The following is a 144,179-nucleotide window of genomic DNA, read 5'->3' as shown; positions in this document are numbered from 1 at the left end:
CGTCATTCTAGAGATTGGTCTCTGTCCTGACTTACAGAAGTTAGTATTTTATTTTTGCAGAACAGAACTTTTCTTGGAGTGTCCCTTTTGAGGAATGCTTCACAGCGTAATGCAGCGTGGTGATCCGACTGGATGTATGTATCCCGTCAGTTAGCACACTATATTAAGCTGCACAAGTGGTATTCTAACCCAGAATCCCGGCTACGAGCCCCCAATTTGTAAGAGGATTCAATTCAACACTACAGCTAAGTCAACACCTAGTCTATAATACTGAATGAAAACCCTTATTGATATATCTTTATGTCCAGTTCATGCGTTCTGGATGACTACCCCTATATAACACCCCTCCCTTGGAATCCCCCTGACCCCACTGAGCCAAGAAGTAGTTCTGTTTTGCAAGTTAAAAGGTTTAATTGATAATTTAAACAATATATATATATATATCACGCTTTATAATAAATTAATAATTGGATATCACACTTAATCTGGTATGATAAAGATTAACAACGGAGAATCTGGCACTAGCACACTTCTTGATAATCACTAAGGAGTTGACATGAAATGGATAAGATAGCAACAATACTTTTATGGTTTCAAATGGATGCAATGTGGAATGAAATGCAGTAAAGAAAATAACTTGATAGGATTTCAGCAAAAAACAATGTAATCACTTTCTTGGACAATTCACCCCCCCCCCCTTTTATGCAATGCAAGGTAATGGAAGGAAGCACACAGTTCTCAGAAATGCAATCAAATGTGATTCAGTTCACCCCAGCAACTTAGACTACAGACGTTGAAAACACAGGCAAAATGCTTTGATATGTGCTGGCAATGGAGTGAAAATATGTTAAAATGCTTTTAATTCCCTCTAGAGGTTCAGGGTGAGTGGTATCTAGTTAATATTAGTCCAGGCTCACACTAGCAATGATTCAGGGATAATCAGCAGGTTAAACGAATTTCTGGCAAATGGAAGGCAAGCAGCTTCTGTTTTCACACGTGGAGAAATTTGCAAATCGCGGTAAAATGTCAAATCGCGGCTAAATTTGCGAATGCGCCGAGCGCGATTACAGAAGAACTACAAGGGCTATCAATATCGTTTTGGGGTCCTATGAAAGCCTAGGATCTCAGCTTCCAGATGAAAGTTACTGCAAGTCTCTAGCACAAACGGTCACGGAGATATGAGCGATTAAATAAAGGTCGTTTTTCAGATTTGAAATTTTAAAGTTCAAAAAGACAAGTGCAGCTTGCAACTAGATAATGACAAGTGACAGCTTTACAAATGACAGGAGACAGTTAGGAGACAGTTCTACTTAGATTAAAATAGATTGAATTATATTATTTTAACTAAGAGATTGGTTCTGCACAGTTTTGCTGGGTACTCACAATATCTTTAGAAATATGCCTTGCCACGGATCTGGTCAGGTTTTGGACTGGACTCGGGTTCAGCTCTCTGCACTTCACAGTGATCTGGGTCAGCTCTCTCTGGTTCTGCTAACAGGTCAGCTCTACTCTGCTGGTCTGGTCTGGGTCTCTGGTTCTGGATAGATTGAAGTCTCTAGTTTGGCTCTCTGGAGGTTTGATGGAGGCAAGGTATGGATTTTCCCGGCAGAGCTTCCAGCTGCAAATGGATTTGAAGGTCCCTATCTGTCCTGTCTCTCTGCTTTTATGTGTTTTGAAAATGGGTGTGTGTGAGCAGCATCACTAGCCAGCCCCTCTCCACTTATCATTGGCCAAGCTTTCATTTCTCCCCTGATTGGGGGAGCTAAGTTGTGTCAGAGTGATGTCATTTTACAGCCTGCAGAAAGTCCACTCCTCCTGTCAACTTACACACAAATCTAGATTTGAACCAAATACATATTTGCAGAGGTACATATTGTTTTAAAATTACACGCACCCCTCACATATCACAGGAGGTATCCGCTGTTCAAACTCTGCTCTTCCTGGGAGCTTGCATTCAGAAATGGCAATATTTTGCACTTTTTAACTGATTTGCAATACCGTACATTACCCCAAATGTATACACATGTGCGCAAGGAGTATGGACATTAGTTGATGAAGTGTCAGATTTTTCACATGCACACATTTTGAGTAATATCCTCTTTTCCGCTAAAACCCCCCTGAACATGCCACCGGTTCTAAAAACCTCTTAAAATGTGGGCAGAAAAATCACAAGAATTATGGTGTCATTTATAAAATTTTCACATGTCCGTACTATGAGTTATTCATCTTTTTAGAGTTATGTTCTGGCCCCAAAGGGGTGTGGTTTTCCTCCAGCACAAGGTTGAATTTCTGGTTTTTCCAGTTCTGCCAAGCCAGCTTGCTCTCACAGGCAGTGCCCCTCCCCTTTGCTTCAGGAGGAAGCTACTTTTACGACTGCCGCCAATAAAACATTTGCCTGAGTCAGGACAGGGCTTTGTTCAGAGCTCCTGTATTCTGTGGGGCTCCCCTTAATTCAATTATCAGAGAGATGGCATATCCTTAGTGTGGCCAGCAAAAGGCAGATAGGCCTGGGAACACAGCTGTGACTCAAGTTTCACTCCTGATTGGGGTGGCTGGTGGGCAGAATTCAGTTCCTTAAGCCAGGTTTCAGATAAACTGTCACTTTTTGTTCCCCAGTTTTCTGCATTCAAATAAAACTAAACATTTTTACATATGCAGCTAGAATGCTGATTCTAAGTTTAAAACTATGACATTTAAACAATTGCAACCTATGTGACACTCAAGAGTAGGTCACTCATTTCTTTTAAACATTTAGATTTGTAGTGTCTTTCAGTCCAACTTTACTTAAACTGCTGAAATCCACAGCTCAGCCAGTCTTGTTATAAACCTTCAAGTCACTTCAGAATATAACTTTACATTGGATCCACCTCTCAGTAAGTCTTTCTTTGGCATGTTTTGGGTTCATTTATTCAGTTTTCTACAAAAAAGTAAAACCTGGTGTTGTTTTAAAACGCCGGCTTTTGGATAGTGGTGAGTACTGGTACTGCACCCCTTTTTGGGATTTAAGAAAATGAATTCCCAACAGTTATGGGTTTGCTTTTGGCAATCAGCATTGCCATTCCCAATGGTTTCAGACTACTGTGTGGGTAGTCCAATGGTGGTTTTAGGCAGTGTCCTTCTGTGCCCATAACATCGGCAAAAATGGGTGGCAGCCTATTCTTCATGCATTTCCCTGTGCATTTTCTGGGAAGCTCTGGCCATCATGATGTTTTCCATGTCAGTACTGCACAGTTTTGAGGTAGGGCTCGGATGCATGGGTAAATACATCCCACAAGCCGGGAGCCTGCTTTGCAGCAGGTGGACCACTACTCTTATTCCCACCCACAGATGACTTATCCCCACTAGATTTTTGGGTTTTAGGAGAGGAGGGTTTAGGTTTATTCGACTGTGACTGCTTTTGGGACTCCTCAGCTTTCTGAAAGGACCCCTTTTCTTTGTTCTTGTCCTTCCCACTGGAGTCCTTAGGGGACACCCGGTGGGAGACCCACTTGTCAGCCAACCTAGCCAGCTTAAAGGGGTCCAAAATGTTCTGGTCAGCAACATACTGACACAGTTCTGGTGAACAGGCTTCAGAAAAATGCTCAAAAAACAACAGGTGGGACAATTCAACAAAAGTTTTCACCTTGTAACCGTCAATCCACCCCATCATATTCATGTGCGCAGTACTCACCCAGTCAACCCAAGACACATTCTCTCTTTTCTTAAAATCCCTGAACCTTTTAAGGTATTGGGTAGGCGCCTTGCCAAACTTGGCAATCAAAGCAGATTTCATACACTCATACTGACCCCTTTCTTCCACACTCAGCTTCAGAATACAGTCATATCCAGTTTGAGGAACTCTGCTTAGCAAACACTTAGCCCAAATTCTTTTGTCAACATCATGAATTGCACAATCCATTTCAAACGCTTCAATCCATTGGAGGATATCAGAACCCTCCGAAAACACACCAACCAAATCCTTCATAAATTTAGTTGCTGGAGACATGACACTCAGTGGGTTTCGCTGAAGTCTCCACTCGAGCTTTCTCTAGCTGGATTCTCTGACATTCAGTGTCCTTGACTTTGAGTTCAAGATCCCTATTCTTGAGTTCAAGATGCCTATTCTTGAGCTAAACTTGTTGCGCCAGATCCTCTTTCTTAAGCTCAGCATCTATTTCCAACTTGAGATATTCAAAGGCCAATTTCATCCTTAATAACTCAAGTTCCAAGGTATTGCTGGGGTTCGGAACAGACGCAGCAGGAATGGCGGCATTCCCAGAAACAGATTCAGTAGAAACCCCAGGGGCAGAGTCCTCATTGGTTGCATTCCCCCCCTCATCAAGAGTTTCACCATCGGTCTGGTAGTTCACCAGGGCAGCTATCAGCTCAGCCCTAGACTTATCCACAAAGTCTAACTCACTGGCTTCACAAGCACTCTGGAGAGCCTCTAAGCTCATCCGAGTCAATTTACCATTCGCAATAGACTCCATTGCTTGTAATGCATTTATTTTGTACACACCCAAACCTTAATTGAATAAAGTGCAGATATTTTGTAAGTGGCACGGTATACACTGATTCTTAAAACCATAAGCATCCCACCGCTGCCACCAGTGTAAAGACTGGTAGGGCGTGTCTGTACTTCCGCTCTCTATATGGTGGAGGAGAGGCACAGGAGACCCCAGCCAAGATTCTCTATAAGGTAGCAATGGACGAGCAATCAAGGTCGAGCTTCTCAGGAGGTGATGCAGGCTGGTTCCTAAGTACAGTGTAGTCCCCGAACCCCCACAAAGGAATGTCCACACACTGAATTACTGAAAACACAGTCTTTATATAATTAATATTCAAAGGTATGTACACGATCACAATAACACACTTTGTACTTGGAAGTCAATAATGATAAATATATACAATTCTAAAGTGGTATCACTAATGTTATCGAAATTCATTAAAGTGCATCAACTGTATGGTTAAAATGTCACACAGATTAATAACGCGGAAACCAGCATTAGAGATAGGCAGGAACGTAAGATGGTTGAAACAATAGGCAGAATGCTGACCCCTACCACTAGGCACAGTTCTGTGTGGAGATCCCCCCACCTGGGCAACCTGTAAATAAAAGATACATAGCACAAGCCCAGTCCATATGTTCAATAGTCTCACTTCTTCCTATTAAGGTTTTACCCCCCCAATGTACCTGGGGAGTAGAGTACTCTGACGATGCGTCGACCGATCCTTCTTGAGTGCCTCCCTTTCAGGCGGGAGCCACGGATCGTCGAGAAGTGTCGGGGAACTTGGCGTTCGGTGTCGGGGAATCGACGGCCCTTCTTGAGTGCCCTCCCTTTAAGGCAGGAGTCACGGGTCGTCGAACGTCCGACGGTGAACAGGGTAAACTACGGCAGGGAAGTGGCAGCTTCGTTCCTAGCGGTGCTCGTCGACGACAGAGCGTTGGCGTCCTGCAAGGAAGAGGCATGCGGGGCACCTCGGTGACGATAGTTCTGGACCACAAAGAGATGATGAAGAACTGTGGCCCAGCAAGGGCGTCGAGTCGTCGGCGTCTCTGTGGTCCTTAGGTGGCGGGAAACCCACCGGTGGATGCTCCTCGGCGCGTCGACGGTCAGGCAGTCTCCAGTGGGTGACAATGCAGACGAGAGCGTCCGATGATCAATGGAAGTTCTTAGGCAAACCGGAGCACGGCGGCTCCGGTCGGCGACGGCGGTCGTCGACAGTGGCAGACAACAGTCCGAGTGCTTCTCCTTGGAGTTCCGCAGCAGTCCCCGTATCGGGTCGGCAGGCTGTCGAAGGTCTGTCTACCAAGGAGCATTGGCAAAGATCAGCTGTGCACGATGGTCCCTCATAGCTCGGGAATAAGGCGCCTTACCAGGTCCTCTCTGGGTCAGTCCTTGGAGGCACAACAGCTTTCAGATTGTGAAGGAGAGCAGCAATTCTTCTCATCCAGCAGGGCTTTAAGGTCAAGCATCAGTTACTCCAGTTACTCGTCGTAGTGGACTTTAGCTTCTGAACACGATTCCTAGCAGTGATAGGTCCCCAGGTATACTGTTGATCTCCCATTCATTCCGCTGGGTCACACTCAAGCATCCAATCACGACTATGGGCATTCATGCAGGCAGGCAGCCAATCAGGCACACGAGGTATTCAGGCCATTCACTTCTCTCCAGACACTCACAACAAGTTATGTGTATTGGGACAAGTACCGAGCCATTCAACACTCCAAGCTGCATTCCTACCGGTTTCGGGCAGGGTTGTCTCAGTCATTGTGTCAACCACCAGATACTAGACACCCACAACACAGAATGCATATTCGTCACACACTCTATTCACCCAGGTCCCACCCACACGAGGTAGCCACAACATACATCAGCGGGAAGGCTCCAGCTAGTCTGGCCGGGCCTTCACAACAACACCATATGGCATTTCCACATAACAGCCAGTCAGGGGGAAGGGACAGAGTCAGGGCTTCCCAGGACTTTGGGAAAACAAGGTAATGGGTAATAGAAAGCAAGAGGCCACCGGGGCCATCTTGTTTTCCATCAGGAATTAACTGATCCCAATGGCAGGGCCGGGGTATTCCAAAATGGAGGATACTCCGCGCACCTGTCAAATTCAGCATGGAGCTGCCACCAGCCCATACCCTGCTCTGCGGGCCACCCACAGGTGCCCAAAAACATACACTAGGGGCACAGGGTTGTACCCCCACCCATGGGTGCCATAAGGGTATCCCACGGGTCCGTTCACCAAACCAAAAGAAAGACAGCTGCACCGCCAGGAGTCCCACATGAACTCCTGCGCGGAAAACATGACAGAACACACGATAAAAAGCAGTAAAGGACAAGGATACGGAGGCCCTGTCCCTCCGATGCATTTCCAGCATCACAAGTGCAGACAAACATTTCTGTAGGGTTCTCTAGTACACCAGTGGTTAGTCTGGTTTCCCAGCCGGTGCCGATTTCACTGGGGCCATTCACCAATTCATGTCCATTTCTTTTGACGACAAATTATGGTGAAAATTTGTTGGGGTTAAATCTGTTGAATGAATTGAATGCTGTCATTTACTGTTCTCCGGATGGAGTGCATTTAACAATTTCACCTCAACAAACTTCTGCTTCACAATTCTTGACTAGGCCTTTACCGACTGAATTAGATAAGGTTCCTGCATGTTTATGGGCAGTTGATGATAATGAAGTTGGTATTTTACAAATTGAACCTGTTAAAATTGTGTTGAAACCAGGTGTTAAACTACCACGTATTCCACAGTATAAGATTTCAGTTGACGGTGAGCACGCTTTAAAGAGTATAGTTTCTGATTTTGTACTTCGAGGAGTGATTGAGAAAATAACAGGAAGTTTGTGTAATAGTCTGATTCTACCAGTGTATAAGAAAGGGGATAATGCGATTCCTTTCCATTTTAATATTTATTTAGGCACTATCAATAAGATTGTTGCTCCACAATTTCTGATTGTGCCTGATGTGACTACAATATTGACAATGATTCCGGCTTCAGCTACTCATTTTAGTGTTGTGGATCTAAAGAATGCTTTCTTTAGTATTCCTGTACATGTTGACAGTAGATATTTGTTCGCATTTACCCTAGGGGGACGCTCGTTTACATTCACTCGTGTGCCACAAAGGTACACTGAGAGTCCAAGCATTTATAGTAGAGCTTTGAAGAAACAGCTCGATACACTTGAGTTGCCTTCCACTTGTACGTTGTTGCAGTACGTTGACGATCTTCTTTTAGCTGCAGACTCAGAAGTTGCTTGCAAGGAGGGCAACGTGTTGCTGTCATGATGCCTACCCCCGCGGACCCAGACCAAGTCCAGCAACCCCGGAAGCAGGCATCAAGTTACCCCAAGCAAGCCCAACAACCCCCGCTAGGGGCTATTTGGGTGCAGTCCTGGAGACTCATATGGAGAGTCAGTCCTGGCGCCATAGGCGCCAGGCTCATAGATTAAAACTTACCTGATGCAGACCATGCTGCAAACTTACCTGATGCAGACCATGCTGCAAGAGCTCCAAGCCAAGCAAGGCTTGGAAGAGACTATTTTACCTAGGGACTATTTTTTTTACTCAGGTGGGGCTGGGGAGGAATACTTACCTGGGACTACTTTGGAGGCTATTTAAACCACGCCCGAAGAGCGGCACACGCTTCGCGTTATTCTGCATCCAGCAGAGTAACGCTCACCATGCCTGCAAGTCTGCATCCAGTCTTCTGCCACGCCCGCCTCGAGTTTGGAGCTCCTAGAAAAAGGGTGAAAGAAGGAGAAAAGGTTAGAACAAGAGCAATACCTTTGATCCTTACCTGAATTCCCGATCCTTCACGCCTTCGAGCTGGAAGAAAGAAGTTAATTTATGCACGTCGCCTCGCCTGCTGCAGCGCCGCGTTGAACTCACCGGCCTTCGCAGCATCTTCACATTTCAGCGCATCCTCCTGCATGTTACCGCCGCACTCCGGCACCTAAGGAGAAGACAAGAACAGGAAGGTGAGCCAAGGGAATACACAGAGGAATACCCCCCATAGACTTACCTGATTTTACCACCAGGGGTACTATTCTTCTTCACGGGTCGGCACAGCTTCCACTGCATCCGAGCCGAACCCCGGCCCCTAAGGGGAAACAAAAGGACAGCAAGGTGAAACAAGGGACTAACAAGGGGAACCCTCCTCACCACAGAAGACTTACCTGATTTTACCGCCGGAGGCATTATGGTATTATTCTCTGAGACTTCATACTTTCTCTCAGTGCCTGAATAAGGGAGAAAGCAACAGGTTACATATGGACATTAATTTATCGAACTGTGTTGGATAATACAAATCCTTACCAGAACATTATCGGTTGCCACGAGGAACTCTTCAGTAGGGTCGAGCTGCAACCTGCAAGGAATCGGACAAGAGTGAAAGTCAGGCATTTGAACTCATACAAACTACATACTTACGGCGTCTTGCCGGGAATATCGGAGTCAATATTGTCCTGGAACTCACCAATTCCTTCGAGCCAGTGAAGCAACTGGTTATCTACGCGCCCCTGCGCTCAATGCAGGATGGAGAGCTCATCTTTTCAAATCATCAGAAGAATATTCCTAAGGGCCAAGCAAATGAAGCTAGGTGGGCCAGTCCAGTCCGTCATCTCGGCCCTACGCGGAGACCGCAGCAGTCTAGTGCACATCGACGCCTCTGTGGGAGCCAGGTGAGCATAACAGTTGCTGCTTATTCGTCTAGCAGAACATGGGCATAAGGCTTCATTGAAAAAGTTTCAATATTGTCGACAGGAGGTCGCCTATTTAGGCTATCTCCTGTCAAAGGAGGGGAGAAGACTGACACCTGAACGGATACAAAGCATCTTTAGCATGTCTGTCCCAAATACACAGAAAGAGGTCGGAGCCTTGATTGGCATGGCGTCATACTGTAGAGAGTAGATCCCAAATTTTTCATTAATGATAAAAACAATGTTGGCATTGACAAAGAAGGGCATTTCTTTGCCTTTACCGTGGAACATGGATTGCCAGAAAGTTTTTGATCTGCTCAAGGCTGTGTTGTGTTCAGCACCGGTTTTGGGAACACCAAATTACGACAAGGCCTTTGTTTTATATGTGCATGAATGTGATGAATGCGCTTTGGCTGTGTTAACGCAGGAGCATGGAGGGAAGAATAGACTGTGCAGTTATTTTTCCTCCACGCTTGACCCTGTTGCATGCGCTTTGCTGAGATGTTCGAGAGCTGTTGCTGCTGCAGCTGCATCTGTAAAACAAAGTGAGAGCATGGTTCTGGGTCACTCCTTAACCGTGGTGGTACCTCACTCTGTAGATGTTTTATAACACAGAACGCAAATGCAACATCTCACATCAGCACGATTAACAAGATACAAGCTGATTCTATTTGCACCGCATATCCAAATTAAGAGATGTTGCGCATTAAATCCGGCTGAACTATTGCCTCTTCCGCAAGAAATTGCTTGCAGTGACAAGATGTCACATGACTGCCTCTATACCACAGAACAAGTGACTAAGGGCAAAAATTCACTTAATTGATACACAGTTGAAAGATCCACAAGGGGAGCTGTTTTGCGATGGCTCCTGCTTCAAACTTCCGGATGGTACATCCACTGCTGCTTACGCAATCACTACATTAAGCACTATTGTGGAAACCAGAAGAATTCTGCATAACTCCACTCAGGCTGCAGAGATTATTGTATTGACTTGAGCTTGTGAACTTTCCAAACGGCTTAGTGTGAATATATTTACAGACAATCACTATGCCTTTGGGGTGGTTCACAACTTTGGTCGATTATGGGCAAAAGAGGTTTCTTAACCTGGCATGGAACTAAGATACAACATGGCACTTTGATAGTTCGGCTTCTTTCAGCACTTGCGCTTCATACTCAGTTAGCGATAATGAAGTGCGCAGCACACCAGAAAGTAACAGATGATGTGGGGAGAGGAAACGCTTTGCTGACAGAATAGCCAAACAGTCTGCCACCGATTTGCATTCCGAAATGTATATAATGAAAGAGGTCACTAATATTTGTGTGCTAGACACAGGAATTGGGTGCATAAAAGACATTCAGGTTGATGCCACTTCAGAAGAGCTTAAGCAATGGGCTGAAGGTTTAGCAAGTTTAGACGATGAAGGTTGTTGGGTAGATAATGGAAAGCAAAGATGGATGCTGCCCGATGCTTATGTCACCGCTATGGTTACGATGGCCCATGGTCCAACTCATATATGTGTTAAAAAGATTTGTAAACTGTTAAAACCTGTCTGGGTGAATGTAAATATCTCACAAACTGCTGGGCGTTTGGTCCAAAATTACATAGCATAATTTGGGGAAGGGTACATCAACACTGAGGGGTCGTTTTGGTCCCCCCTCTGTGCCTTTTGAGGTTATACACTTTGATTTAATTGAAATGGAGCGTTGTCAGAATTACAAATATGTTCTGGTAGTTATTTGCGCTTTCAGCAAATGGGTCGAAGCTTTCCCTTTAAAAGATGCCACAGCAATGACGACGGCGAAAACCATGCTGAAGGAATATTTTCTAAGGTTTGGTTTGCCGAGGGTCATTTGGTCAGACAATGGTCCACATTTTCCACATTATATCGCTGCTTTTATCCTGAAAATATGCGCAGGATTACAGATTGATAAACAGTTCCATTCGGCCAGACACGTTCAGAGTGCTGGACTTGAAGAATGCCATACCAGTATATTAAAGAATAAAATGGCAAAGATCTGTGCAAGTAGCAATTTGAAATGGCCAGATGCCTTACCGATAGCTCTATTGTCCATGCGGATGACCGCACAAACGAAAACTGGGCTCTCTCCCTATGAGATAATCATGGGGAGACCAGCCAATATTTGGAAGATACCTAAACCTAAGCAACTAAAAGATGTAGAGCATTTGCTCTTTTCTGAGTATTGTGACCAGTTAACTCAAAACTTGTATTTGATTTATCAACAGGTGCCAGAAGCCCTCCCAGTAAAATAGGAGGGGCCAGGTCATCGACTCTGACCTGGCAGTTGGGTGCTCATCAAATCGTTTGAAAGAGCCTCCTGTCTCGCACCTCGCTGGAAAGAACTGTTTCAAGTCCTATTGGCCACACAGATCGCTGTACGAGTAGAAGGGAAATGAAACTGGATCCACGCAAAGCACATCAAGAAGATACCTTTTCCTCTGCCCCACGAAAAAGGGGAAGAGAAGGAGATTGTTCACTCTGTTCCTTATCACAAGTCTGTTCTAACTGACACAGAGGGTATCCCGGAAATCCTTCCTGAGCCGGTGGGACCTGGGGAGACTGCCGCTTTGCTTTCAAATTCTTCTCTGGATCTTCCTTCACCAGTGAGCAATCTTGCTTCTGATTCATCACTTCCTTCAGGAATCGACAATACTGTGTTCGCAGATCACACTGTACCTGGAGTCTTGAGGTACAATCTGCATCTGAGGCACCAAACTTACAGCAAAACATTGGCTGTGCCCACAAGGAATCATCATTGAGCCAGTCCCTTGTCACTCTTTCACTGAAAAATAAATAAGAGGCAGGGACCAGAAAATTCACCTTCAAGCAAGATAGGCCACGTGGTCAGGAGCCACCGACGGATGAACTAAAAGAGCCTAACGGAGAGGCTTCTAAACGGACTCTGAGAAACAATGTCCTTTCTGAAATCTTCTCGTGCGGTACAAGCTATTGGTCTTGTGGCTGACAAAGAATCTGTTCATCAAATATCATGGTCCTTGAGGACCCATTGTTTTTTAATCACAGTACTGGTCTGTTTAAGAATTATATTTGCGCTTGTGTTCTGGTACTTGGAAGGGGTGCGTCCACTTGAGACTTTGTTACCCACTGAAATTATCTCCATTGTGTCTCCACCTTTCGTGCATCCGCACACTCTTCCTTCTCCTGACTCCCAACATAGACAGGGTTATCACAATAACACCCTTTTAATGATCATGAATGCGACCCATGCGATTCTAAACAAATTGCTGGGTGTGTTCACACTTGCCACAGCACGGGGAAAAGGGACTGGGCTGGTATATTCATCTTCTTCCTTTAACTACTACATGCTACTCCTTGCTCAGGGCATTATTCTTTGGTCGTTAGAATGATAGTATTTCTGGAAACTTTGATGGGACAAATCTAAATGAATTCGGAAAATGAGTCCTGACGCCTTTGGTATGTTCTCTCTTCGCAAATAGATGCAAACTCAATGTTGCTTCTATTAGGCCTTCTCTAGACCTTTTCAATCACTGATTTCTTTCAAGATGGCTCCCATAGGCAACCAGGATGCCATGCCTCCTTCCTATACTATTAATCATAGCTGCAACTCTGTTTCTTTCTGTATGCAAAGGGATGGTTCTCAGCCAATGGGTACATTTGAGGGTTGTACTAACATTGAAAACCAGTGAGGACAGACCTTTGTATGTAGGAGACCCTGTTTACCTTGTTTGTGGCAATGAAGCTTATCCTTGGTTACCTAGAGATTGGCAGGGTACTTGTTATTTGGGTATCTTGTTACCAGGGGTATATGTGGCTACCACTTTTGAAGTCTCTAGAGCTCAGCCAAGGCGGAATGAGAATGGTGATACTCCTTCACAAGTTATGGGTGATGTAGCAAAATCCTTTGTGCCATTTTGGGGACAGATAATGAACTCTGAGGATATCTGAAGACTAGCAAGGGTACTGGAGAAAACCATCAATAAAACCACTGATATACTGTACAACATGATGCTAGAGCAAAAGGCCATTAGATTAGTGGCCCTCTGAAATAGGATGGTGTTAGACATAATCCTAGCTGAGCGTGGTGGTGTATGTAAATTGGTGGAATCTGCGTGCTGTGTTTTCATACCTGACTCCTCCCCTACTATATTCAAGGCAATAAAAAATCTACATACCTTGAGTACGGAAGAAGTACATGTCCCAGAGGGAAACTGGGATCTTAGTGTTTGGTTCTGGGACTTACTACGAGCATGGGGTTAGAAGCTCTTTGCAGTCCTAATGATAGTTCTTGGTGTTCTATTGTTTTGTTATTGTTGTGTACAATGTCTTGCTTCCATATGGTCGATGTTAGGAGGATGTTGTGCACAAACGAGAGGTACATTAGGACCAAAAGTACATGCGCCCAAGAAAACTGCTAATGCTTTTGTAATGAAGGATATTACAATCAAGGAACTTATGGCGATTGATATTTCGAAAGAATGTGATTCAGGATGTACGGACATTGAGGTGTGGGGTTTTGAGTAAAGCGAACATTTGAGCAATACTCTTGGCTTAGACCAGAAGGAGGGTTTGTTAAACTGTATTCGTATAATACCGCCTTGTTATGAATAATGGCCTAAGCCCATTCACGTTGCATGGAAAACCATGTTCGAAATGCTTTGATTTTTGATCAACTTCGCTGCCATTTTAAGAATCATCTGCCATTTTGATTTTGACTCTTGCTTGTGTCCTAAAATGGTGGACTGTGTTTTCAACTTGCAGTCAATTCGAATGAACTTTGAGTTGTGTCAACATTTAGGCTGACCGAGAGCAGACTGTTTGTTCTATGCCAAGAAACCTTGTGACTCGTATGAACTGCAATCCAAGTGTTATCTGGGCTCACAAGCTTCATCCTCATCTAAACAGCGGAACAATATAGAGCAAACTCAAACCGTGTGCGTTGATTGTAATATATTGTCTTCTTTCTTGAAACTAGGCTTACTGTGGATCAGAGAACCAATGTCACCATTGTAACTTCATGGACATGCAAACTTGTTGTACGTTGTACAAAATTGTAATATTTGTCATGTGAACTGGGCACGAACCTTAGCATGTAAATTATTAGTTTGGAGAGGGGCTGGACAATGATTGGAAACTGTATAAAAGAGCCTGTGTTAAGATGTCCAGCACTCTCACCCCTCACTGTGTCTGCTTGTACACACTGCAAGGTGTTGGGAGACAGATAGCTATCTCTTTGCTTTGAATTCTGTACAGAAATAAAAGATACTTGTATCTTTTCGACCCGTGATTGTCGTATTTCATTTTGTGGTACTAAGCCTCGATATTTCTTTGGTCTTTCAGCTTGACTGCTTTGAAGAGGGCTCAGCTTTTGTTTTTGGATTCTGCTGTGGCATTCTGATGGTAGAAGGCCTTGTAGTGATTAGTTGTTGACGGGTTGCTCAGAGTTCCTTGAGGAGCGACAAGACAGATGCGGTCCTGGAGCAGCAGCAAGTTTTCTCATGTTTCCTGATGACTCTTTTGCTGAGGTTGAGTTCCTACTTGTACCTGGGTGCTGATGGTTTCAGTTTGCAGGTGCGTTGTTTCAGAAGCAGGTGTTAGTTGATAGAGGGTGGTGTTAAGTGCTTCCAGAAGAGAGTCGCAGTTTGGTTGGGGGTGTTCAGTCCATGTGAGGTGGAGGTTGGCAAGGTCTTCTGTGAGGGTTTTCCACCAGGAAGTTCTTGAAGGACCAAAAGGTTTGTCTGATAGGTTTTGCTTCGAGTGTTTGACTGGGGTGGTGTGCAGGATGTTCAAAAGCATGTCTATGTGGTCAGACCAGTCAAGCGGGAGAGGAGAGCTTTAGTGGAGGGAATGCAGTGCAGTGATGACTAGGTTGAGGATGTTACCTTTCTCGTGCATTGGGTCTTTCGTGTGATGTGTCAGGCTGAGGGTGTTGAGAAGGCCGTGGAGAGCATTCTTCATCGGTTTGGTGTCCTTGTTGCCTGGGAGGTTGAAGTCACCTAGAAAGATGTTGTTGGCGTGCATGAGGGGCCTGGTGGCGACCAGGTTGGCGACATCTCTGATGAAGGCAGTGTTGGGTTTTGGTAGTCTGTAGGTGATATGGAAGGTGACTGTGTCCATTGAGGAGTGTGGGAAGGGGCAGGAGAGGACTTCAAAGGAGCCAATGTTGTTGGTGTCAAGTCTCGTGCAGGGCCACAAGGTCTTGTGGATCACTGCAAGGTCTCTACCTGTCTTGTTTGACCAGTATCTGTGTTGGATGCTGTAGCCCTCAGGGACAAGGACGTCTAGGATGTGGGTAGAGGTAGGTGTTAACCAGGTCTTGGTGATGAAGATTGCATCAAGGTTGTGTGTAGTGACAGGTTGGCTATGTCTGCTGCATCGGTGATAGCTGAGCAGACGTTGGCGATCATCAACTTCTGTGTTCTGCACATTGAGGGGGTGCTGATGAGCTTGAGGCTGATGTGGGTGAGGTTACTGCATTGCAGAGTCCAGCCCTTAGAGGAGGGACAGTGGCATTGCCTGGTGCTGGTGGGGATTGCCTGTGGGACGGAGGGAGAAAACACATGTCAGTGCGTGTTTACCTGTTGTCTGAGCAGGGGATCAGGCCCTGGGTCCTCCCAGTCGGAACAGGCCCAAACAGGAATTGCCCTTTTCTTCATCTGCCATTTCATTTGGATACCTGGGTTCACACCCTTCATCTAACACTTAAGAGCAGATAGAAAGAGGTAGGACTAAGAGGGTGGGTCGGGCCCAGGGCACGTGACCTAGATTCACTTGCACCTGCTAACCAACTGCCATGGAAACAAGGCTGAGGGCTAATTAAGTAGGGAAATGGTTGGCAGAATAGGAAGTCACCAACAGTTTAGATTGTTTGGCAGGTGAGCGGGGCTTAGGCCACATGGCCTAGCTCCACTTGCACCTGCTCACCAACTGTTAAAAGGAATGTGGATATCGCATTGTTTAACTTGCGACCAACACATTTTCATTCGGCCAAATGTTGCTTTATCTTTAGCTTTACCAAGCATCCAAATTAGAGGGTGTTTGGATACGGCCATCATTTATGATATATTTTTCTATTCTGTTTATAGTTTATTCAAACCTTTAACACACTTTTGACGTTATCATAGAATTCATCAATCACCATTATCAAAATATTATCAACATTTTCCAATACCAATTGCATTATAAAGAATCCACTCTCATTTCTCAGAACAAAATAGACTCGTTAAAATCCATCTAAGTTTCTCAGTACACTTGCACTGCTAAATCAATTTTCCTTTATATTATACAAATTATTACTGACATTTTCTACCAATGTATTAGGTATTACTATTATAATATTAACTAATGCAATAGTCATTGGAGTATCTGCTCATCAGTCTAACCCAGAAGGTTTCATATTCTAAGTCTTCTTCATTTATTTCAAACTTCCCAAGCCACTCTTTCTTAAGCAAGATGGTCCCTAGAGAGGATACTAACCAGTGATTCAGTGTTTTCATCATCACCTTATCACATAACCAACAACTCCTGTCTTGTTTGGGATCCCTCATATAGGACCACGCCTATGTAGGGTTCCCAATATGTTAAGACAGAATCTCACATAAATATGAAGGTATTTCGAAACTGGAAACATCACATAAGAATGTACATCTTTATATTTCCTCTCAAATATAGCTAGGTCACATTACAGTTTATATTGTGGGATCCTGTTAATATTCATTCCCGATCGTGATACTTTCCTTTTTTTCAAAGAGTCGTGTTTCCTATCAATGCTGTCTTGTCAGACTCCATGTCAACAAGAATGAACTCACAAACCTTGGCAAAATTATTCAGGACTTTATCACTTTTCGGGCTAATTTCACGCTCATATCCTCATATAGGGAATTTAGCGGAGGTAGCAGTAGTTTGTAGTGTAATCTTAGTTTGGCAATATTGATGTAGGTATGACTTGGCACCCCAGAGTGTGGTCCTTGCAACCAAGGCTAACCAGGGTAGAATGTATTATTTACTAATTTCGCTACTCTTCGATTCCTAATTAGGAAATGTTATCCTTATATTGCCTTTCACAAATATAACTTAACAAAGATCAGGGGATGTTATGCCATACAGCTCTGTTGTTTTATCTACAGGACCATCATTAGATTCCTCAGTTGAGTTGGCTGATGGTTTATCAAGGTCAGGGGGTGTAAGAGGATTCAATTCAACACTACAGCTAAGTCAATGCCTAGTCTGGGATACTGAATGGAAACCCTTATTAATATATCTTTATGTCCAGTTCATGCGTTCTGGATGACTACCCCTATATAACACCCCTCTCTTGGAATCCCCCTGACCCCACTGAGCCAAGAAGTAGTTCTGTTTTGCAAGTTTAAAGGTTTATTTGATAATTTAAACAATATATATATATATCACACTTTATAATAAATTAATAATTGAATATCACACTTAATCTGAGCAGTAATCAATAATGGATAGTCCGGCACTAGCACACTTCTTTATAATCAATGATGAGTGGTTATAGGATGGATAAGATAGCAACACTGGTAAATAGGGACAGAAGAATAATGTGGTAGAGAATGCTTTATATAAGTTCAGATGGATGTAATGTTGAATGAAAATGCAATACAGAAAATACTCAATATGATTTCAACAAAACAATGTAATCACTTTTCTCTGGCAATCCCCTCGCCCCTTTATGCAATGCAAGGAAATGGAAGGAAAGCACACAGTTCTCAGAAATGCAATCAAATGTAATTCAGTTCACCCCAGCAAGCTTAGACTACAGAAGTTTGAAACACAGGCCCAAAATGCTTTTATATGTGCTGGCAATGAAGTGAAAAATATGCTAAAATGCTTTTATATCCCTCTAGAGGTTCAGGGTGAGTGGTATCTAGTTAATATTAGTTCAGGCTCCCTCTAGCAATGATTCAGGGATGGTTCTTAAGAGGCAAACGAATTTTTAGCAAGGAAGGCAAGGAAACTGCTGTTTTCACACGTGGAGAAATTTGCAAATCGCGGCAAAATTCGCGAGTGCGTTTTTCGCGATTGCGGCAATAGTGTATGGAATAGGAATGCGGTTCTAGGTTCGTTGAAAAGCCAAGATTCCCAGCTTTCAGAGGGAAGTTACTGCAAGTCTCTTAGACAAACGGTCACGGAGATATGAGAGATATGGTAAAGGTCGTTTTTCAGATTTGAAATTTTAAAGTTCAAAGTGACAATTGACAGCTAGCAACTAGAAATGACAGGTGACAGCTTTGCAAATGACAGGTGACAGTTAGGAGGCAGTTCTACTTAGATTAAAATAGATTGAATTATATTATTTTAACTAAGAGATTGGTTCTGCACAGTTCTGCTAGGTACTCACAATATATTTAGAAATAGAATGGGCCTCGCCACGGATCTGGTCAGGTTTTAGACTGGACTCTGGTCTGGTCTCGGCACTTCACAGTGATCTGGGTCAGCTCTCTGGTTCTGCTAACAGTGGTCTGGGTCAGCTCTGCTCTCTCTGGGTACAGCACTGCTTCTGGATCTTTCTGCTCAGCTTTCTCTGGAGATTGATGGATTTGAAGTCTGGATCTCTGGATGTGGTATGGTCCGGCAGCATGCTCCGCAGCAAATGGAATTGAATGTCCCTATCTGTCCTGACTGTCTGCTTTTATGTGTTTTGAAAATGGGTGGAGAGGCTAGCTTCCTAGGCCCTACCCCTCTCCACTTGTCATTGGCTACTTCCTCCTCTTCCCCTTGATTGGGGGAATGAAATGAAGTGTCATCATGATGAGGTCTGTTTATGGTACAGAGAACCCACCCCTGTCAAATTACACACAATCTATATTTTGACCCAAAAGACATATTTGCACAGGTACACATTTGTTTAAAATTACATGCACCCATCACATATCACAGGAGGTATACCCTGTCCAAATCTGCTCTTCCTGAGAGCTTGCATTGAGAAATGGCAACATATTTCACTTTTTGGTCAGGTTACCAATATCAGATTCTTACTCAAATTTACCCAAATGTGTGCAAGGCATGCAGGCATTAATTGATGAAGTATCAGACTTTTAACATGCATACATTTTAAGTAATACCCTCTTAACTGCTAGTTTGCCCCCAGATCATGCCACCGGTTCGAAAAACCTCTTAAAATGTGGGCAGAAAAATCACAAGAATTATGGTATCATTTAAATAATTATGACAAGTCTGTACTATGAGTTATTCATCTTTTTCTAAAACCATATTCCGGCTACAGGGGTGTGGTTTCCAGGTCACATGGTACAGAAACCAGTCTTTCCACTTTCTTCAAGCTCAGCCTCTGTCTCCAGTTTCTCCCCATCCCAGTTTCTGCCAAGCCAGCTTGCTCTCACATGCAGTGCTCCTCCCCTTTCCTTCCAGGAGGAAGCCACATTTACGACTCCCACCAATAAAACATTTGCCTGAGTCAGGACAGGGTTTTGTTCAATTTCCTGCAGAGCCCAGGTAATTCAATCAGAGAAGTGTCAGATCCCTTTTGGTGGGAGCAGCAAAAGGCAGCTAGGCCTGGGAACACAGCTGTAGTGCAAGTCTCATCTCCTGTCGGGGGTAGTTCCTTAAGCCAGGCCCCAGCTAATGTCACTTTTAGTTACCACGTTTTCTGCATTCAAATAAAACTAACCATTTTTTACATATGCAGCTAAAATGCTGATTCTAAGTTTAAACTATGACATTTAAACAATTTCAACCTATGTGACACTCAAAAGTAGGTCACTCATTTCTTTTAAACATTTAGATTTTTAGTGTCTTTCAGTCCAAATTTACTTAAACTGCTGAAATCCACAGCTCAGCCAGTCTTGTTATAAACCTTCAAGTCACTTCAGAATATAACTTTACATTGGATCCACCTCTCAGTAAGTCTTTCTTTGGCCTGCTTTGGGTTCATTTATTCAGTTTTACACAAAAAGAGAAAAAAGCCTGGTGTTGTTTTAAAACGCCGGCTTTCTGATAGTGGTGAGTACTGGTAATGCACCCATTTTTGGGATTTAAGAAAATGAATTCCCCACAATTCTAGGTTGCTTTTGGCAATCAGCATTGCCATTCCCAATGGTTTCAGGCTACTGTGTGGGTAGTCCAATGGTGGTTTTAGGCAGTGCCCTTCTGTGCCCATAACATCGGCAAAATGGGTGGCAGCCTATTCTTCATGCACTTCCCTGGGCATTTTCTGGGAATCTCTGGCCATCATGATGTTTTCCATGTCAGTACTGCACAGTTTTGAGGTAGGGCTTGGATACTTTATGCGTGGATAAAAACATCCCACAAGCCCCCCTCTGGCGATGGCCATTCTGTTTCACTGATGGGACTCGCAAGACCTGGGATGTTTCCTCATCTTCTTCCAATAGATGGCACAGTTCAGCATCTTTTCCTCCATCCGGTCGGATCGATCGGTTCTCCACGCCGGTCCTGATGGGAGTATTGGGCGGTACACTGGGCCCCTTGCGTCTCTGCTCCCGGTCTCCGGATCGTCCTCCTTGGCCCGTCTCCAGGTTTTCTTTCTCCTAGGACGACAAAGGAAGAGCGGCAATACCTATTCATAGACATTTTTCCCCCACAATTGATATAGTTGGGTGGCATATAAATTTATAGTCAAAACATATGGACATGCACATTTCTTTTTGCATTCAAAAACGAAAACACACACATTGAGAAACTCAGAATTTGATAGGCGATATGTAGGATATTTTAAGTTAGAACTGAATTAATCTGAGACAGTACCCTCTAGGATTCCAGAGGATTCCTCCAGTTATTGCAGAGTGTGCCTGGGATGGCAACACTTCAACTGGTTTATGTGGACCCACTTGTCTTCCCCCTCTGCCAAACCGCCTTTGGGGATGCGGATCTTGTAGGCCACAGGGGAGATTTTGTCTATAATCTCAAAGGGTCCCTTCCATGTAGGCAAAAATTTTCGCTGTTTGGCCTGGTTCCTTTGGAAATTGTATAGATAGACCCGGTCCCCCACCTGATATTCCTTCCTGGAAGTTTTCAGGTCATAGTGGGTCTTCATGCTATCAGCTGATCTTTCTAGATTCCGCTGAGCATAAGCAAAAGCATGTTGAAGGTGTTTCCTTAAATTCTCCACATACTCATGAGTTGTGGAGGCATTTATCAGTGTCTGCTCTTGGGTCCTGTAGAGCAAGTGCTGAGGAAGCACCATCTTGCGCCCAGTCATCAACTCAAATGGTGACATTTTGGTTGCAGATGAAGGGGTAGATCTGATGGCCATTAGGACCAGAGGTAATCGGATATCCCAACTTGGCCCAGAATCTGCCACAAACTTCTTTAACATGCTCACAATGGTTCGGTTATATCTCTCTACTGCCCCAGAAGAAGCTGGCCGGTAAGCAATATGCAACTTCCTTTTGACCCCCAGTATCTCCCACATCTTTGTCATTACTTCACTGGTGAAGTGGCTACCCCTGTCTGACTCAATCCTTTGAGGTAGACCAAAACGGGAAAAGATGTGGTTAATCATCAGGGCAGCAGCAGTTTCTGCCTTGCAATTTGGGGCTGGGAGACATTCCACCCACTTGGTAAACAAGCATGTCACAGTCAACATGTACTTATTCCCCCTAGCAGAGCGAATCACGGGGCCTACAAAGTCGATTTGTAAATCTGACCATGGCAGTGTCATCCCCCTCTTTTGGAGAGGCGCACGGTGCGTGAGGGATGATGGCTGAAATTGCGCACACACAAGACACCCCTTCAAGTATTGGTTGAGGTCCTGGCCCATGTGTGGCCAGTATGCAACCTCTCTTAAGATTTCCAGTGTTGTGTGAAACCCCCTAAGACCGGCGGTGGCCGCATCATGGGCGTGACTTAACATCAGGCTTCGGAATGAGGTAGGAACCACCCACTGATCGTGGCCAGCTTTCGATTTCCTTACCAGCAAACCGTCTTGGATTCGGAACATTTTTGGACATTTCATCAACACTCTTAGGTCCTCTTTCCCAATATAATCGGTATCCGTCAGGGGAAAGTTCTCAGGGTCCTCAAGGTGTTGGTAAAACTTACCAATAATTGGATCCCCCTTCTGAGCGGTAATCAAATCAGCATCAGGGGTCTCCTTACTCTATTGTGCAATTGAACGGTCGTTGTGAGCATTTGTCTGGGACCTAGTGATAGCAGTGACCTGGATTTCCCCCAACAGGGACTCAATCTCAATTAGATCCCCTTGGATGGCCCGGTTTTGGCCAGCTGATCAGCCAAGTCATTTCCAGTTTTGACTGGTCCCTCTACTTTGGAATGACCCTTGATCTTTTTCCAATAGATGGTCATCTCATTCGAGGTGATCAGATCATCAATGTTTTGGATCAACTTCCCATGTTTCAAGCGTTTGTTGTTAGCACATAACATGCCTCTGGTTTTCCAATTAACCAGGTGCTCCACGAACCCATTCCGTACATAATCCGAATCTGTGATTATGACCAGTTCGCGGAGTTGATGCTGGACAGCAGTGAGGATGGCTTGATGCACAGCCATCAATTCTGCCACCTGACTACTTCGGGGACCAATTTTGTATCCAGCGGAGGGTTCTGGGGACTCATTCACCCATGCATTCCCTACGCCGGCCACCAGTTCTTTCTCCCCGTGGTTGTCAACATGGTACGAGCATCCATCCACATAGACAGTGGGCATTCCCTCACACTTGTCTTCTTCAAAGACTTTGTGTGGGGAATTAAGGTATGCCTCCGTGTTGTCCTTGATTTTTAGACTTTCGTCCTCGAGACAGTTTTCTCTGGCACAATCATGCAAGTCAGCCAGACCTTGCGCGAGGGGACTCTTCTTGTTTTGGCCATATCTGACCTCCACAGGAAAGCCTTGCATTGACAGAATCCAGGAAGTAATTCGGGAATTACTCACATTTCCGGCCCGGATTCTGTCACTTTGGAGATATTGCAGAGGCTGGTGTGGAGACTCCACTATGATGTGTTCCCCCTGGATAAACGGGCGGTAATTCTTCAATGCCCACACCGTTGCCAGGAGTGCCTTCTCACAATCGTTGAATTTTTCCTCCACAGAGGATAAAGTTTTGCTCGCATAGGAGATTACTTTATTGACCTTGTCATGCTTTTGGTATAATACTGCCGTCAAGCACGTATTAGAGAACCCCGTCTCCAGGAAGAACTCCTTGTTTCTCACAGGGTAAGCTAGGCAAGGCGCTTGTGAGAGGCTTCTTTTGAGTTGTTTTACTGCCTCGGCTTGTTCTGGACCCCATTCCCACTTGACCCCCCCTTCAGGAGATGAATCAGGGGTCTGGTGATCTCTGCGTAGCCCTCAATGAACTTTCTGCTGTAATTAGTCAGTCCAAGGAGGCTCCTTAGTTCCCGCAGAGTTGTGGGGTCTTTCAGTTTCTGAAGTGCTTCCACTTTCTTTTCCTGGGGACAGAGACCCTGAGGAGTAATCTCATGCCCCAAGAAATTAACACGGGTTCTACATCACTGTGCTTTCTGAAAGGAAAGTTTTGCTCCGGCGGCCCTCAACTGGGTCAGAACATAACGGATCTCCGCTATGTGTTCCCCCACAGATGAACTTTTGATGAGGACATCATCTACATAAGCCAGGTTACCCCTCGCACCCAGGTCGGGCATGGCCTTATGTAGGAAAATATTGAACTCATTACCGGAGTTAAGGTATCCGAAGGGAGTCCGGGTCCATGTGTACTGCTGGCCCCCAAAGGTAAAAGCCAGCTTGTATTGGTCCTCCCTACTGACAGGCACAGTCCAGTATCCATTGGTCAGGTCTATTGCAGTGAATACCTGTGACCCCTGGATCTGGGCCAGCCCTTGGTCAATGTAGGGCAGAGGCCATCGGGAAGTATGGACCCGTTTGTTGAGCTCCCTGAGGTCGGCGCAGAGTCTCCACTGGCCGTTTGGCTTTAATATTCCCAGCACCGGATTATTGAAGGTGCTGTGGACTGGACGGATTATTCCCCGGGACTCAAGGTTCTTAATTATTTCAGTAAGGGACTCCATTGATGCGAGAGGCAAGCGATATTGCTTCACACACACAGGAGTCATGCCAGGGTCCGTGGGGATTGTTGTTGTGTGGATGTCAGTGCGACCACAGTCATATGAGTCTACCGCAAAGAGATCTTGGAAATCCAAGAAAACTTGTTTCAACTTTTGCTTTTGTTCCAGAGTCACACAGGCATCAGCTAGGTTGACTCTCTCTTCCACCATCTGCCTGAAGCCTGGAAAGACTTCTGCTGGTTTGGCTATTTCAGCGGCCTCCTCCAGCTGGGTGGAGAAGTCCCTGGTCAGAGTGCTGATTTGGACGGGAGGCTTCAGGTGGGAAAGGCAGCCCTCATGGACCTGGAAAATCACCTCATCCCTTCTGAAGTCACAAGTCACATCTTCCTTACCATAAGGGCAAGAAGTGTACACCAGGAAGTTCCCCCCATGCCGGGTAAAAATCCTGTCTGGTGTTGTATTGTCCTCACTGTCACTGTCAAAACAGTCCTTGGGGATGGGTCCTAACAGTTCATTACCTAAATCGATGGAAAAATGTCGGTCATCAACCGCCATTCCAATAATGGTGCCTGCGGCTAGAGTAATACTCTTTAAGTCGCTGTTATCCACCTCTATTAGAATGGTGTCATGTTCTATGTTGACTAATGGAGTTGGGTTTACCCCCAACCCTTGCTGTTGGAGAGAAGCGTTTAGATGTATGTAAGCATCAGGGTTTTGCAAATATTGTCCTCTTTTAACTTTCACTTCCAGGGAGAATTGTCGGGTCCTTTCTGGGATGGTGACTTCCTCTTTGATCTGAATTTCAACTGCATAAGGTAGCAATTGAGCTGACCTAAATGCTTTTTCTGGATCATCAAAGCCCATGGGATTATCCGCTAATCGGGACCAAGCTTTGAAGTTTATTAGGTCCAAACTAATGGCAAAGCGATTGAGAATGTCACTGCCTAAGTAAAAGGCGGCATGGACGTCTCGCACGACCCAACAATTGTGGACTATGCTCTTGTTGCCAATGGAGATTTTGAGCATACACCTGCTTGGCAGGAGATGTTTGGAATTAGGTGCTTCCAGGTCCATTCCCCATTTGTCTATCAGTTTGAAGGTGGGAATGGCTGGATCTTTTGGGAGTTGGCGAAACATGGCTTCGCTGATGAAGCTCTTACCGTTGTTCACACACACTCGAGCGAGAACGGAGTCCTTCCCATCATTTAACTGAACAGGGATGAACAACTGCTCTCCAATTTGCTGAATATCAGCCAGGCTCTGAGCTGATTTCACATCTTTCTGGACTATAGGAGTGGGAGTTTCTGATTGTGGATTAGTAAAGAATTTCAGGGTGTTTCCTTCCAGTGTGGAATACCACCTTAAACTGGAAGGAAGGTTGATTTTCAGAAATAGAGAGGACCCCCCATCACCAGTCTGTTGTCCTACTGCTATTACTGTCACGTCTGGAATTTGGTTGTTCTGGAAGTGAAATTCTACTTGGTCAGATTTTTGTTCAACCATGTGGCATGTGCCGTTTAAACTAACATGGTTGACACTCTGTTTTAATTTTATGGGTCGGCTAGTCTGGGTCCAGAGGACCTTGATTACGCATTCTATTAGGGGTGACAACCTTCTCAGGAGGTCATTCCCTAGTAAACAAGGGGTGCCCTCTGGAGTCACAACTATGACCGGGTGTTTCAACTTGTGTCGCCCAATTTTAATGTCCAAGTCTGCAGTCCCCTCAACGGGAATTTCCTTCCCGTCAAAGTTCTGCAGTTGTCCAGGAAGAGAGGTGAGAGGAATTTGGTAATTCTCTCCCCTTCCTGCATTCAGTTCGTCAAAGGCCCTTCTGGACAGAAGGGTAGCTTGAGATCCAGTGTCCACCAGTGCCAAAATTGTACCCTGCCCCTGTACTTGTACCGGGGCATAGTAGCTTCCCTCCTTCTCCTCAAGGGGGCACAGATAATGCACATTTTTGGACAACTGGTGGGCTAACTTTCTGGTTTTGGACATTGCAAGAGAAGAAATTTGGGCAGAATTCTGTGGAGAGCCTTGGGAATCTGAAAGAAAAAATTGGCAACTGGAGATCAGAGCCATTGTGGGTTCCCCTGGCTCCGGTTCCGGGCCGCCCCCCCCCTTTTTGGAGGCAGTCACCAGGATGGGTTTGAACCAGGGGATTTTCTTGCTGTTGGTTCTGGGATGAGATGGTGGGCGGCGGTAGCTCAGTCTCCACATCTCCCCAGTCTGGATTTGCATCCCTAGGGACCTATTTTTCTTTGGGAGGAGTTCCCCCCTCTCTGAAGGAGAAGATCCTCTTCCCAGGATCCTCTGAGGATCCCTCTCCCTCAAATTGGAAGATCTGTACCTCCTCCTCAAACTGAGTCTGTTTGGGTCTTTTGTTTCTCCTACCCCCCCTCTGCTCCTTAGGAGGCAGACTTTCAGGGGCAAGAGATTTTGTTTTCGGTTCCTGGGTTTCCAGGGGCTGTTTACAAGTGAGGAAGGAAGCTTCCTCCAAGGCTTTACACCCCCCTTCCCTTTGTGCCTCCTCCCTGGGAACCGGTGAGTTATCGGGGTGCTGCCCCAGTCATTGTTCTGGAGCACCAGGTCCAGAGTTGGGTGCGTTCTGCGCCGGCATGCCGATCTGAGGGTTCTGCTGAGCCCTCAGTATGTGACCCAGATCCCGCGCCATGTTTTGAACCTGGCGCTCTAACTGGGAAACCCGCTCAGGCTGATACGGGGCCCTGTTTTCTCCCCTGGGCTGATCCCGGGAAGCGTAGCTATCCCTTCTTTGGTAGTACCCCTGGTTGGGAAGATTTGGATACCCCTCCACCCTCGGCCTCCCCTCTCCCGGATTCGGTTGTCTGGGCTCAGGGAATTGGGGAAAGAAGGGTGGAGGATTTGGGGCTGGAAGTTGGGTGGATACCTGGGGAAAAAGTTCTGCCCAGGATTTGGAGAATTTCTGCCCTCCGGTGGGAAGTTGGGAGGGAAGTTCTCTGGGTTAGGTGCTTGGCTGGATCCCCCCCCCTTGGGCTGGAGGAGTCCACACATAACCCAGGATGGGTCTGTTTCCCTTGTAACGGGGGCTTACATAATCAGGAGAGCGAGGGACCCCATTTGTGGGGCTGCCTCCCTGGCTTCCTGTCTGCGACTGGCCCGAGGACCTTCTGGGCCTAGCATTATTAGGTGCAGGTAGGTTTTTAGGCCCCCCCATCTCCAACTCTAAAACGGGGGTGACCTTTACCTCTGCCACCTTGGCAGCAGCAGGGGTGTTGTTGGCTTTGGGGTTTTTGGGCGCATTATTTTTATTTTCTATTGGCTTCTGCACCTCATAGATCCGGGTCGCCTGTTCAATGACCCAGTCTAAAGATCTTTTCTCGTGAAAATCCCTCACAAGCTGGGTCATTATGTATTTGGGCAAGGCATGGAAAAACGTATTCATAAATTCTCTGCTATCCGTGCGCACCCTTCTTGTGGTCTGTGCAAAAGCACGCTTTAACTCCTGCACAAATTCTTGTGGGGCCCGATCCTCCCCACATTGTAAATTGTAGGCTGCCTTGCGAGCCTCTTGAGGATTTCTATGAGTAGAAAAATGTTTCAAGATGGCCGCCTTATAGGCGGACCACCTGGAATGATTTTGGTCCTCCAGCCCTGCAAAGAAACTGGAGTACTCTGGGGAGAATGTCCACTTTACATATTGGATACAGCTTTGGCTGTCCTTCAAATGAAAAGTCTCCATCATTTGCTCATAGAGCTCCAAGTGTTCCCAAACAGAGTACTTGGCGTTCTTATGATAAGGCGTGATGACACTCCTGATTGCCTTAATCTGTTTCAATGGGTCCTTAATCAAGGCCCTTTTTGCCTTATTGGCCTTTTTGGTTCGGGTAACCCTTGTCCATTCGTCCTCTGACTCAGAGGCACTGCTCCCAGAGGTTCCTGTCTGATCTTCCAGGTTTTCCCGGATTCTGCGAGCCTGGGAATGGCTGGCAGAATGTGGGGACCTGGTCTCCTGTGTCCTGTACCGCTCAGAGGAGTCTTCAGATCCCTCCTTGCTGCCATGATTTGATGGGTACCCCCCCACTGACCTAACTGTGCAGAGGTTTTCAGGATGCCCTTAATGGGCCTACTCTCCTGGGGTTCCCCATCAAATTGCACTGTGCTTGGGTGCCCATACCCGGATGCCCGCCCCTCCATTCCTGGGTGGTACTGGCCTATGAGCCCCATGCTTCTGGCTGGATAGTAATCTGCCATCCCTGTGGCCCTGTGCTCATGTGCGCCAGGGGACATGGGGGTGGCAGAGTCCAGGGACTGAGAGAGATAAAGGCCTCTGGTACTAGGGCTCCTGGGGTTATGCTCAGGAGTTTCTCTTTCCCAGCGAACCTCATCTCTATCCGCCCCTGCTCCCTGTTGAAATGCAAGAGCCTGCGCCTTCAGTTCCTCAGTTAAGGCCTTACTAGACTCTATCAGTCTCTCCTGCATCGCTACCTGTTGTTGGAGCCTATCATTGTGCTGGCAGAGAGCCTCATTCTCTCTCTGCGTTTCCTGATTGGTCCTGGAGCACTGGGCCAGTCTTTGCTGCAGGAGGGTTACCTCCTGAGCTGTGTCCCTCCTGGCCTGCTCCTTTCTTGCCAGAGCATCCTCCACCTTCCTGGTGTGCTCTAACAAGTTCTGGTGTTCTTTTTGGAGGTCACCCAGTCCCTGGAGGGCCAGGTGATTTTCTTCATTTTCCTTTTTAAGTGACAGACTTCCTGGCCTAAGGTATCCCTTTCCTGACTAAGAGCCTGCATCTGTGCCGCCAGGTCGTCCCTTTGCCTTTGGAAGGCACCCGCTTTCTGGCGCTCCTGGTCAAACTCTGCCTGGGTATCCAGGTCTTTCAAAATCAGTTTATTGCTCTCTGCCTTCTCCCTATCTAGGTGGCTTTGCAGGGTGACTACCTGCTCAGCACATGCCCTATTGAAGTCTAACTGTTGCTCCAGCTTTTTCTGGCTCTGCAGTAGGGAGTCCAAACCTTCTTGGTACTCCTTCTGCAAGGCCAGAAATCTGGTATCCTAGTCAGCCTTTTCCTGTTGCAGGATGTCCATATCCCTCTTTATTTTAATGATGTGCTGTCTACTCTCATTTTCTGACTGCTCAGAAGAGACCAGGTCAGATTGGACCTTCTCTAACGCCATCTGTCGCTTATTCGCCAGATCTTGGCTTTCAGTACATTTATCCTGCATGACTCCCATATATAGGTACAGGTATGCCGCTATCCTAACCATCTTGTCTTGTTCATCCTTAGCTTTAGGAGCCATGTATAGTTCACTCAGGGCCACATGTAAGGGACCCTGATCTCTCCATATATCTGACCCTGTTTCAGTGATCTGGGGTGCGATTGCCTGCAACCAGACCGTCTGGTCCTGATGAGTCCACTCACCTCTCACAAATAACTTATGTAAGAAGTGCTCTCTGGCTATTTTCATGTCTACTAAGGTCGTCATTCTGGAATTTGAGTTCCTTCCTGACTTACAGAAGTTTGTGTTTTATTTTTGCAAAACAGACCTTTTCCTTAGAGTGTTCCTTTGAGGAGTGCTTTACAGCGTAACACAGTGTGGTGATCCGACCGGATATGTGTATCTGGTCAGCTGGCACACTGTATTAATCTGCACAAGTGATAGATCTAACCCAAACGTCCGGCCCGAGCCCCCAATTTGTAAGAGGATTCAATTCAACACTACAGCTAAGTCAATGCCTAGTCTGGGATACTGAATGGAAACCCTTATTAATATATCTTTATGTCCAGTTCATGCGTTCTGGATGACTACCCCTATATAACACCCCTCTCTTGGAATCCCCCTGTCCCCACTGAGCCAAGAAGTAGTTCTGTTTTGCAAGTTTAAAGGTGTATTTGATAATTTAAACAATATATATATATATATATCACACTTTATAATAAATTAATAATTGAATATCACACTTAATCTGAGCAGTAATCAATAATGGATAGTCCGGCACTAGCACACTTCTTTATAATCAATGATGAGTGGTTATAGGATGGATAAGATAGCAACACTGGTAAAAAGGGACAGAAGAATAATGTGGTAGAGAATGCTTTATATAAGTTCAGATGGATGTAATGTTGAATGAAAATGCAATACAGAAAATACTCAATATGATTTCAACAAAACAATGTAATCACTTTTCTCTGGCAATCCCCTCCCCCCTTTATGCAATGCAAGGAAATGGAAGGAAAGCACACAGTTCTCAGAAATGCAATCAAATGTAATTCAGTTCACCCCAGCAAGCTTAGACTACAGAAGTTTGAAACACAGGCCCAAAATGCTTTTATATGTGCTGGCAATGAAGTGAAAAATATGCTAAAATGCTTTTATATCCCTCTAGAGGTTCAGGGTGAGTGGTATCTAGATAATATTAGTCCAGGCTCCCTCTAGCAATGATTCAGGGATGGTTCTTAAGAGGCAAACAAATTTTTAGCAAGGAAGGCAAGGAAACTGCTGTTTTCACACGTGGAGAAATTTGCAAATCGCGGCAAAATTCGCGAGTGCGTTCTTCGCGATTGCGGCAATAGTGTATGGAATAGGAATGCGGTTCTAAGTTCGTTGAAAAGCCAAGATTCTGTCTCTAAGACAAACGGTCACAGAGATATGAGCGATATGGTAAAGGTAGTTTTTCAGATTTGAAATTTTGAAGTTCAAAGTGACAATTGACAGCTAGAAACTAGAAATGACAGGTGACAGCTTTGCAAATGACAGGTGACAGTTAGGAGGCAGTTCTACTTAGATTAAAATAGATTGAATTATATTATTTTAACTAAGAGATTGGTTCTGCACAGTTCTGCTAGGTACTCACAATATATTTAGAAATAGAATGGGCCTCGCCACGGATCTGGTCAGGTTTTAGACTGGACTCTGGTCTGGTCTCGGCACTTCACAGTGATCTGGGTCAGCTCTCTGGTTCTGCTAACAGTGGTCTGGGTCAGCTCTGCTCTCTCTGGGTACAGCACTGCTTCTGGATCTTTCTGCACAGCTTTCTCTGGAGATTGATGGATTTGAAGTCTAGATCTCTGGATGTTGTATGGTCCGGCAGCATGCTCCGCAGCAAATGGAATTGAATGTCCCTATCTGTCCTGACTGTCTGCTTTTATGTGTTTTGAAAATGGGTGGAGAGGCTAGCTTTCTAGGCCCTACCCCTCTCCACTTGTCATTGGCCACTTCCTCCTCTTCCCCTTGATTGGGGGAATGAAATGAAGTGTCATCATGATGAGGTCTGTTTATGGTACAGAGAAGCCACCCCTGTCAAATTACACACAATCTATATTTTGACCCAAAAGACATATTTGCACAGGTACACATTTGTTTAAAATTACATGCACCCATCACATATCACAGGAGGTATACCCTGTCCAAATCTGCTCTTCCTGAGAGCTTGCATTGAGAAATGGCAACATATTTCACTTTTTGGTCAGGCTACCAATATCAGATTCTGACTCAAATTTACCCAAATGTGTGCAAGGCATGCAGACATTAATTGATGAAGTATCAGACTTTTAACATGCATACATTTTAAGTAATACCCTCTTAACTGCTAGTTTGCCCCCAGATCATGCCACCGGTTCGTTCTAAAAACCTCTTAAAATGTGGGCAGAAAAATCACAAGAATTATGGTATCATTTAAATAATTATGACAAGTCCGTACTATGAGTTATTCATCTTTTTCTAAAACCATATTCTGGCTACAGGGGTGTGGTTTCCAGGTCACATGGTACAGAAACCAGTCTTTCCACTTTCTTCAAGCTCAGCCTCTGTCTCCAGTTTCTCCCCCTCCCAGTTTCTGCCAAGCCAGTTTGCTCTCACATGCAGTGCTCCTCCCCTTTCCTTCCAGGAGGAAGCCACATTTACGACTCCCACCAATAAAACATTTGCCTGAGTCAGGACAGGGCTTTGTTCAATTTCCTGCAGAGCCCAGGTAATTCAATCAGAGAAGTGTCAGATCCCTTTTGGTGGGAGCAGCAAAAAGCAGCTAGGCCTGGGAACACAGCTGTAGTGCAAGTCTCATCTCCTGTCGGGGGTAGCTGGTGGGCAGAATTCAGTTCCTTAAGCCAGGCCCCAGCTAATGTCACTTTTAGTTACCCAGTTTTCTGCATTCAAATAAAACTAGCCATTTTTTACATATGCAGCTAAAATGATGATTCTAAGTTTAAACTATGACATTTAAACAATTGCAACCTATGTGACACTCAAAAGTAGGTCACTCATTTCTTTTAAACATTTAGATTTTTAGTGTCTTTCAGTCCAAATTTACTTAAACTGCTGAAATCCACAGCTCAGTCAGTCTTGTTATAAACCTTCAAGTCACTTCAGAATATAACTGTACATTGGATCCACCTCTCAGTAAGTCTTTCTTTGGCCTGCTTTGGGTTCATTTATTCAGTTTTACACAAAAAGAGAAAAAATTCTGGTGTTGTTTTAAAACGCCGGCTTTCTGATAGTGGTGAGTACTGGTAATGCACCCATTTTTGGGATTTAAGAAAATGAATTCCCCACAATTCTAGGTTGCTTTTGGCAATCAGCATTGCCATTCCCAATGGTTTCAGGCTACTGTGTGGGTAGTCCAATGGTGGTTTTAGGCAGTGCCCTTCTGTGCCCATAACATCGGCAAAATGGGTGGCAGCCTATTCTTCATGCACTTCCCTGGGCATTTTCTGGGAATCTCTGGCCATCATGATGTTTTCCATGTCAGTACTGCACAGTTTTGAGGTAGGGCTTGGATGTGTGGATAAAAACATCCCACAGGGCAGTGCACTCTCCTATCACATCCAGGGCATATACAGCTCGAGCAATACAAGCTTCCCAGTCATCTATAAGAGGTGCACATCTAGCAGGGCCACTGAGGATTCCCTTCACGCCTAGAACATTACAGCTGAAGAGATAGTGCAGGCTTCAAACTCATCCACAACAGGGACATCACGGCTAAGGCCACGGCTAGCTTCCCTCCTGCTCAGAACAGGCACAGCAGAGGCAGTGCAAGCTTCTTTCACATCCAGACCAGATATAGCAGAGGCAGTTACAGAATACGATTCTCTCCATTCAATACAGCTATAGAATGTACAGGAACAAAGCAAGGTTGGTTCAAATCCATAACATTCACAGAGGGCCTAGTGGAAGCTTCCCTCACGCACAAATATGCACATCTCTGATAGGGCCAGTGCAGGTTCTTCAAGCTTCCCTCAGCAAGAGCAGGCACGGATTTGACAAGGGCTGCCCACCTCCATTTACATACAGATCAGGCCAGACCCAAGTGGCATAGCAAGATTCTCTCACGCATAAAGAGCACAGCTCTGCCATGGGTAATGCAAAATTCTCCCATCTTCACCGACGTAGCTTACAGGTGGGGCATGGGCATAGACAATGGAAGTATCCTCCAATTGGCTTCAGGTGAAGCAGTGGCAACACAAGCTTCCCTCACATCCAGAAAAGCTAGGGCACGGAGGGAAATTTTCGAAGCTCCCTTTACATCCATGAAGAGAATTGGCAGGGACTTTTTAAGCTATGGTAAAATCTGGAGGAGCTACAGCACAGGCAGGGACAGTGCACGCATTCTGCACATAAAGGCACTGCAAGCGTCACTCAAATCCAAAATAGGCACAGCACTGGCACAAGTAGTGCAAGCTTCCATCACTTTAAAAAGGTATGGCACGGGCAGTGCAAGCTTCCCTCACTCCCAGAACAGATACGGAATGGGCTTCCCATAAATCCAGAACAGAAGGAGCACAGACAGGACCAGTGCAAGCCAGTGTTACAACCAGAAAGGCGCAGTATGGGAAGGGACACTGCATTATTATCCAATATGTAGGACAGGCACTGGTGCAGGGTCAGTGATGGCCTATGTCATTAATGGACTAGTTCAGCAGTGTGACAACAGGATTTGCCCTCTGTAAGGAAGGCAAGGTATCGAGCAGTAGACACAGACAAAATGTACAGATGTTTACGAAAACCTTTTTTGTATTTTAGTTGAGTTGGTAGAACTCCTAACTGCCTCTAACTATCAACAAAATGTATGCACCAAACCACAACACAACAGCCTACTTCAGCTCGCTATACCCCCAAATTGGTCCATATAGAGATGGCACATTAGTTTGGGGGGGCTTTAATTGCATGTTAAACCCTGAACTTGATAGATCAGACAATACATTCACACACCCAGCCCATTCACCCAAAGCCCTGAATACATTGTTGCAAGCATTCACACTGACCGATGTATGGAGGGCCCTACACCCGCAAACCTGGGGATACTCATATTACACGGCCCCCACAGACCTGTACACCAGACTAGACTATGCTTTCACAGGGGTTAAAACCCTAGGAGAATTCACAATAGCGTGATACAAAGCATGAGTACTATCGGACCATGCACCGCTGATAGTCACTTGGCAGATTGTCCCTCCTAGGGCATGTATTCAGAGCTGGTAGGCTAGAGGCTCCCATAACTATAGAATTAAAAACCACCATAAAACGGTTGCCTACTGGCAAAGCCCCGGGAGCAGACGGGCTGCCCGGCATATTTTATAAGGAATTCATGGCAGATGTTACATTCCCGCTACTAGCAATGCTGAATGAAGCGCTAGATACAGGTACTCTACCGATATCGCTTAGAAAATCAATAATCATCCCACTATTGTAGCCAAACAAGCCTGATACTGCCTGCGGATCGTGCAGGTCACTCTTGGTGCCTAATCAGGATGGGAAAATACTCAAAGCCCTATTAGCCAATAGGCTTAAAATGGTTATCATCATCATCAATAACTTTATTCGGCCGAAAAAGGCCATCAAAGTGCATCCTAACATATACATTTACTAAACATACAAAAACGGATTTCATCAAAAATATTAAGCAAAGCAAAGGAAAAAACAGATATAAATGATCCGCCCAAGATGGGATTACACACAACCAGAATGTTCCTTAACAATTACGATTATCCCCCTTCCTCATTAGCCCAAAGGGATTAAATTCGGGCCAGTAAGAGGGGTTTTAGCTGAGGAATAACCCCAGCGGCCAACAACAGTTGGGCGGGGACTTGACAATATCCCATCCTGTGTCACCCCATCAACCCGCCCAGTTCTTTCCAAGATCCCCTTGGCCACACCGCGATCCCAAAGGACCAACTTCACCATGTCATGGGAGTTCGAGCCCCTGTCACAGATTCTAGAGCATCCCACCATAGATTTTCTGGTGACAAACGTGCAACCTCTCACCGACCGTAACCAATGTAGACACTTATTCTGAAGAGCGTCTCTGGGTTCAGGCTTAAACTCTCGCAGTTTAGGTACCCTGTGCAAAAAGATTGTTACTGGGGCAGGCCCACCCCTAAAGTGTGGCCCTGATGTGTTCCCTTTGAGATGCTGCATGGGTTGGCCTGAGGTAGTTGGATCTTGGCCTACTAGAGGGAGTCGTAGATCTTGCTTCACAATTGAGGAAAACAGTGGCTTGTCAGGAAGTACAGTAATACTGTTCTGGGGCTTGTTTCTATTGTCCACAGTAGATGGTGTAGAAGATGGTTGGTTGTGAGCCCTACAGTGAGACGGGGCATATACATCTGAGAGTGAGTTAATTGAGTCCTGATCCTGCGGGTGCCCTAGGAGGGGGTTTAACGAACCTTTGGCCATTTGGGGGAAAGTGACAGCATCCTCCTGTACCCTTTTGCCTCCTTCCCCCTGACTCTTAGCTAGGGTCAGGAGTAAGATCTTAATTGCTGTCAATTCGGCCAGAACCTCCATGAGCATCGATTTGCACTTGCACCTCCCCAGGGGGCAGGTATCATCAGTTTGCTGGGCAGGGCTGGGCTCTGCTGCCTGGCATGTGGAATGATGAACTCTGAGTGGAGACAGACAGAACGAGGGGTTTCCCCCAGGGCTGAGAGAGGGGAGTTGCTCCCTCCCGACAACGCTTGAAGCTCCCAAGGCCCCCAAAACCGTTAGGGCTGAGTTAGCAACACCCAACGCGCCAGCCTCCGTGTCCATGAGGGAGGGAACGTCTGTGCATAAGTGATGAACGGCCGGTGTGCCAGAAGCCAGTAGAGGATCAAGGGGAGGATCAAATCAAGGGCTGCAACGGAGGGCTCTGAGGTGGCATCAGAGGGTTGGGTGCCTCCTTCCAGACTCCCCGGAGGCAAAATCCCAAGCACTGTGGCTAGTGATTTTGCAAGTCCACGGCAAACAGAGTCCAGTGGTGAATTCAGGGTAGGAACAGGCAAAGAGTCAGCCACAGGGTTAGGAGGGTCAGGGGTAGGATATCTTAGATCAACAGGACGGATTAAGGCATGGGGAAATCCAACATTACCCCTTTTCTTGACACCATCAGGCCCAGTTGGTGTTTTTACAGTACCGGCTATTTTCACCTCCTTCAGTGGTCCGGATTGGCGGCATTGCCTCTTCAGGGACAGTACCTTACGCTGAGATTTAGGGACAGGGGGGACCTGAGTATCCACAATAGCAGGGCAAAACAGGAATGGAGGCAGAGGAGAGTCAAGAGGGGACTCCATGTTGGCAGCAGTTGCTTCCTGTCAGTTCCACAGCCGAAAATAACAGGGGGGATGAGGGAGGGTCGGTGCAACGACGACGAATAGCGGGGCGAGCTTGGAGGGCCCACCTCAATATAAGCCAAGTCTCTCACCTCAAGCTTCAATGCTTAGTCCACAAGATGCCTCTCCCTTCAGCGCGAACACCGGTGCTTTCAATCCAAGGGGGCGGGGCCTCCCTCCACCAGCAGCGAGGACCGACCCAGGAAGGGTCTCCGAATGGCGCCAAACACCGCGCCCTTGCCCCGCCGCGGGCTTCACCGCTGCGGGGTCGGGGCCGGTGCTTTCAATCCAAGGGGGCGGGTCCTCCCTCCACCAGCAGCGAGGACCGACCCATGAAGGGTCTCCGAATGGTGCCAAACACCGCGCCCTTGCCCCGCCGCGGGCTTCACCGCTGCGGGGTCAGGGCCGGTGCTTTCAATCCAAGGGGGCAGGGCCTCCCTCCACCAGCAGCGAGGACCGACCCAGGAAGGGTCTCCGAATGGCGCCAAACACCGCACCCTTGCCCCACCGCGGGCTTCACCGCTGCGGGGTCGGGGCCGGTGCTTTCAATCCAAGGGGGCGGGGCCTCCCTCCACCAGCAGCGAGGACCGACCCAGGAAGGGTCTCCGAATGGCGCCAAACACCGCGCCCTTGCCCCGCCGCGGGCTTCACCGCTGCGGGGTCGGGGCCGGTGCTTTCAGTCCAAGGGGGCGGGGCCTCCCTCCACCAGCAGCGAGGACCGACCCAGGAAGGGTCTCCGAATGGCGCCAAACACCGCGCCCTTGCCCCGCCGCGGCATAAAATGGTTATATCCAAGCTCTTACACCCTGAACAGATGGGATACGTTCAGGGCAGGAATATTACATGTAACCCGAGGAGGTTACACCACATCATTTATCACAATTGAAACAGTACGCAACATTATACTGTGGCCTCACTAGACGCGTTCAAGACATTGGACTTGGTTAGATGGCCATGGCTGTTTGCAGCATTGAAGAGTTTCAGCATGGGGCCCATATACATTAAATGGGTTCAGCTGCTACATAGCAGTCTGGTAGCAAGAGTTAAAACAGCCAACCATATCTCAGACCAATCATTGCTAGGTAAAGGTACAAGGTAGGGTTGCGCCGGTCCCCTATGCTGTTTATATTGGCCTTAGAACCCCTGGCGGTGTATCTCCGGTAGAAATATCAAGATGTGGGCATAGTTACGCATGGCAGTAGGAAATTCATCTCCCTATATGCTGACAACATGCTTTTATACTTACAGCACCCAGAGACTAACCTATAGTATGTATTGGATGTGTTTGAGCACTACGCTGACCTTTCAGGCCTCACAATTAGCGTGCAGAAATGGTGCTTGTTCACCTTGACAGGGTATAAAGGGAAACCTCTGACCACATTGCCAGTGCTAACGGTTAAGTGGGAAGTGAACACATTTATATACTTGGGAGTAGAAATCTTCCACGACCCCAAAACAGAACACATACAGAAGGCGGTACACAAAGTAGAGCAATCCCTGGACTAGACTGCCACTTTCACTGCTGGCAAGGGCCGTTCTGCTAAAGATGGTGGTGCTCCCGAGGCTCCTTCACTTTTTCACTAATGTCCCGTACAACATACCTAAATTCTTCTTTAAGATACTTGACACAACGTTCCGCAGATTTTTATCGCACAATTCAAGATGCAGAATGGCAGTAAAGAAATTACAGAGACCGTACGACCAGGGGGGTATAAAAGTGTCCAATTTTGGAGCATACTTCATGGCGAGCCAACTCCAATTTGTCACAAATTGGCTGTCAGATGAACTGACATAAGACACCCTGTTGCTACAGCCAGCATGCACTCCATTCTTTCTAAAGGAGGTGATATGGGCCCATGCGCCACAGGGGCGGAAACCCCCACTGTTGCTGAGACTGGGCAGGATGGTATGGCATAGGGCTTGTCGCCTGCTAGATAAGCAGTCATCCTACTCTCCTCAGATCCCATTTGTAACACTAAAGGTGGAGGACCGACAGTTCAGACTAAATGTGAGGATGTGCTGAGAACCCATGGGGGTAGTGACGGTGGGAGACTTACTACAAGAGGGGAAGCCGATGGACTTCAGTGCACTCACCTCCGAAACCGGTTTGACGGAAAACACATAAAATATGCTTCATCCTCACTAGGCTGAAGCAGAAATGGCCAGAAACAGACAAGGGTTGGCAGGAGGATGAAATAATAGAAACAATGGGCCTCATTACGAGTCCAGCGGTAACTGAGGCGGTAAAACTGCCTGGTTACCGCCAGACTCGTATTACCATTCCGCCTGTGTGATTCCCGGAATTACCAGGGCATTACAACCCCGGTGTCCCGGGAATTCCGGAGGCGGAATGGTGTAAATCCCCATTTCCATTGAGTCCTATGGGACTCAATGGGAATGGGGATCATGGAAACATCGGCACCATCTAGTGATGGTGCCGGTGTTTCCTCATCCGCCTGAACGCGGGCGGTGGTAAACCCGCCAGGTCAGACCTGGCGGGAACGCCACCTCCCGCCTGCAGGACTTGGGATCGGGAGGTCCGGAATTAACAGTGGCGGTAGGTTTACCACCACTGTTATTTCCGGGCCGCCCGACCTGTAATGAGGCCCACTGTATGATATTTCAGAAAGAGGGCATGTGGTATCGAGAACATACAAGTTATTGATGTCCAGGCAAGGGGATATGCTTGCGCAAACCCAGCGTAGTTGTGAAGCAGACCTGCAGGAACGATTGACAGATGAAGTCTGTGGTAAAGCAATAGCTTACCCTAAAAAAAGTGTCCAGAAATACGAAACTTCAGTTAATTCAGTTAAAATGGGTTATGTACAATTCAGTTGTACGTAACCCATAAGCCGTATTTAACCACTACAAAATCACCAAATTTAGCAAGGCAACAGTCCAAATCTGCCCAAAATGTGGACTGATTAATGTGGATCTAGTACACATGTTCTGGGCTTGCACGAAGATCCAACAGTACTGGGAAGCTATAGCACAATCCCTAGCCAAGGCAGGTATAATATTAGACACGCAATCTCCCACAGCCTGTATGCTTGGCATCTTTGCACGACCAAAGCAAACAAGACATGTCAGTAAATGATAAGACCTAGCATATATCCTAGCAAAATGTAGGATAGCGATTGGGTGGAAAGCGCACAAGGGTCGGGAAGTAAGTGTGTGGTGGAAGGATCTCCAAAAATGGGCATTGGGAGAGACCTTGGTGTGGCAAGAGGTGTCCCGACGAGGCCAAGGAGAGCAACATTTAGACCTGGATTCCTGGAGGCATATGTCACAGGAATTGATAGCCTCTGTGCATAATGACACCCAAATTATAATACATTTCCCGTCGCAAAATTATAATACATTTCCCGTCGCATGTGATGTAATAGTGGGAAATGCATACTCAGAGTCCAATGGAATGTGATGGGATGCAACAAAAGTGGAATAGGCTGGGAAGTGTGTGGGAGATTTAGGGCTAAGGGAACAAGCAGACACAATCGGCTGTGCATTGTCATGTGAACGCATATGCACATCTGTAAGTTACACTGTTATAAATCAATAAGATGATAGTAATGTTTCAGCCCATTTTCTTGAACAGCACAAATGGGATTCGATACTGGAGTTCCCATTCTGTTCCAGCCATTCTCGAACAATACCGGTAATGAAACATCCCAATGGAAAGAGTAAAAACACAATAATATAATTTCCATTCCTTCCCAAACATCTGTCTGTAACCTTTGGTTTGATTAACACACAGTTATTGTTTTGGACACATACCAGCACATTTAGTTGCAATTTCATTTAGGGTTCTATGTTCTCACATCACCCTTTTTTCTGAGTTTTTTTCTGACAGTTATTTTCCAAAAATCTCATCAAACATTTACATTTTTTCATTTTGGGGGTTGCCCCTCAAGCCCATCCTCCAAGTACTTATACCGCACCACCTATTGTTAAGTGTGGGGTAGGCTCTAACCTTAGGTACACAGACCGGCTGTGGAGCCACGTAGGTTAAACCAGTATGCTTTATTATACATAAGTACATCTGTACAAACTGTGGTTACTTGAAGGTATGTACATCACAGGATCAAGTGGACACAAGTAGACATCATAGGGACAGACCCACCAGCCATCCTCTCGCTCCCAACTCAGGCCCCAAACTGACATTCATAGAACACTCACACACAACACTCACTCAGTATTCTCCTAAGCTATCATACATACATCAACATTCCATCAGCATGCACTCCTGGCCAGTGATACATAACAAGACTGACTCACATTAAACTCCCTTCCTATAAACAGTGACACACCACAACATCTCCCTTCCATACAGAAAAAACACACACAGCATTCCTCATCACAACCAACAAACTTCCATCCCGATCTGTCACTCCCGGAATACAGAGTCTTCCACACTCTGGCATGAACACCAAAGGGTAACCACAAGAAACCAACTACGCACCAAGAGGTGGGGAAACAAAAGGGGCGGGTGGGGGTCATGGATTGCCAAACACCAGACCCGGATGCAACGCAAAACATTGATGCAGAGATCCACAAGCTAACACACAGGGAAGGTGGTGTTGTCCAGAACAGGAACAACAAACACAGAAGGAGTGCATAATCCAACAACTCCCACCCTCACATTCCAGACACATACATATGCAATCAGCTCCAACTTATCACCCAATTAAAACAGTCCCACAACAATATCAACCACCAAGATACTAATTAAAATTCTGACTCATAACTACAAACATCTGTGAAAGCAATCATCACCAAACACCACCACATGCCAAACACTGACACGCCACTAACTATGCATGCACTACAACACTCAAAATACCAAAACGGAAACAGTGGAATGAGGCAACAAAGCAACACGCGCAAGCAAACCCCTCACAACAGGTGGTGTCATGTCACGTCGAACATGACAGCTAGGAAGCACACCATGTTCATCTCTACCATGTACATCATACATCCTCACCCATGCCACTACATCCAGTGTAATCACACTCACCCGCATACACACGTAACCCACAAACATACACATTGCAGCACACACACAACATATAACAACATTTTACAGATAAGGTGCTCCTGGTAGCACCAAGAACTAGCTATAGTCATAACATCCTAATAAAACAGTGAATAGCTAATGGGGAAAATTGGGCCAACATTTTTACAATATAGCTATATCTGAGCTTTCCAGCTATTCTATTCGATGCACAATATTCTATACTTTTCCTAGCTGGTTGCACTATCAACAACCTTTCATTTTTTTCTGCAATGCACACATTACACTTTTCAATCTATGCACAAATTACATACGCAATTTTCTACAACCCTGTGCACATTTACTGCCTGGAACAAATGGACAACATTTACGTGTTTCCGTTACTTCTTATTTTCATGCCCATCCTACAGACAATCAAGAGGCATGTGCCATAATCCACTGCTCAGCACATCTTTAAGTCATCTACTCGAAACATCTAACAAGGATGCCACACATATTACTGTGAGCTTGCATTACTGAGCAGAACAAAAACCAACAAAACAATGTGGTACAAGGTTAAGCAATGACATGTAACGCTAATGGGCCACGACACAAAACACTACTTGGACACAACGGCCCAAAATTCTACAAAATAATCACAATACACACAAAAACATTCCATCGAACGTTACTGTTCAAGCCTTTCAGTTTCTATGTAACATCCTGAGAAAGCATTTGTTAATGGGAGACCTTTTGTCAATGCTGCGCGTATTCTCAGCAAGCGTTTTTCCTTGAAGCAAATTAAAACTAGATCGCCTCACAGCAGTGCTTTTAAAACCCTAATCGATGTGGATTACTTAAAAAATGTGTTAAAAAACGGGCACCACCTTGAAATTATTTTCCAAGACAAAAAAAGCCACTGTGCTGCCTGAGCGCTGCTCATGTCATTAAATTGAGTTGTAATTGTCAGCATGCTACAAGTCAGTCAAATGCTTCCCCCAGTGTGTCTGTGAACTATTTAATAGAGTACCTCAAATCTCCTACAAGTATTCTGTCAATTGTGCTCTTTGAACTTCACGAATGCACATGGCTGAGCATGGCCACTTTCTTCGCCTTGGCTGCTACAAACTTTTTTTTTGTTTTGTTTTTCAAAACCATTTGACTCTGCTACCAGCGCAACAAGGAAACTTCTGCATTCCGTTCTTTAAATGCACTCCTAAATCTGCGTGTGTCATCACACAGAGAACGTTAAGAGGTCCTCTTTTCTAACGACAAGTCCTCCTGATACAAAGAAGTAGGATGAGGGCGCGGCCCCGAATGCATGCATTCCAGCCCAATGGCATGGCTGGAACGCAGTGGCACTGTTGCCCAACAGCCCCCATGGACCAACACATGGGCCATACCCACTTCTACGGGCCTCTGCTCTGCTGCACCCCCGCAAGCCTATGTCCATGCGCTGAGGGAGGATGCATCATGCACAGTATGGGGGGCAACGGTGGGTCTGGCTGCAGCTGCTTCCCCCTCCCACAGCCCTCATTACTTCCTTTGGTTGCTGCTGTCCCTTTGGTATGGTCAGCAAAACCTCTTCCTGGTGTGGGTTCTTTAGGTGGCCTCGTCGCCAATGTTAAGATTTGGGGTAGGCTCTAACCTTAGGTACACAGACCAGCTGTGGAGCCACGTAGGGTAAACCAGGATGCTTTATTATACATAATTACATCTGTACAAACTCTGGTTACTTGCTGGTATGTACATCACAGGATCAAGTAGACACAGGTAGACATCATAGGGACAGACTCACCGGCCATCCTCTCAATCCCAGCTCAGGCCCCCAACTGACATTCATAGAAGACTCTGACACAACCCTCACTCATCAGTCTCCTGAGCTGTTGGGGGAGGGGATTTCAACTGCACGCTATACCCCAAAATGGACAGGTCAGATACGTAACTGGATAAACCCACCCCTGCCGCGAAAGCATTACAGGCCCTGCTTAGAGATTTCCGACTATAGGATATCTGGAGACAGCAGCACCCGAGGGATAGGCACTATTCACACTATGTTGCCCCACATAATCTGTATACAAGACTGGATTACATGTTTGTTGCCTCTGACCTCGTAGGGGGAATGATAGGCTCAGAATATAAGGCGATAATATTATCGGACCACTCCCCCCTGGTCTTGGAGTGGAGGCATCAGCCCCCCAGAGCAAGAATCCAAACATGGAGGCTCAGAGGTGAGGCCCTACAGGACTCAGTATTCCAAGAGGATCTAAGGGAGGAGATTATTGAGTACTTTGACACTAACACAGGGAGCGTGCAATCAGAAGAAACCTTGTGGGAGGCGTTTAAAGTGGTAGTAAGAGGCATAGCTATATCTAATTCCAGAGGGCTCCATGAGGGCATAGAGCGAGAGCTACGAGAGACAGAGAATAAACTGGTAGAAATGATGCAGAGGGAGGGCACCTCACAGGAGGATGCAGAACAGGTGAACCTATTACAACAAACTAGCAGGGAGCAATGGGAAAGGCTATGCAAACTGATCTATAAAAAATATATCGAAAGGCAACACGCAGGTGGAGACAAACCAGGGAGGCTGCTAGCATGGTTATATAAAAATGAGACACCGAGACCAGTAGTCAGAGAGATAAAGGGAGAAGAAGGTCAGACCTGGGATACCCAAGAGGGAGTGAACGAGGGGTTTCTTAGATTCTACAAACACCTCTACGAAGATACAGGGGAGGATGCAGGCCGGGAGACTCAGGAAATATTGGAAGACATAGGATTACCCAAATTAAATGATGAAGAACAGGAGAACCTAGAGGCCCCAATTACAATAGAGGAACTAAAGACGGTGGTCCAGCACCTACCCAGATGTAAAGCCCTTGGGTCAGATGGGCTCCCTAGCGAATTTTACAAAACATATAGGCAGGAAGTACCCCCCGCTGCTGGCCATGTTAAATGAGGTGTTCGAGAGGGGAAGTCTGCCGGAGTCTCTGATGGAGGCAGTGATTATTCCGCTCTTAAAACTGGGAAAGCCAAGCACAGATTGCGGGTCGTATAGACCCCTATCTATGCTGAACCAAGACAGCAAAATGCTCACGGCAGTGCTAGCAAATAGACTCAAAAGGGTAATTAGCAAACTCATACACCCTGATCAAACAGGCTATGTCCCGGGCAGAAATATAACCGATAACCATAGGAGACTCCACCATATCATAGAACAGACAGAGAGCGACCTCAACGAAATGGCTATAGTCTCGATGGACGCAATAAAAGCTTTTGATTCCTTGAGATGGCTGTGGATGTTTGTGGCCTTGAAAGAATATGGGATGGGACCAAGGTATTTGAGGTGGGTTAAGATGGTATACAGCTCCCCTATAGCCAGGGTCAAAACGGGCGTGATAATCTCAGATAAATGGCAACTCAGCAGGGGCATGAGACACGGATGACCCTGGTCCTCCATGCTGTATATTCTGGCACTAGAACCACTAGCGATATGCCTCAGACAACGGTACGCAGAGATAGGGATTCACACGAAGGGAGGACCGTACGTGATATCATTGTACGCCGACGACATGCTGTTGTACCTGCGCTTCCCAGAAGAAAACTTGCAGTATGTCCTGGAAGTGATGGAACGTTATGCGGCCCTTTCCGGCATAGAGGTAAACCCTAAAAAGTCATGTATGTTTCCCCTGGCGAGATATAGGGGGGCCCCGCATGGGAACCTACCCCTCTTGCTGATACCCTGGCAGACCAGACATTTAGATATTTGGGGATTGACATACATCACATGGCTGCGGACAAATATAAATACAACACAGAGAGGGTGGTGGAAGGGATCAAGCATAGCATGGGGTTCTGGGCGAGGCTCCCCCTGGCCCTGGTGGGAAGGGCGGCCTTGCTCAAGATGGTGGTTCTGCCCAGGCTGTTACACTTCTTCACGAACATCCCACACTTGCTCCCCAAACGCTTTTTCACGAAACTCCATAGCCTATGCAGGGGCTTTATATGGCATAATTCCAGAAATAGGGTGGCCCTATGGAAGCTGCTGAACCCGTATGACAAAGGGCGCATAAACTTACCGAACTTCGAGATATACCACATGGAGGGGCAGCTTCAGTATGTGGCCAGATGGTTGTCCGAAGAAGAGACGGCAGAGGCCAGATTACTGAGTAGGGATTGCGCCCCATTTTTTCTAAAAGAAATAGTATGGCTTTCTAAACTGGAGATGCTAAGAAGAGCGAGATTGCTGGAACTAGGTTGGAATATGTGGCGCAAAGCATGCCAAGTAGTGGGTAACCCGACCCCATGCTCCCGCAGGTGCCACTCGGGGCACTATGCGGTGAGGACACGCAAATTATAAAGGGGATCTGCAAATTCTGGGAACTGATGGGCCTCGTGACCCTTGGAGACATATGGCAGGAGGGGGAGGTGCTGGACTTCCAAAAGATAATGCGAGGACACCAGGGTACTTAAAGGACAATATTTTACATATACTAGAATCATCAAACGAGTGGGAGAAAAGTGGTCCGAGATAGTACTAGCGGAACAACACGACACAGTCATAGAAACGATGTATGATATCTCAGAGGGTGGGCACGAAATATCCCGAATCCAAGAACTATTGATGTCCAGGGTGGGCAAGGAGATGCTCCAACTGAGGCGAGATTGGGAGGAGGAGGTGGGGTAACCCATGCAAGATAGACAATGGGAAAGGGACCAAAGGTATCAAAAGAAGGTGTCCCGGAATGCGAGGCTACAGCAGATCCAGTTATACGTCACCCACAGGGTATATATGACCGCCAGCAAAATTGCCAGGTTTGGAAGCTCAGTGACACAGAAATGCCCCAAGTGTGGGGAGGTGTATGCGTGTATGCCGGGATGATTCACATGTTCTGGGCGTGCCCGGAGGTGGGAAGATTCTGGACGGAGGTTCAACAAAGTCTGTCCCCAAAGGGGATTAAGTTGGAGGTGGGTTCAGTATGGGCATGCATGCTGGGGAGTTTTGTTAGACCACGCAACCTAAAGCACATTAGTAAATTGAAAGACCTAGCCTACGTCTTGACCAAACGGAGAATCGCCATGGGTTGGAAAGCAGCCCAAAGACCTAGAGGAGAGGTATGCTGGACCGACCTCCTGAAGTGGGCAGAGGCTGAGACAGCAGCATGGTACGAAGCAGTCAGTAGGGGAGGGGAGGAGGAAGCAGGACTCCTGATAGCATTGAGACAAATGGTGGCCACGTTGTCGGGAACTTCCCATGCCGAACTCAGTGAAGATGACACGTTGGGGAACAATGTAGGAGATGAACCCCAAGTAACAAATTCGGAGGTATTGAAGTAGGGGCTCGAGTTAAGGGGATGGGAGGGGGGAGGACTGTGATGTGTAACATGTAAAAGTAATGATGAGAAGCAGATATGTGGAAATGTCCTACATGTTGCTGAAGTTTGGTGTGTTGTTAAAAATGATAAAAATTGTTTTAAAAAAAACAGTCTCCTGAGCTGTCTATCATGCATGCATCAACATTCCATCAGCATGCACTCCTGGCCAGTGATACATAACAAGACCTACTCACATTACAACACCTGCCACCTTATATTCCCTTAACGCCCCATATAAATATATTTCTGAGGCTTGTGGAATCTGCTTGGATCACATGCTGTGCATAGGCTGACATCTAGTGGAAGCTGCAAAGTATTACAGTTTATTTTTCGAAACTCAAAAATGGCCGTCGACCTAAGGCGTGCCAGTAATACTATCCCTAGTGTGAAGTCCACTGTACCCATGATCCCTCACGCATGTAGGACCCTCAGATTGTTTTTTTCTGCCATACTTGTCGGAAGCATAGTTGCAGAGTTCTCTGGCTTTCAGCCATTTGTCATTAAGTCATTAATTAATCAAAATGTCCCAGTTTCTCTTATCCCACGTCAAGACTCCGAAGATCGACGCCGATACTGAAGAACGAACAGCCGTCGAGACTGCACGACGGACTTTGGGCCTCGGAAGGCCTCTGGCCTCGGCCCGGGCCTCAGAAGGCCTCTGGCCTTGGCCCTGCACGTAGGGAGAGTGGGGGGTGGACATACTCACACTCGTTTATTTCCTACATACACCCGCCCGCTGCCATATATTAACATTTGGAGAGTACTCCATTTAAATTCTGCCCCAAGTGCAACTGTTAGTTCCCTTGGGTAGATAAGCATAACACCTGTAATCTCTGTTTGCCTAGGGACCACCCCAAAGCCAATGGCAGAGCGTGTAAGCTCTTTAAAGCTAAAACACTTAAGGACCACTCCACCAAACGTTGGGCCCATTACGCCAGGCAACTCGAGGCTGTGGGTTCCTTCAGTGATGGCAGCAACGCTGCCGTTTCAGACAGCGAGAGCACTGGAGTGTCGTTAGACATCCAAGCACGAGCCCCCGACCCCAGAGGACTGTCCAGCGGTGCAGTTATGAGGACCACACCCGGCGGCATGAGCGCTACACATACACCTACATCTAAACACACAAACCCCTCCCGAGACTCGACACGTGTGTCGAGCGATCAGCAGAAAAAGGCACAAAGAGAGCTGTCCGCAGAATCGGTGTCATCTGGGCATTCCAGGTCTCGATTGCCTCATGACATACAGCAACTGTCTACGATTGCTAAGGGTGCTACGCTTCCCAAAGTCACAGAGGTATGGTCATCAGAAGACGAATCCGACCTCCACCCCCAAGCAGCACGTTCAAAGTCGACTCCGGCAATTCGTTCCACGTCTGCCTCCAAGTCTCGACGTCCCCCCTCTAAATCTCTAGACCCTACGGAACCCACCTCCGAATCTCGACGCCAGGTGATGAAAGATTCCGGGAAGATGAAGGAGTCACGGAAACATGCCTCCACACATGGTAAGGGGGACAAACAACAGAAAAAAACATCTGAACACCAGGTTCAGAAGGACAAACATAGATCTTGTGAAAAAACCAAGACCCCTGACCCTGTAACTAGTCCTAAGGTTGTCCCTCCCACTCCAGAGGATATGGTAATGGAAGATGAATCTCAACAAGAGGTGGTCATTCCCAGTTCCAAGGAATGGAGCTCAGAAGACATCGACAGGGTGATGAGGAGAATGTCTTTTTTGGCTAACTTTTATGAGAAGAATCCTGATCACTTTTTGAGCTATCAGAATACCCCTACTACCTCTACTCCTTCTGGATCCAAATACCTTCAGCCTCCTAGTAAGAGACCTTGCACTGAGACTCCAGCTCAGGGCCTGATTTCAGACCCATTCACTATTCAACCTTATCTTCACTATAATGAAGATCCAGACATACAGATACTGAACGACCAGGCAGGAGTTGAATATTATGGGGACGATGAGGACCAGGATGAGGAGGAGGAAGACGAGGCAGAGGCCTATAGTCTCGACTCCCCTATTCCCAAGGACCCACCGGTGAATGACTCACCTGTGGATAATCAGCCATTATTGAATGAGGTCTTAGCGAAAGCTGCAGAGCACTTTCAAATAGACACTCAAGGGGCTCAAGAAGAGAAGGACTTTGCAGAGGAAATTATGGGGGATAGGAAATCCGTTGCCCAAACCATACCAATTCTCAAATCCATTAAACACAGAATTGACCCCTCCCTCCTCCTCCCCCCTAACCTTACCCGGGCAGTCAACCCAAGAATAGAGAAATTATTCAGGGCCACCCCATCCGACCCACTTTATATAAGGGGGCAGCTTAAACCTGACTCATTGATGGTCAAAACCACCAGAAAAAGGGCGGGTACACCTCTAGCATCCTCGGAAGCTCCCCCAGACAAGGAGAGCAAAAGGATATATGGGCTATGAAGGAAAGTGGCTTCCACCTCCGCTTACCAGGCAGGAATTGCTAATACCACCACTCTGCTGGCAAGTTACAATTGTCACCAAAGGGAGCAGGTAGCTGCCCTCATTGCCTCCGCACCTGAACCTCTACAGGGCCAGTTGGCCCAGATTGCATCAGAAGGGAGATTGGTGTCCGGATGCTTTCTCAAGGCGACTTTTGACTCGGCGGACAATGCAGGCCAGCTCATCGCAGAGAGCACATCATCAAAAGACACACTTGGCTAAGGCAGTCGGGGGTCAAACCCGAGACACAAGCCACTCTAATCGACATGCCGGTGGAACCAAATGTCTTGTTTGGGAACGCGGTGGAAGAGGCACTCAAAACAGCCAAAGACGATATGAGACCCTTAAGTCCCTTGGACAGCTAGCAAATAAACCCACAAACCAACGAGGGAATAATAATTATCGTCGCTCCCGCGGCCAAAATTCCCAAAGAGGGTCAAATTACTCTCAAGGGCAAGGAACATCGTGGGGAGGCAACCAACAGGCTACCCAGAATTTCGCCAGAGGTCAGAAAGGGGCAGTGGTAGAGGGAGAGGCAGCCCAGGTAGAGGCGGTACGCCGCCCAACAAACAATGACGCTCTGCTCAGGGTCCCTTCCCATGCATCCACAGTAGGGGGGCGCATTTCCAGTCTCACCCACTCATGGGAAGGGATCACATCGGATGGATGAGTGCTGTCCACGGTGTCCGCGGGATACTGCATCGAACTGTTGGAACACCCCCGTGACCATCCTCCAAGACAGAAAATACACTCTTTGGAGCACCAAAGAATCCTCCTCGAGGAGATCATCATTCTTCTAGCAAAGGACGCAATAGAACTCGTCCCGGGCAACCAGGTAAACAAGGGTATTTATTCAACTTACTTCCTTGTGCCAAAAAAAGATCTAACAATGCGCCCAGTATTAGACTTACGCCCTCATAAATTTCGCATGACTGCCCTCCAAGAAGTAATTCCCCTACTAGGAAAAGGAGATTACATGGCAACATTGGACATGAAAGATGCCTATTTTCATATTTCCATGCTCCCAGCGCAAAGAAGATTCTTGCGCTTCAAGGTGGAAAGTCAGCACTACCATTTCAAGGTGCTGCCCTTCGGTATAGCCTCGGCTCCAAGGGTATTCACCAAGGTACTGGGGGTGGTGGTGGCGCACCTACGCAGGGAGGCAATCCCAGTGTACCCTTACCTGGACGACTGGCTCATCACGGGGGGGACCCCAGTAATTTGCAGATCCAACATCCAAAGAACGATCAACCTCCTCTTCGAATTGGGCTTCTCAATCAACGAGAAGAAATCAAGCCTGGTGCCAAGCATCTCCAAACAGTTCCTAGTAGCTGTCCTAAACACTCAAGAAGGGTTGGCCTTTCCATCAGAGGAAAGAATTCGGAACCTACTACTGCAAATTCCTCACTATGAGTCCGGTCGTCAGATAAGGGTTTGCAAAGCAATGTGTTTGCTAGGCATGATGCCATCATGTATTTACCTGGTTCCCCGCGCGCCCCTGCGCATGCGTCCCATGCAGGAATGGTTGGCGTAACAGTGGGCACAGGCAAGTGGTCAGTGGGACGATCTAGTGGTCGTTTCGCCAACACTAGTACAGAGTCTTCGCTGGTGGACAAGAGAGAATCTTTCCAATGGGAAACCCTTTTACGATCCAGAAATACAGGCTGTCGTCACTACAGACGCGTCCCTTTTCAGGATGGGGAGCACACCTCCTTCACCACACAGCTCAGGGCCTATGGTCTCACACAGTGGCCAAGAATCACATCAACCTGCTAGAGCTTCTGGCAGTCTTCAGAGCGCTTCGAGCGTTGGAACCCCACCTATCGAACCTGTCAGTACAGACCCATAACGGACAGCACGACCACAATGTTTTCAATAAACAAACAGGGGGGCACTCGTTCGCCAAATCTGTCCAGGCTTGCCCAGAAAATTTGGATATGGGCACTCAGACGGAACATTTACCTGTCATCTCAACATGTTCCAGGGGATCTCAATTCACTAGCGGACGCTTTGAGCAGAGACCCCCTCCCAGAAGAACACGAATGGTGTCTACACAAAGAAGTCATGGGAGACCTCTTCTCACAGTGGGGTTTCCCCACTATAAACATATTCGCCACAAGCGAAAACAGACAATGCCCGTGATTCGCATCTAGGTTCCCCCTGCCAGGCTCCATGGGGAACGCTCTATGGATGAACTGGTCGGGAATGTTTGCCTACGCTTTTCCACCAACCCCTCTGATGAGGAAGGTGGTCAACAAGATGCACAGCGAATCAATGATACTCATCCTAGTTGCCCCCATGTGGGAGAGACAACCGTGGTTCCCACACCTGCACAAACTGGCAGTGTGCGAACCCATCAGACTCCCGTGCTGGCGCAACCTACTATCCCAGCACGAAGGACAAACAGTGCATCCTCAACCCAGCTCAATGAACTTGGCAGCATGGCTCCTGAAGTCATAGAGTTCGGCCATCTCAATATACCACAGAGATGCATGGATATCCTAAAAGAATCAAGGAAACCAAACACAAGACACTGTTACTTTGATAAGTGGAAAAGATGTGTTATTTGGTGCCAGAATAAACAAAGCAACCCAGTTGATTTCACTCCTTCCAATATTGTTACCTACATGCTCCACCTGCTGGATGCAAGATTGGTATTTAATTCACTCAAAGTACACCTGGCGGCACTGTCAGCATACACCACCACCCATAACAAGGTGTCATGGTGGAAGGTGTCAGTTGTCAAAGCCTTTATGGAAGGGGTGAAGAGACTCCACCCTCCAATTTCCAACCCACCACCATGGTGGGACCTTAATGTGGTGCTTGCTAAACTCATGCCCCCCCCTTTGACCCATGCATAAAGCTAGTCTCAAACACCTAACGTATAAGACTGCCTTCGTAGTAGCCATTACATCCATAAGAAGGGTCAGTGAAATTCAGGCTCTGTCAGTGCAGGATCCTTTCTTTACTGTTCATATGGATAAACTGGTTCTACGAACTCACCCTAGGTTCTCACCTAAGTTAATTTCAAAATTCCATGTTAACCAGTCCATTGAGCTGCCAGCCTTCTTCCAAGAACCCAAAAGCTCTGCTGAGGTGAAACTACATACAATAGATGTGCAAAGAGCAGTCCTCTACTACGTAGACAGGACCAGACCGCTAAGAAAGACATATCAACTGTTCATCTCCGTAGCTACAGGTAGAGAAGGAGATCGCATCTCTAAAGGTGTCACGACTAGGGTGTACTGTGTCTATAGCCTCTTGATCGTCGCTAATTACGAAATCCACTTCCTCCTCACCTGTGTCTTCTGAGGAAGAATAATGTAGATGCCTCTTCTTCTTCTGTTCCTTTCGTCCTTTTTTTGGTAGAGGTAAGGCCTCCCCCTGATAGAAGCCACTCTGCTGCCTAAAATAGGAAGAGAGCCAGAGGACCCCTTTCCGGCAGCGCCAAAGGGAGGAAAAAGCCAAGGCTCTCTAGAGTAGTCCAGTACGTCTTCTCCGATATGGTAATCCTGGCTGATGAATTCTGGGTTGAGAGACAAGGTAAGTAACTCCAAACAATGACAGAAATCTTGGTCCACTGTATAGCAGAAGCATAGGAGAATAAAGGATCCGGTGCCTTAGTGAAAGATAGGCAGGATTGAGAACCTTCTGGCCTGGAAAAAGGGTCCGGCCCCTTTGTGAAGGAGGAGCAGGAGTATTAGCAGCTTAACCGGAAGAGAACCAGATTCGTAGTCAGCAGCCAAGCGGATGACAGAAAGCGCTAAGAAAACGAAAGGTAAGAGGCGAGGGAGGAAGGCAAGAAGCAACAAAAGCATACAGGAAAGCGGGAGAAGGTAAACAAGATAATGGAGAGAGGACACAGATTAAAATACAGAAAGGAGAGGAGACAGCAACCGAGGAAACGAACAGGCGGAGCTGTAAGTAAATAAATGGTCAAGACAGGGAAGATTACACAGAAGCACCAAAGCGAGGGCAAGACCTCAGAGAGTTTTAGCAAGGATAGCAAACTAGCGTATAAACCCGGAGCGGAAAAGCAAGTGGGTTGCAACGCTCTGAGCCCAGGAAGTGACGAGACAATATGGGGATAGCGGAAACAAAAGACGGACTAGGCAGAACCCAAGAAAGCCCCGGTAACAAACATAGAAAAAGGACAAAGAACCAAGAGAGATAGAGAACAGTAGTTAGCATCGAAGTAGATGCCAAGATCCCCACAAACGACCTGCCAGCAGGTGTGTGATAGTATGGCCCCTTCTTAGGGGGGGGGCCTCCTGGCTTGCCAGGGTGTCTCATATGAAATCCTCAAACAAGTCTGGGAGCATGGAGGTGTGAGACAGGTTCCCAAGAGTCTTCCGTATGAGAATATCTCTTCCAATGCACTAGATATTCTAGACGTCCCTTCCTGTACCGGGAGTTCATGATACATGAAACTTCATACTCTTCTGTTGTGTTATCCATTGCCCATTGGTTTTTGGGTTTTGGCCGGCTAAAGGGATCAGATTGGTAGGGTTTGAGCAGGGAAGAATGAAACACGGGGTGTATGCGTTTCATGTGATTGGGTAGCTGGATGCGGTAAGCCACAGGGTTGATGCGTTCTTGCACTGTGAAGGGACCCAAGAACCGTGGAGACAGTTTTGAAGGCCTTACCCACCGAGGTAGGTATTTGGTGGAAAGCCAAACCTTGGTACCCTTATCCCACATCAGAGAGGGTTGTCGATGCGGGTTAGCCTGAGAGCAATACCGGACCTGACTGTCTACCAATCCTGCCTTTGCTGTCTTGTGGGCTTCAGTGATGTTAGAGAGTATGGCGTCTACCGAAGGTACTTGAGAAGCTAGGTTGTTCTTAGACATCAGAAATTCCGGATGGTAACCGTAGGTACAGAAGAATGGACTGAGTCTAGTGGCACTATGTCTTGCATTGTTGTAGGAGATTTCGGCCAGAGGTAGTAGGGCGACCCAGTTATGTTGTTGCTGGTTTATGTAACAACGAAAATATTCTTCCAATGATGCATTTAATCTTTCAGTTTGCCCGTTGGTTTGGGGATGAAAACCCGAAGAGGGAGCCCTCTCGATGCCCACCTTGTCACAGAAGGATCTCCAGAAGTGTGATGTAAATTGGCTTCCTCTGTCAGAGATTATCTTCTCAGGTATCCCAAGTAGTCGGAATATGTCCTTGGTAAAAATGGTAGCTATCTCAACCGCAGAAGGAACACCAGGAAGAGGAGAGAAATGAGCTTATTTGGTGAAAGTGTGTACAGTAACCATAATACAGGTGCATCCTTCAGATTCGGGCAAGTTCCACAATGAAATCAGTGCTAATGACGCTCCATGGTTTTGCTGGTGGAGGATCCTATTGGAGCATACCGACGGGTCTTTGGTTGTTGTATTTAGCCTGGTTGCAGACAGGACAGGATTTCACATGACGGTTTACATCTGCCTTCAAACCAGACCACCAGAACTGTCTCTTGATCAACCCCTCGGTGACCGGCTAACGGATCGTCGTGACACCACTTGACGACGCGTCTGAGTGAGGCTGAATCAGGAAGATAAAGACGGTGGTTAAGAAACAATAAGCCATCACGTTTGTGAACGATGTCTCTGGACTTGACCGTGGGTTTGGTGGACATATGAGTGGTGGTGTCTTTGACCTTCTGAAGAAAAGTAGATAATTGACTGATGAATTTGTTTCGAAGAAAAATTCTCTCAGGGGTATGTTCTGTTGACACTCCAGGAATGGGAATCCGAGAAGAGCATCTGCCAAAATGTTTTTTGATACAGGAATGTATGTCATGGAAAAATCATACTGAGCGAAGAAATGCGCCCACCTTGCCTGACGTACGTTTAAACATTCCATCTGTTGGATCACCTTTAAATTCTTATGATCGGTCCTTAAGAGAAAGGGGTGCGCAGCTCCTTGAAAGAGGTGCTGCCACTTTTCACAAGCGGTCTTCATTGCCAGTAGCTCCTTTTCAATGACAGAGTAGTTGGTCTGGCTGGTAGTTAGAGTTCTGGAAATGTAGGCCACCGGATGTTCTATTTCATGAAATTCTTGTAGAAGGGCTGCCCCGATAGCGGCCGCCGAGGCGTCAGCTTCAACTATGAAAGGTCGGTTCTGGTGTGGTTGGCGCAAAATCGGTGCTGAACAGAAAAGATGTTTCAGATGTAGGAAGGCCTCGTCGGCGGCCTTAGACCAAGCAAAAGGACCTGATGATTTCTTTAGGAGAGTTGTGATGGGTAGCACTGTATCAAAAAATCCTATGATAAATTTGCGATAGAAGTTGGCTAGGCCAAGGAATCTTTGGACTTCTTTAACAGTGGTCGGGGCGGGCCAATTTACAATGGCCTCGACCTTCCGGGGATCCATCTCCACTCCAGCTTTGGACAAAATGAATCCCAAGTATGGTACCACAGTGGTTTGGAAGACACATTTTTCAGGATTAACTAATAGATGATGGCCCTTGAGGCATTGGAGAACCTTCTGGAGATGTTGGTTATGAGTCTGAAGAGAGGAGGAATATATTAGTATGTCATCAAGATAAACAATGGTACAATGGTAGAGGAGATCGGAGAATAACCTGTCCATAAATCTTTGGAATATAGATGGAGCATTGACCAATCCGAAAGGCATGACCTGATATTCAAAGTGGCTGTACGGGGTCCGGAATGCAGTCTTCCATTCATCCCCCGCACGTACACGCAGCAGGTGGTAAGCCCTCCGCAGGTCTAATTTTGAAAAAGCCACAGCACCTTGCACTGCCTCTAGAATATCCTTTATAAGGGGCGTTGGATACCTGTCTCGGATAGTCACTCGGTTGAGTCCTCTATGGTCAATACAAGGTCTTAACTCCTGCGTATCTTTTTTGGGAACGAAAAATAAAGAAGCCCTGGCTCGAGAACGTGAAGGTTGTATAAGTCCATTCAGCAGATTCGAGTCAAGGTACTTTCTCAAAGCTTCCTTCTCCTTCATTGAGAGCAAGCACATCCGACCGAAAGGAACAAGAGCGTCGGGCAGTATGTCTATAACACAATCCTTTGGCCGGTGTGGCGGTAACTCCTGTGGGTCCTTGTCCAAAAACACCTCCTTAAATTCGCCTAGAGCTGTAGGGATGCTATGAACTCCCAGGGTGTTAGGAGGTGAAGGGAAATCAGTAACCGCCCTCACGGTGGTATAAGTATTGCCTGAGAGGCATGATTTATGACAATAGTCGGAAGTGAAGGCTATTTGGTTTCTGGTCCAGTCTATAGTTGGGTTATGTTTCCGTAACCAAGTCACTCCCAAAATGACTGGAAAATGTGCTGCCCTGATGAGATCGAACTGTATAACCTCTGAGTGTTCGAGAACGTTCATGGTTAGTCCCGCAGTGGTGTGGGTTATTAATCCAGAGCTCAATGGTTTGCCATCAACGCCCTCCACCTTCTGATCCTCTTCCTTTTCAAGGAGGACAATCGTGTTCTGGTTAGCCCACACAATGTCCATAAAGCTCCATGATGCTCCGCAATCGATGAGGGCTAAGACATCAATCGGTTGTGGTTCCACCATTAATTGAATGGCAACAACCATTAACTGGTTGTCGTCAGTCGACACTGAAAAGGAAACTGCCATAGTAGCGTAGGGACAGAAAAAACTGCCTCGGCAACTTGTCCCTGTTAGTTCCGAGGTCGGTCGTTTCCCTGCCGCCGAGGAGGGACTTCAGGGCAATCCCGAAGTAGGTGCTTCTCTGAACCGCAATACATACAGAGATTATTCTCTTTACGTCTTTTTGCGTTCTTCTGAGTTCAAGGGGCAACGGGTATTTCCGATCTGCATGGGTTTGTCTCTGGGTACCTTAGGTGAGGAGGTAACTGGCACAGGGGAATCTGCATGGTAGGGCAGAGAGCGCCCTTTTCTTCGTTCAGAACGCCTTTCGGACAGACGGAAATCAATTTGGAGTACCACTGACATCAGATCTGCCAAGGTAGCAGGACGTGGAGAGCGAGCCAGCTCATCCTTAAGATCTTCTCTGAGACGCGTCTGAATATAGTATATTGAGCAGTATCGGGCCAACCTGTCTCTGCCGCTACTCGTTTAAACTGTGAGATGTAGGACAATAGGTCAGAAGCGTCATTGACGGATATCCAGTAATTCTTCACTGGCAACTTGTGCCTATTTTTGCCGTTCAAAGGTTTCTTTGAATTGGGCGGTAAAGGCCCCGTAGTCCTGCAACAGTGGACTAGCACCGGTTACCAGAGGGGTTGTCCAACCTAGAGCATTCCCCATTAAGTTGGAAACCAGGAAGCCTATCCGGGCCTGATCAGAAGCATAGGTTTGTGGCCGGAAGGTGAAATAAATTATACAGGCCTCCATAAACTCCTTGAATTTCCTGGGTGAGCCATCAAATTTGCCAGAAGCTAAGGCCATAGGGGGAAGTTCTGTCCGTGGTTGGTCTCTCGTGGTCACCAGTTGCTGAAGGGTTTGGTTGTCGGCCTTGAGTGCCTGTACTTCCTGGGTAAGTCCCTGTACAGCATTCACCAATTCTTGTACCTGTTCGGCTGTGGCCATTATATCGGTCTTTAGGCATTGCAATCTGTCACGACTAGGGTGTACTGTGTCTATATCCTCTTGATTGTCGCTAATTACGAATTCCCTTCCTCCTCACCTGTGTCTTCTGAGGAAGAATAATGTAGATGCCTCTTCTTCTTCCGTTCCATTCGTCCTTTTCTTTGGTGGAGGTAAGGCCTCCCCCGGATAGAAGCCACTCTGCTGCCTAAAATATAAAGAGAGCCAGAGGACCCCTTTCTGGGAGTGCCAAAGAGAGGAAAAAGCCAAGGCTGAAAAAACCTCTCTGGAGTAGTCCAGTAGGTCTTCTCCGATATGGTAATCCTGGCTGATGAATTCCAGGTTGAGAGACAAGGTAAGTAACTCCAAATAATGACAGAAATCTTGGTCCACTGTATAGCAGAAGCATAGGAGAATAAAGAATCCAGCGCCTTAGTGAAAGATAGGCAGGATTATGAACCTTCTGGACTGGAAAAACGGTCCGCCCCTTTGTGAAGGAGGAGCAGGAGTATTAGCAGCTTAACTGGAAGAGAACCGGATCCGTAGTCAGCAGCCAAGCGGATGACAGAAAGCGCTAAGAAAACGAAAGGTAAGAGGCGAGGGAGGAAGGCAAGAAGCAACAAAAGCATATAGCAAAGCGGGAGAAGGTAAACAAGATACTGGAGAGAGGACACAGATGAAAATACAGAAAGGGGAGGGGACAGGAACCGAGGCAACGAACAGGCGGAGCTGTAAGTAAATAAATGGTCAAAACAGGGAAGAATACACGGAAGCACCAAAGCGAGGGCAAGACCTCAGAGAGTTTTAGCAAGGATAACAAACTAGCGTATAAACCCGGAGCGGAAAAGCAAGTGGGTTGCAACGCTCCGAGCCCAGGAAGTGACGAGAAAATATAGGGATAGTGGAAACAAAAGACGGACTAAGCAGAACCCAAGAAAGCCCGGTAACAAACATAGAAAAAGGACAAAGAACCAAGAGAGCTAGAGAACAGTAGTTAGCGTCAAAGTAGACGCCAAGATCCCCACAAACGACCCACCGGCAGGTGTGTGACAAAAGGTGCCATCTCTAAATGGATAGTCAGAAAAAACACTGCCTTTTACGCCAAGGGCCCACTCTACAAGAGGCACTGGGTCCACTCTGGCTTTTATTGTAAATGTACCCCGTGACACCATTGCAAAGCAGCTACATGGAGCTCTATTGACACCTTTACTCAGCACTACTGCATTGACACTCATTCCAAGACAGATACTCAAGTGGGACAAGCGGTTCTAAGACATTTCTTTGCTCATGACCCTTCTCACATCCCACCTCTTTCTTCTAACACTGCTCGCTAATCTATGCACAGCATGTGATCTAAGCAGATTCCACAAGCCTCAGAAGGGATACATTACTCACCGTAATCGTATTTCTGATGCTTGTGTCTGCTTAGATTCACATGCGTCCACCCTTCCTCCTCTCTGAGAGAAGGCGCATGGATGCTTGTAATCTTATCTTATATCTGCTTGGATACTCTGTACTCACACTACTCCTCATGCTACCTCATGTCAGAAAAATACAATCTGAGGGTCCTACATGCGTGAGGGATCATGGGTACAATGGACGTCACACTAGGGATAGTATTACTGGCATGTCCTAGGTCGTCGCCCATTTTTGAGTTTCGAAAAACAAACTGCAATACTCTGCAGCTTCCACCAGATGTCAGCCTATGCGCAGCATGTGAATCTAGGCAGATACAAGCATCAGAAATACAATTACAGTGAGTAATGTATCCCATATCCTATTACCCTCCCCTTATAATTTTCATTGAGTCTTTTCAGCAAAAAACTGTTGAAAAAAACGGCCCATGTAACAACGTCATACCTTTATTTAGTAGCTTGATCTAAGTATGCATAAAATGTTGCTTGAGTTAGAGGATTTGTTGCGATTCTGTGTTTATCTAAAAAAGAAATGATGACTTAACTCCATGTGAAGGCTGGTCGTGGTTTGTCCCGAGGTAGGGGAGGATTGGAACTTTTATGACAGTGGTTTAGAAACTAGCTACTCCTCTGGTGACTCCTACTGAAGAGGAGCCAATGGAAGAGAAATTGTGATGGAAGGGAGGTGAGTCCTTCTGGGCTGCCGCCACTGATGGCCTACTGGTGTTTTCTCTGATGAGTCCCTCTGCAGATTGTTTTCCATTCTTGGTGGTAGCTGCTGCACAGCATCAGCCCTGCAGTTTCCCATGAGCTGGTCAGCACTCATGGAAAATAAAATGCTCACCTGACCGTCGTTCATTCTCTGACAGTACAGGAAGTGAAAGGGGAGTAAGGGTCATGCTGCTGCAAAACACTGCTCCAGTCTCTGGACTCTGCCACAGCTTTCGGTGCTCCAACACCACACTTATAACAACTGGACAAAGAGTTTCATGAATGTACAACAATGCAGTAGACCCTTCTGCTCATGGTCGACACATTCCACAAAGCTGTGCATGGAGAAAGCTGCAAAGCCGCAACTTGCGTGGGTCCAGTCTTGCCAGCCTCAGATGCATGTAAACCTGCAGCACCCGCATTGCATTTCATCCTGCAGCTGAGAGAACAATTCAGAGGCACGCTTCACTCCCTTGCCACACCAGGTGGGAGTAGCACCCTGAGTATGGTGCACCTGAAGGAAATGCCTGCTTTGCCCGTAGGGGTGGAGCAACGGGCCCAGCCACCCATGGCAGAGCGGTGTGATGAAACTGCACTGGACAAAATTGCTTACTTAACAGCCATCCATACAACAAGGTAAGGTTCCTTCTCAACCTAAGGGTATACACATCTACTGAAACATGATTAAAGAAGGTGCACCTCCTTGGGAGACAGTAATCTAGCAGACCGGTACTGTGCACAGGGGCCACATATTCACTTCCAAAGAGTCAAATGCCCAGCAGTCTGCAGTCCTCTGGGGTGTGCAGGTATTTGTGCAGTTATAAGTGATGGTATAACAGTTGTCTACCTATCCAATCTGTTCTCACATTTCATCCAAGATATGTACTTGAGGGATGGAGATGGGGAGGAGCACACGGCTATTTACATGATATATATATATATATATATATATATATATATATATATATATATATATATATATATATATATATATATATATATCAGTAAAAAAACTTTGTTAAAGGGACATTATGGTGAAGTTGCCCTAATAAAAACCTGTGAAATTCAGTAAAAAACATTGTTAACGGGACGTTATGGTTCCAAATAAAACAGAAAAACCCCTGAAATTCACCAGTTATGGTAAGCTAAGCCACCATAACTCGCACCACAACCGTGCACTGCTAAGACTAACACCCAGGACATCAAAGATGACACCACAAATGTACATCACTGATGACATCACACGTGCATTTACTTTTCATGGACAGCCTCCCGAAGGGATTGTCATTATAATATTGGCAGAAAAGTGTATGCCAAATAGTTCCATAAGCAATGCATTGCTAGAAATAGTATTGCATTACTAAGTTCTTTCAGTATATGAACAAACTCATGAAGAAATGTAGGCCTTGTCTGCTGCATGCGGCACAGAGGTGCCATATAGAAAATCTTCCCATGTTGAATAGTGAAAAAATAAATGCTTCCATTACAGCTTTTTGCATACCGTGAAACATAAGTTCTTACGATTGCATCCTTCACTTCATAATTGTACTTTTACACACAAAACATAAAGAGCCCACAATGCATACAAATAGAAGCATATACAGGGAACGTAAAGTAAGCAAAAAACACTGCAGTTTTACTAGAAAGTGTCCTTACCCAAACTATTTAACTTAATGCTTACAAAATATTCTACTGTTTCACGATTCCTTCTTCTCCTATGTATATGTATCATATGATGTAACTGTACCTTAAGGAAGTATTGTAAAAATATATGAGAAGGGTAAGGTCTACAAATATAGTACTTTTAATTTTTTTAATTCCTGACTGACAGTGAAGAAAGCCACCTGGCTTAGATATGTCAGTGAACAAAAAAAGAGGGACCTAGACATGTGATGTCATCAGCGATGTCATCAATGACATTTGTGATGTCATCTTTGATGTCCTGGGTGTTAGTCTTAGCAGTGCACGATTATGGTGCGAGTTATGGTGGCTTAGCTTACCATAACTGGCGAATTTCAGGGGTTTCTCTGTTTTACTTGGAACCATAACGTCCCATTAACAAAGTTTTTTTTACTTAATTTCACAGGTTTATATTAGGGCAACTTAACCATAACGTCCCTTTAACAAAGTTTTTTTTACTGAATTTCATAGGTTTTTAGTAGCGCCCCTTAACCATAACGTCCCTTCAACAACATTCTTTTACTGAATTTCATTGGTTTCTAGTAGCGCTACGTAACCATTATGTAAACGAACATCTGACTGCATTGCACACCTTGTGGAGAATGCCACATGACCATATGCTGGTGCACAGCATGGTGACGTATGTGAAAATCTGTACACACTTACCAATAAGATGTATGCCTCGTGGACAGTGTGAAAATACATTTTTTACTGATGTAGGACCTTTCAACTTCAACATTTCCCTTGCACAGCTCCAACACTAATTCATGTGCATGCATTATCAATGCAGTACACAGTGCATATTTTTAGAAAAAATACTATTTATCTGAAAATGACATGGGCTACGACCATCCCTCCTCCCTAAGAAACAGCATCACCGCTGTAATGAAGGAGCCTGAGAAACAGTGCCCCTAGCTTATAAATAACACACGCACAACATTTTGGCCCATCCACCTAACCCCCCATATTGCTGTTTGATGTGTCTTTGCTAATTTCCGTCCGCACCTTTCCTTCTGAGCTGTGTTTAAAAAAAAAGCCATCCGTACACAAAGTAAACGTTCCTTTAAGAACCACCTTTCACTTTTTTAAAAGGTAAAAAAAAACGCATAGACTCCATCTACTTTATATTTCTCAGTAAAGGATACTTCCACCCCTAAAATAGGGAATGAATGCCATTAACAATGTACATTTCGTAAGCAGTAACGTGCGGTACTGACAAAGGAGGATTTTTGGTTTAAGCCGGGACGCAGGGGTCCCGGATTAAAAGCAAAATTCCCTTCCAAGATGGCCACCATAGAAAGGGAAAGCGGTTGTTCCATTCAGGGCCCCTCTTCGCTTTCCATGGCAGCCTGAAAAAAGCAAAAAGGAAACCCTGTTAACATATTAGCATGAGCACTTTTTTCTTCCCTTTCAAAGTTATCGTAATGTGGAACAACTTTATCACAAAGCCAGTCCCAGGTGGACAGGCCACTGTAATCCTATTTTATCTCCCTTCTGGTCATGGTCAGTTGCCACATGGTGTGGATCATGAGCTTATAACATGAACCCGACATTCTGCCCACTCCCCATAGCTGCAGCCAACCCTTCATTCAATAAATGTATCCCGCTAGGTTTTTTGAACGACATCACAACACTTGTGCAATACGAAAACACTCCCACATCTCATCACATAACCAACCCTAATGATATTGTACACCTTTTGCGGATGACGTTCCTCTCCTCTGTAGCCAAATGTACCCATAAGCACCTACGTGCTGGGATGCAGAACCTGAAAATGAACATACAGTGACGTACAACGTAGCACAATACATTTTGAAATAATAAACTGTTTTTTTAAAGAAAACATTAACATTTTAGAATTTGTAAAGTAGTTTTATTTGACAATAAACTGTCTGAGACAATAGGACTATTCCCATTTTAAAAAAGATTTGTAACATTGTTTCTATGGGCGTCATCATAAATGTTAATGGTGAGGCAAACATTGTTCTTTTCCCACACCCAAAGTATGCGTTTTCGTTAAAGCAACCACTTTGCTCGCACATTGTTTTCCAAGATGTCGCCATGACCTTTGCGCTACACCACCGTAAAAGAAGTTATGTTATTTCGAATGGCCACTTCAGCGTATGGACAAAGGGGGCCAGCGCAGTCATCCCACAAAATTGTGACGGACAGGCAGCCGGTCACAAGCAGTTGCATCTGGCGTGGAAAAAAGCCATCACTCGGGATTTGGAATCCATGGCAAGCACAGTACGGCAGGATGTAGCTGGTCAGGAAACGTTAATGAAAAAAACATATCAATACCCAACCTTTACCATCATCAATGATATTTGTGATGTCATCTTTGATGTCCTGGGTGTTAGTCTTAGCAATGCACGTAGATGGTGCGAGTTATGGTTGCTTAGCTTACTATAATGGGGGAATGTGCAGTGGTGTTTGGTTGCACTGTGAAGTATAACATTTCTTTAGTGAAATTCTTTTACTGATTGTACATATATATATGTGTGGCAGGGAAGGAAAAGAAAGGGGCTAAACAAGTAATGTTGGCATTGATGTCATCATTGACATTTGAGATGACATCTTTCATGGTCTGGGTGTTAGTGTTAGCAGTGCACAGGGGTGGTGGCAGGGTTAGTGGCTTAGTTTACCATAACTTTCGAATTTCAGGGGTTTTTCAGTTTTAATGTAAAGCATAAAGGGGAGGTGGAAAGTTTTTTTTTTAGTGAAGTGTACAGGTTTTTGTTAGGGCAACTTAACCACAACGTCCCCTTAACAAAGTTTTTTTTGTAGGGAATTGTGTAGGTTTTTGGAAGGTGGAAGGTAAGCATGAAAATGTGGCAATGAAGTTGGTGAGCAGAATATACATTGTAATCATGTGATTTAGAGAGATATGTCGTATAATCTACATACTTGACATACATTTAACATGGAACATACAGAACCCCCCCCCCTATTGATATTGGAAAGGTACGGACTGAGCGCCTGTTTGCGGACGGGGCTGGACAGGATCAACATTACCCAAAGAGGCGGGGGGTAGCTGAAAATGTACTATTGTCTTACACAAAAAGTGTGCAACATAGAAGAAGGACATAAAGATATTATAAGTAGTAATAAGTAAATATGGAAACCTGAAGCTGGGAAAAGAAAACAACAAATTTAATAAGCATGTAGAATGAAGTGCATGGTACCATTAAAAAAAAAGGATACCTCCAGCGTAATCACTGCACAGAAACTCGGCATCCTGGAACGACAGTGGACGGATGCAGTAGGACAAAGGGAGATTACAGCAAAAGATTGAGTGCAGATCATTTTTTTTATATGCGTGAGGTTTTTTTTTTGGTATGTGGTGCATAAATAATAATTTCTTTCTGTTGTTTTGACTCAGAAATGGCTAGTACTTTGGAGTGGCTGGAGAGTATTTCCCGCATGGGGAAATGGCTGAAGACAGAGACAATAATGGTACACATTGCTCTGCATATGCAAAATAGTGACCAGTATTTTAGAAGCATTCAACTTATGTATTTTTTTTTTTAACAGACCAGGAAAATGAAGACGAAAGGCAACAAACGAGACAGAAGAAGACAGGATAAAGAGGATGGAGGAGAAAATGGACATATTGAACGCCAATTTTCAAAGTTTACGGGAGTTTGTGGAGGACTGTGTGAGAGGAAAACTTCGTTATCATTGCCCAACCTGCACCTGCCCTGCTTCTCCATTCCCTAGTGAACCATCCCCAAACCTTGAACAGGAAAACAGACGTTTTGACGAAATATCCATCCCTTCTTCCCCTCACAAATCTTCTCCTCATAACCAGCCCGTGTTGAATCCTAATTCCCCCATATTTGTTTCAGTGTCCGCTTCCCCGCTATTTATGTAGATTGATGTGTGTGTGTGTGTGTGTGTTTGAAATGTTGTTGTACAGTAGTTGTAGAGAAAGAGTTTGTGTGTAGAATTTGTTTTGATTTTTTTTTAAAAAGACGTAAAATGTTCGCGAACAGTGCACCTGTTTGACCTATCTGCAAGGAATGGAATGTGGGTGCTGTGTAATGTCAAGTAAGACGGATGTGATGTGCGACTGCACCATCTGTTGAAATTGTGCGTACATAAACAGAAAGGGGTGTTCAAAGGATATACTACCTCGGCGTACCGCTTGGAAACGAGATAATACATGTTCGTAGAACACTCCTGATGTCTGGAATGAGTGTAAATGGGAGTGTGTGAAGGACAGTAGAGCGGTCCGTATCGGGCGCAGCCAAAATGGTGCCGTCCGTAGAAAAGGCACGGTTGCCGGCAAGTTCGTAGGCAAACAAAATGGAGTTGTCCTAAGGACACAGGAACTGTCCGTACAGTGAACATAGCATGCGTGCACATGCGCAGTAGAAACGTAAGTATTGCGAACATCGCGCCTGTTCCTAACTGTCCGTCTTACTTGTGTCGTACTTTGAAGTAGTTTGAGAACCCGAACACTGTCCGTAAGACACTTGTGCGCATGCGCACGTTTGATTCTTTGCATTTGCTGTCCAGGAGACTTTCATTACTGGGGCGGATGTGTTGAGGACGTCATCATGTGACCGCACCTACGCTGAGCGTGGGGACTCATTTCTGTGATTGGTGTGCTTCCGCAACAATACAAATGACCTTGTAGACACAAGGCAAAGTATTGTAGAGTGTAAAAATGTAATTTCATACATTCCAAACAATAGGCCACCTCAGGACTTGCTGTGTAAAATTTGTGTACCGCTTTGTAGCCATGAAGACGGTCACCAGGCACACTCCTGCACCCTTACAAAAAGCCACACCCCCGAGCGCATCTTCATTGTCCTTCTAGCTATAACAGATTGAGCTGTGTTGCCTTTATTGCTGTAGTGACCAAAAGGAAACTAATCAGTATGGCTTCCATGGCTGCTGTTGGGTCATTAGCCTCTGCACCACCCCCAAACCCACCACCACCACCTCACCAAGGGCCTGCAGAGAAATATATGGGTGAGGATGTAGAGATCGAGGAAGAAGAGGAGGAAGAGAATGAAGTGGAGGAACTCCACACTAGGAGCACTCGGCGGGAGTCGTGTGTGTGGCGGTTGTTTTCCGTTTATGGAATGAAGCACGTGCGAACCTGGTGAAGTGTAACCAGTGCGAGGTGGTGTTGAGTCATGGGAGATTTGGAGCATACAGTTTTGGTACGACAACCATGAAGCGACACCTCACTTCGTTCCACACTGCGGACATTCGCAAGGTGGTGCCATGTGAAGAGTGTAGTCGTTTGAGTTCCTCCACAGCATCCTTGGTATCCAATCCTCCCACCACAAAAGAGACTCCTGTGGGGGAGCGCCTTCCTCCAGCTGCCTCACAAGCCATTCGCAATGCTGTTGACCCTTACCTTTCAAAGGTGACAGTAGTGTGCAAGTATTGTGACGCAGTACTCTGCAGGGGGGAGAGTTTGTGAAGTGCTTTTGAGGCTGCAGTCACCGAGCACCAGAAGATCTGCTCCTTACCTAAATAAAGCTCACCCTAAATCTTTCTCTGTTCAGTTGCCCTTTTTTATCCCCGTGACTGGTGTCCCTTCCTTACCCTCCTTTCGCCTCTTCTCCTAGTGTGTCGTGTACTGTTAATCAATGAACGTAAAAACAACAAAAATTACAGAAAAGGTTCTTTTCAGAGCCGCCTTTCTCAGTATAATATAGAACTATGAAGTGACGGCCGTAGACCCCTGCGGAGTTCTGAAGAAGTTTGCGGACAGTCGTAGAGGAAAAAGGGAGGGTGCATGCGGATCAAACGCAATAAAGTGTACGTTTAGAGTAAGTGGTGGCTCAGAAAAGAGCCTTTCGGTGGTGTGTTGTGTGGGTCAAAAACAGTGGATTGGGGAAAACGGATTGTCAGATAGGTTAGTGTGATTGCAAAAGAGGCCGTAATGCATTTTGTACATTGCGAAGAAAAATCTGATTGCCAGCATATGTGAGGTGGACTCCATTTCTGCGGAAAATGAAAGTACTGCGAAACAAAAGGTTTTCATTGTTGAAAGAAGACATGCCAACATCTCTTAAAAATGCACACAAAGCCTTATTCACATTGCGTCTCGCTTTCTCCATTTGTAGACCAAACGCAGAAGAACGCAGCCATATTTGTCTTTGGGCAATACGGGAAAAAAGTATTTGACAATTTGGAAACATGTCCATGAGCTTCGCGAGCCCTTCCTTCATTGCAAATTGCAAAGAAATTCCAGATACATGGCCTAAACTGTTTCCTCCACAATGAATGATCATTATATCTGGAGGACGCTCTGTCAGTAAAGTAACACAAAGAGGTACCAAGTCCAGCCATCTCATGCCACGCACACCATGCCAGTGCACTTCCGCATGTGGAAATCCGAGATTTGTAGATAAACTGCAGCTTTCTGCATGCACCTTCAACCAATGTATCCATGAGTCTCCCAAAATCCATATAATCTGTTTTCGCGCATAGAAAGCCATGGCTGTGTGGTCTCCTGTGAGGTAGAAGACGGTCTTATTAAAGTACGTCAGTCAGAACTCACCTACTGAACTTTATGGACCAATCCCTAGCGCCGCTCATTCTCATTTACATGCGGCTCCACCCTTGAATCCCTGATGGTTATATGTGCTGGTTGCTAACTACCTCCATGTTGGCGGACATGTACAGGATCAGAGTGTGACGATGGTACATTAAAGTACTATTCCCTTATTTCCCCTCTAAGGTAGGCTCTGAAAAGAGCTGTTTTTTGTATTTTTCGCCAGATACCATACAGACATCTGGTATTTTATGTATTTTTTTGTATTTTTTGTCATTGCTTTACTCTTGCAAACATTACAGAACCTTCTCTAAAGCAAGCCTTACGTTCCAAAAGAACATTGCATTTCCCAAAGAAGATAGCGCAACACCATCTTCTTCAAAGTAATGTCAGCGCTCCACACCACCTCCACTCCTCGCACCTCGAAATGGTGTGCCACATGCCTACTCTCGGCATAGTGTTGTAAGCCTTGCACAAAAATGTCTCCAAGCATCAAAACCCTGACCCTCTCCACCTCTGCCATCTTGAGTCTGTGCACCGTCCTTCCACACAAAAGAGTAATGTGAACATTTGATTGGCTGATGCCTACAGTCGCCTTTCCATGCAGGATTTGCTGTAGAAACCCGTAAGTGACACGCCCTACCAGCGGACAAGCGTTGCCTTCGTGTGGCACGTAACTCTTACCCAGTCCTTCCACCCTTTCTACAGCGGTACCAAAGTGAGTCCCTCATTGGACACAACTAAACGGTCGCAGAATCATCCACCAATCACATAGAACATCGCTAATTTTAACTCCGTCACACACTGCAAAATTACTGTCGATGATTCTGAATACAAGTCACATACCTTTGCAAAGCACCAACTTCACAAGCTACTGTGCAAGGATTGCAAACTTCTACGTACAGCTCCATACATGTCCACATGCATCAGTATAGAGTACAGGTATGTATATTTTAATCAGAGAACATGTGGAAGCCTTATGATTTAAATTAGACAAAATAATGCTGCTAAATGTCCATAGGGAACACATAACAACGCTCCCCCTTTAAAGTGCAAGATTGCCGATTTGTCATGCACAAATCGCACAACTGCTTACTGTCTTCCGCATAAACTGTACATACGTTGCAAGCATGCCTATTTAGGGCACACCTCAATTTTGTATGTGAAAATGTCAGAGTTCTGTACTCTGTACGGCCTACAGTAATGCTACTTGCAATGTGATCGTATGAGAATAGTAAGCGCTCCCGATTGTAGTGTTGACATTTCCTTCTCAGGGTCTCCCGATTTTTCCACATCGTGCTTTTCATTAACAAGTACAAAATGTTTCCCCATCTAGTACTTTGCCCTATCGCTTACAAACCACTTTCCTATGCATAGTACACTTTGTAAAGAACAAGGCATTTCCATACCCTTAAAAGATTTAGTTATTTTGAAGGACTTACAAGTACCATATTACAAGTACTATGCCAAGACTTCACAGAGTGAAGTTAAATGTACACGTGCACTGGGTTGAAAAATGAAAGTTCGATCCTCTGACGAAAGAAGCACAAGTAATGTCTGCAGTATCATCACTGCTGCAACACACAAAGTAATTGATTTTGTTTTTTTAATTCGCAGTGAAGACTACTCTCCTGAGAATCAACAGCATCTACACTACAGACGACATATCCAAAGAAACCTGGTTATCTTGCTCAAAAAAGTAAGTACAGTACAACCTTTATATTGTAACTACTCGTTAGAGGGGCTGCGTGGGTTATTTGTTTATTTTGGGCACCAAAGCAACCATTGATTTGTAAACCATTCTACCTACAAATATCCATTTATTGAACAAATAATAACAGGCAGAATGGCTGACAAATCCCTGTGTGTTTGGTACTGAAATAACATAGGTAATCCTTAAAAGGTTAGATTGTGAAAAGAAGTTGCTGTAGCAAGTTTTTGGCATTTCGGTTATTAACAATGCTTCTCGTCACAAGTAGGCCACTTTGTATTCTCATCTGAAGCACATTGTAGTAGTATACAAACAGTAAAGTAGCCTTACCAAATGATTGTTAGAGTTCACTGTACGGTGACACACCATGACAAAGAGCTTCCCCATCAGACTTATGCACACATGCACACTGCACACATACATTGGACAACAGACCAAGTATACTTTTTTTTCTCAACAGACACCAAATAATGCCTACCAAAAAGCAACTCCGTAGAAAGGAACACAGAATTAGAGCAAAGAAAAATAAAGGTGCCCAATGTAAGCATCCACCAGTTGTACAATGTGTAGAGAATCTTGGTACAAACCAGCTAATGCAGTTGGGTAACATAATAAAGAAAGTCTCAACTATCGAAACTGTATCTCCTCCATCAAAAAGTGTCACAAAACACAGAAATGTTGTCAAAAAAATGGCTGCCAGTACAACTAACAATGTTCCTAATAATCCTGATAGTGTAAGAAGAACCCATAGTAAAAAAAGTATTTTAGCAAAAATATTTCATCACAGAGTTCTTCAAAATCTACTAAGAAGAGGACCAAAATCATCCTCACCCCTTAAAATCTACCGTAGAAAATTAATCCTACAAGCTCTCGTGGACAGTGCAAGCCTTCTCAAAAGGAAGTTGTTCATATTAGTGTTAAATAGGATGAAAGCACTAACAAAACTAAGTACCGAACTACAAAAGAAACTCAGCAATAAACGGATTGTGAACAAAAATAATTTCTTGCATGTTTGTGGTGGTGAATGGAGTCACACAACAACCACAGAGCCATATTTTAATGAAGAAGTATACAAACAAAATCAAACAAACACAATTGCCATCCATAGCAGTGGACGAGGGTATGAGAAAAGCAATACTACCATCATGGAACAAGAAACACTGCTTACAAAACTATCTCCTGAAAACTCAGAATTACCTCTTGAGTCAGTAGAACCACACCGTCCAGTATACAAATGGCAGTGCACATCAATGTGTGCCATTCCAAACAAAGCTTTCAAATCTTTACGTCAGTTTCTCAATCAATATGTAAAAGGTAAAGACAAAAGTAAAATGAAAGTGCTGCAAAATATGGATATTTGTGCAGTGCGGAAAGACACAGGACTAAAAGGACATTCACTAGCCTGCATTTCTGGGCCTATTTGCAAAAGTACCTTCCATGATATCAAAAGAATATCAGTACATCATTCCAATGTAAGAAATTTAGTCTATAAAATATACTACCAAAACATCCAGCTTCAGAATTCGCCAATTTAAATACCACTCTTCTGCATGGTACACCCAAATACTTACAAGAAGAAATGGACTGTATTCAGAAAAAGTATTTTGGAAGTGAGAGCCACGTAGAAAATGCAACAGTTTTAGAACATAGTAGGGACAATTCTGCACATATCAACCTTCTACTACACACATACAGAAAAGAAATAGCTGAAGTACTAAACCAATAAGCACCCCATGGCACCAGCATGTCCCACCAGGAATAAACGCAACATCACTGCTGAAGCCCTACTACCACTGGTCTTACCTACCCTCAATGCTCTCTCAGCCAACACTGACTTAAACCTGCTGATCGACACCTTCAATGATTCCATGGCTAGAGCAATGGACACCGTTGCCCCCTTAAAAATACGCAAAGTTAAACCCAAAGCTCATCTGAACTCGTGGTACACCCCTGAGCTCAAATTACTCAGGAAAGAGAAAGCTAAGGCTCATCTCACCTGGAAGACTAACCCCACTGCGGAAAACAAATCCAACCTCACTAACTTATCCTCACTTTACAAAAGCGAGATAATACGGACCAAAAAAGATACATATAACACCAGGATCACTCAGGCAGGATCCTCCACTAAAGAATTATTTAAAATTCTGAAGGAACTAGAAAACCCTACTTCACCTCCAGAAACCTGCCTGAAAGACAAATCCTGGTGCACCAACATCCAGAACGCCCTCAACAATAGAATTCTAGGACTCCAAACTAAAATTGAAGACAAACAGCAACAACTCTTCATCAATAAGGCCACCAACCTAAGCCTACCCACACCTAACAACACTAGCACAGGCTTCTCATTTAAGAAAGTCATCATCCCGGAAGTTCAAACAATCATCACCTCCCTGAAACCCTCTAACTGTAAAGGAGACAGCTGCCCGGCACAGATCATAAAAGATGCAGCCAGAGAGCTCTCCCCCTTCATTACCAAACTCATCAACCTATCCTTCACCAATAACTCTATCCCCAGCAACTTAAAACAATCATGGGTTCTCCCACTCCTGAAAAAACAATCCCTCGACCCGGCCATACCCACCAACTACAAGCCCATCACCACAGTCCCCTTCCTACTGAAAATCCTGGACAGAGTTGCCTACATCCAAATTCAGGAATACCTGGAATCCAACCAACTGCTAGGAATACGTCAATCTGGCTTCAGACCTCAACACGGAACTGAAACCGCCCTTGTTGATCTCAAAAGCCAGATTGATGAAATTAAAAACAAAGGCAATGCAGCACTCCTACTCCTACGAGACCTCTGAGCGGCCTTTGACCTGGTCAGCCATGAAGTCCTCTGTAATCACCTTGCCACCGCAGCCCACTTCTCCTCCTCTGCCATCGCATGGATACAATCCTTCCTGGCAAACAGAACCATGCAAGTCTTTTCCACTACAGCTGCAGCAGACCCCATCCCCATCACATGCGGGGTCCCACAAGGATCCTGTGTATCCCCCACTTTGTACAACATATTTACAAAGCCTATATTTGACCAACTGGACCGTCTGGGTGTCACCTACACAAACTACGCAGATGACACCCAGTTACTCCTCACCATCCCTGGTAACTACCAAGAAGACTCCGCCCGGATCAACAAAATATTCTCCATCACTCAGGCATGGATGTCCTCCCATGGTCTCTGCCTGAATGATGAGAAGACAGAGCTCCTAATCGTCGGCTCCCCCAACACTCTAACTAAACCTGACCCTAGCTATAACAACATCACCATCGATGGCCATGCCATCCCCATAGCCAAAAGTATAAAAACCCTTGGTTTCTATCTAGATGCCAACACCAACCTTAACAAACACACCAATATGACCGCCTCAGCCGCTGCCTATACCGGCAAGCTCATCAGGGCCAGCAGACCGTTCCTATCACCCAACAGCTGCCTCACCCTTGCCAGGGCCCTAATACAATCCAAACTGGATTACTGTAACAGCCTGTATCTAGGTGCTAATCAATCCGTACTCAACAAGCTGCAGGTAATACAAAATGACGCCTTGCGCGCAGCCCTCAACATTCCCAGACAAGAGCATATCTCCGCTACTAGGAAAGCCTGCAAATGGCTATCCATATGCCAAAAAATTGATCTAAAAGCCATATGCCTCACGTACAAATCCCTCAATCACCTAGCACCACCATATTTAGCTAATAAATTCACCCTGAAATCTGCCACCAGATCCACCAGATCCTCCAACACTCTTTGCTTATCAGTGCCCAGGTTCTACCTAAAAAGAGCTGGAGGGGTAAGCTTCACAGTGCTTGCCCCCCAACTCTGGAACTCCCTACCGCTTAACATCAAAACTGTCCAATCCTTCCAGATCTTTAGGAAGCAGGTCATCAGCTGGCTTCTAAACAAAGAATAACGCCATTAACACCAGACCCGTGCGGTAACTGGCTTAGACACTGTATTTATATTGAAAATTGTATATTGTACGTATTCCATATGCTCTGTTCATTGATCACTGTATATATATGTATATATTATAAACTTGTACGAAGTATGCAACACAAAGATAATTCTCAACGCTGTAACCAAATTCTTAAGCGCCCTTCTACCTCTGGGTTTGGAGCGCCATACAAATAAATAAAACAAACAAACATGTGTGTGTGTGTGTTGCCGCACAACGTTTTACAAAAAGAACACAAAAAATGTGGACATAGCATACAAAATAGAAAACAATGAAGACTCTAAATGGTTTGAATTAGCTTTGTACCTTTTAGCGGAAAACAAATATGAAATAACTGAACGCCTAATATGTTGCAGTTACTGTACTCAAAAATTAGACAACAACCACACTCCTTCACGTGCTATTACAAATAATTTGGAATTGTTTACATTACCAAAAATCCTGCAACAGCTCAATTTGTATGAGAGCATAATAATTCAAACAGTTCACCCATTTCAAGCAATTATACGCCTTCATCCAAAAACAGCAAAATTACCTTCCTCTGAATTGGTGAAAGGCATTCGTGGCAAAGTAGTTTACTTGCCATTAGATCTAACAGAAAATGTACACACTCTAGGAGTGGAACGTTTAATAGAGCATACTTTAATAGTCTTGGTAATTGGAGTACCAACAAAGGACAAAAAAATGTGGCAACAATTAGTGGACTTACACAAAGTTAGACAAGCATTGCAATATCTAAAAGACAATAATGAATACTACAAGGAAATAAATATTGATGAAAGCTTAAGGCAAACAACTGAAATAATTCAAGAGCCATCAGAAACTGGACAATTTGAACTTCTGGATCCAGCTACAGTATACACTCTTTTGGACCATTACACAATTCATCCATTGCATTCCAATGAAAGCTTAGATGATGTTAGGAAAGATTTCTTAATTGTGGGTAATTTTCCTTCCATGTGGCAACCCCTAAACGTTTTGCTGTTGTTTTCACCATGATATAGACTTTGACAGAGAAGTGCAGCCTTCTGCCGCAGTCCTCTGGGCTTTCGCTCCATTCTTACGGGGAAACTGACATGCCCTGTGAGTGTTTTATGAGCGGATCTCCCATAGGGTCCCCTCCCTGTTGGCGCGAAGGGAACCGTGGATAAGACGGGGCTGGAAACGCCACTACCAGGTCGATCTCCTGAGTTCTCACGAACAAAGGAATACAGGAGCCAAGTATCCTGCAACCACGAGGCTGAACCGGGGAATCGCTGGTGACCCGCTGAAGGACTGCTCCTCTGCACTGCTGTCGCTTTGTGAAACCCTTTCTACCTCTGATCGAACCAGAAGGCCTGTACTGGTACTTCGACCCTTGGAATAGCGGGAACAGCTATTCTCGGCATCTTCACCATCTCCTGCACGTAAGCCTTCGGAAGTGTCTCTGGGCCATCCAGCAGACTGACCAGCCTACCCAGGAGTCTTGCTCTGTAACCGCCGCCAGGTTGTGTAGTATTTCGAGTCCTTGTCACTCTCACACGATTCGTACACTTGGCATTCCCAGGTCTGAAGTGAGTAGTGTACATTTGGCTGAGATACACACGGCCGCTCCGTTGCCCTTCTGTGGTAACAAACTGTGCGGGTTCACTGCGTTTGGGACATCTTTAACTGAACTCTGCTGCTGCAGAATCTACACGACGACGAGACGTCCCCTGCTCCCCTGAACCTGCCAGCACTGAAACTGACGCGGAGAATCCTGGGTCTGCTTGCATCGGGGACCGGTGAGTAGCATAGCTAGGAACTGGTCGCCCTCTGCAGGAGCCCATAGCTTTTCCCCGCTGTGTCAAACAGCACGCCTTTCCGTACTCGTGCTCTGCTTCTGCCCACAGTGGAGGCTGCGCTTGAGTCGCGGAACTCTGTTCTTCTTCATTTGTGCACCAAACTGAGCTGCCTGATTCCCTCGAAGAGACTCCCCTTTTTGCCCGTTGGCACCAGCGTGTGCAGGGACTTTTGAGCACAAGGCTCCACTCTTCGTAGGGCTTGGACTTCCTTTTAGTTAGGTGCCTCTGAAGGCGGACTGGGTCTAATCATTATTTCGCACTGCCTGTTTTCCTCCCCTTCTAGGTGGACTACACATTTCGTGCATCTAACGCTTTAGACTCGTTTGTATTTGTATATATATTGTATTGGTTTGGTATGTGTTGGTTTACTAGAGTTTTATTGTGATTTCTCGCTACGATCATTATTGCAAAGGCCTTAGAATAAATGTGTATATATTTTTAATATAACATCTGTTTGGAGTAGTTTGTAAGTGTCCTTGCTTTGTGTGCTCATTGTGGGCTTTCAGTCACCCTCACCCCTCTTGAGACCTAGTCTTGACCGCCGCGATCGCTACCCTGATTGGTCTGGCTTGTCCAGAGGTTACCCTGTTCCAAGTAATTAGGTTGGCCTTCTGAACTTCTGCGCCGCCAGGACAGAGTTCAGAAATCCGTCTTAACAAAGTGGTGTACAGCGGTGGGATACGACTGAAGGTATCCAGTGTTGCGCACGAACTAAGGCATTTCAAGTTATTCCTACCAGGACACGTAGTGAATTGTTATAGTATAACTTTAAAAAGGCCATAGTCCTATCTAACAGTATGGAAACAAATACCTTGTTAACTTTAAATGCTTCCAAATCCGAAACATTGAAAAAGATGTGTGCGGAGGGAGGTGTTTCCTCTCAAGGCACCAAATTGGATATGATCTAAAGAATCGTGGCGTGGCAAGAAGCGCAGCTTGACGCTATAACTTCTGAGGACAGTGCGGAAGGAGGTGGGGCTGCTCTCACTGGTAGAACCGACGGTTCTGCCGCTGCACTGATCCACCGCGACCACGAGGACAGGGAGGATGAGATGTCTAATGTTTCCTCTGCCAGTGTTGATGGGGAGGCTATGCTTGAATTCAAGAAGCAAGCACTGCGGTTTAGGCAGAAGGAGCTTGAGTTTAGCATAGCCAAACTACAAATCGAACAGGCAGAAAAACAGAAAGACAGGGATCACCAGTTGGAACTGGCCAAGCTTCAGGTTGCAAATGGATCCAAGGGTCCTGGACATGGGTCTGGGGCCTCCTCTCATCCACGGTTTCCGAAAGATCTGCTCAGTGTATATGAGGAAAGGAATGACATTATGGACTGGCTGAATACGTTTGAGTATGCATGTGAAGTTCAACAAGTTGACAATGCTGATAAGATTGCCTGGTTACTCAGCCGACTGCCCCATTCTGGCTGTAGTGCCATTATGGAAATGTCGAAGGCTGAGCGAGCTGATTTCGCAATGTTAAAGCAAACTCTCATTTTAAAGTTTGGAAAGGCTCCGGCCCAATATTTAAAACGATTCCGAGAGTACAAGAAAAAAGAAGGTGGTACTTGGGTATCTTATGTAACCGAATCCTTAAAAAACTTGACTGGCTGGGTCGAAGGTTATAAGGTTTCTACCTTTGAAGGCATGATAAATCTTGTCATGCTGGAACACATTTTTGCATCTTCTTCCCCGGAGCTTAAGCAGCATTTGGCCGATTCAAAGGAGATAGATCCTAAGAAGCTGGCCATTGCAGAAGACTTATGGGTGTCACATCGAGTGTCCCATAAGGACAAAACTCATCCTGGTAAGCAGGAGGAAGGGAAAAAGTCCAAAGATAAGGAGGGTGGAGAATCTGATAAATCTTCTTCTCAAAAGGGCGACAAAAAGAAAAATAAGGGTAAGACACAAGAGAACTCACAGGGTAGTGGAGGTCAGCCTCCGAAACAGAACTCTGGTTACAATAAGCCTCCCTATATAAACAGACCCAATGGATCTTGTTTTGCTTGTGGAGCAACTGACCACGTGAAGGGGGATCCCCGGTGTCGGGTTAAACCTTTGGGGGTCCACTCCGCTAATCTGGCCTTCTTCTCCTACGAGGAAGAAGAGATTACAGGAGCATCCTTCTCCTCAGACTCATTCCCCTGCGGGATAGAAGCTGAGGTAGTTTTAGTTTCCCTGGGTTCCTGGGAGCCTAAAGTCGCAGAGGCTTATTCTAGGATTCCAGATAATACCAAGCACTACTTTAAAGACAGTGTGCTGATCAATGGAGTAGATACTCCAGCTCTTAGGGATAGTGGGTGCAGTCGAACTGTAGTGGATTCTACCTTGGTAGACTCAGAGGAAGTTGCCAGAGCTACTCTGATGCCCCCTAAGTTGGCTGACGGCCCACTCCGCATGTTCCCAGTAATACCTGTAAATCTTACTTTAAATGGTACAGCAGTCAGGATTCCAGTGAGCATTCAGAGAAACGTCCCAGGAAAGGTCTTGTTAGGCAATGATCTCAGAGCTTTAGGGCTCGTAGGAGACACTGCCGACAGACCCTACACACGGTCTCAAGCACGGGCAGCATTGGCCAAGACCAATACGCCGCCCCAGCCGAAGGGGAAACCCAAGGGGAAAGGAGTAAACAAGTCAAGACGAGGGAAAGAGAATATTCCCCCGAGCTCGCCTACCACTGCGGTGGAGGAAGTTGGTCAATCGCCCGGGCCTGACGAGGAGGTGGCGATGCCTGAAGTATTTGACCCCAACGACCATCCTGAACTAAAAGACTTGTTAGTAAAAGGTGGTCTTGATAGGGAAGAATTCAGTAAAGGCCAACGTGAGTGCCCATCTCTGGAAGGCCTAAGGAGACAGGCCTGCTCCCAGCTTGAGGGTGAACCTCCTGGACGCATCAGATTTATTGGGAAGGTGGACTCCTGTATAGTGAGCCCACCTAGTCTACAGAAGGAGACCATAGGAGGTTGGTGGTTCCCCTTGCTGTAAGACCCTTCCTCCTGCAGTTGGCGCATGAAGTGCCCCTTGCTGGTCACCTTGGTATTAAGAGGACCAAGCAAAGGTTATCCATGCACTTCTACTGGCCCAAGATGGGGGTGCAAGTAGAAAGTCACTGCAGGAGTTGTGCCTCCTGCCAGTTATCTGGGAAGGTTGGCTCGACAATCCAAGCTCCATTGGTACCACTCCCAGTTGTGGGAATACCATTCGAAAGGGTAGGGATCGACATCGTTGGTCCCCTTGACCCGCAAACATCCTCAGGCAATAGGTTTATCCTGGTGCTGGTCGACCATGCAACCAGGTATCCTGAGGCCATCCCATTGAAAACTGTAACTGCCAAGTCAGTTGCAAAAGCGTTACTTGGCATATTTACTAGGGTTGGCTTACCTAAAGAAGTTGTGTCGGATCGTGGCAGCAACTTTATGTCGAAGTATATGCAGGCTATGCGGAAAGAATGTGGGGTCACCTACAAATTCTCTTCTGCATACCACCCCCAGACCAATGGTCTGGTGGAACGTTTCAACAGAACGTTAAAGAGCATGATTGGGGCTCTGGAAGAACCTCAGAGAAGAAAATGGGATCTTCTTTTACCATGCTTACTGTTTGCCTACCGAGAGGTACCACAGGACGGTGTTGGCTTCAGCCCCTTCGAACTTCTGTTCAGTCATCCTGTACGGGGACCCTTAGCCATAGTCAAAGAGGGATGGTGTAGTATAATTCTTTCAATGAAGACAGGAGCCTCGGGTCTGGTGACGATGTATTTAATTATTAAACCAGATTTATGCAATGTACACACAACGTGTGTGCACTAATGATAAAGGCCAACGGGCCCTAGGTGGCAGAGAGAAAGCTTCTCTTGGTAACAGTCCAAGTCTTGTAAGGAGCGGGCCCCCGTAGCAGGAGGGCTGTGCAGGACGCGTCCTATCGCGTCCTCCGCTCGTCCCATAATGCGCGCGAAGCGCGCGGGGGCGGAGCTTGAAGGTGCGCGAGATCTCGCGAGAGCGCGGGCTCTCGCGATGTCTGTACACATCTCCCTTTTTCACACACACGTCAAACTCATTGCAAAACATAGTCATTATATCTCACCGGTCTTCTGTGTTCCCCTCTGGGACGATCAACAGTCCGGGAGAAATTCTCTCGCTGCTCCTGATCGGGATCTTCACCCAATGGTTCCAGTTCAACTCTTGTTTCACCCCTCTCTCTGTCGTCTCCTTCTGGTTCTCTTTCCTCGCCTGCTCCAAAGTCCCTTTCGCAGGGCTTTAAGTGGGCCGGGGCCTGCCGGGGCCGGGCCCCGGCAGTCTCCAAAAAGTGGGACTGAGCCGGGGCCCTGCCGGGGCCCCCCCTTCCACTGCACGCCTCATTGGCGAATGCATTATCCCGTTGCGGCGGCAGCCGCGACGGGAGATGCGCCTGCCATGAAGTCAGGCATCTGACAGAAGTGGCAGCCAACCACAGCGATGCTGTGCCTGGCTGCCACTTCTGTAAGTCATAGTAACTGCCTCTGGTGACCTCTCGCGCGAGGGGGTCACCAGAGGTAGTTACTGTCCCTTTGTTTCCCCAGGTCGCCGAGGCGTCTTTAACCCTCGGCGAACCTGGGGATTCCTCGACATTTTTCGAGGTTTATGAAAGATGGCTTGAAAAGTACACAATTCAAGCCATCTTTTATAAATCTTTGCCGCCGGACAATTTTGTCCGTAGTCAAAGTTTTATAAAAGATGGCTTGAATTGTGTACTTTCAAAGCCATCTTTTATAAAACCGAAATGTTTAAAAAAAAAATGCCTGAAAAGTAGGCAAACCGTAAGGTATGCACACACACATATATATGCATGTTATAATATCTGTGTGCGTACCTTACTATGGTTTGTGTACTTTGCAAGCCATCTTTTCTAAACATAGAAATAAATATTTCTATGTTTAGAAAAGATGGCTTGCAAAGTACACAAACCATAGTAAGGTACGCACACAGATATATAACATGCATATATATGTGTGTGTGCATACCATACGATTTGCGTACGTTTTAGGCCACGCCCCCCACAAGCCACGCCCCCAAATGAGGGCCCCCCCTCGATTTCTTACCCCACTTAAAGCCCTGCCCTTTCGGTTTCCGCGGGTGGTCTCTCCAGTCTCTTCGGAGGCGTGGGTGGCCTCTCTGGGGTCTTCGCTCTAACTCGATTCTTTTGGTACAATGCTACCCTTTCTAAATTCCACGCTCGCCCGTCTTCCGTGCAGATGTGGTTTGCCCCTTTGTGAGTCACTCTGATGGGTCGGCTAAACCAAGACCCTGTGCTTTGATCCTTCTTCGGTAACTGGATTTTAACCAAGTCTGCTTGGTCCTTCTTCTTCGATCGCTCCATGATTTCATGCGTGCCTTATCGCTTTCAATTCTCCAGACTACTTCTGCCATGTCCACCGCTTCATCCTCTCGTATTTTCGACAACCATGGTGGGATCAGCGTGGATGCTGCACTCCTCCCTCTCAACATTTTGAACGGGGATATTTGGGTGATCCCATTGGGTGTGAGCCTGTGGGCTGCTATGGCCTCCTTGGTAATTTTGAGCGGGTCCATACCCGAAGCTGTCGCCAATTGTATGGCGCCCTTTATGAACCTGTTGGCCCTTTTGACAAGCCCATTTGCTTGTGGGTGATACAGGGCTGCTTTCTTTTGTTTTATGTGGTTTCTTTTTAAGAACTCCTCCATGTCTTTCGAGACTAGTTGCACCCCATTGTCGGTGACTACTTCCTTTGGAAGACCTTCCCTCTGAAAAATTTCTGTGAGTACTTCTATAACCGTTGCCGTGGTTATGTTCGGGACGAACGCGGCCTCCACCCACTTGGATAGGTAGTCAACCAGTACTACACCATACCGGTGTTCAGGTGCCATTGCTTCCAAAGGTCCTATGAAGTCAATGCCGACCTTTGACCACACCGCTTCCGGAATTTCTGTGGGTATAAGGGGTGCTTGGCGAACCTTGAGTCTCTTGTCGCTGTTGAGGCATTCATGGCAACGTTCTATCATGGATCGAATTTCCTGGTCCATGGATGGCCACCAGTAGGCCTCTCTCACTCTGCGACGTGTCAGGGTGTTTCCCAGGTGGCCCGCGTGGGCTCTACCTAGGATGATTCTCCTCATTCCTGTGGGAGGAATAATCTGGTCTGACTTCATGATTATTCCCTCCATTTCCGATAGTTCGTCCGAGACCTTCCAGTAGGGTCTCATGCCCTCGGGTAACGCCTTTTCGCTTGGCCAACCTTCCTTTGACCATTTGCGGATCATGGCCATGGTGGGGTCTTTTCCATCCTCCTCTTCCCAGTGTCTCTCACTGAGTTCCAGGTACTCTGGCGCTCTCACGTCCATAATCGATGCTACTATGCATTCTCCATGGAGAAAAGTGGTGGCTTTATCCTTACCCTCCGGCAGTCTCGACATGCAGTCGGCTTGTGAATTTTTCCAGCCTGAAATATGCTGGATCTCGAACGTGTACTCTTGCAGCTTGGCTGCAATGCGTGCCAATCTGGGCGTGGATACTTTTGTGCCTCCCGGGCTGAGCATATGGATCAGGGGCTTATGATCCGTCACCAACTTGAATCTGGTGCCCCATACATATGTCCTGAAATGTTCCACTGCCCATGCGCAGGCCAGCATTTCTTTTTTGATGGTGGAATAGTTCTGTTCCGCCTCTGATAATGCTTTCGATGCAAAGGCCACGACATGTTCGGTGTCGCCTTTCTTTTGTGTTAGCACTGCTCCCAGTCCATAGGCACTGGCGTCGGTGGTGATAACTGTTTCCCACGCGGGATTAAACGGTTGGAGGCATGGTGCTTCTACGATGTGCTGCTTTATCTTCACCATTGCTGTCTTTTGGGGTTCTTGCCACACAAATTCCGAGTCCTTTTTGAGAACTTCTCTAAGGGGTCCCGTGGTTTCGGAAAACTTTGGTATGAACTTCGCATAGTACTCAGCCAGCCCCAGAAATGACCTTACTTCCTCTTTGCAGACTGGTTCCGGTGCTTTAATGATAGCTTGCATGAGATTCTGTTTGGGACTGATCCCTTTTTCTGAAATCTTATATCCAAAGTATTCAACTTCTTTAACTCTGAGCAGACATTTCTCATAGCGCAACCGTACTCCTGCCTCTTGTAGTTTGTTTAAGACAGTTCTCAACGTGGCATTGTGCGTCTGTTCATCCTCCGCATACACGAGGATGTCGTCCTGGAAGTAGACTACGTTTTTGACTTTCTTCAGCAAGACGTCCATCATGCGTCGGAACGCCGACGCTGCCGATGACAACCCGAATGGCATTTTGGTGAATTGGTATGTGCCAAATGGAGTGATGAATGCCGTGAGGGGTTTCGATTCGTCATGTAGCTGTATTTGATGATATGCATTTCTCATGTCTAGTTTCGAAAATATCTTGGCTTCTTTCATTAGCAGAATGAGTTCATTTATGCTTGGAAGGGGGTAGTTATCAGTGACGACTTCCAGGTTTAAGCTACGTAAGTCTATGCATACCCTGAGTTCTTGTGATTGGGGTTTCTTTATGAGCACGACGGGGCTCAGCCATTCAGATGCTTCGATTTCTTCTATGACGCCCTCCATTTTCATCTTTTCCAGCTGACTTCTAAGGATATCCCTTGCCTGTGGCTGGTACTGGCCTCACTCGGTGCTTTACCGGGACAGCATTCCTTTTGAGTATTATCTTGTGGAGAAATCCCTTGATGTGCCCCGGCTCCTCTGAGAACAGAGTTGGGTAGTCGCTTTTGACCACAGGTCCTCTTGTCGCCTTGACTGACAGCACTTGTTCTTCAGTGCTGGGATCCAGTCTGATTTTCAGCTTGTCCTGGTCGTCCCACCCTAGCACTGCTGGGCCTTCATGACTGAAATAGACCCTGGTCATGGTTTCCCTTCCTTTAAATTCGACTTTGGCGTTGATGTATCCTAGTAGATCGACTGACGCCCCTCCAAACACTGTGGGTTTGTGCTTCGTTGTGAGCACTTGCACCTTTTCCTTACCCACCATGTCCTTATACGTGCGAAGGGGAAGGATCGTTAGATCGGACCCTGAATCCGCCATGACCCTAGTTTCTATTCAATCGATTTTGATCACGCAGTGGGGCTTCTCTCTCCTCGCTCTTGTGCTGTTAACCATGATGACAGTGGGTCTCCCTTCGTCGTCGGAGGATGACTCTTTCTCCGGACTGCGATCTGCATTGAGGCTGGAGACTTTCTTGTTCCTCCACCGACACACGATGGAGAAATGGCCAATGCGTTTGCAAATGGAGCACTCCTTGTCTCTGGCTGGGCACTCCCTGTCAAACGCCAGGTGTTTCGTGCTGGTGCACCTGTGACACTTTAGGGGTTCTTTTCTGTTCCCTCTCCCTTCTTTCGTGTCAGCAGCCAGCCTCTCTCTTCTTGCAGGGTAACCCACTGCTTGTATTTCTGCCGAACTTTGGGCCCCAGTAAGCTCCTTACGTCTTCCTGCCGTTTCTTCGACTGCCCTGGCGATCTCAATCGCTTTCTCCAACTGCAGTTCTTTTTCAACTATAAACTTATCTTGGACCTTCCGGCTGTTAGTGTGGACAACCAACATGTCACAAATGAGACTCTCCACGTTGTTGCCAAAGTTACACAGCGCTGCTAATTCCCTCAGCTTGGTGACGTAATCGTCGACTGGTTCAGATATTTCTTGCTTACGTGTGTAAAACCGTATCCGGTGGAGCACTGTGTTCTCTTTACTGGCAAACCTTTTTATGATTCTCCTGACCGCCTCCTTGAAAACATCGTCCTCGTCGCCAGCCACTGGTATCGGGGTGAGACTCTCGAATATTCTCTGTCCTTCCACCCCCAGGGCATTTAATAGCATGGCCCTGCGCCTCGCTGCTGAAAACCCCGCCCCACCTAGGGCCTCCACATATGTCGTGAATAGGGGCTGCCATTGTGGCCATGGAATGGCAGGCCTACCTGGAGTCTGGAGAAATGGCGGCGGTGGCGTTGCTCCTTGCATGTTCTTCCGTGAGTTCTAGTGGTGGTCCTCGTCGCCAATTTATGTAGTATAATTCTTTCAATGAAGACAGGAGCCTCGGGTCTGGTGACGATGTATTTAATTATTAAACCAGATTTATGCAATGTACACACAACGTGTGTGCACTAATGATAAAGGCCAACGGGCCCTAGGTGGCAGAGAGAAAGCTTCTCTTGGTAACAGTCCAAGTCTTGTAAGGAGCGGGCCCCCGTAGCAGGAGGGCTGTGCAGGACGCGTCCTATCGCGTCCTCCGCTCGTCCCATAATGCGCGCGAAGCGCGTGGGGGCAGAGCTTGAAGGTGCACGAGATCTCCCGAGAGCGCGGGCTCTCGCGATGTCTCTACAGATGGGAGATGCCCACTCCCCCTGTTACTACCAACGTAGTAGATTATGTGCTAGGGCTCAGAAAACGGATGGTACTTCTGATGGGCTTGGCTAGTGATAAATTGACGGCAGGACAAGCGCTGGTGAAACATTGGTATGACCAGAAAGCTTCCCTCATCAACTTTACACCTGGTCAGCAAGTCCTGATCATGAATCCCATAAGGCCTCGAGCTTTACAGGACACGTGGTCAGGCCCTTACACAGTGGTGGAGCCCCTGGGTGAGGTTAACTATTTAGTGGACCTTGGAAGGCCTGGATCGGCTCCAAAAGTGTTTCACGTAAATAGGCTGAATGCTTTCGTCCCAAGAGTCGAAATCGCAGCACTGCTACTGACTTCAGATGTTGAGGAAGATGAGTCTGAACCTCTCCCCGACCTGTTCCAAAGCGGTCCTTCAGATAGCTCCTTTGAGGGTGTCCGAGTGGCCCCTCACCTGACTTCTGATCAGCAGGCTGAGGTGAAAAGTTTGCTTAGGCAGTTTTCCCCCCTGTTTTCACAGTGGCCTGGTTTGACACCTTGGTGCAAACATAACATAGGCACAGGAGACAGTGTACCTACCAAAAGTAGGGGATACAGGATGTCAGACAAAGTACAGTCTTATATTAAGACCAAGGTCAACAAGATGTTAGACCTTGGGGTGATTGAACCCTCTAGTAGTCCTTGGTCTAGCCCTGTGGTTTTGGTTCCAAAGGCAGGCACTTCTGAATTGAGGTTCTGCGTGGTTTACAGGGCTCTGAATGCTGTCACCAAGACAGATGCACACCCCTTGCCTCGAACAGATGAGCTGGTTGATACTTTGGGTGCCACAAGTACCTCAGCACGTTTGACCTCACTGCTGGCTATTGGCAAATAGCTTTAGCAGATCATGCCAAGGAGAAGACAGCGTTTTCTACTCCAGACGGCCTTTACCGATTCAGGGTAATGACGTTCCGGTTGAAAAATGCACCTGCCACTTTCCTGAGGCTTGTGAATCATGTTTTGAATGGGTGGGACGAATTCTGTCTTGCATATCTGGACGATATAGCAGTTTTCAGTGCCACCTGGGAAGACCATGTGAAACACCTCGGGATTGTGCTCCAGGCTCTTCAGAAAGCACACTTGACCATAAAGGCTAGTAAATGCCATATTGGACAAGGCTCAGTGGTTTACCTTGGACATGAAGTAGGTGGAGGGAGGATACAGCCTCTTCCCAGTAAAGTACAAGCAGTACAAGACTGGCCTACCCCCACTACACAGACCCAAGTGAGAGCCTTCTTAGGACTCACGGGGTATTACCGCAACTTCGTGGCAGACTATGGCACCATAGCTGCCCCTCTGACTGCCCTCACCACTCCGAAGAAACCCAAGAAGGTAACTTGGACCGACGAGTGTGAGAAGGCCTTCAACGGCTTAAAAGACTCCTTGTGCCAGGCCCCTGTCCTGAGGGCCCCTGATTATCAAAGACCTTTTATTGTGCAGAGAGACGCCTCTGACACTGGGATAGGAGCTGTACTATCGCAAGTAGATGAGAAGGGTAAGGAACACCCTATTGGTTTTATTAGTCGCCAGCTTAAGGACAGAGAGCTCAGATGGTCCACAGTGGAGAAATAATGTGTCTCTGTTGTGTGGGCCCTACGGAAGCTGAGGCCCTACCTCTATGGGACCCACTTCTCTGTGCAAACTGACCATAAGCCCTTAAAGTGGCTAATGAACATGAAGGGAGAGAATCCAAAGTTGCTTAGGTGGTCCATAAGTCTACAAGGCTTCGACTTCACTATTGAGCATAGGCCACGTGTCCAACATAGCAATGCTGATGGGTTGTCCAGAATGTTTAACCGACCTGAACAAGAGACTCATCCAGGGGCGGATTAGTTCCCCCTGTCCATAGTCTGGGAGGGGCGAGTGTTAGGAAAGATTTCTTAACTGTGGGTAATTTTCCTTCCATGTGGCAACACCTAAACTTTTTGCTGTTGTTTTCACCATGATAAAGACTTTGCCAGAGAAGTACAGCCTTCTGCCGCGCTCCTCTGGGCTTTCGCTCCATTCTTACGGGGAAACTGACATGCCCTTAAGACAGTCAGTACCGGGAAACGCTGTTTTCCGTAGTTTCTTTATCATGTTGCAGCTTTCGTGCAACATGACACATGAGGGCACTGTAAGCTAAGTTACTGCTCTCTTGGGTCTCTAGCTTTCTACAGGCCCTAGATACTCTTTTTGGATTGTAACTGATCGGTGCAAGTGAATCACGGACGGGAATGGTGGCAGCGATCGTTTCTTGTGTTTTGAGCTCCTTTTGGCGTTTTAAGCACGTTTCTCGCGCTTAGCCCAAAATGGTGGCCTGGCTCCCAAAATGGCCAGACCACGAGGCTCCTTTGTCCTGTCCACTGACCATCTTGCCCCCTTCACCTTCCCCAGGTCGAGCCGACCCGGGGCCTTCCTTATTTGGGCATGTACTTTCCCGCGAAACACGGATGCTTTCGCGGGCTCCTACAGGCCTTGTGTGTGCCTCCAGGATGTGGGCTGGGATGTCTGGTCCCAATACACATCCTGGGTGCCAGAGAGTCTAGTGTGGTGTGAATGCCTGGGACCACCGTGGTCCGTGATAGGTCCACTTATGGTGTGAGTGTTTTATGAGCGGATCTCCCATTGGGTCCCCTCTGTGTTGGCGCGAAGGGAACCGTGGATAAGACGGGGCTGGAAACGCCACTACCAGGTCGATCTCCTGAGTTCTCACGAACAAAGGAATACAGGAGCCAAGTATCCTGCAACCACGAGGCTAAACCGGGGAATCGCTGGTGACCCGCTGAAGGACTGCTCCTCTGCACTGCTGTCGCTTTGTGAAACCCTTTCTACCTCTGATCGAACCAGAAGGCCTGTACTGGTACTTCGACCCTTGGAATAGCGGGAACAGCTATTCTCGGCATCTTCACCATCTCCTGCACGTAAGCCTTCGGAAGTGTCTCTGGGCCATCCAGCAGACTGACCAGCCTACCCAGGAGTCTTGCTCTGTAACTGCCGCCAGGTTGTGTAGTATTTCGAGTCCTTGTCACTCTCACACGATTCGTACACTTGGCATTCCCAGGTCTGAAGTGAGTAGTGTACATTTGGCTGAGATACACACAGCCACTCCGTTGCCCTGCTGTGGTAACAAACTGTGCGGGTTCACTTCGTTTGGGACATCTTTAACTCAACTCTGCTGCTGCAGAATCTACACGACGACGAGACGTCCCCTGCTCCCCTGAACCTGCCAGCACTGAAACTGACGCGGAGAAGCCTGGGTCTGCTTGCATCGGGGACCGGTGAGTAGCATAGCTAGGAACTGGTCGCCCTCCTGCAGGAGCCCATAGCTTTTCCCCGCTGTGTCAAACAGCACGCCTTTCCGTACTCGCGCTCTGCTTCTGCCCACAGTGGAGGCTGCGCTTGAGTCGCGGAAATCTGTTCTTCTTCATTGTGCACCAAACTGAACTGCCTGATTCCCTCGAAGAGACTCCCCTTTTTGCCCGTTGGCACCAGCGTGTGCAGGGACTTTTGAGCACAAGGCTCCACTCTTCGTAGGGCTTGCACTTCCTTTTAGTTAGGTGCCTCTGAAGGCGGACTGGGTCTAATCATTATTTCGCACTGCCTGTTTTCCTCCCATTCTAGGTGGACTACACATTTCGTGGATCTAACGCTTTAGTCTCGTTTGTATTTGTATATATATTGTATTGGTTTGGTATGTGTTGGTTTACTAGAGTTTTACTGAGATTTCTCGCTACAGTCATTATTGCAAAGGCCTTGGAATAAATGTGTATATATTTTTAATATAACACCTGTTTGGACTAGTTTGTAAGTGTCCTTGCTTTGTGTGCTCATTGCGGGCTTTCAGTCACCCTCACCCCTCTTAAGACCTAGTCTTGACCGCCGCAATCGCTACCCTGATTGGTCTGGCTTGTCCAGAGGTTACCCTGTTCCAAGTAATTAGGTTGGCCTTCTGAACTTCTGCGCCGCCAGGACAGAAAAAAGCACTAGAAACTTGCCAAATGCGACAAACCAAGGGGTCACCAATGAGTATTTGGGAAAAAAGTATAGAAACACGCGCTTTTCCACTGCTATTTCTACTGGCAAAGGTGGGAGATACGATGATAGACCCACTCAGATTGGGGCATCAGAATACCGCTCATTACGAATGTATTCGCAAGATCCCAGATTTAGACAAAATGTGGAATACATATTCCACCTACCCTATGAAAGTGAATTAGCAACACTATGTTATGGAGTTGAACACATTCTTAAATCTGAAACACACTTTCAAAATATGTCAGCTACGCAGTTAAATTAAAAAGTACAAGAAAAAGATGAGGTTTTACAATCAAGTATAACAAATTTGTTTGCAAACATGCGTGGTACAAAGGAATACTGGTTCAGACGGCACAGAGTCGTACATTGCATGATCAGAAACCTTGGACCACCAACTTGGTTTGTTACGCTAAATTGTGCAGAATATGCATGGGAAGATTTACATGAGTTCCTACGTATAGCAAACAGCAACAAAAACAACATAGATATATTAACACCTGGAGAACTTTGCTCTCTAGATATAGATAATGTCTCAAGATATTTCCATCATCGTTTCATTGCAATGCTACACTTTATTTGCAATAAAACTGTTCCTCCCCTTGGAGAAGTGCAACACTTCTTTTGGATAAAAGAATATCAAGCGAGAGGAGCACCACGTATTCACATGCTGTTATGGATCAAAGCTGCACCGAAATTTGGGCACGACAGTGATAGCACTGTTTTGCAGTTTATCCAAAAATATGTCACATGTGAAATCCCTTCACAACAGACACATAGTGAGCTGCATGTGCAGATTTGACAATTTCAAAGACACAAATGTGGCAAATATTGTCGCCGTAAATACAAAAACAAAGATAAATACTACACCAAATGCCGCTTTGGTTTCCCTAGACCAGTTACAGAAACAGGTGAAGTAAACAACTTCATGTCTTCAGTTCAGCATAGTGTTAAAGGTAAATCACCTAAAAAAAAGTATTACATAAAAAGAAGGGAAGAATCCAAATATATCAATGATTACCATGCAATCATTGCCCTATTATGGAATGCAAACATAGATGTGCAGTACATTGTAGACAATTCAACTGCTGTTGCATGATATGTTACAGCCTACTTAACAAAAGCAGACAAAACAGAGCTTCAAGACCTCTGGGATGACCTAGCATCAGACAAAACATTATCACAGAAATTGTACAACCTAGGAATAAAAATGCTCTCTCATAGAGAATGTGGGGCCTATGAAGCAGCAGATTGTTTAACCAGCACTGCTTTGTATGGAAAATCAGACAACATAGTATGGCTCAGTCTTGGTCCTGCAAAATCTAGAAAAAGAGTGCTGAAATCATTTGAGGACATAGAAACAATTGCCAGAAATTATCCCAACAGCCAAGACATTCTAAAAAACAATTTACTGGACACATACTATCCGAACAGGAGTACCACTCTGGAAAGCATGTGTCTATACCACATAGCTCAAAACTTTGCATACAAAAATAATGTAAAACCCGATGAAAGTAAACGTAGATATAGAGTGACCGATTGTGAAGGGAGTTTAGTGAAACTTAACAAACGAAGCTTAATTAATCATGTGAAATTGTCATTAAAAACTCCTCAACAGAAAGAACTATATTACATGTCTCTGTTACAACTTTTCAAACCATGGAGAAAAGAGGAAGACATACTAGATAATTATGATTGCTATGAAGATGCTTTCAAAGCAAATGAAAGCACAATCACTGATGTGAACTTTATGCAGTACAAAACAATGTTACACAATGAGCAGCAACAGGAAGAAGAAATTCAGGCCCAACTAGATAAAGACTCTTCCGACAGTAGTCAACCTTCCGTAACAGGAAGTCAAGAACCATTAGGACAACCATTAATAGCAAATGAGGCTGAAGTTGCTATGGCAGAAGTAGAAAACACCATGTATCAGTATCAAGAAGATACAGAAGACTTAACTGTACAACAAGCAAAACATAACAACGATCAGCCCACCATAAAGAATGTACCTGCCAAAATTACAAACCTATACTGCTGTACATCAGTGGTGAAGCTGGATCAGGGAAAACTTCCTTAATCAAAATTATCAGCAAGTTCCTTCAACAATTGACAAACAACAAACTGTCAGCTGTTGTAACAGCCCCTACAGGTTTAGCTGCCTACAACATAGGCGGTGTGACTTTACACCGATTACTACTGCTTCCAGTAGAGCATCAAAATAAATTAGACTACTACAAACTTTCTGCAGAAGCTGCAATGGAATTACGTAGAGTATTGAAACAAATGAAAATGCTACTAATAAATGAAGTGAGCATGGTCTCCAACCTAATGTTGGCTTTGATTCATCTCAGATTGCAAGAAGTACTTAAAAATAATAAGGAAGACCTCTTTGCAGGGAAACACATTATCGTTTTGGGACATCTGCTACAATTGACACCAGTGAAAGGTGAACCAATTTTTAAAACCTTAGGCCACAAACTCTGCCAGAAAACTGTTGGTAGCATAGCAACCTTTGGCAACATTTCCAATACAGAGAATTAACTGAGAACATGCGGAAATCTGCAGATCTCACTTATGCCAACATCTTAAAAAGTATTAGAGTTGGTGTATTATCGCAAGAAGCACAAGCTGTATTGAAAAACCGGCATATACATGCATTTTATGGCTAGAATGCATGTACAACTGATGTTATGGAACAAATAGCGCACAAAAATGTCAATTGTATGGCCTTAATGCCAAGTCTTGCAAGCTGTTTCAAATTCAATGAAACAATGTTAAAGAAAGAAATGCATGCAATGATAGAAATTAGCGCCACAGACAAACTAGACGTACATGGTATGACAGTACCAATGTGTGAGCAAGCCACAACAAGACTAAATAGTTTATAAAATTCAATCTCCAACACAGCTTAAATTGTAGAGTAATGCTTAAACGTAGCCTTGACGTAGAGCAAGGGCTAGTTAATGGAGCAGTTGTTGGCTTTCAGTCATACCCACATGATAGCAACATTCAGTTTGTAAATATTCGCTTTGATAAAGTTTCAGAAGTGAAAAGGATAGGGCGCTGAATTGCTCGATTCCTTCTCTTCAAAGACATGTATGTATGTAGAGAGCAATTTTCTCTAACTCTTGCATATGCAGTTACCATTCATAAATCCCAAGGTCTTACCCTAGAGAAAGCATTGATAGATATAGGGAAGACAGTGTTTAAGCAAGGCATGAGCTACGTAGCATTATCACGCTTACGTACTCTTGACGGTCTATTGCTAATAAACTTTGATTTAAGTAAAGTCAAAGCTGATATTCCTTGCATTCTAGAATGCAATAGATTGCGTTCACTGTACACCCCTCATGTGAAACAATACCCTGTTCCAGATAAAGTGAAACGTGGTAAAAGAAAAGTAAATGAAACAGAAATGCAACAGAATGCAACAGTAAATTCCGCAAAGAAAAGAAAAGAAGCTAAAGTTTAATCAATTGCCGCGAACATAGAAGAACCTATTAGGGAATGTAAACCAGGCACGTTGGCTAAGATGCAACAGAAAAAACGAAAAATGCACTCAGATACAGAACTTGCTGGCCCATTCAAATTTACAAAATAAAGTGGGGTAAGTTGCTATGCAAATGTAGCAATGAATATTCTATTTCAATTGCCACCAATTGTTAACAATATTTACCTGCACAGCACAGACCAATTGTGTTTGCAAATGTTAGTGCTGCATAGAAATGCAACAAGCAATCCTGACAACAGATACAGCGTTCATGGAGTAAGGCAACAATTGGATGACTGTGCTGGAAAGGTGAGATTCACTATGAACTCACAAGAAGATCCACAAGAATTTCGAATGTACATACTATTAGTATTGGAAAACAAAAGCATACCTGTAAATGAAATCTTCCAAATTTTGTACATGTGGAAACATACATGCACTGTCTGTAACAAAGTGATACAAGAAGAAATCCCAAATGAGTGATTTGTGTATGTTTCCATACCAAATAATGAGAGCATTCCATTTCAGCAACTTGTACAAAATGCATACCATGGCAGATTATGTAGTATTTGCAATTCAGACAATCGCTCTACCTTACTGATACAATCACATAGTGCCTACATAATACTTATGCTTTTAAGTTATAATACAGATGGCACCAAAAACAACTTCAAGCTGACTGGATTCACACACGGTCAAGTGTCACTTGGAAAGAAAACCTTTACAACAGTAGGAATAATCTACCATGCAGGAGCTACAACCAATGCAGGTCACTACACTGCATAGGTTAAAAATAATTCTGGATGGTTTGAATGTAATGATAGCACCATTACTCTAAAGCAGACGTTGCCAGCTAACCTAACAAATGTGTATTTAATGTTCCTGAAGCCAAAATTTAGGAAATAATGTGTACTTCAAAATTGTCAACTAAGTATGTGAAAGACTACAAACAGTTAGAATACGCCCACAGGTATCTAACTACCCAACAGGATGGAATAATGACACAAATAAATGATTATCACAGATCGTTGGACACAAATGCACAGGTAGAATACGCCTATAGGTATCTAACTGTTGTTAAAAATTGTCACGAAGACAACAAAGAAAACATTAATGGGAAAGGTAAAGGAAACAGGATATGACAATGACACAAATGAATGAATATCACAAATCTGTAGGAACAAATGCACAGTAAGAATATGCCTACTGGTATCTAACTGTTGTTAAAAATGGGCAGGAAGGCAACAAACATAACATTGATCAGAAAGATGAAGAAAACACTGAAAGCAAAAAATGAAGTAGTTAGTACCATATGAAATGAAGGGTTTTTTTAATCCGACAAGGATTTTTTTCCCCAGACCCAAGGATTAGAAAAGCAAACACAGAAACTGAGCGCAGTGCACAGTATACTGGTTTGTAAACTAAAGATGAAGGTAAAAAAAAAAGTTAACTGACTATTATGCAATGTAGTAAATTTTAAAAAAATGCAAACAATAACACACCTTTTTCTTTCATCACAGAAATGGAAAAAGTGATACTTCCGCCAAATACGATTGTCAATTAAAAAAAAGTATGTGGAATCTGAACAAAATAAGGAGTAAGTATATTTGCAGGCATTTTCTACACATGGGAATCTACACGTCTAATCTATGGCACTAATATGCTGCAGTGCCTGTAGGCTGCCCTTCCATCTTTGGTGAGTAACCTACCACCTACCCCTTACAACCAAGGTACAAGGAGTATAGTTCCTATCCACAACCATCGCTGCATTTGGAAACCATGGTCCTTGTAAATTAGCTGCTTATAAATTTACTTTCCGGACCATCGTCTACAGCCATGAAGTTAAGACACTAGGGCATCAACACAACTAGCACATTCTACCACACCCATATTGACTTGTAACTCCACTGCTTATGACTTCATTCTTGTGTGCATGGGCTTTAGCCATGCACCCAAGAGTGCAGGGTCGCTCCACAACCGCCTCAGTGATGTGTGGTAGTGGGGGTTATTCTATAGGTGTGTTATCCTTCAGCACCTCTGCCCAGAGGCTTCCCTCCTAGCTGTATGTATGTAGATCTTACATGGGATGGGTGTGCAGTGTCTTCCAAGTCTAGTACTTACCACTTTGTTCTTGGTTGCATGGACTTCGGCCATGCAACCACCGTAGCATGTGCCACCCATGTGCCACCCATGGCGGCGTACTAATGAATATAATAATATCCATTAGAAAAAATAATGCATTCACGGCATGTTGTCAATTCCAATGTACCCTAACATGACACGTGTCCTTACAAATGTAACAACTCCCCCGTGCACTGCTCAGGCTGAAATACTGCCCTTATTGGATCCCTCATTTTGAGTGCGTACAAGGAGGCCATAGGACATACGTCATTAAGTAGGTATAAGTGTATTATTGGGTGCATGGCCTTCGGCCTTGCACCCAAGAGTGCAGGGTCTCCCCACAACCACCTCAGTGATGTGTGGTAGTGGGGGTTATTCGGTCGGTGTGTTATCCTTCTGTGCGTCTGCCCAGAGGCTTCACTCCTAGCTGTATGTCTGTGGATCTTACATGGGATGGGTGGCAGTGTCTTCCACGTCTAATACTTACCACTTTGTTCTAGGGTGCATGGCCTTTGGCCATGCGCCCAACACTGCACACACTCCCCACAACTTGCCAATCAGAATGCAACACTACGGGTGTATGCATGGGTGGCACATGCGGCGGTGGTTGTGGCCAGGGCATACAGTCTTGGAAGTAAGGCCTTTGGCCTTCGGCCGACGGCCATGAATCCAAGACTCTAGGCCCTGGCCACAACCACCGTAGCATGTGCCACCCATGGCGGCATTCTAATTATTATAATAATAGCCATTCGAAAAAATAATGCATTCACGGCATGTTTTCAATTCCAATGTTCCCTAACATGACACGTGTCCTTACAAATGTAACAACTCCCCTGTGCACTGCACGGGCTGAAATACTGGCCTTATTGGATCCCTCATTTTGTGTGCATACAAGGAGGCCATAGGACATACGTCATTAAGTAGGTATAAGTGTATTATTGGAGAGTGCAGAGTCTCCCCACAACCACCTCAGTGATGTGTGGTAGTGGGGGTTATTCTGTAGGTGTGTTATCCTTCAGTGTGTCTGCCAAGAGGCTTCACTCCTAGCAGTATGTCTGTGGATCTTACATGGGATGGGTGGCAGTGTCTTCCACATCTAATACTTACCACTGCAAGCACTCCCCACAACTTGCCAATCAGAATGCAACACTACGGGTGTATGCATGGGTGGCACATGTGGCGGTTGTTGTGGCCAGGGCATACAGTCTTGGAGGTAAGGCCTTTGGCCTTTGGCCGACGGCCATGCATCCAAGACTCTAGGCCCTGGCCACAAACACCATAGCATATGCCACCCATGGCAGCGTACTAATGAATATAATAAAAGCCATTCGAAAAAATAATGTATTCACGGCATGTTGTCAATTCCAATGTACCCTAACACGACACGTGTCCTTACAAATGTAACAACTCCTCCGTGCACTGCAAGGGCTGAAATACAGGCCTTAATGGACCCCTCATTTTCTGTGCGTACAAGTAGGCCATAGAACATACGTCATTAAGTAGGTATAAGTGTACTGTGCGTACAAGATGTCCGTACAAATTACATCATGATGACCGACCCCCAGAACAAATGCATTGACCACCCATATCTTAAGACTCTAGCCCCTGGCCACAACCACCGTAGCATGTGCCACCCATGGCGGCGTACTAATGAATATAATAATAGCCATTGCAAAAAATAATGCATTCACAGCATTTTGTCAATTTCAATGTTGCCTACCAATACGCGTGTGCTTTCAACAGTTACAAATTTCCTCTCCACTACATGGACTGAAGTGTTACAAATTTCCTGCCCACTGCATGGACTGAAGTGCTATTGTTATTACACCCCACATTTACTGTGCATACAAGGTGTCCATAGAAATTACATCATGATGACCGAAGAACAAATGCATTGATCACCCATGTCTTACTGTCTGAACCTTTCCCAATGCTCTGTGACACAGCAAAATAGTTTCATGAAAAACGCATGTGTATGCTGGTTGTTGCTCCGCTTTCTGCGGATCCAAGATGTTGGGCACATCCAAACCATCTGACGCAGAACACGTCTCGCAGCAGCCAATGGGCAGAGACGTCGTGTGTCCGCGGTCATGACGCAAGCCCCTTAGCCAATCGGTATCTTGTTCGTCGACCAAACAGAGAAGTGTGACCGCAGAGCGAACATAGATATCACTAATTATTTCAGACCTACTTTTTGATAATTATAAAGAAACATACCACACGGATAGTGACCAAATTTACAGAAGCACGCTTTCTGGACCAAGCCCCTGTACCTGCCACAGATTTCGTCAAAATCCGTCGAGCGATTTCACCTGTAGCCGTGCGCAAAGTTTTTCCCCCATTCAGTCTACGGAAAAAAAGAAGTTTTGGGACCCCCTTATAACTTTGCCCCCCCTGGCCCAAACATCTCCAAACTTAGCAGCTTGGCCGATATACTTTTTTTGCAAAGTTTGGTGAGGATTCTAACAGGGAGAGCAAAGTAATAAGCCGCCCAAAAAGTGCTCTTATATATATATATATATTCACCCGGTAGGCCTATCATTTCCTCTGGGTGCTTTTAATATGTTAGTTAATAAAAGCAAAGTTTGTCATCATCAGTGCTTATATGTTTGGAAAGTTAAATATAAATCATACACTCGGAGTGAAAAGACATATATGGGCTTCATTACGAGGTTGGTGGTAACCCGCCGGTGCTGCTGGTGGGTTGCCGCCAACCCCGCAACACTCTTTCGGTCACCTGATATCCCGGTGCCACCGGGAATGCACAAGTGGCGGTGGAACGATAAATCACTATTCCCATGGAGTCCCATAGGAATCCATGGGAATGGGGACACTGAAGCACTGGCACCAGTGCTTCAGTGAGAGATATGCCGGTAGGGGCCTGAAAGCACAGCAGGTCAGGCCTGCCGGGGGATCCGTGCCCCTATCGGCATTCTCGTAATATGGCTGTCCGGAAAGGGTGCTGGTACTTTGCTACTGGCACCCTCATTTCCGGAACACCATACTTGGAATGAGGCTCATAATCTTGATGATATGTGTTCTTTTGATTGCAGGTATTAAATGGAATTTAAAATGTACATGGAAGCTGTATGGTGGGCTGAATTAGCACTCCCCTTTCCCACAGCTTTTCTCAAATGTTGATGCATGGGACTCTCAGAAAGCAGGAGGGCTTTCTACGCAAGGACTTCATGGTCGAAGGAGAAGAGGAGAAGAATGAAGAGTTAGAGACATCCGATTAATGCCTTCACTGTCTCATGGCTTACTGAAGGTGAAACCATGCACTTTGGTTACTATCAGCATTGGTGCCTAATAGACACAAGATTCTGGATTACTGTATTTGGGGGGGGGGGCAGAGGGATTTGCTAAACAGTGCTGAGGTTTCTCTTTTAAAGGTACATGTATCATGGATGTATGTGGAAACAAATATATTCAAAATATTTGCTAGTTTTCTGTATTTTTATCCAAGTTGAAGAGTGAACCTGTTTGTTTCCATTGGAAAAGAGGTGGAGGGCTTTTAAGTAGAGCTACTCTCTCTTGTAGCCCAATGTTATCCAGTGCATTTGAGGTGGATCATTTGTATATAGTAGTCTGTGCATTTCCAATATCTTTTGGGATATCAAGGGGCATATAGCAGATAGCGCAGACCAAGAAGGATGCCAACATCACTTAGTTGGTTCTGAGGTTAATTAAGGGTTATGTACAGAGGGCTGAATAAAAGGTTATGGAAACTTCACAAACAAAGGTAGACTTGATCTAAACAAGTATACAGTCCGTATGAATTTCCAATTGTAAAATCTTTCTAGCCAGCTGTGGGTATACGGTTCCTCAGTTACGGTGTTCAAGTTCAAGTACTAAGAACAATAAAGACTCTGTGGCACCTCCCTCTGCTCTGATGTTGCAGACTGACATGGTTCCCCAACTCTCTTTTTTCCTTGACTCTGGGTGTGGGCTTTCTGGAGTCCTGTATCTCTGAACTATTACATTTCTCAAAAGTCCTGCAAATTGGGTCTTTGTCACAACTGGTAGGGAGAACTAGAGAGGGTTCACTTGTGCACCCTTGCTAAAACCGGGAGAGCTGACTTTCCTCCTCTATTTACTAATCATACTCTCCCATGACCTGTTTCATTCCTCCTAACACCAACTAGTCCTGCCTAGTGCCAACCTGGCTCACCAGAATCTGCCTATTCTGGCTGGCTAGTCTCTGATCTACCTCTTGGTCACTCCTGATCCAGATCTCCTTGACTGCTTCCTCACCTCCTCTGTAACACTTTCTCCTGATACCACAGCTGGTCTTGTCTCACTCCTGCACTCTGATGTTACCTCCTCCCGCATTTTCACTCTTGCTTCAATCACCTACTTCCTCTCTCCTTCTGTTAATATTGCCTCGATCCTCGTTCCCTCTACTGACACTGCCTCCTTCCACTCCACTCCGGATTTGATCTGCTTCTATCTTTCCTATGCAGCCTCCTCCTTCCACTCCAGGTTTTACATCCTCCCACCTTTCCTCTGATGTTATTGCTTCCTTCCAGTTCACTACTTCATCACACTTCCAGCTCTCACCACCTCCTGCTGCTCTCCTTTGCTGACCCCTTTCCAGTCTGGTCCACTACACCAGTCTTCTTGCCTTCCACTGCTTCCAATCCCCAGCCTTTTCCAAGCCCAAGGTTCCCCCTCATGCAACCCGCACAAAGCAACTGAGGCTGGTGACAATTATAGTGTCATTTCTTTTCCCTGCCTGTGCTTTCACTGAAAGTTTGCATCTGTGAGTGTGTCACACCCGTGGAGTACCTTGCAACTCCTTCTTGACCACAGAAACCAAATGCAGTTGATCCCTCCCACCTTGGTTGGCACAGGCTCCTGATTTGTACTAACAGCTAACCTTGAGACAGCCAATGGAGGGAAGGGGGTTAGGGAGAAGTTGTCGATAGGGAATGGGGTATTTTATGGTAACCGGAGCGAGGGATAGGGTTCGTGAAAATGGATGGGTACTGGGGTTGAAAGGGAAAAGCACAAATAACATGAAACGTAAACAATGATAGTAACCCTCTTAGAATTGGGTTTCCTTGCCTCCTGACCTGCCTCCCAGTCAACAGAACACCATCCTTCTTGATTAGGAATATGTCCACCAAGAACCTATTTATCAACACCATTCATTCTCTAATAACAGCGACTAACATAAGCACATAGTCTCTATGAGACTCCTGAACAAGCAGTAGCACATAACATGAGATGTGCTAAACAAAACATGGCATTAGTTGTTACAGCATATCGGCCCTCCTTCTATGGACTTCCGAATGTTGTCCACCAGAGGTTGATTCCACTGTTTGTATACACAGACTAAGTATGAGGTCTGCATGCCTTTCCATGAGCAGACATGAACAAGCTTAAACATACAAAAATGTTTGTGTCCTGAGAACTCAAAGTTCACTCCCAGAGCATTCCTGAAAACTTCCTACGCTTCCCACACCGTTTTCACTGATTAGCATTTACTGTATGGAAGTAGCGTCCCTCACACACCCCGCGCTTCAGCACCATGGTCACATTTCCCATTCCGCATCCTTGACAGAAAAGCCCAGTATGCACTTAACTTAGGCCTGTAGCTCCTGCATTGAGCGGGCAAGCCCATGGTCTCTGTGATGCCTGCCATGCCTCCTCGCGAGTGAGTTAGAGAGCACCTGAAAATGCCAAAATCACCAACAAGCAGCGCGGGCCGGGGAGGAGTTTATATAAGACAAGACTGCATGCCTTGTCCTATATAGCCCCACTTTCCCCACATAGTGGTAATTAAGTGATGGTTGGGATTGCTTGGCTTCCCTGAGTGCAGGTGCTTAGACCAAGCACCTGTCCTGTCTGCCATTTTGAAATTTAGAATTTTATCTCTGACCCTCCCTGAGGGTGCCTGAACTGAGCTGAGAGCTTCTGCTTTCCTAAAATGTGAATGTACAACTGAATACAGATAGGGAATGCATTATAGACTCTGATGTTCACCGAATAGTCTGTGTGCATGGTAAACCTGCAACTTTGTATTAACAGCAGGGGATTTCTCTTTCTGCTGAGAGATAATTGTTTTGAAACTTGGTTTTCTCCAGGATTCCACCCCCAAACAGGGAGCTGTGGGATTGAAACGTTGTATCTGTGGGACTGCATGATGCACTGAAAGTCCCTCTTCAGTGGTGAAATATCTTCCCTGAGATTCAACCAACATTTTCACAATGACACCATCCACACTAGAAGTGTCTGCTGAAGGGAACATGTTTCTTCAAAGGGAAAGGGAGATGTTCCTTTATTGAAGCTGCAGGGTATTTAAATGGTATCACATTAATATTTCTCTCAGTAATTTGTAGATTTATGCTACTCTACATCAGTGTGGTGCAACATGTGGATCTCCAGATGTGTTGGATTACAGCTCCCATGATCCCATACTATTCAATATGCATTTAAGGCTGATGGGACACGTTATCCAACACATCTGGAGAGCTAAATGCTGCGGGCCCCTGCTGTAAGACCCCATAGTTTCCTACAAAACACTACTAAATTCAACAATTAGGAAAAACACATAATTGAAACATTTAGAAGAAAATTTAAGACTACCAGATCATGATTTTCAATGTTACCAAATTATCAAATATACAAAAACACTCCTGTCTCTTTTCATTCTAAACCTCAAATCTCCTCAAGTACAAAAACACCCTTATTATTTAAGCTTTTTTATTGCTTATGCAGAGTTTTTAAGAGAGCTGCAGATTTTGTAAATTGGGAAAAGGGTGCCTTGTCATTACCATGCAAAGTTAATCCAAGGGTTTTGATTAGGCATTAACACATTATGGCTGGTCTGTCCTGATGGGTTAGTGGTGTGGTCAAGGGGCCTAACAGCAGTTGGCCCACATTGGGCAGGGGATATGGTAGCTCTAGTGTGACTGTCCCTTGCCCGGCTGCTCAGACACTGTCAGACCGCCCTTGGTATCCCATACAGTCCACCTCCGTGTCCATCATTCACTGGCTCGGGGAGGCACCAGTTCCCCAAGGTCACTCTGCCACCTATCCACAGAGCCAGACAGGGAGCGCTGTCAGATGTGTAAGGAACTCATGGTAGCAACAGTAAAGACAGACAAGTGATCACAGTTCAAGAGTGTTTATTAAACTGTAAATGCATGGTGGAAGAAGACCTAATATAAACTTAAATCTAAGATGAGAGCAAGCTTCGACCATCAAATGAATTATAAGGCAGTCCTTATGGTGTCTTGTCAAAGTAAAAAGGCCTATACTAAAGAAATCGATACAACTAATTATAGAAAGAGTGTGGGATAGGGTTTTAATAAAGAAAGAAGTGTTCACAAATAATAAGTCAAGATGTGATTGGCGGGGGTCTTCCTTGCCCACGTTTTGAGCATGGGACAAGGTGGATCTCCTGAGCACAGCACACACTTGAGGCTTCCTAGCACAAGTCGACAGTTCCGTACTAGCTATCTGGTTCTTAATCGTTAAGTCTCTTTTCAATAAAAGTCTCTTTCCTTCGAGGGGCTGATGCATTCAACAATTCAACAACCAAACATAAAGTTCTGTCCCAAGTATACTTTGAGTAAAGGCTTCATCTCTGGGTCCACCTCTCCCGGGCGTAGACCCCTCACAAGTCATATTCCACAAAAACAACAAAAAGTTCCTTTCTCAATGAACTTTGGGGGTTGACATTCCACCCCTGGATCTCCCTCTCTCGGGCTCAAAGCCCTAGGCTTCTTGCATTCACGAATCTTAATGTCTTTTTAAACAGTTCAGGTTTCAGCCCTTTTTGTTGGCTTCCCTCTACTGAGTTCACTCTTGTCAACTTTCGCGCAGTTCACTGTGAACTTCCCTTGGTCGAGCTCACTTCTGTCTTCACACTTTTCATAGGGACTTCAGGCCTCACCCTGCTTTGCCAGCATCCCTCCTCCAGGTTCACTTCTGCCAACCTTTGCTAAACAGTTCACTGTATTTCAGGACTCTAGACTTTGCCCCTTTTTGTTAGCATCCCTGCAGGGGGTTCACTCTTGCCAATGTTTGCAATGCACTCTTAATGTGCTAATTGCATCCATGCAGGATTATTTTCCCTTAGCTTTCACAATTATTTGTCTGTCAAAGACTTTCAATGGGACAGAGGATTTTACAAGACCCCTGTATGACCACTTTGACCTCTCTTTGCATCTTCCCAAGGCCTTCTGGTTATGGTAGTCTCTACCATTGGGTAATCGCCCAGAGTTTCCTACGTGTGCACCACGTGGTGCCAGTCACCTCTATTGCAGGTTTTCCACCTCTTTCATCAATTGTTTCTCAAAACCTTTCAAAGTTCAAATAAACTGTTTGCTATTTTTCCTTCAGCACACTTCTATTTCTTAACAACTCGCCCCTCGACTCACCGGCTGTGATGAACCGCTTGGTTGTCTTTCTCTTTGGAGTCAAGGTTGGTACCTCTGAGACAAGCATCTCTCCCCAGCTTGGTATTTAGCAGAGGAGGGTCTTTTGTACCACTGACACCTGCTGCAGCACATGCTGGCTATTGTTTGCGGTCTTATGCTTCTTTCTGTGGAGGTAACACAGGCTTTGATAAGAAAGGGCAAGGTCGCTTCTCTCCCTATCACCCTCTTGGTATGCGCCGTCTTTTTCCACCTCTTGAACGGCCATGCTGAGTTAGCTTTCACATTGTGCGGTCTGCCTTGCTCAATACTGTGCTCTCGTGCTCCACCTTTTATCCCTGTGAGGAAGGGAAAGGGCCGTAAGTTGTATGTGATTCTGGTCATATGCCTGACTTTGCCTGACCCTTGTATGAGACATGTCAGGTAAACGGCTCTGGTGTTAGTCCGTTGTCTTTCGTGTTGTGCGAAAGTGTTCATGTTGGAAAAGGGGGGGCAGTGTTTTGGAATAGCCTACGTGATAGGATGGGGAAAATGTATTGAAGGAAGGGGGATACCTCATCTCACCTGTCGATGTCCCACTCCCACTCCTCAAGGACCCCCCATCCTGGTGATCCTCCCTCACTGGTCCACCCCCAGGAACTGGATCCAATAGCAGCGGCTGTGTCCTGGCCCCCTGGAAGACAGATCCCCGGGGACTAACTAGGGAGACTCCGATAGGTTTCTCACAGATGGAATATATTTTATTTTGCCCATAGGCAGGGAGGAGCTGTGGATCAGGTCATTACATTAGCCTTCATCCGCTTAAGCTTCTGCTATCAGCTGCTCATTCATACCTCAACTGCCTCCCAGCATGCTATGAGGCTCAAGTGCAAGGATTGTGCACCTGGCCCACATGAATAGGCAGTGTACTGGAACTTGAGTAAAAGTCAAAGTTTAGAAAATGTCTTTTCCCCCTTCCATGAGAAAATGAGTAGATCATGCCCTTCCATCAGTCTAATTAGTCTAATTCCATCCCTTCTGTACCCACCACCAAGGCCACAGCATCTCCCAGCAACCTACAGATTCTGAGCACATCAAATTGGTATTACTGAACACTCGCTCATTGCCTAAACATGCTATTCACATTCATGATTATATATTGGAAAACGATCTGGACTTCATGCGCATTACCGAAACCTGGTTGAATCACTCATGGGGCCCCAAAAAAAGTTTAGCATTGCCCCCAGGTTACGATTTCTTTCGTAAAAACCATGATCAGGGCAGCGGCTGGGGTGTTGCTTTCCTTATTAAAAACTGACTGGCAGGTTTCTGAGTTCCTATTGAATGTGCCAGCTGTGAAATAATGCATCTGAAACATATTCCCAATTCTAACTGCTGTATACATTTGATATCCCTCTATTGCCCCCCCAGTCAGTATAACAAACTTTAACAAGGATTTACTATGTCTCCTTGGACTCCTCAATATACGAAACAGTTTGACTATTGTTCTTGGAGATCTGAATAGATGGCTAGGGGTTTCAAGAGATAAGGATACTAAGGAATTAGAAAACTTGTTAAAGGCGGCAAATTTTCAAATCATCCTGAACACTGAACCAACACACCTAGGTAGAAATTTTCTTGACTGGGTTATCGTAAGGAACGCCACGTCAGAAATTACCAATACTAAATTATGCCCTTGGTCAGATCATTCTGTTGTGGAATTTAATATATTTTTGACTAGTAAACCCCAGAAACATAATTCCAAACCTTATAAGATAACGACCAGACATTTTAAAAAAAAAGTGAATTCAGAGGCTTTAAACAACTACCTTAAACAAATTATGGAATCCATGCAGGACTTGGACCTACCTGAAGTGTTATTTAACACATACAACTTGTCTTCACGATAAGGTTGCACTGTTTAAAACAAAAACAGTTAGAGATAACCTTAGCAAGCAACCATGGTTCACCCCCATGATATCCAAGACTAAAGGTTACAAGAGACGGCTTGAAAGGGTTTTGGGAAAAAATCCCACTTGTGAAATAAAACAGCTTGGGAGCAGATTCAGCATATTTACAAACAGCACATCTGTAAGGTTAAAGAACATTTTTATAGCATGGAAATTGAGTCTGCCGAAAATGATACTAAAAAACGATTTGAGATCTATCGTAGTTTGGAAAAACTTAAACTCCAATCTCAGCAGTTCTTACCCACCAATGATGAAGTGCCAATAAGATCTCATAGGTACGCATTAAGAGTGCCGCTTCCGTACAGTCACATACGCCTCACTCTCTTCTGAACATGGAAAGAGCTATCCAGCCCTCTCATTATTTTTCCTTTTCCTGTATTTCAGAAGATGAAGTTCTCAAACTCTTGAAACAAATGTGACTGACTACATGTGCAGGAGAGATTCAGCCCTCTAAATTGACTGTAAAAAATGCAACCATCTTTTCACCGTTCAAAGTGCGCTATGTCAACTCTTCATTTTGTCATGGTATGGTACCTGACAGTCTTAAACAAGACATTGGGCCTCATTACGACCGTGGCGGTCCGGAAATAACGGTGACGGTAAACCCGCCGCCACCGTTGTTTCCGGACCGCCTGATCCCGACCCCTGCAGGCGGGAGGTGATGTTCCCGCCAGGTCTGACCTGGCGGGTTTAACACCGCCCGCCTGCAGGCGGACGAGGAAACACCGGCAGCATTACAAGATGCTGCCGGTGTTTCCATGATCCCGATTCCCATTGAGTCCCATAGGACTCAATGGGAATGGGGATTTACACCATTCCGCCTCCGTGATTCCCGGAAAACCGGGGTTGTGATGCCCCGGTAATTCCGGGAATCACGGAGGCGGAATGGTAATACGAGTCCGGCGTTAACCAGGCGGTTTTACCGCCTCGGTTAACGCCGGACTCGTAATGAGGCCCATTGTTTCTCCCTTACCAAAGAAACCAGGTTCAGACCTTTACCACCCAAGCAATTTACGCCCTATACCAATTCTTTATTCTTGCTAAAGGTTATTGACAAAATTGCCACAATTCAGTTTCAACACCACTTCGAAATAAATAATATCCTACAACAATTGGGTTTCCGGCCCTTCCACGGGACTGAGACCGTGTTACTGGATCTACAGACAAAAATGCTTACAATCGTGGAGAAGAGCAAGTATTACTGGTCCTATCAGCCGCTTTTGATTTATTGGAACATGCATGTCTTGTGGACTGACTCCGCTCCCATGGACATTGCTGGACTGATGCTATCAACTGTTTCTCATCCTTTCTGGGTAACAGGCAATTGCGTGTGTGCTGGGGCAAAGCTACTTCTGTCACAGAACACATCACAGAGGGTGTCCCGCAGGGTGCTTGTTTGTCCCTCTTGTTATTTAATCTATATATCAAGCCTTTATGTGACTTGTTCATTTCTTTGAACATCCACTGCTCAAACTACGCTGACGACACCCAGTTTGTTTTGTAGTTGAGTGGCAATTACGATCTTGACTCCGCCCAACTACAATACTTCTATGGAATCATTAACGATTGGATGAATTTGGATTCCATGTTTCTAACCCCCTCTAAGACTGAACTGATTATTTTTGGATCCACTCAAGCCAGAACCAAGCTCTGTGCTGACTACTCCAGCTTGTCCATTGATTACATTGCTATTCTCACTAGAGACAAGGTTAAAGCTCTTGGTGTCCACATGAATGTGGCTGTAAATTTTGCGGCTCACGTGGAAGGGGTAGTTCATAGTACTCAATACCATCTAAAAATGCTAAGTGCTAAGAAATGCTAAATCTTTCTTGCCACAAAAGAATCGTGCTATTCTAGTAAGAGCAATCATTCTACCACGGTTAGATTACTGCAATGTCTTACTTCTTGGGGAAAACTCTATTTGTATCAATTCATTGCAGATTGTGCAAAATGAAGCAGTACATGTCATCTATGACATCCTAAAAGAGACCACATCACGGGTGCAAGAATGGGCTTTGGCTCTTAATAAATACATAAATAAGTCAATAAAATAAAACAACTTCCCAGCATTCCCCATGGTTTTAGCAAATGATAGAGCATTATTAGCCAGAATTAGCCCACTATATATCCTGAAACCAAAAGGCGTACAGCACATGGGAACGAACGGTATATGATTACATGTTCTCCAGTTCTCCTTCTCTTCAATATGCAACAATCACTAAATATCTGCAAGATGGTTGAGCTATATGCTGCATGCATCAATGATTTGACAGAAGTGGCTGCACGTTTTCTATTATGGTGTGGCTTGACAAATTAATGGTTTAGGGTCTGTTTCTCCAAATACCATTTCTCACGGATCATGGATTACAGCCCATAGCTCAAAGCAGTTGGGTGCTGGATAAGCAGTGGTACCTGAAGCAACCCCCATTGAGGTCCGAAAAGTCCAGAGAGTGGGATCATGTAATCCTGCTTCCCTGGAGGAGCATTAGAGGGATTTACAATTTACATACCGTGAGCTTGCCAATCACAGCAAGAGAAGGCAGTGTGCGAGTGGTGGCAGAGTGGCAGGCAGCGATGTTTGGTTGTATTATAAGGTGAAATAGTGGAAGGTGGTTACTCATCCCCGTAAACCTGTGGTTCTGTAGGTGTTCTTGCCTGTGTCTTCGTTTATACAGGTACCTCTACTAGTAGCTTTACTGGTAAACTGTTACTGGTGAACTGGTGCTGGTGTACATGTCTGCGCATATAGTAAACTGTGTATTCAGTGTATCATTGCGGCAAGTCTTAGTCGTACATCCATTGCCAGTGAAAATGCTTTTAGGAAGTAAGTGCCAAAAATATATCCTGGCAGTAAAAGAGTGGAGTGTAGAAGAACATTTCAAGGAAGGAAGTCCTTAAGGAGCTGTTTCTGTATGGTTCAAATGACATCCTTGAACAATCCATGTCAAGAATTGTACACCGTTTTAATTAATTCATTCATTAACACTTATGTCCTGAAAATAGAACATCTCCCCAGCTGGCCCCTAAGAATCTACAGTATTTAGTGCCTCCATATCAGAAGCAAATACATTAATCTCAGAAATCGAAATTCGGTTGGAAAATTTATGGTGGGGAAGACAGCAACATTCTGAGTCAGAACTAAATATGAAGGACACAATTACAGACAGATCCCAGTTGAAAACCATTCTGAGCAAGGGTGTTAGTTTAGCTGACCATTTGGAGAAAAATGATCTAATCTATCAACAAAATCAGGAAGGAAGCTGTGTTTTTGTTTTTCAGGTTGAGATACATCCTGTTATTTCAAAAGAACTCCATCCTCTGATGGACCCATAAGAAAATTAATTGAATACCCCTTTCTGAGTGCCAAATAGCAGAGAATATCTAAATAGCTCATCCCTTCAATCCTTCCATTAATTGTGATATGATTGCTGGGGACTTGGGTGCTATGCATGTTTATTTTCTGCCTCTCAAGATCTGCTGAAAGTGTTCAGAAAACTTGGAGTTATTATAGTCATTAAGGAGAGAAATCCAAGATGTGACAAAGATGGTAAAGCTAATTACACAGGATTTAGGGGCAATGTAATCACAGTTCAACGATCATTTAAATAAGATAACTTTTACGAAACATGCAATGCCTATTATTCAACCTCTAACGATTAATTTACATCTGCCAGTCCTTCAAGAGGTAGACTTGAACTTTAACAAGCCTTGCCATAATCGTTGGTATCTTCGCCAATCAATCAGCTATTTCAGATATTTAACAACCCAATACACCAGTCTGGTATGCATCCTAATATTTTAGTTAAGGGAACTGTAACTCAGCAACATGAAGATGTTAGATTTACACCAGAGTTGAAGCGATTCAAAGGTAGGTAATGACACATTCAGTAAGGTTTGGCTGAATCACAAGGAACAGTTATGATTTTTTGGTGTGTAATGTGCTGAACATTGCTGCTCAATCATCCGAGAAGACATAGAGCTGGTTATAAGAGTCCCTGATTCAAGCCGGCATTTCAAAGTAATGCTATTGACTTCTTTGCTAATTGAAGGACTTTTAGCAATTGACTTCAGAGAAAACCCACCTAACAACTGCCCAATTTTTGTATGGAATGATCTACCACATTTGTCACTTGATGTTACAAATCAAAATACAAGAAGCTCTAGAATCACTAAAAATGTACCTGCTGCAGTCCTAATAATTACCCGTTATGACCTAATAGTACATTAACATTGATTAAATGGCAAAGACTAGGACTTGATGTTTATGATATCCACCCCTCCTCCACCACCCAGTGTAACTTCAACATCACTAAAAGTACTGATCACTTGGTTAGAGACATCTACAATAATTTATCGGAACGTGGCAGTTCTTTCATCAAAAATGAAGGATCATGATTGCCATTCTTACTTAAAACCCATCATACACTATATTTTCCCCTAAACTTGGGCAATGTCACCTATTATTAATCTGGGGTTTATGTACGATTTGTATGTAGCAGCATTACAATTCCCGAAGAGGGTGATCATGTTGGGGCTAACTGCATGGGTAGATATGGCTTTTGTGTTAGTACTTTTGTTATTTAATGTTTATGGAATATCCTGTAGGGAGTGATTAGAAATAAAGGTTTTTCACATTTTTGATAGAATTATGCTAGGGATTAGGGCCAACAGCTGTGATACCCTGAAGGTGGTTACTACTGATCTTATGACTGAAGAAGATTGTTTATTGAATATCTGGCCTTAGAAGCAAGATATCCAAAATGCCAGCATCCGGATGCCCATAAATTAACAAATATCCTTTTGGGGTTCGGCTTGAGAGTTGGCAACGGCCTTTTACAGGATGAGTTAAAAGTCAAGTGCACCTATTTTAGCTGATGTTACTAGTTCTAAATTAATAAGAAATTTGGCAAAATGCAGGAGGCCAGAATGTGATCATGATCCCCTAACAGTTTTCAGATTATTATTATTTTTCTTTTAAAACTATGATGTGATTGATAAGAATAATGAAATGGGCCTAAATTAATCTAGAACTCTAATTACCAAATATATATAGCAGTCTTATTCCAATGTTGGATACATTACAGTTGACTTTGGCCAACAATTAGGTAAATAGCGAAACAACACATGCTATAATAGATTTCATTATTCATTCTAATAACGTGCTCAAGACAATTTATAGAGACTGAAATTCGTGGTGTGACATCAAATGTAGAGACTTTAAAATTACATTTAATGGCCTCATAAGAAACAAAAACAAGGGGAAGATTGTGAGTATTCATAAACATCAGCTGGAATATAAGATATTAGTACAAATCAAGAAAGCAGAGTAAATGAATAAAAATTGGCAGAATCCTTTCGCCTCTTCATCTAATGATGTTAACTTTTTATGGACCACTATTACTAGAGGAATGCCTAGAAATATCACAATAAGAGGCTGGTTTATATACCGTTGGAACAATGGAGTGCCCATTTTGAAGGTGTACATTGTAATGAAGACCCAATTATCTGTATCTAATAGGAAGTGGAACGCTTGTCACAGGTTTCCCCCCTTCTCACCTGTCTGTGTTGTTTATTCGAGTTCTTCAACAAAGTCTTCTTTCGCACCGTTCAGGTCTTGTATAACCCTGTGTGTGGGTCTTCCGGTTCCAGCATGCGGTTCAAGTCCCATCTCAGGGAACGTTCAGATGTCCGGGAAAAAAGTCCAGGAAATGGCGAGGAGCGCACTTGGAAGGCGAGTGCGAAGGAAATCCAGTAATGCAAGGTGAGGACAAAAAAGGGGAGGATGAAGGAGGAGGAAATTTAGGGGACCGGGAACCAGGAATCAGTGGAAATCGCTGTACGAACTATGGCAGCACACGTCTGACTACTGCAAGCGGTCGCGGGGGCGTGTCTGCTTTGTAGAACGCAGAGCGTACAACGCAGAGACCGGCAAACAGCGTTTCGCGTTCAGCGGCCATGTTGGGAGTACTGCTGAGTACAGTCCCCTATGGGTCAGGTACCACGAAGTCCAGAAGGGACGCGTCCAGTGGTTTATGACAGCATGCCACCTCCGAAACCCAGTTCCTCCGGGTTTACCCGGGTGTATAAGGTGGTACCTTCGGAGTAGTGTGGGGGCATTTATGTTTGAGACTGGTTCCCAGGTGCGTTCACTGGGAGGGTACACTTTCCACTCGACCAGATACTGTAGCTGACCACGTCTGTACCTGGAGTCACATATTCTGGACACTTCGTATTCTAATTGATCATTGACAACCACAGGAGTAGATCTAGGAGCAGTCCGGGAGGACTGGATGTATGGTTTCAACAGAAAAGTGTAAAAAACTGGGTGGATCCTCTTCCAGGATTCTGGTAGTTTGAGTCGGAAGGCCACCGGGTTAACGATTTCCTTTATGGTAAAGGCCCATAGTACCGGGGAGCCAACTTATTTGGTTGTAAGTGTCGAGGCAGTAGTTTCGAGGATAGCCAGACCTTATCACCCAATGCGATGAAGGCCCTGGTCTTCTTTTGGAATCCGCATAATGCTTGGTGTTTGTTCGGGCCTTTTCAAGGTGCTCTTTGGCTTCTCTCTGTACGTTGATGAGGGCTTCAATCCAGGAGTCAACTGTAGGAACTGCGGTAGGATGTGTGATTATGGATGGTAGAACCAATGGGTGGAATCCTTGGCTACAGAAAAAGGGGCTGGTTTTGACAGCCAGGTGGTCTGAGTTATTGTATGCGAATTCAGCCACGGGTATTAGAAGTGACCAATCGTCCTGGACCTTGGTGACAAAACAGCGAAGATATTGCTCCAGGGTTTGGTTCACGCGTTCAGTAGCTCCATTGGTCTGTGGATGATAACCTGAGGAGAGGGCACGTTGGATTCCTAGTATACGACATAAGTGTTTCCAGAACTGAGATATGTACTGAGGTCCTCTGCCAGATATGATCTTGGAGGGTAGTCCATGAAGTCGGAATATGTGTTCCAGGAAGATTCCAGCGAGTTCAGAGGAAGATGGTCGTTTATATAAGGGTGTGAAATGAGCCATGTGAGTGAATAAATCAATGGTAACGATGATAGTTGTGTATCCCCTGTAGTTCCACAATAAAGTCCATAGCAATGAATTCCCAAGGTCTTGTTGGCAGCGCTGGTTGGAGCAGGAGACCCGCCAGTTTCTTGTTATCATGCTTATTTTGAGAGCAGACTGCACAGGTTTGGATGTAATGCTGGGCGTCATCTTTCATTTTCGGCCACCAAAACTGTCTTTGTTTTAAACGGAGAGTGTTGGTGATGCCACGGTGTCCTGAATGAAGGGTGTCATGACATAGGCTTATGATCCTTTGTCGTAGTCTCTGTGTGGGGATGACCAGACCATTATCCTTGACCAAATATCCGTCCTTTGTTTTGAGATTCCATTGATTCTTCCCAGTAAACTCCTTCCAGATCCCAGAAGACTGGGTTTGAAACCGAATGTCTTTCAGGAGACTGATTGCTTGGGCAACAAATATTGTATGGGGAAACATCTTTGGGAAGGATCGGTCTTCAAGAATTTCATAGTCGGGACGTCGGTATAAGACGTCAGCAATTATATTGTGTGTTCCAGGAACATGATGAATTTGAAACTGGTACTGGGCAAAGAAGAAGGCCCAATGGGCTTGACGACTGTTCCTACATTCCAGGGATTGCAGAACTTGAAGATTCCGATGGTCCGTGCGGCCTGAACAGGATGTTTCGCTCCCAGGAGTAGATGATGCCAATCTGTGAAGGCTTCACGGATGGCTAATAGTTCCTTTTCCAGAACAGAATAGTGGGTTTCGCTAGGAGTCAGGGTGCACGAAAGATAGGCGATGGGGTGTTCTAATTTGTCATCAAATTCCTGTTTTAGGGCTGCCCCGATGGCGTAGTTAGAGGCATCCGTTTCCACTAGGAAGGGTCGATCAATGTCAGGTTGAGCCAAGATGGGGGCTTGTGTAAACTCTGACTTCAATCGTTGAAATGCCTCATCTTGGACTGCTGTCCAGTGAAAGGGAGTATCCTTCTTCAACAATTTAATGATCGGTTGTACTATCTCCCAAAAGGAAGATATGAATTTTCGGTAGAGGTTGGCAAGCCCCAGGAAGGATTGAATCTGTTTCACAGTATTTGGAACAGGCCAGGATAGAATGGAGTTTACTTTCGAGCGGTCCATTCCAATTCCTTCTGGGCTAAGGCCAAATCCGAGATAGTGAACAGTAGACACATGGAAAAGGTATTTCTCAGGTTTAGCCAGGAATTTATGTTCACATAGACGCTGTAAGACTGTTTTAATATGTTCTTCATGCTTCCGATGGCCCTTGGAGTATATCAGTATATCGTCCAGGTAAACTATGATGAAGAGGAACAGCATATCGGAGAACACCCGGTCCATAAAACGTTGAAAGACCGCTGGGGCATTGGCAAGTCCGAAGGGCATAATCAAGTATTCAAAATGACCAAAGGGTGTTCTAAAGGCTGTTTTCCATTTGTCACCCTCCTTTATACGGATCAGATGGTAGGCACCTCTGAGATCTAATTTCGTGAACACTACAGCTCCTCTCACCGCTTCCAGGATATCCGAGATCAAGGGAAAAGGGTAGCGGTCCTTGAGGGTGCATTGATTCAGACCACGATAATTAAGGCAAGGCCTAAGCTTCCTTGTATCTTTCTTGGGAACAAAAACAACGAAGCTCCCGCCGGGGATTTGGATGGTCGTATAGTGCCATTTTCCAGGTTGGTATCCAAGTATTCTCGGAGGGCTCTTTTCTCTGGTTCTGATAGAATGAACATCCTTCCAAAGGGAATCACTGCTGAGGGTTCAGTATCAATAGTGCAGTCTTCAGGTCTGTGAGGGGTAGGGCCTGAACTATGGCAGTTTAGAACACATCCTGATAGGCCCTGGGAACCTCGATGATATTTGAGACCGTGAATGGACCTTGTTGGTCTGTTTGCGTATCTTCAGAGGATCTTGACGAGGAATCCAGGGAAAGACAGTGGGACATACAGTGCTCTGAACCAAGAAACAAGGATCCTGCCGCCCAGTTGATGTAGAGGTTGTGCTTCTATAACCAGGGCATACCCAGTACCATTGGATAATGGGCAGATCTTATGATGTCAAATTTGATCCTTTCTTGATGGTGGTTTATAGAAAGCAGAATCTCTTTGGTTTGCAGGGTTATGGGTCCTGAAGAAAGAGGTCTTCCATCAATAGCTTCTACAGGTTGCATGATGTCTTGTGTTTCATATGGAATGTGGTGGGTAGTGACCCAATCATGATCTATGAATATCCCCACGGCCCCACAATCCACTAATGCCAGAATGGGATAAGCTTCTTTCTTGGAAGGCGATAGAAACGCCTGCAGAATCACAAGATTGTTTTGTCCAGGAGAGTTCAAGGATGGAATAGATGTGGAGCAAACATCTCTCTCCCGAAGCTGTGCTCCATCTAGGATCGGGAGCTGGCGTTTCCCGAACGCCGTGGAGGGGCTAAAGGACATTCTCTCACGAGATGTTTATCAGAGGCACAGTACATGCGCAGCCTGGTGTGAATCTGTCACATCCTTTCTTGCGGAGTTATGGGTCCACGGAAGGCTCCTAGTTGCATGGGTTCTGGGTCTGTGGTCGGGGAAGGAGCGGGCTCAGGTCTAGAGGAAGGTTCTGTAGAGGACCTTTGGTAGGGCATTTTAGTCTTCTTCTTTTCCGCCTTCCTTTCCTGGATACGAAAATCTATTTGTAAAGAGAGGTCCACGAGAGCCTAAAAGGAACCTGGACGAGCTACACTGGCTAGCTCGTCTTTTATCTCTTCATTCAGCCCTCTTCGAAAGATGGTAAAACATGCCTCAGAGGACCAGTCTGCTTCCTTGGCCAGTTGCTTAAAGAGTGTTGCATAGGTAAACATATCCTGGGATCCTTGTTGGAAGTCCAATAAGCCTTCTTGGGCACTGTAAACCTGTTCTGGGCGGTCAAACATGGTCTTTAGCGCCCGTACAAAACCATCATAGTCATCCAGGAGGGCATCACCCGAATTAACTAAGGGCGTTGTCCAAGTTAATGCATTCCTGGAAAGATGTGAAATCATAAAGCCCACCTTTGCCCTGGGGGTGGAGAAGTAGTAGGGCTTAAAGGTAAAGTGCACTAAACATGAATCGAGGAAGCCACGAAGGTTGTTTGATGAGCCATCACATTTATCCACCACTCCGCCCAGCAACACACTTTCCTTCGTCATTGGAATCACATGACAGGACTAGTTGTTTCAATGCAGCATTCTCGGTCTTAAGATTCTGAACTTCTGTTGTTAACTCCTGCATGCCGCGCATGAGGTCTTGAACTGCAGCCTCCATGTCCATAACTGTATCAGTTTGTCGGCGTCTCAATCTGTCACAGGTTTCCCCCCTTCTCACCTGTCTGTGTTGTTTGAGTTCTTCGACAAAGTCTTCTTTCGCACCGTTCGGGTCTTGTATAACCCTGTGCGTGGGCCCTCGGGTTCCAGTGTGCCGTTCGAGTCCCGTCTCAGGGAACGTTCAGATGTCCGGGAAAAAAGTCCAGGAAATGGCGAGGAGCTCACTCGGAAGGCGAGTGCGAAGGAAATCCAGGAATGCAAGGTGAGGACAAAAAAGGGGAGGATGAAGGAGGAAGACATTTAGGGGACCGGGAACCGGAAATCAGTGGAAATCGCTGTACGAACTACGGCAGCACACAGCTGACTACTGCAAGCGGTAGCGTTAAGACATGCAGGGCCGCGGGGGCGTGTCTGCTTTGTAGAACACAGAGCATACAACGCGGAGAACGGCAAACAGTGTTTCACGTTCAGTGGCCATGTTGGGAGTACTGCTGAGTTCAGTCCCCTATGGGTCAGGGACCACGAAGTCCAGACGGGACGCGCCCGGTGGTTCATGACAACTCTTGCTTCCTTTAATCCCCCCTCGTTTTCACTCAACCTGTGGTTTTTCAATTAATAGCCTCTTAGAGGTGACACAAGGCACCAGGACCAGATAAAATTCCTGTAGATTTATATATTTATGAACCTAAGATTTGTGTTGTGTTACTGATAGTATTATAAATATCAAGTGGAGAATTCCCCATAGTTAATGTAATGCAGGAATCATCCCCATCCCTCCTTGATAGTATGGCCAAGGTCTATGATGAAGTGACTTTCTCTAAATTGGAAGAATGCAGAGGTATAAAGAACAAGATCACCCTACACCAAGGAGAATATCGGGAAAAAGGGGGACAATAGGGTACATTTTTATTAGTATAGCTTTATTACATGAATATATATGTTAGAAGAAAATGTTTATTTTGTATCTGTTGATTTTAAAATGGCCTTTGACAAAGTGGATAGAAAGAAGCTTTGGGCAGTCTTAGAAGATATAGGGGTACTTTAGGGTTTGATGAGAGCAGTTTGGTGGATGTACTAATGTAACATTGCCAGAGTCAGATACGGTCAAGGGTGTGTGTGTGTACTAACCTTTTTAGCGACGAGATAGGTGTCAGACAAGAACATATTTTAGCTGGATTCCTGTTTTTAATGGATATGAACCAAATTGCAGATAATACCGATAAGTGCAATAACAATGCATCCATGGTAGAAGGGAAGAAATCGGCATATTAATGTACACAGATAATCTTGTTTTTATCTCTAAATGAATGATGGGTATTAAGAAACAGCTTGAGGTTTATATAATTTTTGCTTAACCGCATTTTAATAATGAATACAGCTGGGGGTGGCGCTGTTGCGCAAAGGAGAAAATGGCGGCTCCTGTGTAAGCTCCGGCAGATTCCAGCGCCGTATGCCGCCCAAATGCTCTTTCCCGCTCCGGTTCCTAATGAAAATTGCGTGGAACCCACAACAGTGATTATAGAAGACCCACGAGAAATTTGAGGACCGACCGTGTGGGGCCTTCGGAGATACAACCCCAGCCGGGACCCAGGGCCGAGTGAGGAGCTGCGGCCGAGATCCGGGGGGAGGAGCCTGGTGCTGGGCCGATGCGAGTGGCGCAGGAGGAAAGGCAGCCGATCCAGACTCGTAGGGAGGGGGGCAGCGGGCGCTAGGAACATTGTGGGGCGCCTGCGGACCCTCCCGCGGACATCCTCCTGGCGGCGGGATAGGAGCGGCCACCCGCCCCCACTACACCCCGATGCAGGGAATATAAGACGGGCCCTCCTCCCCAACCGTCACACGCACTTATCCCCACCGGGCGGCGGGCCGATTACGCGGCGCTGTGGAGAAGACAAACCGAAGCCTCTGAGCAGTGGGGGAGCAAACACACAAACGCAGCTGGTCCCGGCCGCGGCGTCCTCCTCCCACGCGTGGCCTTCGGGCCAAGAAGCCAGCACACCCTGGTCATCCCGGCTGGGCCTCCTGCACTCCGATATATTCTACACAAATTGCCCGAATCAAGCCCTGCGCTCCCCCAGCACTGCATGGCCTCTACTAACATTGTGAAAGACCATAGCCTTTTAATAGTGGCACGGATGAACTCAAGTGGCCTCCCACTACACAACGCTGGCGGCAACTGAGGCAACATTATAGGCTAGCCTACTACATATCTGGGGTCAGACCGGGAGCGAGCACCTCACCGTACTGCTCCCCCCCCTGACAGAGAAAAGGGACGCATCACAAAGGTTATTTGGTGTGGGGGTGACACGGAAGACAGCATACCAGGAAAACAGGGCCCCGGCCCCCACCCAAGGGCGATAGGGCCAGAACCACAAGAAGAAGCACCAGCGGTAACAAGCCCCCAGGCCTATAGACCACATTTCGAATACCCACTATAACAAGATGAAAAGGCGGTATCCATGGCCACTAACCACTCCTTTTGCCACGTCGCCGCATGCTGACTGGATACCTAGCTTAGTGCGAAGACAACGAAAGATACACTTAATCTTGGCCACGGGTTAAGCTGAGGCTTCAAGCGCTGAGTCCCATGACAGCTCTGACATCTGACCCAAAAGGCAGCCGGCGGGGGATCCCTTGCAGCAAATTTCACAGTGAAACCACTTGAACAGTACGATGCCCAAGAACTTTGGCACCAAAAAAGACAGAGGCACGATAGATAAATTCACTACCACAATGCAGAAGGACACGACTCCCGAGGTCGAAGAGGGAATGTCCGCACAGGAAAAACAAACTCCTCCAGCTACAATGATGGAGCCCCAGGCGGTCTTCGTGGCTATGCAGCAGGGTTTTGCAGCACTCACAGACAAACTGGATGGAATCACAGCAACTGTAGCCACCATAAAAACACAACTTGACAAGACTACCTCCCGCATGACCGAGTCTGAAACAAGGATATCGGGAACAGAAGACGCCCTGGAAACCCTGAAAAGCACAGTCTCCACTATGGCCATAGAACTGGGAACCGTGAAATCTAAATGTGAGGACTTAGAAGTGAGATCCCGCAGAAACAATGTTCGCATTATCGGGGTCCCGGAAGATGCAATCAAAGGGACGATGGAGAAAGCGGTCGAAGGCCTCCTGCGCACGATACTGGGCGATCCGGGCTGGTCCCCGATGTTTCTAGTGGAGAGAGCACACAGGTCACTGGCCCCGAAACCAAAACCAGGGGCATATCATAGACCGATCATCGCACGCATACTAAACTACAGAGAGAGGGATTTGATCTTGCGAACCTCCAGAGAGAAACAGGAGTTGAGATGGGAGGCTAACGTCATACGCATCTACCCAGACTTTACATTGGCGGTCCAGCAAGAAAGAAAGCTCTTTACTGGGGTCAAGAAGATGCTTCGGGATCGGCAGGTGCAGTATGCAATGCTTTATCCCGCTAGACTTAAAATCCAACATCAGAATAAGTCATATTTCTTCACCTTCCCTGAGGAGGCTGTGAACTTTGGAGAAACACATATCCCCCTGAACAAAGGACAAACAGAGCCGATGGCAGACAAGTAGGCCGGGGGCCACATCGTCCTTAATACGCAAATGAATCAAGATGAATAGCTGTGGGACAAGCACCATATGGAATCCCACGTCTGAGAACAACGAAATGCAATCTTCAAACACGTAAACACTAACAACCCTAGACATCACAAAGAGTGAGAGAAACGAGATAGAACCGGAAATGCACTTAGACTGGATACTGGCACGTGCGCTGGGAACGCCGCAGCCCCCCCCTGTAGCAGGTGCCTAGGACGTTGATGGGAGGGAGGGAGGGGCATTTAACCGCACAGTTGAAGTTTGGGGAACTGTGAGGGAGGAGGGAGGGGGGACATGGGGGTTGTTGTGGGTTTGTGATACCATGGAGGTTGTTAAAAGAAAAAGCACACAGGTGGTACGCACGAAGGGGCCAAAGCGTACAACGGATGATTCTTGGTTCAAGAACTTAAGCAACTACCTCATAGACAATGGGTAAAAAGGGTAGGGATGATATCAATGTGTTAAGCTGGAATATAAGGGGCCTCGGCTCCAAGAAAAAGAAAAGGAAGATTATGGCATATCTCAATAGGCAAGCAGCTAAGATAATTTTCCTGCAAGAGACACATATGGGCCCCGGACAATCCGATCAATTGATACCCAATTGAGGGACTTTTCAACATTTCATTACATATTCCAGGCGGGCTAGAGGTGTCGCAATATTGTTACATAAAACATTACCGTTCCAATTTATAAAAGCTGAATGTGACCCAGAGGGGAGGTATGTATTGCTTAATGGTAACCTCTACGATCAAGTCTTCCTCAACGTATATGGTCCAAATACTGATCAACCAGACTTCTACTCCTCGGACTTCGAGAAATTAGCGAGCTTTCCAAAGGCTCGAGTAATTTGCGCTGGGGATTTTAGCACTATTTTGAATTCACAACTTGATCGCACATCGGCTCGACCCAGACCATTAACCACAGCTGCACAGTCAATAATCACACATATGTCGGACTTGGACCTGAGGGACGCCTGGAGAACATTACACCCGGGCAATAGAGAATACACATACTACTCCTCGGTCCATGACATGTACTCCAGAATCGACCTATGGCTAATAGATACGGATAGCATGGCATGGGTCACAGACTCCTGCATTCATCCTAGGACATATTCAGACCATTCCCCGATACAATTAACATTGAAGATTCCCGACAGGTCAAAGGACCGTCCACCATGGAGGTTCAAGCCGGCAGCAATAAGAGACCTGGTCTACAAAAATTCGATGGAACAATACATTCAAGAATATTTTGATATAAACGAAAATTCGGTATCGACCCAGTCTATATTATGGCAGGCGTTTAAAGTGTGCGTCAGAGGCCACTCGATATCCATAGAAGGAGGAATACTGAAAGATATTAGGGGTAGGCTAACACGATTAGAATCACAAATAGCAGCTCTGCAGTCACAATACGCGCTTACTCCGTCACCCATGCTCAGCTCGGAAGTCAAGACGAAGCTGGAGGAATACATGGAAGCAGCAGATCAGGAGGTTAGATACTTCGATAGACCTACTGCGGCGCGCAGATACGGGGAGGGGGATCGTCCCGGTAGGTTATTGGCTAGAACCGTGCGTGGTGAAAGGGGCCCTACGACCATACCCTGCATACTCACGTCGGATGGTACAGTAACCACTGACTCAATAAAATTGAAAGACACATTTTACGCATTTTATGAAGATTTATACTCCCCACAGAGTGCTGTCACAGAACCCGAAATCGAACACTATCTCTCCCAAATACCCACAACCCTTATAGCAGAAGCCACCAGAGAAGCGCTGGAGGAACCCTTCACTGAAGCTGAAATTATTGAAGCAATTAAAGCACTTCCCAATCGAAAATCCCCGGGCACAGATGGGCTGGGAGCAGAGTTCTATAAAGAATTCAGTCAACTATTGGCACCCAGGCTATACGCCGTGTAGATGGAAGCAATACAAAAAGGGGAGCTCCCAGAATCCACAAGAGAGGCAATAATGACACTCCTGCTTAAGTCGGGGAAGCCCCCTGAGGACTGCGGGTCATATCGACCGCTATCCCTAATAAACACAGATGCTAAAATCTTAGCAAAGATTCTTGCTCTTCGACTCACACCGTTGATGACATATATGGTTCATCAGGACCAAGCAGGGTTTATAATGGGCAGGTCCACAGCAACTAATATAAGAAGATGCCACCAAATTATTACCTCGATACCCCCTGAGACCCAAGGTATAGCGGTCTCCCTAGATATGCGGAAAGCATTTGATAAAGTCTCATGGCCCTTCCTCTTCGGGGTGTTGCGCAATTATTGGTTCAGCCCACAAATCATAAAATGGATACAAATACTATACACACGACCGCAGGCGAGGATTAGAGTCAACGGATCATTTACGGATATACTAGAACTTTTGGGAGGCACAAGGCAAGGCTGTCCACTGTCCCCGCTCCTCTTTGCTCTAGTCATAGAACCGCTAGCGGATATCCTCAGGTCACACTATAGCACATTCGGGATCCAGATCAATGGTAAACTACAAATCATAACATTGTATGCAGATGACATCTTCTTATATCTGAAAAATCCTGACCGCACACTCGGTAAGGTCCTGGCAGCAGTCGAGAAATTCGGTGAATATTCAGGCTTACGCCTGAACCCCAATAAGTCGGAGATATTCCCGCTGACAAACAGTACAGCTCAACCCCGAAACCTGCATGGCATCATATGGAGCCCGGTCCACATCATATATCTAGGCGCTCACATAGCTAGGACTGCTCAATTATCCCGCTCCTTGAATTACAGTACACTGGTAGAAGCATTATGCATCAAAATGAAGCGATGGAGCGCCCTACCCATATCACTGATAGGGAGGTTAGCGCTGATTAAAATGATAATACTTCCAAAACTCTTCTACCTTTTAGTACAGTACCAGTGTGGTCCGGCCATGCTGTGTTCTCCAAAATTAACAGTGCCTGCATAGCTTTCGTTTGGGGTGGACATCCTAGATTAAGCTGGAGGGTACTGACTGACACGTATCCCAGGGGTGGGCTGATGGCACCTGACATGGAGTTATATTACCTTGCGGCGCAGGCGCACTACGCTGCGGGATGGGCCACAACCTTCATTGACCTGGGCCCACCACCCCCCTTAGGGGAGCGTGAAGCGGTATTAGCATTGCAAAGGCTGACTAGACCTACTCCCAAGCACTACAACACGATAGACCCAACTAAGGTCACGATCACAGCATGGTCCAAAATCGCTGAAGTTTTCGAGGCTAGTAAGTTATACCATCCAAGCATGCCTATTTGGGGCGACCCACATACACCCCTATCCTATGGAAGCGAAGTGGCAAGGCATTGGACCACGAGAGGCATCACACAATGGGGACAGCTCTTCTCGGAAAAACACTTTATACCTTGGGAAGGCATCAAAGACATAGTGGGGTATACGAACGCTTATAAGCAACAATATGACCAAGGGGCAGCTATCACATGTCAAATGTTTCCATCATTCCCGAATGAACCTGAAATCAATACGGCACTAGGCTACATATACACAGGAGGGACCCAGAAAATAACAACCTCTGCCCTGTATAAAATTATAGTACAGACAAGACCGATGGTGACCCACGCAGCCAAGGGCAGATGGGAGCAAGATTTGGGGCAACTGATAGAAGATCAAGAATGGGTCCGGATATGCTCGCTAACCAAGCAGATTTCGTGCAATTCAAGAATTAGGCTGATTCATTATAAAATAATACATAGGACACATTATTCCCCGGCCAAGCTTAAGAAAATATATCCTACCATTTCCGGCACCTGCCCTAGATGCCATAGTGAAAATGCTAACATATTTCATATGTCATGGGACTGTACAAAATTGAAACAATATTGGTCAGAGGTCTGCGGAGCGCTGGACATGATGGCAGATCAGCCAATAGAATGGTCTCCATGAGTGTGCATGCTGGGGGCGGTGGGGAAAATGAACCCAACGTGGCGTCGATTGTTAAATTTTAGTTTATTGATAGCCAAAAGGGCCATATTGATGAGATGGAAGAATGTTCAACCACCGACCAAAGAGGACTGGAACAAGGACATGATGTGGGCAAACGATAATGAGGAAATGTATATCAACTCAGTGTTGCCCTCCTCCAAACACAGGAACATATGGGAACATACGTATAAACAATATCTGGCAGAATTAACAAAACTGGAATCCCCAACATTAGAAGAAAGTTAATTGTTGTAAGTTGTATGATCATTGAATAATTGTCACAAATGTATGTGCGTAACCTGTGTGCAAATATAAATAAAGTTGTTAAAAAAAAATAATGAATACAGCTAAAACAATATTGATGGTTTGCCATGAAACAATGAAGATGAAAACAGTTTAGTAGATATGCTGACTTGTCAGGTTTCTACGTTTGATTCCCTTGGGATTACATTAATTGAAAATGGTTCTTGGTCTGCGCATTGGGAACATCAAATGCCCATATTTTTGCAAAGAAATTGTGCAATCAGATTGTTTTCTGTAAGACATAACGCTAATTCTATTTACTCTGTAATGGAAATCTTTAAGGCTCGGGCACGTTCTTTAGCAATATATGGGACTGAGCCTTGTTTTTTTTATCTACCCAAAAACTGGAAAAAAGCAGGGATTATTCCTTAAGAAAATGTTATTTCTCCCTAAAAATGCACTGTACCAGTGTTCACTGAATTGGGTTTAGGACCACTATGTTATGAAACAGTCACGACCACTTCTCTTCTGGCCTAGAATAAATAGAACAGAGGATAGAATAGAATAGGAGATAGGAGAATAGAACTGCAATCTCTCCTTTTCCACTGGAGTTTTCCCAACTGCCCTGAAGAACTCCCTTGTTCACCCTCTGCTCAAAAAACCCTCTGCTGACCCCTCCATTCTGGCAAACTGCCACTCTATCTCCATCACTCCATTCCTGGGCAAACTCCTGCAGAAACTGGCTATCTCTCAGTTGACCCTCCACACTGAATCTATTAGTTGCTTCCATGACCATAAATCTGGCTTTAGAGCATCCAGAGACAAGGAAACTGTGCTTCTGAACACCCATGAAGACCTGCTATCAAATCTTGACACTAACACCCCTTCTTTCCTCATTCTCCTTGACCTCTACTTTGCCTTCAACATGGTTAACCACAACATCCCGATCGCACGTCTCTGTGACACCCTGGGCATCACAGGTCAGGCTCTGGAATGGTTAACCTCCTTCCTCTCTGACCACCCATCCCAGGTGGAACTTGGAGCCTTTGACTCAACTATCACACTCTCAACCTGTGGCGTTCCACAGGGATCTAACCTATCCCCTTGGTTCTTCAATGTCTATTTATTTATTGTTGTATTTTAGTCCATAAAGAACTTTTACAACACTACATACGAACAATATTTAGAATCATTAACAACAAAAAAGGCAATAGAATTCATCATATATAAATATGCATGTTATTACTAATAAACAAGACTTCTTAATAAATATAAGCTGGAAATTCCTATAATTTTCATGTTAAGTCATTTGGTTTGTTTTCAACTTGACACTTCTTTGTAATTGGAATAAATTACTCCAAACATTATCACCACATTCATCATTTGTTTGCACATCATTTGCTACTATAGGATTCAAACAGTTGTTGTACCACAGTCCAGACATTATATAATGCGATGATCAAAACTTCAGAGGAAGAATTGAGACACATATCCCAGAAGTGGGTAGTCGCCACCCATTCAAAATGGTGATAATAACGACAGTAACACGCCCTGTAAAGGGCCTCCAGTTTTGGACATAAGGTACGCACATGTTGCACTGTCTCTAAAGTGCCTACCACTTTACAGATCTGACACATCCGTTGGTCATGAGCAAGTTTCCATTGTGAACCATGAGTGGCTCTTACAGGTAATTGATTAGTGTGCATCAAGAGTCAAAATCTCCTCACACCAGGGCTTGGGCACCTTAACAGATATAACTGCGGACTACAATAACTATACACAATACCTACAAGGAAAATATAATCTTTGAGGCCACTTAAATGACTGGTAGTAGCTTCCCAGTCTTTCAAACAGGATTTCTTCTTAAATGACTGTTTTATTCCCTTGTATCTGACACAGATGATCGCTCAATTGACCATTTCTTATTTGAACAAGACTTCATGCACATGGCATCATAGGAATTTACAGAGACAGTTTCCGGTCTTACAACTATAACATTTTGACCAATGGCACAAAGCAACTCACTGGAGGGATGACCCTAAGAGTCAAGAGATCTCTCTGGAGGATCACCAAGGCTTTTAGAGATGTTAGGCCAAACTCAGCTCTTATATATTGCATAGGGCATGATGAAGAAAGACTCAATATGGAGCGCCAAAAATAACTTTCTATTTTGTCCAACCATAAAAGGTTTTCAATTGTAAGAGCATCTAAGCCGTATGTCAGAGCAGGAACAAACCATTGTCGATACAACAATAGCATACCCGTAAGAGTAAAGCCAGCATATTGCGTCACATGTTTACGAATCATTAGTGTAATTAATCTGGCTCTCTTAATCCTAGACTCTATTAATGGAAGGTATCCTTGTTTACTGTCCATTTCCACTCCAAGATATTTATAGATCTCGATGTAATCAATCACACCCCAGCTGAAATTCATAGCGGGTCTTTACTTTCTTGGATGAAATGCACATGGTTTTGTTTTTTTTCAAGTTGATTGTCATGTCATGTCCAATTGCAAATACACCAAGTTCCTCTAGTATGGCTTTCATACCGGCTATTGTGTGATCAACCACCACAAGGTCATCTGCATACAATAATGCAGTAATCTTAATCTTGGCAAATCTCGCAGGGCAATGAGCCCGACTCTCAAGTCATCTAATTAATTCTGCAGTGTAAATGTTAAAAAGCAGAGCCGCTAACAATCAACCTTGTTTGACTCTTCTATTTATTTTTATTGCTTAGTCTGCCCTCATTGTCTAGGCTAACACAAAATGTATTGTTTTGATGTAATTTAACTATTAGTTCCAGCAACCAATGAGGGCATTGAAAATAGTACAAAACGTCCCATAATTTATTGCGGTTAGCCCGGTCAAAGGCACTACTAAAGTCAACATAGTTTACAAAAATTGACAGATTAGATCTAAGTTTGGCCTTTGTCGTAATAGTATCAAGGAGACGGATGTTATCAGTAGTGGAACATCCAGACCGGAATCCAGATTGAAATGGATGAAGAATCTGGTTGGCGTCAGCCCAAGATTGCAAATGGGACAGTACAATAGAGGCAAATATTTTACTCGTAGTGTCAAGTATCGATAGGATACGATAGTTTATCGGTAGTTGTCGCGAGCCTGCTTTATACACAGGTATTAATATAGACTTAGACCAGGAGTCAGGGATAGACTTTTCCTGACATACGTTTTTATTTTTATATAGAGATGTTAAGATATTAGTACAAGTGATGGGATAATTTCTGACTACACAAGAAGCCAGGCCGTTAGGACTGGGGGCCCTAGAGGTTCAAGAATAGCGGTATCAAACATAGTCTCAGTCAAGTGCTCAGCCCACATAGATTCACCAACTACTTTGAGAGGCTGGGGCAAATCATTTGACTTGATCTTATTCAATGGTTTCCAAATGGAACTGTAATTGCCCTTTTGTATGGTGTTAATGTTTGCCATTTCATATTCAGTTTGCCTTTACAGTTACCTTTGCACCAACCACTATATGCATTAATTAATTTTTTTCTTCCGGAGCAGATATTCATCCCAACATATTGGCAGCGTTTTTATAGCTCGCAATTCACGGCGATGAAGACGCCTCACTAGCACCAGATCTCTATCATACACAGTGTGACAATGTTTCCCATTGGCTATAGTGGGGAGCCCAGGTGCGACTGCTAGTTCTGTAGTCCATTGTTTGATAGTTTGTTCAATATCATTGCTGTCAAGTAAATTATTAATAGAAAGTGACATTCAAATTCTTGTATTCAGTTTTCTAATCTTGGCACCATTCCATTGTACATTAGTACCAGAATTGGAGATACCAAGATTAATTGGTCCACGGTCAGAGTGGCTGGAGATGGGAAGAGTTTAACGGGAACATGATCACTATAGACAGAGGGACAAACTTCAAAATCACTGATGTAAGAGAGAGCGGGGGTATTACCACACCAGTAATTTAATGTTGCAGACTTATTGCCGGTAGACCAGGTGCATTTTCCTGGAGTATCGCTTATGGTCCTGCCATTCAATGGCCAAATCTCCCAATCTTGGAAGAAGTTAGACCAAGAACGCCCTCTGTCATTACGCTTATTTTTTAGCATAACATTAGTTTCAGAGATATTATTAAAGGTCATCATCATAGTCGAAATCCCACAATGAGCATTGAGATCCACACCAATTACAACTATCTCATTGCCACAAATCATCAGCCAACTGGTCAATAGTTCATCAAGGTTGTCATGGATAATACTCGTACAGGCTGAGGACGGAGCATCATAGATGTTAACAAATAACATGTTGGGAGTCTGCATACCCATTTTAGCCTTAATTTCTATCGCCAGTACCCAATCGTTGCCATTTGCAGTTGGGAGTCATGGGAAACTGCAGTTATAAGGCCTACATGGGGACACCCTTTAGGACCCTTTTTTGCATAACGCTGAAAGATATGATGGGAATCTATACAAAAATCATCCATAAGCCATGTTTCCTGGAGCAAAAATATAGGAATTTTGCCTAAAGAACCAAGGGAACCACCAGTTTTCAATCGTTTTTATTCCTTCTCTCTCCCCCTACCGTGCTAAACCAGTTCTCTGTTCTTTCCATCCCCCTCCTTTTCCTTACAGCATGCTGACTGGCCGCCTAGTGTACCTCAGAGTCTCACTGGACCATGGCACCCCCCCAGTCCTCTCTCACACAAACGCAAAATGGTCTTCAACGAAGTCTGAAAAACATTCAAAAATACATGGAAGAAAATGAACTAATAATAAACAGCAAACAATCAAAAATACTAACAATTGGAAACAACAAAAAAAGTCAAGGAAACACTTTAAATGGAAAATAGATGCAAAAGAGCTAGAAAACGTGGTCACAATAAGATATCTAAGAATCCTGTTTAACACCTCATCGGTAGAAAAACTGTGGCAAGACAAACTGGAAAATAAGGCCTTAGCCTTAGCAGTTGTTAACAATTGTCAGTATATCTAGTCGTATTATGTACACAAACAGACCCACCTTCAGGAACACTGTGATCAGAAACAGCAGTTGTGGAAATCAAGAACCCCCCTGTGAACCCTGGGCCTCTGAGCCAGGGAACGGCAACAGAATCCCAGGACCCCCGGGAAACCCTCTGGGGAACAAAACCCTGTTCTTCAGTAGAAGGAGGAACGAGCCCAATGGAATCTGGAGATGGAAACTTCTGTCTCAATTCTGAAGGATCAGCCGGAGAGATGGTAGTTTGTAAGGTTGCTGTGATGGTAAATAAAATGATAGAAGGATTTAGTAGAAGGAAGATGGAAAAGGAGGTTTGATATCAGGAATAAGCAACAAGAAGCACCTGTTATAGTTCACTGTGAGGAGTGTTCCTTGAGAGCTGCAATGTGCGTGCAGTCGTGGGAAGAGAAGTCTCTAGCTCCTAAGTTAAACACAAGTATCGAGAAGGATTAGAGAATGAAAGATACGTACTTTAAGGTATCGAAAAAAAAACTTCCTTTTAGCTTCGTTTACCCTGTGCGGTTGCCGCAGGAGTAACGTACGGAAGCAATCCCTTCCCTTCAGTATGCTTGATCATAAGTGGGCGGAGCATGTTTGGGAACCGCAGCGCTTTTTTAGACAAGCGGGTAGTGTGTCTAACTCTCTCAAGATGGTCTGTTAAGTCGGATCTAGTAATGGAAGAAAAAGGGAATAAGGAGCCTGACAGGAGAAAGGGCTTGCAATCTGAGAGCCGAAGTACTAACTACCTGGTCCACGAGAAACCGGGATTGTCGCATGCCGGGTTGGGGCGGAGTACGGAACTGGAAAGAGAAAGAGAGTTCTACAAATAGAAGAGGAATAGATGTTAGAGGTCTGTTAGAGCAATGAGGGTTAGAATTAGAATAGAATCGAACTCATGGAGCGTTCGCTATCAGGAGTAGCAACGCAGTGACTTCCTGGATTCACTGACTGAAGAATCTTCTTTGTAAAGGGAGGTGGGGCCAGAGAGTCACCTGATCCTTGGTAGACTGCAACGTTGCAGACGGCAGTCGGCACCATGTTGAATGGAGGGATTCGTTAACACGCAATTCGCTTCCATCGGTGCCATAGAGACCAACGGAAGCGGCGCTGCATGACAGTATGCCCCCTCCGAAGGGGAAACCCCCAGGTTTGCCTGGATGAAACAAGTGAAAACGATGCACCAAGCGAGAGGCATGAACAGCAGAAGCAGGTTCCCAGGAGGGATCTGCAGGTGAGCATCCCTTCCAATTGATCAAGTACTGCAAGGTGCCCCTGTGATAACGGGAATCACAAATACCGGCCACTTCAAATTGAGGACCTGAGGCCGTAGATACGGGAGCAGGACGGGACACCACATTGCGAGAAAACCTATCAGGCACTGCTGGTTTGATTTGAGACACGTGGAACATCGGGTGAATACGGAATACGAAGGAGGAAGCCGCAAGAGAAAAAAAGCAGAACCACGACGTTCCAGGATAGAAAAAGGTCCAAAGTATTTTGGGGACAATTTAGAAGGAACCAGATGGCGAGGCAGGAACTTGGAAGAAAGCCAAACACTATCTCCGATCTTCCGGTTCAGGCATTGGAGAGCAAAGTCGATCTGCCTGTATTTTGAAATGCTCCTGGGCCGCCAATAGAGCAGTCCTAGCCTATTTGTGTCCCCGTTGAAGCCTGTCAAGAAGACTGTCCAGATCCGGGAGGGGAGTATGAACCGGACCTCTACTGGGGAAACAGGAAGGATGGTAACCATATGAACAGTAGAATGGACTCGTTTTCAGAGAGGAATGAGTATAATTGTTATACGAGAATTCAGCCAAGGGAAGTAACTTGGTCCAATTGTCCTGAGCAGCTGAAATGTAGCAGCGAAGAAACCCTTCAAGAGTCTGGTTGAGCCTCTCTGTTGACCATTAGTTTGTGGATGATATCCAGAGCTTAAAGCTCGTGTGATGTTAAGAGTCTTACATACTATCTTCCAATACTTAGAAGTGTATTGGGAACCTCGGTCAGAGAGGATCTTCTCGGGGAGACCATGACATGAAAATACATGCTCGATAAAGATCCGGGCCATTCTTACCGCAGTAGGAACCCCTGGTAGTTGAACAAATATAGCCATTTTAGTTAGGGTGTCGATCTTCATAATCACTGCACTGCATCCTTGTGAAGTTGGGAGATCTATGATGGAATCCATTGAGATCACTTACCATGGTGTATCTGGTATTGGCATGCGCACCAGACTTCTGTATGGTCTATGGTGAGACATCTTGTTTTGTAAACAGATGGTACAGGAAGAGACATAATCCTTGGCATCCAGTACTAGAGAGTGCCACCAGAAATACCATTGTAAAAGATCTAGGGTGCCTGCCACACCCCTATGACCTCCATGGTGGTATCATGATACCAGCATAGAGCCTCCTTACGGGTCGCTGAAGAGGGAACAAAAACTTTCGGTCCATGGTATAAACAACCTTGACACTCCACTGATCTGTTAGCTAGAATGAACTGTGGATCTTGATGTGTAAGAGGCACAGTGTTGGCCTTCATTTGTTGGAGAAAATCACGAATGAGATTTCCAAAAATGGCCTTAGGAAATAAAGGTTCTGATTGACATCTTTGTGTTGCATCACAGTCCTTCCTAGACAGGTCGTCAGCTCTAAGATTTGACTTCCCTGGAATGAATGTGAATTTGATCAAAAAAGGGGGAATAAAATGAGCCCGGTGGGCCTGACGGCTGTTTCTAGTCTGAGCATACTGTAAAGCCTTTAGGTTGTGATGATCCATGCGAACTTCAGTAGGATGTTTACATCCCAGGAGGAGGTAACGCCATTCCTCAAAAGCCCTTTTTATGGCTAACAACTCCTTCTTGAGGACTGTATAATTTAGTTCTGCAGGGGTGAGAGTTTTAGATAAATAGGCCACTGGGCCTTCGATTCCTTGACTGCTTTCTTGAAGAACGACGGCTCCCAATGCTTGATGAGAAGCAGCTGTATCAACTATAAAGGGCTTATGTTGGTTGGGAGACAAAAGAATCGGGCGGAGTTAAAAGCCTGTTTTAGAGTGTCAAAGGATGTCTGGGCCTGATGAGACCAACAAAAAGGTACTCCTTTTTTCAACAAATGAGTAAGTGGCAGAATTAATCCCGAGAAACAAGGAATGAAGCGCCTGTAAAAGTTGGCGAACCCCAAGAATCTTTGAATGTCTTTATGACAGGTTGGGGATGGCCAGTGTAGAACAGCAGTAACCTTTCTTGGATCCATTGCGATACCCCCTGCTGAGAGGATGTATCTGAAATAAGAGACTGAAGTCTTATTAAATTCACACTTCTCCAGTTTACAAAAAAGATGGTTCTGCTGAAGCCTTTTGAGGACTTCTTGAACATGTAGAAGGTGTTCAGAGAGCGAGGAGGAAATAATAAGGATATCATCCACGTATATGATGACATAATGTAACAATAAATCAGCAAATACATGATCTATGAAACATTGGAATACTGCCGGGGCATTGGATAGGCCAAAGAGCATCACCCGATATTCGTAGTGTCTGAAGGGGGTTCTGAAGGCAGTCTTCCATTCATTTCCCGGCCTTATCCTGATTAAATGATATGCCCCCCGCAGGTCCAATTTCGTATAACTTACAGAGTGTTTTACCGCTTCCAAGATGTTGGGAATGAGAGGCATAGGATACCGATCCGGGATGGTTATTTTATTAAGCCCTCGATAATCTATACAAGGGCGAAGTTCATTGGTATCTTTCTTCAGAATAAAAAAGAGGGAAGCTGCCGCTGGAGAGGTGGACTTCACAATAAGTCCATTACGGAGGTTTGTCTGTAAATATTTGCGTAGCACTTCCTTCTCCCTGGGAGATAGGATGTACATTCTTCTAAACAGCAGGGGCTGATCCGGAACCAGATCTATTGTGCAATCGTCTCGCCGATGAGGAGGCAATTCAGCGTACTCCGAGACTGAGAATACATCTCGGTAAGGTAGGTAGGGAATAGGAATGCTTTGCACCAAGTTCAAAAAAGTTGGAGATACTGCATCTCGAGTTTGAGGTGAACACGGGGGAAGACCTATAGCCCCTTGGGACAAACATCTTGAAAGACAGTGTTCTGCACCCAAAAAGAAGTTCCTGCGGACCAGTTGATGAAGGGATTATGACCAGCCATGGAAGACCCAGTATGATGGGATAATGTGCAGTCCTGATGATATCGAATGAGATCAGATCCTTGTGGGAGGATATCGACATTTCCAAAAGATCAGTCTGCTCCGTTATAGGACCCGAAGTAAGTGGGCTGCCGTCAACACTCTCGACCGGAATGGCCACTGATTTAAGAGAGTGGGGAATCTGATGTTGAACAGCCCATTTGTCATCCAGAAAACATCCAGCAGCCCCACTATCAATTAAGGCAGGGATTTGGGTGATCTCCGTGGTACCCCAAGATAAAGAAATTGGTATTACCACCATTGTCGGTACAGAAGGGTTGGTGGAAGTTATCGGAAAAAGAGTTATGTGGGAACTTGTGGAAGTTGGCTGAACCGTGGTTCCCTTCATGGTCGGAAGTTCGCGTTTCCCGACCTTTGGGGAAGTACTGCTGGGCAGTCTCTTAAAAGATGCTTATTACTTCCGCAGTACATGCACAGACCGAGTGTCATCCTTCTATATCGTTCTTCAGGTGTTAATGGACCTCGAGCCGAACCCAACTGCATTGGTTCTTCTGGAGAGGGAACCCTAGGGTTAGATCTACTAGTGGATAGAGAGGAGTCAAATGTGGACCGAATACCCCTACACTTCCTTCTTTCAGAATTACGCTCACAACGTCGATATTCCAATTCCATGGTTAAAGCTATCATCTCTGCCAGGTTCGGAGGACGAGGTACTCGAGAGATCTCTTCTTTCAAATCCTCATTTAATCCTCTACGAAAAAGAGTGATTAAGGCATCATCTGCCCAAGAAGTATCAGTAGCCATCTGCTTAAATGTAGTTATATAAGTCAAGAGATCCTGCAAGCCTTGTCTGAAATCTAGCAACCTCTCCTGAGAAGCTACCGTTATCTCCTGGCATCTACACATGGATTTAAGGCTGTTTTTGAAGGCTGGGTAGGCGTCTAGCAATGGATTATTGGTAACAACTAAAGGAGTAACCCAGGCTAGGGCTGGACCTGTCATGTTACCAATCATGTGTCCCACCATGTCCCTATCAGATGGGAATAAGGCTGCCTTAAAGGCAAATTGTACCGTACAACATTCAATGAATTCCTTGAGTTTATGTGGATTCCCATCAAAGCAACCACAGGAAAGTGGTTCTGGAGGTAATTCCTAACTGTGAGGGGATCGGTTCATATGTTGCCGAAGTGTAGCATTTTCCTGTTTCAGGGCTTGCACTTCGGCCGATAATGATTGCATTGCTGCCATCATCTGCTGTGTCTGATCCATGTGTGCACACTTTCTTAAGCCGTTGCTATCTGTTAACAATTGTCAGTATAGCTAGTTGTATTGTGTACACAAACAGACCAACCTTCAGGAACACTGGGATCAGAAACAGCAGTTGTGGAAATGAAGAACCCCCCTGTGAACCCTGGCCCCCTGCGCCAGGGAACGGCAACAGAATCCCAGGACCCCCAGGGAAACCCTCTGGGGAAGAAAACCCTGTTCTTCAGTAGAAGGAAGAACAAGCCCAATGGAATCTGGAGATGGAAACTTCTGTCTTAATTCAGAAGGATCAGCCGGAGAGATGCTAGTTTGTAAGGTTACTGTGATGGTAAATAAAATGATAGAGGATTTAGTAGAAGGAAGATGGAAAAGGAGGTTTGATATCAGGAATTATTAACAAGAAGCACCTGTTATAGTTCACTGTGAGGAGTGTTCCTTGAGAGCTGCAATGTGCGTGCCGTCATGGGAGGAGAAGTCTCTAGCTTCTAAGTTATACACAAGTATCGAGAAGGTTAAGAGAATGAAAGATACATACTTTAAGGTATCAAAGAAAACCCTTCCTTTTAGCTTCGTTTACCCTGTGCGGTTGCCGCGGGAGTAACGTACGGAAGCAATCCCTTCCCTTCAATATGCTTGATCGTAAGTGTGAGGAGCGTTTTTGGGAACCGCAGCGCTTTTGTAGACAAGCGGGTAGTGTGTCTAACTCTCTCAAGATGGTCTGTTAAGTCAGATCTAGTAATGGAAGAAAAACAGAATAAGGACCCTGACAGGAGAAAGGGCTTGCAATCTGAGAGCCGAAGTACTAACTACCTGGTCCAAGAGAAACCGGGATTGTCGCGTGCCGGGTTGGGGCGGAGTACGGAACTGGAAAGAGGAAGAGAGTTCTACAAATAGCAGAGGAATAGATGTTAGAGGTCTGTTAGAGCAATGAGGGTAAGAATTAGAATAGAGTCCAACTCAAGAAGCGTTCGCTATCAGAAGTAGCAATGCAGTGACTTCCTGGATTTACTGACTGAAGAATCTTCTTTGGAAAGGGAGGCGGGGCCAGAGAGTCACCTGATCCTTGGTAGACTGCAATGTTGGAGACGGCAGTCGGCACCATGTTGAATGGAGGGATTCGTAAACACGCAATTCGCTTCCATCAGTGCCATAGAGACCAACGGAAGCGGCGCCGCATGACAGCAGTACAAGGTGCAATAATCCATGCATGTTACCGAAAATGTACTTTAATATCATTACAGATGTTCTTTCTGCAAAAAGTAATTCCCTGGCTAACATATGGTGGGGAAGGAATTCTAAAACTGCTTTGGGATATATTGTCCAAATTGGAAGGCACATTTGGGAAAAAAGTACTAAAATTGCCAAAAAGCCTTCCAATGGCTGCAATAAGGAGTGAACTGGGACTGCCATCCCTCCAATCAACCATAGTGTGGAAGTCACTAAATCTCCTAAGAAAAATTGATGAAGAAACTCCAGTGATTGCCTATAACTTTCTAAAAACAAAAGGAAAAGGAAAAGGCTCAGTTTTGTTAGCGACTTGGAAGTTGAATTGTATGAAACAACTAGACTACATAAACTCATCAATAGAATTGCTGATCGTGAATCCCGACATGGTGAAGGAAAAATTACAACAACTAGAATGGATAAATACGTGAAATAAAAAACAAAGTATAAGACACTGCAAAATTCAGCTTCAGATAATAGGAAGAGAAATGAATTGGCAAAATACTTATTCCCAAGTACATATCATGGGGACCATCAGACTGTACATTAACAAAACCAATGAATAACTATGGACTACAAGGAATAGAGCTGTAAATCAAGGTTTGTTTGTTTGTTTGTTTGTTTGTTTGTTTATTATTTGTAATGCGCCGGAATACCCTAGGGTAACAGGGCGCAGCAGATACAAGAATTTGCTAAGCTTAGTTGCAGACAATAGAATATATACATGGCATATACACAGGAATAGTGAGGAAAGCACGGAAAATATACATATATACAGTTAACAATTGTGTGTCCTGTATGTCCAAGGGACAAGTGGGAGAAGCAGATCCTGGCTCAGTATGTTTAGACAGCGGCTGTCAATGTAGGGCATGCAAGTGCAACATCAAACATGAAACAGTCAGGCACTTGATGGAATGTCAAGCACAGACAGAACCAAAATCGCGATTCGTGGAGAAATATTTGAAAAACTGAAGTACTTTCACAGACAACTAATGGTGGCAATACTTTCTCGGAGGTAAAAGGAAAGGACTGACTTGTAATGGAATTAACTTTTTAACAAAAATCATGAAGGACCTAGATTAAACATGGAAAGGAACAAAACAGGAGAGACACTTAAACAACTGAGAGCGACTGAAGATAGGCACTAACACTGCCATAAAAGAGACAATAAAAGAGGAAACTCAAGAACAATCAATAAAGAAATGGAACAAACAAATGTGTTAAAAGTTTATAAGAAAACTAATTCACAATAAAAAAATAAAAAAATAAAATGTACACCACAGCTGATAAAGGGCAATGCAGACCCAGCAGAGTCAGGCAATTTCTAAACTTCAAATTAAACTTCAAATTGTGGATAAACTATTGGCAAGACTAGCTATCATCCAACTTGAGAAATGTAGCAAATCTCTTCGAACACATGCACAAAAGACAATCTGGATTGAAATCATAGAGACAATTGTAATGGGAATACTGAAAATAATGATCAATAACCAAAAGGCTGGTTTTCTACTTCTTGAACTTTCTGCAGCGTATGACTTAGCTGACCACCAAATTATTCACAATAAACTACTAAATTTTGTAGGACTCAAGGGCAAATCCCAGAACTGGATCAGTTTGTTCTTAACCTTCTGATGGATCTTATCACTTAGGATATGTTTGTTATATGCTTGGCATTGTATTGTTTTGTGTTGCACTATATAGAATTGTATTGTATTGTGTTATGGATTTGTAAAGCGCTTTGTTACCTTGACATTTCTTAACTATTGAGGTTCTGACAGAAGGATTTGAAACCTAAGAAGAGAAAGGAAACATCTATTTTTTAGAACTGTATGAAATGCTAGTTGGTCAATTATTGAGTGAACAGAGAGGGGGACCTTGTCTCAAAGCTGTACTAATGTAACAGACAGGAATGAGCCCCCACATCTGATTTTGAGTTACTTGAAGGTATTCAACAGAAGCTCAGATCTGGATCTCAAAGTACGTGTGGCAATGATATACGTTAAATCTCTTTAGAGGAAATGAAGGGCCTATACCATGGGAGGCCTGATTGACCATACATTTGCTGACTACTGGGAGCCAGTGCGGACAGGGAAGAACAGGAGCGCTGTGCTTGAAGCAGCCTACACCTGTGAGAAGCTGGGCACCCCTGTGTTCTGTACCACAAGTAGGTTTCTAATAAAATATGCTGGGCAGAAAAGGTATAGGGAGTTGCTGTAGTATGACAGCTTATAGTTGAAGAGGAACTAAGACTTGTAGTTAAGAGATGTCAAGATGGAAAAAACTGTGCTTAAAACAGAATTAACCTGTGGAATCAAAAACATAAACTTATCAACCGTGAAGTACAGATTATTTACCCACTTTTAAGGAGAAGACAAAAGGTATTTAGGATCAAGCTACAGTCATCCAAAAGAAGAGCCGATCCCTCCAAAAACCATCATCCATGTCATGGTAGTTAAGTCTGAGCCAGCTCGCACTCAACATACTATTGACAGACAACAAACAGTGCTGTATGAAATATGTGATTAAGTGTTGCCTTCCATTTGGAGGAGAAGCTAGTTATCATCAAGATAGGAGTGAAAATGGAGGCACACAAATTTGATGAGGTAGGCTAGTGACTAGAGATATAATCCCTGTGGAATCTTTCATGTCAGAGAAATAGACCCAGAAGACACACAACCATATTCTTCATCTAACTAGCAATCCTAGTGAAAGGATCCCACCCAAGCAAGTGCAGAGCTGTGGATCCCAGCTCTCTCAATGCCTAATAGCAGTATCTGATGGTCAAGGAGGCCAGGAAACCCAGAAGTGTGAAGATCTCCACACCATCACTGTCTACCAGTACTAATTGAAGAAATCAATCTTACAGGACGGCAAAGGGCAGTCTTTGCCTTGGTCTTGGGAGTGTTGGCTGAGCTGAGTAGGAGGAGGGGCTGACTTCCTACACCTGTTTGTTTGCCTTTAAAATCCAGTTCTAGTGGTGAAGCCGCAGCGAAGGATGGCAAAAGGCAGTCTCTGCCTTGGGAATGGGAGTGCTGCTTGTGCAGAGGAGGAGGAGGGGCTGACTTCCTACACCTGTTTGCCTTTAAAATGCAGTTATACCGGCGAAGCCGCAGTGAATAAGAGCAAAAGGCAGTCTTTGCCTTACTCTTGGGAGTGCTGGCAGTGCTGAGTAGGAGGAGGGGCTGACTTCCTACACCTGTTTGTTTGCCTTTAAAATCCAGTTCTAGCAGCAAATCCTTGACGAAGAATGGCAAAGGGCAGTCTCTGCAGGACTGTGACGTGGAGAGGTGGAGAGCGCTCAGTGAAAACCTGGAATGTAATCTCTGAAAGTTAATAACACAAGTAACTTCTCCTCACTCCTGGTGTCTGTGTGTGTTCTCTGCACTTCAAGTTATTATTGTTAATATTGTTGCCACCAGTGCTGCCATTAATGTTGCCGCTTTTCCCTGCTACTTCCCGCTCCAGGCTCTGGGGGTCATGAAAGAGGCCTCCCTTTTGTGGCAGAAAAAACATTTAACTGTTCATATCCAGGCAGCGAGCATTGCTCTCCTGAGGTTTGTCCTGCTCTCTATCCCCAGCCGTGAAGAACTTCTGACTGGAGGTGACCGAGGCAACCCAACCCAACGTGCAGTGTGCTCTGTTTATTGGGAGGCTTCCCCACTGTGAAACTGCCGGATTGACCTATTTCTTGGAAATTCCCGGAAAAATCATGGGTTGCGTGTGTTGCATGGGTTTTTTGAGGATTATGTTCACTGTGTTATGGAGGCAAGTGGTGGAACGGCCAACCTCCCAGTTTGACATTTTTGGTGGGTAGGACACCCCAGACGAAGGCCTCCTTTCTTACAGAGGGAGATACCATTAAGTGCATCAAATTACCGGAGGACAGGGAGTCGGACTATGGCATCCCCGTGAGCCAATTGGGCGTTCCTCTATAATTTCCCGGCAGATTAAGTATTTTCTTCTCCTCTTTCTTGATGAACTATTTTAGGTTGTTTGCTCATCATCATCATGTTGTTATTAATATTTGCAGACAATTGTTTAAGAAGGTTTTTATGTGGCCTCTACATGGACTTTAAGATTTTCTAAGAATTTATTAGGTTCTTATGAAAGCACTCAGAGATTATTATTATTATTATTCTAAATCCACTTCTATCTCATACTTTCTTCATTGTATTTCTGATTCTCACTTCGAGCCTCAGGGCTACCCAGGGTCAGGAAAAACATAGGAAAAACAAAGAACATGCTAAATCTCCACTTTTGGAGAATACAGCTGTGATGGGGGAGGGAGCTCCTGGGGAGAATAAGACCCCCGGGCGGGCATTGGATTCCTACCTACAAAAAATGGCGTGGTATTTGCAGATTAGTTGGCCATTACTACAACTGTGAGGAATGTCACCCTGCTCAAGACTCCCACACGGGGTACCTTGGGGGTAGCCAGTTCAGGTATGCCGGTAAATGAAGCCCTGAGCATAGTAGGTGACTCCTGTCCAATGCTAGCTATGGGCGCTGCCCTGGCCCCAGTTCCGATCCCCTCTGTAGCAGTCCACACCAACCTGTTCTGTTTTGATAGGCTGCTGGGGCACCCCTTGTGTGCCCTGTAACTTATCCCACCCTGCCTAATGGTCCTCATAATCTGTCTAATGGTATTAGGTTAGAGGTATTATTGTTAACTATGATGAATTGTATGACATATTTTAAATCAGGTATTAAGAACACCTTCATGATTTTGGATGACTTGGTAAGATCACTCAAGAATGATGTTATGTTGCTAAGTGCCCGGAATAGCCACTGTTTGAATTTTCAATCTAACTGAGAAGTTGGCTGGCACAGGAGCCATAAGAACAATGGGCAGACTGTCAATCGGAGAGAGGGCGATGGGCAGGGTATGGGTACTGCTAAAATTCATAACTGTGATGTCTCAGCAGTCGTGCATGTTCCCTCCGACCCACATCCCCGTCAATGCTTGCCCACCTCGTTGTCAGAGTCCCCCCAATTGTTATCTCAGATGGTGAGAACGAAGGAGACATCCCTAGGGGAGCAGAAGCTGGTAGAGGGGGGGAGCTGCGGGTACGAGAAAGGGTAGGCATAAACCGGTACCCCCTCCAGCTGCCCCCAGAGGCTTTACCTCTGGTGGTAGTGATCTTGAATGTTGCCAAATTGAATGTGCAGTGTAGTCAGGACTGTCGTGCTTTGATGAACAAATCAACCCAGTGGGTCAACTCAAATATTCAGGGCAGTGCTATTGATCCACACCAAATCTTAATGGCCCATAGAGTGTCGTGAGTGGGCTCCACTGCTAAAACCACTAGTGGGGATTGTGTGGCGGTGACCTTCAAACATCCGGATGTGACTGATTATGTGGTTAACTCAAACCTAGGCTCACCCGGTCCTAAGCGCAGGGCATGGATGGTCCCGTTAAACTATTTTTATCCTGCGGTAGGGAGGCGGGAACTGTTGCCCCAGTGGGATCAGGGCCTGTATGCCCTAAACGGTCTCTTGAGCCATGTCTGCAGGGACTGCCATTACCACAGCCCGAACGGCCCTGGCCATGGCCCCAGGGTGTTTGGGAAGGGGCCCAGTGGCTGTGTGGTTAATGCTTCCAACTCTATGCTCGACCGGGAATCAATTTGTCTGTCTTAGAGACATGGACGATATTGAATGATGCCCGCTGTCTGGGATAGGCCCAAGAGAGACTACAGGGGTGGTGTCTGGCATTCCCCCAGATTATTTGTTTACTCGCATAATCTCGGTGGTCGAACATATGTCATTATTGTCATGGAATGTGGCTGGAGTGAAAACAATGTTGGCCTGTGCGGAGACAAAGTCCATACTTAATGAAATGGATGTTGTCAAGTTACTGGAGACCTGGTCACAGGAAGAAATTAATGTGGATGACTTTGTTTCATATTTGGAGCAGGCTGAAAGTAATAAGCAGGAACAGAACTATGGTGGTCAGTGTGTCCTGGTCAAATCGCACTGGGAGAGTGAGCAGGTGGTTTTAAAGAACCTGGTCCCTTTTATACTCATGGGGAAGATCCACAGACCAGGTCTGGCTGTCTTATTAGTTGCAAACTTTTATAATTGTCCTCACAAACAATATGGCAAGAACTGTCTGAGCATTCTTGCCCTAGCTTTGGAGGAGATGATCCCCCGGTTAACTACAGAAAATATGTGCTTGGTGATGGCGGGGGGATTTTAATGCAAAATCGGGGAAGGGGCCTGGCCATCTGTTATACAATGACATAGAAGATGTGGATGGCTGGATTACCCATCATGATGGATCACAGGCTCTGTGCGCAGGGGCAGTACCTCTGGCATTATCTACATGAGTGGGGGTTATGCATAGCAAATGGCCGATTCAGTGCAGACATCCCAGGTAGGGTAACTTTCTCATCATCAGTGGGAAGTTACACAATTGACAATTTTTGTGTGCCTGTTAAGTTTGGAATCACCTAGTGGGGTTTTGTGTGCTTGACGACATCTGTAGTGACCACTTTCCAATTAAGCTTGACATCCGACTGGCACCTAGAGTTGCCTCGTCTACCCTAGTGTACCCCTGGAGGTGTCTGTGAATACATCCCGACAAAGACTCAAATGGAAACGCGATATGCAGGAGGACTTATTGAAAAGGGTAATTCAATCTAGCCCACAGGAATTGGAGAAGCTGCTGTAAGGCACTCTAGACCACGCAAACATCTTGGTAGAGTTTGGTTCACTATTGTCCAGGCTTTCCTCTGTGTTCTCCAGTGCTCCAGGTAAACGCATGGGCTCAGTGAGGGTGGGCTGGTTTGACTCAGAGTGCACTAAAGCTAAGTCAAACATTTTTTCCATTTTGAGCTGCCTTGGGGGCTCAAGAAATTCCATTATTTGTGCCAGGTCCCGCTATAAGACGTTTCTGGCTACTAGGAAAAGGACCATTGTGGTGGAAGCATGGAATGCCTGTGTCGATGCTTCTATGGACAATGATACCAAGCTCTTCTGGGACATTGCAGAGCAGGGTCCTCTATATAAATACAACCTAGATATTCTGGTCAGTAATGTGCCTGACAAGACTTGGCTGGAGCATTTCTCTTCCTTATATAGTGCCTGTCAGGGGGAAGAGCACTGTGGGCCTGTCACTGTGGTTAGTCCAGGGAGCCTAGCTATTGGTGGTAACGAGACCAGTATTGTTTTTTCGATGGATGAGATCAAGATAGCTATAGGTTGCCAACGCTGACAATGTCCCGTCAGACCTGTTTATTATGGCTCCTGATTTCTGGCCCCCTGTTCTGGCTCAGGGTTTCAATGTTATATGTGCGATTGAGGTAATACCTCCCTCATGGTCTAGTGCGATCATTCAGCCAATTTACAAAAAAGGACCCATGGCATCTCCTGCCTCATACAGACCTATATCGCTTCTAGGGTCTCTTTTTAAAATCCTTTGTCGTGCCATTCTCGCCCGCCTCAATGATTGGGGTCACAAGTAGTGTGGTTCTCTCTCAGCTTCAGCTGGGCTTTTCGGCAAGGGTGGGCACGGTAGAGCAGGTCCTCAATCTCTATTTGGTAACCGCACAAGCACTCTATGTAAAGGAGGAGCCTATCTACTTGGCATTTATGGATTGAGCACGGCTTTTCACAAGATGAATCGTGCCAAGTTGTGGGATGTGCTCAGGTCCCTGAACTGCCCCTCGGCTTTGGTAAGCCTTCTGGCCAGATTACATGAATCCACGCAGATGAGCGTAAGGAGTGGTGCCAATGGACATTGTACAGTGTACAGATTTCTTTGCAGTTGAACTGGGGGTGTGCCAGGGCTGTATCCTGGCGCCTCTCCTTTTCTGCCTGTATAATAATGGCCTCTATAAACATCTTCTAAACTCCTCTCCTGTTGTACCCAGGATAGGTGGTTGGTCTCTCCTGGTTCATGGTCATGAAGTTGACACTGTCTTGATGGCATGTATTTACCCGATAGCTCTGCAGTCCCTTATCTCTGACTATGCTGTTTTTATGAGTGGGTTAGATCTAGTGGTGAATGCAGCAAAATCAGCTGTAATGGTCTGTTGGAAGGGAAGACGCATGGTTAAAATCAGGGCCTTTCCCTGTGAGAGAAGTGTGATCCCCAGGTCGATCATTTTGACTACCTGGGGGTCAGATTTCCCACCAGCTTTTGGGCCACTGCCCATATATCAAAACAGGCTGTACGGTTTAAGCAGGCTCTGGTTGGGGTAACTGATGTCAGTGGTAAGATCCCATGGCTGTGCCACGTAATAACAACTGATGGCAATTAATATCACACATATGTTCCCGCCACGTAATGTGCTTTCCCGGGGTGAGATAAAACTGTTGTCCGCCCGTTTCTATGGGCATGTGAGCTCCAACAGAGAAAGTATCAAGTTACTGAAACCCAAGAACAGAAGTTTAATGATCATCATGTCCCCAGGTGTGCAGAAATATTTGGTGTGGGCAGACTCCCGACAGACCACACTCATAACTAGGGCATGGTTTAACTGTGTCCTATTAACGGCGGTGGTGGTGGCTTGGTCTGGAGGAGGGGGGGTTAATCGGTCCTGCCCTCTGTGTGATATGCCACATGAGGACCTTGCACACTTGGTCTTTTTTTGCCCTGCATATGTGAAAGTGAGAGGCTCTGTCCAACTGCCCTTACTGCTCGAAATGGGATTTGTGCAGCAGTATGCGCCTGCTTTAATATATTTATTGTGGGCTGACTCACCTCGTGTGGGCTGGTCCCTGCTTACATACCTAAAAACTGCAATCTACCTAAGGAAATGTATGCTAAAATGACATGATAAGTGAATCTGTATGTTTATCATTGTGCTGGGCTGTGAATTGTCTTTGTTTATTGTAGATTTCTTTTGGAAATGGCCCCTAATGTAACTTATTTGTATTTAATGCTCTATATTGTACTGTTTGTAAGGAATGTTATTTGCATTTTATTCTGTATTTTGCATTGTTTTTATGGAATGTTACTTGCATCTCGAAAATAAACCTAATGATGATGATTATCGATTTCAGAAAAGAAGTGTGTGTGTGTGTGTGTGTGTGTGTGTGTGTGTGTGTGTGTGTGTGTGTGTGTGTGTGTGG

Source organism: Ambystoma mexicanum, chromosome 3p (genome assembly GCF_040938575.1).
Source record: "Ambystoma mexicanum isolate Mex_15411 chromosome 3p, UKY_AmexF1_1, whole genome shotgun sequence".
Lineage (NCBI taxonomy): Eukaryota > Metazoa > Chordata > Amphibia > Caudata > Ambystomatidae > Ambystoma > Ambystoma mexicanum.
The sequence above is the reverse complement of the archived record's forward strand: the minus strand, read 5'-3'. Positions refer to the sequence as shown.